The sequence below is a fragment of the Lissotriton helveticus genome, chromosome 2_1, assembly GCF_964261635.1.
Source record: "Lissotriton helveticus chromosome 2_1, aLisHel1.1, whole genome shotgun sequence".
In the NCBI taxonomy this organism is placed as follows: Eukaryota; Metazoa; Chordata; class Amphibia; order Caudata; family Salamandridae; genus Lissotriton; species Lissotriton helveticus.
This window is the reverse complement of record NC_136059.1, coordinates 286323191-286467369: the sequence shown is the minus strand read 5'-3', so window position 1 is coordinate 286467369 and position 144179 is coordinate 286323191. Positions and strand designations below refer to the sequence as shown.

Here is a 144179-nt window from a genome sequence, read left to right as displayed (position 1 = left end):
TTTAAAGTGCATTATAAGGCACAGGAAAAATCTTTAAATGCTGAATTACTTAATGGAATTGATTCTTTTAATATTTCAGAATCCTGTTAAAAAACATTTTTACGATAGATTTGATATTTTTAAACATGTATATGTACAACCTATCTTGCTGCTTTTATGGTTTTGTAATGTCTAAAACCGAATAAAGATATTATTATTATTATATTTAAAAAATAAAAACTAATACACATACATTTAAAATAAATAAAAACTCTACATATAAATTAATATATATACTTACTCCACATATTGCAACAGTAGGGAAAGCGTTGGATAGCGTAGGGGTAAAAATTACTATTCCCACTCCACAGGGTGCAACAGTAGGGAAAGCATTGGATAGCGTAGGGGTAAAAATTACTATTCCCACTCCAGAGAGTGCAACAGCAGGGAAAGCGTTGGATAGCGTAGGGGTAAAAATTACTATTCCCACTCCAGAGGGTGCAACAGTAGGAAAAGCGTTGGATAGCGTAGGGGTAAAAATTACTGCTCCCACTCCAGAGGGTGCAACAGTAGAAAGAAAGGGTTGGATAGTGTAGGGGTAAAAATTACTATTCCCACTCCAGAGAGTGCAACAGTAGGGAAAGCGTTGGATAGCGTAGGGGTAAAAATTACTATTCCCACTCCAGAGGGTGCAACAGTAGGGAAAGCGTTGGATAGCGTAGGGGTAGAAATTACTATTCCCACTCCAGAGGGTGCAACAGTAGGGAAAGCGTTGGATAGCGTAGGGGTAAAAATTACTATTCCCACTCCACAGGGTGCAACAGTAGGGAAAGCGTTGGATAGCGCAGGGGTAAAAATTACTATTCCCACTCCACAGGGTGCAACAGTAGGGAAAGCGTTGGATAGCGTAGGGGTAAAAATTACTATTCCCACTCCAAAGGGTGCAACAGTAGGGAAAGCGTTGGATAGCGTAGGGGTAAAAATTACTATTCCCACTCCAGAGGGTGCAACAGTAGGGAAAGCGTTGGATAGCGTAGGGGTAAAATGTATATTCCCACTCCAGAGGGTGCAACAGTAGGGAAAGCGTTGGATAGCGTGGTGGTAAAAATTACTATTCCCACTCCAAAGGGTGCAACAGTAGGGAAAGCGTTGGATAGCATGGGGGTAAAAATTACTATTTCCACTCCTAAGGGTGCAACAGTAGGGAAAGCGTTGGATAGCGTAGGGGTAAAAATTACTATTGCCAATCCAGAGGGTGCAACAGTAGGGAAAGCATTGGATAGCATGGGGTTAAAAATTACTTCCCACACTACTCCCCCTTTAACACACAACACACTACACATACAAAAAAACACAATTAATATAAATATCAATTAATAACAATTAATATTAATAAATTGATGTAATTATAAATTAGCTAATTAACACATATTAATTACCAATTTATTAACAATAAATACAAATAAATAAATACAATCTCTTTAATTAATTTAATTTAATTATGTCACACCCTATTCCCTTATAAACACACAACCAACTACACATAAATAAATAACATCATTTAATCACTTAATAATAATTAATTACCAATTAATTATTAATTAACAATAACAAAAAATGTAAAATATTAGCACATTAACTAATTATTTTAATTAATTAATTAATAATAATTAATTACCAATTAATTATTAATTAATAATTATATATTAATCAAAAATATTAAAATAAATTTTGAATTAATTAATTATAATTAAATTACTTCCCACCCTATTCCCCTATAAACCCACAACCCGCTCTGATACTAAAACGCGAAATGTAAACAAAATTACTAATTTCTAAACATACATTAAAAAACATATTTAAAAAACATATAAACAACATAATAAACTACATAACACTAAACAAAATTTTGATATTAGTAACATACATACCTTAATATCGATATTCTGTCTATCGATATTATTGCACATCGATATTCTATACCATCGAAATTAAAACATCGATATTATTGTATATCGATATTTTAATTTCGATATTTTGTCTCTCTACCCAGTACAACATATACATTTACATATACACTTTGCTAATCACTGGTTAAGTTAAGTGTAATGGCACTTTATTTATGTCTCAGTAAAATGGCCTCTGCCTTCTACTTTGGGCCTTGGTAGGAAGAAGCAAAATGCAAGCCAATAAAGATATTTGGTAAAGGGTTCATATCTCTTTCCCTCTGTGTGTGTGTGAATGTATATATTAGATCTGGGGGTCTCTAGTTGGCAGATGTAGGCACCAATGTCCAAATAGGGACCCTTGCTTCTAGTCAGGGTAAGGGGGTTACACTCTTTGGATAACCCCTGCTCACCCCCTTGGTAGCTTGACACGAGCAGACAGGCTTATCAAAGGCAAGTATTTGTACCAACACTCTCAGTAACACAGTGAAAACACCACAAATGGACTCCACACCAGTTTAGAAAAATAAAGTATCTTTATCTAACCTACACAAGACCAAAATGACAAAAATCCACCATACACTGTTCCAAAATAAGTCTTTAAAAAGAATTCAAAGGTTTGCACCAAAATAATCTACAGTTGCGTCACTTTTAGCCCAAAGTACCTGTAGATGCGACAAAAGTTCCAAGCGGCAGCTGCAGCATCAGAAAACAAGCGATGCATCACTCCTGCGACCCTGGGGAGGCGATGTGACAACCCTGCTGCACGCAGTGGGCCGGTTGCGTCGAAACCGGTCTGTATGGGGAGCGATGCGATGCCTAGTATGGATTCCGGATTGTAGGTTCTCCGGTAGGAAGCGCCTCACACAGGCATGATGGGACGATCTTCGGGGCGGCGACGATCTGCGGTGCAGCGGCGATGCGCGGTGCAGCATTGATCCGCTTCTGTCGCAGCCCCTCGATGCGTTGGCGCTGGACGCTGCAACGATGTTTGCAGCGATGGGATGCGGTCTGCAGGCAAGCTGTGTGACTGGTCATACAGCAATGACAGGCTCTGTGACGATATTCGCAGTGACAGGAATCTTCCCGCACCGGGGCGATGCGCTCCACAAGCGAGCGATGAATCAGGTCTTGCAGCGGCAACAGGCGCTGTGACGATCTTCGCGGCAACGGGATTCTTCCCGCACTGTCGACGATGAGCTCCGCAAGCAAGCAAGGCATCCAAAATTGTAGAACTTCTTCTTTTCTTCTTTTCCAGCTCCCCAAACAGCAGGAAACAACCTCCAGAGGCCTCACAACTGGCTCAAGAACTCTGGACAGGTCAGAACTAACACAGCAGAGTTCAAGGGGGAAAGCTGGGGGTAAAGACCTTTTATTCCTGGGACTTCTTTGTAGTATGTTTATCTAGGGACCTGTATCGATACTCCTATTTTCTGACCCTTGTCCGATTATTGTTCACTAATGTCCATACAACGGCACAGAAACCCGTTTTCAAATCAAGTCATAGCGCATGCTGTCACATTGAGCAAGCACTATTCCTCCAGCCCCCTAGAAAGCACACCGAGTTCTCTAAACAAACCAAGCCTCCAGCAAACCTGGGAAATCCCCGCTGCTATTGTTTTGATTTCGTTCGAGAACTCCTGTAAAGAATGTAAGAACGACCAGTTCTTAATGACATCTTTTATTGACGTCTTATGTCCATCCTTACGTCAAACCCGGCACCTTTCAGGTATAAATATACCGACGCTGCCCTAAGCAACGACACGGTGGTGATGAGCTTGGAGCAGTGACTACTTGCCGGAGAGCCCAGCTGATGCAGGAAGCCCACGGACGCTGCCCCTCCCTCTTGACGCGCTGAGAGAGACGCTGCCTTTTCTCCTGCCGAGAAATCCAGCTTCCAGCGTTTCCAACTTGCCCTTGCGGGTGATTGGGATACCGAGTCCTGAGACAGAGATACCAGCCCTCCTACCTTCTAAATCCCAGTTACTGAACTGACTAACCCCTTACAGAGAATTCTTGAGTCAGATTCTTGGCAAAACAAACTTAACTTAAACTGCTACTTACTTACTCCCTCCCACGTATTAGGCCCAGGTCAGGTACACCGGGGTAGGCGTAGTTAGAAGCACCAGTTGAGTACGATTAGTCAATGTATATATGTATGTATATCTTTTATCCATTTTAAAGTATCATATGGCTAAGAAACCATATCAATGCTTTTACAGTATTATTTTATAATCCTGCTTTTACTGTATGCACTTTACTTAACCTTAAGTATTGCTACTGTAGCGATTCATTTCTCTTGTATGAGAAAAAGAGACTCATCAATAAATAACACCTTTTATTGAACACGCCCATCTCTTCTTTCTCTACAATCTGGTGGAACTAAGTATGCACGTACTGACTGAGTAAAATAGTTGTCTTTTGTTTTCACACGACTCTGGAGATATACTCTTGATTAGGGAGAGCAAAGTTGTCATGTTCTATGGTTGTCAGAAACTAAATCCCTTCTTGTCTATCCAGGGAGGTTAAACTCCTCCTCGCCTATTCGAGAACGTTTCTAGTGAACTCTGAGCTAGCTGGCACACAAAACTTAAGTCTAATATCGTCAGTAGAAGACCTAGTTAACCTCTGTCCTACGTCTATACTATTGAAGATATTATTCCAATGCGCAGAGCCTATTGGGATAATAGGAACTACACTACATCTTAACATGAGACCAGCTCTCCTCAGGCCCTCGGAGATCTCTTCAAGCAGGGGACACAGCAACAGCAAAGCCCTTCCCCTCTCCTTGGCAGAATAGCACGTGCAGGTCAGCCTACAAACACACAGCAGGGCAGTCCTTCCTCTTCAGTCTTCCAGCTTTTCTCCTTGGCAGAGGTTCCTTCTTCATTCCAGGATGATCTAAAGTTCTGGGGTCTGGGTATCCCTTTTTATACCAATATTTTCTTTGTTCTCTGAAGGCAGAGAGGCCTTTGCCTAGTCCAAACCAATTCTGGTCAATCCTGGAGCACTCTGTTTACATGACTCCTTCTTTCCTTTGAGAGAGAGGGGCCGGGTCATCAGCCACCCAGCAGGAGGTGGAGCCACACTAAGGAAGGCAGACACAGCCCGATTTAGGCACAAGTGCTATCCCCTCCCACCACTCAAGATGCAGATGGAGCTATTCAGCCCAGTGCTGAGTTATCCAGCCTCCTGGAGCCACCCCATCCCCTGTCACTCACAAACCAGACAGTCAATTCACAAACAGGCAGAAGCACACAGAAAGGTTAGACAAGAAGACAGCCACCTTCTAAAAGTGCTGTTTTCAAATGCGGGATTTAAAAACCATCCTTCCTAAAAGATGGGTTATTAAATTCTGAGTTCAGGGATACCAGACTTCAAATTTCCATCTTGCTCCTATGTGAAGATATGCAGGTAAACATTATATACATCATACCCCATTCTAGCCTATGGGCAAGATAGCCTTTCAATAGTGAAAAACGAAATTGGCAGTATTTCACTATCAGAGTGTCACTCACACTAGTACATGTTCTACCTTTCACAAACACTGCACCCTGCCCAGGGGGTGCCTAGTCCTTCCATAGAGGTGTTCAAGGTGTACAGAAAAGAAAGTGTTAGGACTGGCCAGTGGGGACACTGTTCAGGTCAGCATGGCAGTTAGCAACTGCACACAGGCACTGCGGTGGCAGGCCTGAGACACCATTCTAGGGCTACTCATGTGGGTGGTATAATCAGTGCTGCAGGCCCACTAGTAGAATTGTATTCACCAGCACTGGCACACTCAGTGCATTTTACTAGGGACCTACTGATGAAACAAATCTGCCAATCATGGATAACCAATCATAATAGCAATTTACTCAAGGAGCACTTGTACTTTGACACTGATCAGCAGTGGCAAAGTGCGCAAAGCATCTAAACTAGCAAAAACGAAATCCAGCACAGCGTCAAAAGTACAGGAGGCAGAGGCAAAAAGTCAGGGGAAACCACGCCAAAGATGCCAGGTCTAACATTGCGATATTGCTGTGAACTAATGGTAAATTAAGGACCGAGGTAGGAGACACGATTTAGGCAAGACAGTGCCGATACACGACTGGATTTCAGAGTGAGAGTCTGATGGTTTTTCCCACTGTATGACAGCAGGGGGTCTTGCCTTTAAATTATTATGAACTAATATATGCTATGATGGATTGTATAGTAGGCTCAGCATAGCGATGGGGTCCAAAGATACAGACAGCGCTGATACATGGCATGATTTAACAGGAGTATTAGTGCGACAGAGTAGGCTCACTGTATACATTGGATCTATTGTATATTCTGTATATATTTTAGATAACTAATTTCACAGTCGAATAATGCTTTAGTAATGTTTTTAAGTGGTCTAGCTTCACGACGGCCAGTAATGAAATACGATAAAAGTACTGTGCTAAGATGGCTGCCACTAAAAGTGCAATGTGACGATCATGTATACCATCATCTATATTGTTGCATGGATGATGCCAATGAATTTAAATGCCTCCTTGCAGTGATCGCAGTAGACACTGACGAAGGATTTTCCGAAACGCATATGTTTTGTTTGTTTTGCTGATTAAATAACTGATACAATACCCCCTGAGTGCTTTACTTTGTTCCAAAGGACGACGGAGTTTGTGTAGCGCTGATCTTAACGTGGGGCACCACCACGACAAGCACCCACTTGCGAGGGCCCTGGCCTGAAGGTGCAAGTGGTAGCATGATTTATACCCGGGGCACAGCTCCAGGACATGGCAACAGAGTAACGTGTAAAACGGACAGCTATGTATGGATCGCCGTCTCGAGCAAGTACTACGACGACGGGTAAGCCGTGCTATTAAGACTTTTTGAAATCACTTTGCTGCAAGGCGCGTGGGGGTGCGCGTATCGTGTGAAGAGCAGTCAGCCTTCACACATCAGCCAAGGAAACATGTATGACGAAACGGATCGCCGTGAGGCAGCGCTAGATATATTTTAAAAGAAAAAGACAGCAGTGGGGGCAGTAGATACAGCTCCAGGTGCAAATACTCGCAACACTACATTTACAGTTCACAAAACTGGAAAGTCTATACGAGAGAGAGATGAGGAAGTGGTGGGAGGCCACTTCCCTCCAAAATTATATGGATGTTGATAGGGTGCCCAGGGGCCAGCCAATCTACACCATACCCGCGTATGAAAACACGGACCCATGCTTGCTGGACCAAAGGGCGGAGTACACAGCAGCGTCCTGTAAAGGGATGCTTGACATCCTTGTAAAGTTCACATGGAGCGACAGAGAGAAAGCCCTGGAAGAGATAGCGAGTCTGGAACAAGAGATTGCAAAAGATACTGACAAGAGCAAACAAGATCAACAGAGAGAGGGAATGAGGAAACGGCTACAGAAATACAAACTTAAAATATGGCAAAGAAAGCAGGACAAATTTGAAAGAGGTGAGCATGACTATATGCAAGGCAGGATTCTGACATTCGCCAAGAAATTTGATAGGCCCGAGACGAACTGAACAAAAACAAAACCACCTCTCCCCCCGAGAGAGGCGAAACCTCCGAATCAGAAATCACAGAGAGTGAACAGTCGGGAGATGATACGGCTACACTACCAAGTGATAAAGTGAAAACTGATTTTCACTTTGAGTTCAATCTCATCCGCCAGATGTGGCTCAGAGGTGGGAAAAGCAAGCCACCAGAAAACGAAGATGGACAAAGCAAGGCGGCTGGAAGGGGAAGAGGAAGATGGAGAACCACACCACGAGTAACACACAGCAAGAGGGGCAGCAGGTGGTAGGGGCTGGAGAGCACCTTACCATCATTAAATTAAAATCAGAGATATTGACAACAGCTGAAGAATCTGCCCTTCAATTAGGATTAACATTCTGTCCTAATGATTGATTGGAATTCACGCAGACCAGGATTGATCTGTTCAAATTTGTGTGAAAAATAAAATTGCACACATTTTTCAAACTGAAATCATCAGTAACTGAAGCACGGCGGTTGAAGCTTAAACCACAAATGAGGGATACTGATATTCTTGCAGTACAGGACTTAAGCATGCTTGAAATGCTAGAGGATTTGCGTTCAGAACAATACTGTGGGTATAATCAGAGCACAGAAGTGGCGGCTAGAACCAGGCAGGTGGGCATCGAACAAGAAACACCAGTACCTGCCTTTAAACCTCCATCGCAATTTAATCCACAAATGCCATACGATGCGATTGACTCCTTCTCTGGCGCAGTACTGTACGACCTCATCAAATTCAGAGGCAGCAACAAGTGCTGAAGTGTAAAACAAAAGAACTTAACAAGGGAACAAGAAATGACCCTCTTGAATCTCAGACGATGGAATAATATGTAAACCTTCAGATAAGGGAGGAAATATTGTGCTGTTAACTAGAGAACAATATTGCAGAGAGTCATTGCGTCAACTTAATGACATCAGATACTATGAAAAGACAAACAAAGAACAATATCAAGAGAGTATTTCCTTGTACCATAACCTCTTTAAAAAGCGGCCCAATAAATCAATGCTGGACACCAATGAATTCTTATTCTTAAGAAACAGTGATCCGGTTATTCCCACTTTTTATCAAGACCCAAAAATTCACAAAGCCCAATTGATCCACCAGGGAGGCCCATTGTCTCCTCAAAAGGTGGACTTACTGAGAACATGTCTACCTACATAGATTTGTTTCTTTTCCAGATGGTAATGCAACTCTCATCTTATGTCAAGGATACCATAGATTTTATCATGCAAATGAATAGCATTCAATGGGAATCCACAAATGTATTGATCACCTTAGACTTCACAAGTCTATATACATGTATTGACCGCACTCAAGGAATTGAAGCTATGTAGTACTTTCTGAACAAAAGGCCCCTAAAATTCATGGAACATAGCATGATGCTGATTGAGTTCATTGAATTTTGTCTATTACATAACATCTTTTTGTTCCAGGGAGAGTTGTACAGACAGATCTCTGGGACGGCTGTGGGCACCTGCTTCGCCCCCAGCTATGCAAATTCATTCCTTGGCTGGTGAGAGGAGCAGGTGGCCTTCGCCAGAAACAAGGGGAAGTGGGCCAAGTATGTGGTAGTCTGGCATCGATACATCGACGACCTCTTCCTGGTATGGAGGGGGTCGTTCGAACAAGCTGAGGAGTTCATTCAGGAACTTAATTACAACAATCTCAACCTGAAATTTACACATTAGATAAGTTCAGTGGCAGTGAACTATTAAGATTTCAGGGTATATGTGAAGGGAGGAGCACTGGAGACAGAACTGTACAGAAAACCCTCTGCCGGCAATTCCATCTTGCATGCCAGCAGTATTCATCCCCCTAAACTTATCAACAGTATACCATATGGGGAGCTCCTCCGTCTCAAACGGAACTGCTCCAGTAATACTGATTTCAAAGAGGCTGCAGAGAGTTGTATAGCCAGGTTCAGAGCCAGAGGATATGAACAAGACCTACTAGCCACCACATACGAGAAGGTTCAGAGAATTCCTAGAAAATAACTTTTGAAGGTGAAGGATGGCAAATTCTGTATGATAACTACATATTCGGACGATACCAATAAAAGAAATTGGCACATCCTCCAGACAGACTCAGTGATAGGCAAAGATATTCCCTCAGTACCATTGATCGCCTTTCGTAAATCAAGATCACTCAAGGATAAACTGGTCCAGAGTAATCTGTTGCCCATCACACAGAAAACAGGAACATTGAGAGACATGAAAGGTTTTTTCCCCTGTGGGAAATGCAGGGCCTGCGCCAAAAGCAGAAGAGTCCTAAATTACAACATCCCAGGTGTAAAGAAATGATTGACAAAGTCATCACATGTTTAACATCTCATGTCGTATACTGTCTTGTGTGTCCCTGTGGACTTAGGTACATAGGGAGCATGATGCATAATGTCAAAATTCGCATCCTTGAACATCAACGAGCCATTGCCAACAAGGATGTGAATTACCAAGTGGCCAGGCATTTTGCCTCCAAACACCAGAGCAACAGAGAGTTGCTGCAATACTTTGGTGTGGACCATGTACCCATAGGTCCAAGGGGAGGGGATAGGGTACAGAGGTTGAGGAGGTTAGAATGACTGGTTGTATGAATGTCTGCATAAGTGTGTCAGTTGGTGTCTAAATGGCTGTGTGCGTGTGTGAGTGGGTCTGTGAGTGGCTGCAGGGGTGAGTGATTGGTTGTCTGAATACCTGTATAGGTGTCTGAGTGTCTGTGTGGATGGGTAAAGGGTTGTGTGACTACCTAATGGCTGAGTGAGTGGGTGAGTCAATGGCTGTATTGGTTAGTGAGTGCATGTTTGAAGGGCTGTATGGGTGAGTGAGTGGATGTGTCAGTGGTATATGGGTGAGTAACTGCATATGTAAAAGTCATTTACTGAGACACGTAAGCCCTCACTTATACAGTCAGTCACGCACCTACTCAATCATCCATACAGGCACTCATACACCCACTGATTCGATTCACCATTACACCTTGGTATATATATCTAACACTCATAACATTTATAAAAACACTCACACTGACTGGATGATATCATCAGTGATGTCATTTGAGATGTCATCAGTGGTGTCATCATTGATGCCACTGACCATGCCATGAGTGATGTAATATGTGAGGCCAGAAGCAGTGAATTGCGGTGGCGCAAGTTCTATAACTGGTTTTATATGGGTGAAACCTAACCCTAACTATAACGTCTCTGTAATCTTTGTTTTTTTCAATATATATAAATATATATTCCCATTTCTCGTCACAAACTCCTTTCTCTTCTAGAAAATGTCGATACGGACCCAAATGTTCTGGTGCTTTTATTTTATTTGAGCTTAGTGCCCCGCACCAACCGAAATTACGCATTTCGGCCTTCCAAATGCCTTGATCACAAGACGCGCGTCATCATCCCATGTTGAAATTTAAAGTGACAGTGCATACAACTCATGACTGATCTAATCATAGACATAGAAGAGTACTTTGAAACATCAGCACATATAGCTGCATGTAAGGGTAGCAAACATGTAAATGTAAAATACAATTACAAACAAATTAATGTAGTGTCATTAGAGATGCATCCATAAAAACAAGTATTAAAATAGTTGCAAACTCAATGAAAAAACCATTAAATGCAGTATCCAGCTAAGATGATAAAATTCATGGTAAAATACACATAAAAAAGTTCCCTAAATAACAACATTTTCCTTTCAGAAATAAATATTATCCTTCAGTGTAAAACCATCATTAGCTGATTAAATGTGCTTTATGTTAAAACAATTATGCCCAAGTGGGCCTTTAAAACCTTCAATGTCTACTAATCATAAAAAGTGCAAGTGCTACTGATTTAAAGTGCCATCAAGAATACAAATGTGAAAAAAGTGCAATAAAATAAATAGATGATAAAAAACAATTGCAGAAGCAGTGGTTAGAAAATTATTTACACATGATTATATTTGATTACTATAAGTTAAATGCTATAGACAGGTATAAAAATCTTCACTAGATTTAAGACCATGAGGTGTTTTACGGTCTATCTCTAGTATATACCTGGTCTCTAGTTGCCGAAGGAGAGCTTCTCGGTCCCCACCTCTTCTCAACGGGGGGATAGTGTCCACCACAAAATATTTCAAGACACTGACATCTTTGTGGTGAAACTCTCCAAAGTGCCTGGCAACGGGATAAGCCTGATCGCCATTGATGATGGCCCTCATGTGCTGGAGTATCCTCTTGTGGACCTGCAACATCGTGCTTCCCACGTAGCGCAGGCCACAGGGACACTCCAGCACATAAACCGTAAACTCAATTTTACAAGTTAGTTTTTTATCTATGCATATAGGCTCATTTCTGAAAGGTGTTGTATATTCAGTTTTATTTATCCCATAATTGCAGGCTTTACAAGTTGAGCACTTGCGGAAACCCTTACTGACATCCAACCAGGTACTACTAGATCTCAACTCAGGGCTGCTCCTGACTAATGAGTCACTCATAGATCTGGCCTTCCTGAATGTAATATTAAGTGACTTTGTTAGGTTGCCACCCAATACAGGATACTTTTTTTTACTAGTAACCAGTTTTTATTCACTATCTTGCAAATAGTCCTGTGTTGGTTACTGTAAGTCAGGATAAGCCATAATGGTTGTTCAACTCCTACCAGCAACTCGATAAACTTCTGAGCTTTGCATACTAGAGCCTGTGATCTATCCATCTTAATGGTTTTCTCTATGGCTAAGTTGATTTCACCAATAGAGTGGCCCCTGGCCAGAAACTTCCTACAGCTATCCTGTTGAGCTTTATCACATTCAGAGTCAGTGCAGCAAATTCTACGAATTCGCAGCATCTCTCCGTATGGGATGCTGTGGACCAAATTTGAGGGATGATGGCTAGTAGCATGCAATAATGTGTTGCCAGATGTTGGTTTTCTAAACAATCTAGTTTCAAGATTGTTGTTGACAACCATTATTTCAACGTCCAAAAAGAAAATTGATCTCTGCTGAGTTGGCCAGTGAATTGCAAGTTTAAATTGTTGTCATCTGCTCTATAAAGTGGAGGGCACTGTTTTCGGTGCCCTTCCAAATTATAAGCAGATCATTGATGTAGCGATACCAGCGCAAAACACAATCAGACAAAATATCAGCAAATATTACCTTCAAGACCTGTTCTTCCCAGAACCCCATGTGTAAGTAGGCGTAGCTAGGGAAAAAACATGCCCCCATAGCTACGCCCCTCACCTGATTCTGGAAAAGAAAATAGTTATTTTCTAGGCAAGTTGTAATCATAGCCAATAGCATCTTATTATGCTCATGAAAATACACAGTTCGAGTATCTAAATAGTGCTTGATCGCCTTCAGGCCGTCTCTATGATTGATACCCGTGTACAAAGATGATACATCAAGCGAAATTAATAGATACTCATGGTGCCATTTGATACTTGTCAGTTTTCTCAGCAAATCGCTAGTGTCCTGCACATAAGACTGAAGATTTTTTACATGTTCCTGCAGACGGTAATCAACATATTTCAACACATTCTCCATTATGCTTTTTCAGGCAGATATTATAGGCCTTCCTGGTGGAATTTTTACATCTTTGTGGATTTTTGGTATGAAATATACCACCAGCATAACAGGATGGTCGATCTTTAAAAACATAAACTCAAGTTTAAGCACTTTTCCACGCAATCAGATTACTGTACAAGGAATTCAATGAAGACCTTATAACAAGCGTGGTGCTGGGACGAAAGTAATCCCGGTCGTTTAGTTGTTTCAACGCCTCAACCATATAGAGATTGCGTGGCCACAGCACCACTTTGCCTCCTTTATCTGCTTGTCGGATAATTATGTCCTCATTGGTCTGGAGTTTTTTCATCAATTGATAATACTCATTATCCTGCTTTGTATAGTGCTTGGTTACTTTAGTCTGTTTTGTGCAAAGTGATTTAAGCACTTGTGTTACCTTGTCGTTAAACACATCAATATTGTCTCTCAGCATTATGGGACCAAATTTGGACTTGGGTTTGAATGGAGTTTTGGTTATCATCATACCCATTTGTTGTTCCTGACTTGTTCCATTCATAGTGTCATCAGAATAATGCTGGAGGCAAATAAGATCATTTAGTAATCCTGCATCACCTGCTGTCAATAACGGTGGTCTTGATATGTCACTTGTTGGTAATGTTCTTTGTTTTTGTCGTAATGTTCCTTGCAATAGGTGATATTTGCGTAATTCGAGATTACGTATGAATCTAAAAAGATCAATTTGTGTTTTTGAGTAATTAAAGTCACTTTTCGGACTGTGCGACAAGCCAAGAGATAGGATCTTAATTTCTTCATCCGTGAGTTTCATTGTGGATCACTGTCAATGCAGATTGTCCACTTGCGATTCCATTTCTTTGTACGTTTTCTGATATTTTGCTTTGCGCCATTGGCTGCATCGCCATCTCTCCCCCCGCTTTCTGTTCCGATCTTGTTGCTTTGTGCATTTTGAGCACGTGGGCACAGGGTTTGTCTGCTGTCCTGGTGCAGGCAATCAACTTCCTTCCAGAACTCAGGACCCCCACGTGGAGGGGGGGGCGATACCCTGGTAGAAGAGCCCCATACAACTGGGAGTTTGATAATACAAGTAGCGAAGATGAGGAACAAACTGCGCAACCCCCACAGGGCAACACTCGAGTGAGGTTTAACCCCCAAGTCAGCACAGACCAGGATCTGGGTACCCTCTTCAGGGCTTCTTTAGGACAACATCCACCAGACCAGAGAGGGGCCAACATGAGAGGAAGAGGCAAGGGACGGGGACGCCACATTCCCAATGTAACACGGCAAATGTACTCCCCCAGAATCACCCGGAGCAGGAGACGAACGCCAATATAAACTCTATTGACAATATTGTGGTCAACCTGTCGAGCTACCCACTCACGGAAAGTGAAAATGCAGTTTTGAATAAAGGTTTGGGGTACGTTCCGACACCCAAAAACGACAGTTTTCAGTTGAGGGGTGACCTCAACGGAGTTATGCGTAAGATAAAACTCAGAAAATTCTTCGAAGGGAAGGAATTGACATCGACCTCCACCTCTTTTTGCACGGATTTACGGCGACCCTCCAACTTCACGCCCCTTAACCATCAAGTGGGCCCAGAAGTGACGGTTTTGAGCAGAAGGTCCTGAAAGATATTAGTGACCTCGAAAACAAACAACAAACAACGAGACACAGCAACAGGTCCAAAACAGATTGGATGGCTATCAAATCTCTACAGGACAACAGCGCCATCATCATCAAACCGGCCGATAAGGGCGGGGCGGTGGTGGTGATGAACACCACGGATTATGACAGTGAAATCAGTAGACTGCTAGGAGTCAGAGAACATTACAAACCGCTCACCAGAGACCCCACCGTGGTGTTACAGACCATCATACACTCCATGGTAGCCAAAGAAGCAGAATTCCTGATTAATCCATCGCCCAGGGTACCGGCATTCTACATCGTGCCGGTTATACACAAAGCACAGCGGCCCCCCCGGGGCTGCCGATAGTATCAGGTATTAATTCAGTACTTGAACCCCTGTCACAATTCTCAGATTTTTTTCTCCGAGAATGAGTTGTTTCATAACCATCCTACGTACAGGATACAACAGACATACTTAGACATCTACAGACAGTGACTTATGATCCTGGCGAACAGTTTAGAGTGACGATTGACATCGAGTTACTTTACACGAACATCCCCCAGGAGGCGACGCTGGTGGCAGCAGCTCGCGCCTTGGGGGCATGTGAGTGGTTTTACGACACTGCACCAACATTTGTATTGCAATGCATTGAGATTGCGCTGACACGTAACTTTTTTGCGTACAAAGACCAGCTGTACCTCCAAACAATGGGGACCTCGATGGGGGCAACAGTTGCCCCCAGTTTGGCCTGTATTTATGTCGGCCAGTTCGAAACCAACTACATCTACCATGCATCTAATCTCTTCCAGGGGAACATTGTCCTCTGGAAGAGATATATAGATGATATTTTATGTATTTGGAAGGGTTCCGAAAGTGAACTAGATAAGTTCCTTACGTGGCTAAATAACCTTGACAAATGTCTTAGATTCACATGGAACATGGATTGGCATAAAGCTACGTATCTAGATCTGGATATACAGGCCACTGACAACAAGCTTACAACGACGGTCCATCAGAAACCGACCGATAAGAATTCTTTGCTGCATTACAGGTCCTTTCATCCCAGAGCCCTACGGGATATTCTCCCGGTGGGACAATTTTTGAGGTACCGTAGAAATTGTACGACAACAGGAAGCTTTGTGGAACAAACAGAGGAACTAGCCAGTAAACTCACCTCAAGGGCTTACCTACAGAAGGTAGTGAAACAAGCACGTACGCGGGCACTCAATACCCCAAGGGAAGCTTTACTGGAAAGACAAACCAGAGAACAGAAGGAATGCATCCCGGTGGTCATCCCGGTGGTCACCACCTTTGGCCCCCACTCCACGAAAATCCGCCAGATAATCAGGAAGCACTGGCACCTGCTGAGTACCAATACCATGCACATGCCGCAACCTATATTTGCTTTCAAACGGGCTGCGAGCCTCAGGGACCGTTTGGTCCACACACGACCGGTGCCACTGGTGAAAGATTCTGGCATCCCCCGGTACACTACCCTTGTGGGGGCTGCACAGTGTGTATACTCACTACTAAATCAAAAGTGACTACACGATCCAATGGGCAGACCTGGCATCTGAACAGTTTCAGTAACTGTAATTCCACTAACGTGATTTACAGACTTACATGCCCGTGCGGGTTGAACTATGTAGGTCTCATGACAAGAAAGATCAAAATCAGGATCCAGGAACATCTGAGCACACTGAAAGCAGCCAAATTGACAACCAAACTGGTGCAACATTTCATCACACAACAACACCAACCCAGGGACCTGCGGTGGCTTGTGATTGAGAGGGTGTTGGGAGACCAGTTTAATATGGAGAATAGACTCCTTAGGAAAGAGGCAAGCTGGATTTTTGAAGAGGGCACGGACCGTCAGGGTCTCAATGATGTTATTGAATGGAATAGAGTAGCTGCCATCCAGTCCACGTAAATATACCATGCAGATATAGGGAATCACACAGTGTAAAATCCCCTACTGAAGCCATGGGGTTACATAGTGGGTTGTGAATTGAGATAGCGACTCAGTGGTCATGCACCGGGTTAATGAAGATGCCTCTGTAATTACGTAGTGAATTGTGCTGTGAAGTGAGATAGCCACATATTGGTCATGCACCATCTCAATGAAGGTATTCCTAAACTTTGCAAGCAATAGTAAAAATTCTTCTTCCTAAATAGCATTCCTTGTATGGAAAGTTATTAACGTTTTTTTTCAAAAAAGAAGGTGGAACGGGACACTTGTGAATGTATAAAACACACAGATACAGACTATCAAATACCCCTTGAAATCAAATCACGAATGGATCTGTAAATACACTGTTCCGTAACCACAATAGTGTAGATTAATGAGGTCAACAGATTGTTTTTCCAACTACAACCCCGTTCCAAGATGGCCGCTACGCGGCCGGAAAACGTCCAGTCCGTCTACCACGTTGTTGTGGGATATGGGCGGTACTATAGACGCTAGCATCATGTGACCGGGTCTCCGTCTACAAAATACAAACACCGGACAGACTTTCGCTATCGGCTGGTGAGCGGAGGCCATTCCTGCACGCAATACCGGTAAGGAGATCAATCTTTAAATCAGAAGGGCTTTGGAGGAGGTTTACAAGGCCCGGGGACATAACAGTATTCAGGCGGATGATAGAGGTGAACAAAAGGGCGGTGGCATCCCTCTGTTTACACGCGCCATGCTTCACGATGGGGCGTAGTCCTTTGAAAATGTTTGCATACATGACGGCGATATTCCCCTATCCACTACCAGTTCTAAATTGGATTACGGGATACACCAACTGAAAGTACCCAGTGGGCCACAGCAGTCGGGGAGGGGCAGATAAGGGCTCATAGAAAACAACAGTAGTTGCATATGTGCAGGAATAATACATGAGCATAGTGAATGAGGGGGGCACGTAAGCGCCACATTTACTGTGCTTTTCCATTTTTGTAGATACCGACCAGAGGGCGGTTTACGGAACCCATTCTAAGTTAGAGGGTCCAACCACCCCGGATTCCTCGACGGGGGCCTGGTAGGCGTGATCTCCAAAGGCCATCTGGTAATGTATGAATGTTACACAGGTTGCTGTGTGTGCAGTCGCCGCTTTGAATTCCCAGAGAAACACAGTGAGTAAATGTTTGTATGTGTGCTTTTATCCCACGGACAACCACAGGTACAATAAAGGGAGAATCTAGACGTGCAGAATTCACGCTGACCCAAAAGCCTGACGAAATTGCCGGTAAAGTAAACTTGGCGATGAAACATGTTGGTTATTTTAAATAGAGCGGGCACGCAGCATGGAAGAAAGTTGGACTAGCTAGTGTTGCTCAGCTCTTTTTAAGGTGGTGGGACCAGATCTCAAGCACATGAGTTTGGCATATCACAGTGGGTCACTTACACATAACACACACAGGTTTTTCTTTTTCTGCACTGCTTATATCCCCGTTTTTTTACCGGTTGGCAGATGCTGATGATGAGAACGTGAGAACACAGGCGAGTACTAGCCTGTAAAATCCTCCCCCGGGTGTTGTTCCTGTGAGGCTCTGCCAACTCCCCTTCCCCTTTTTTTGAAGGCTTCACCCTCTGAGAAAGGTCTAGTGAGGTGTGGGATTAGCACATGGGGTTTCAGCACACATAATATCTGTTTTATCGTTTTATCTTCTAGAAGGTGACTTTATTTAGCACATGTAGATAGAAGGTTGTACAATACCCTCTGTTGAATAGATTAAGGTATAGCAAGTAGGGGTCTTTTGATTCCATACTGCATCAGGGCAGGCCATTGTTTGTTTAAGATATATAGAGCGGGGGCGGCCTGTATGAACCCTTGTTCTTCTCTTCCCCCTGAGGCTCCTTGTAGTTGAGAGAATCAACTTCCTGCGCCAGGGAAAACTTGGTAAACCCCAACCTTTGTGCTCGTGTTTGCTCATTATCCGATTCACTATCAGGGGCAGAGATAAGCTCAGAGGCTGAGACTGTTGCAGGTAAAACATCACTAGTGTTGGCAGTTTCAGACATAGAGGAGGGAGGTGCCGCTTTCCTTAATGCTTTGACTTGATCAAATGTCTTTGCGAAAGTGAACACCTGGCTATGTTCATAGTCCAGCTTGTCCGCTGGAACTTAAACACTTTGCGCTTTTTTATCACATCTTCTTCGCTGTTGTAAGCGTGTTACCATTTCATCCCAGTACTTTTGTAATGTAGCAGAGTCTTCTCATTTATTTATTTCCTCATTAGCCTCGTCAATCTTAGCCTGGAGCGCCAGCCAGTCACTCTCAGCATATTTGACAAGGATCACAACCTGTCTCCGGGATGATTCCAAATTAGTGTCAGCCCATTAAGCCAGCATGCAAGGGTCAAGATTTTCGTAGCTGGGGGCTACCATTATCCTGAACCCTTGCGGACGTCTGCCCACCTCTAGATATTGGGAGAGAGATCCTTCCTCCCACCATTTGGCCTGTTCCGCCTTCATTAATTTCTCCAGTTTTTTATATAGTTCTTTCGCATTGGGGCTCCGGTAAGTTGGGCTTCTCCCTTGTAAAATATAAGTCATTTCCCACTTGGGGTGTCAAATAAATCGGTGGCCGATGCCTTGCAACCATGGCGCTGTTATCCTAAGGGCCAATACTTTCAATGTATAGAGCAAACTATTCAATGCCCGTGCCATATACAACCAATGACTCACCCATGCAGCCACTCACAGACCCACTCACGCACGCAAACAGCCATTTAGACAATAACTGACACACTTATACAGACATTCATACAACCAGTCACTCACCCATACATTCACTGAGACACATAATCACTCATACAGTCAGTCACGCACCTACTGAATCATCCATACAGGCACTCATACACCCACTGATTCACCAATACACCTTGGTATATATATCTAACACTCATAACATTTATAAAAATACTCACACTGACTGGATGATATCATTTATTTATTTATTTATTAATAATATTTATAGTGCGCGAACAATGGCCCATGGGCGTCTCGGCGCTAAAATATCTAAAAGATCAAAAAGCCAGGTCTTAAGTTGTTTGCGAAAAGACCACAGTGAAGGACTTATTTTTATCGAGTGCGGAAGAGTATTCCATAACCTAGGGGCAGCTACCAGGAATCTTCTGTCACCCCACGAAACAGATTTGGTACGTGGAACCACAAGATCATTTGAACTAGAAGAGCGTAATGTTCTGTGTGGACAGTAAGGAGTCAGATTTTGAATGAGAAAAGCCGGTCCCAAATTCTGCAGGGCTTTATACACTATGCAAAGGGTTTCAAATTTTATCCTATTTCTGATAGGTAACCAATGCAATTCTCGGATGGTTTCTGACACAGAGAGATGTTTGGGGATTCTGCCCAAAAGCCTGGCAGCTGAGTTTTGAATAATTTGCATTTTGTTTATGACTCTTCCTTGGGAGTTTGTGAACAAGGCATTACAATAGTCTAAGGTGGACAATACCAGAGACGTTACCAATGTTTTACCTGCTGTTTCAGGAAGGAAGGGGAGGATTTTCTTAATGAGTCTCAATTTATGAAAGGCGGAGGAGGTAATTTGGTTGGCGTGTGGTAAAAAATTAAGGTGATCGTCGAAGATAACTCCCAGGTTCCTCACCTTGCTGACAGGCTCAGGGGGAGGACGTAAAGAGGAAGGCCACCAACAAGATGACCATTCCGGGGTCAGGTGGCCGAAGATCACAACTTCCGTCTTGTCGGAATTTAACTTTAGGCAATTGGAGGCCATCCAATCCCCAATTGCCAACATGCCCAGTTTTAAATCCTCGGCTATTTTGTGTCCGTCATTTTTGATAACAAGGACCAGCTGTCGTCTGCATAGGAAGTAAGGCTCATCCCATGTGCTCGAATGACGTTGGCTAGGTCCGACACATAGATGTTGAAAAGTGTCGGACTTAATGATGAGCCTTGAGGTACTCCACATGGTAGCGACAAAGTGGAAGAATGGAAGGGACCCAGTGTGACCACCTGGGTCCTGTCAGCCAGAAAGGAGGCCAGAAGTTTCTTGGCAGTGTGTTGGACCCCCATGTTTTCGACACGGTCGATCAAAATGGCGTGATCGACCGTGTCGAAAGCCGCTGATAAATCAAGCAGTATTAATACTGCTGTGCCCCCAGCGTCACGGATGGATCTAATATCGTCTGCGGCTTTAATCAAAGCCGTTTCCGTCCCATGGAACCGGCGAAAGCCGAACTGGGAGTCGTCGAGGAGATGATGTTCCTCTATAAAGGCTGAAAGCTGTAAGTTCAAAGCTTTTTCGGCAATTTTTGCCAAAACTGGAAGGCTGGCGATTGGGCGGTAGCTTTTTAATTCTTCCATGTCAAGATGTGGTATCTTTAACAACGGTTTAAGAAGAGTTTTTTTTAAATTGACTGGGTAAATACCTGTTCTGAACATGGAATTGCAAATTGAGGAAATGACGGGAAGAAGCACATCTATGACAGGTAATAGTACTTTAAGAGGGCAGGGATCAAGTGCAGAACCAGATCTGATTGTGGATATGATGTCCGCAATCTGTGAACTGGAGATATCTGCGAACTGCGTGAGCGTGGGACCAGAGCCAGTGGCGGAGGAAGTGGTGGGGGGTATGATGGTGTTGTTGGAGAAAGCAGAATAAATGTCATTGACCTTACTAAAAAAGAAATTAGCAAGGGCGTCGCAGAGGGCTTGGGAAGGAGGTGGGGTCAATTTGGGAGAGTATCCAGCTGACTGCTTTGTGGTTTCATACAGTGCCTTATTGGAGTTTTTGGCTAGTTCAATTCTATCGCTGAAAAAAGTTTTCTTGGCCTCACTAATCATGATTTTATAATTGGCCATTGTTTCCTTATACGTAGTTTTAGCCTCCTCAGAGTAATCTTTTCGCCAGTGCCTCTCTTTATTGCGACACTGTTGTTTCTGTATTCTTAAGGCATCCAAAAACCAGGGGGCCGAGGGGGCAGATCTATTACGGGACCACTGTTTAACTGGGGCCAGTGAGGTGGCAGCAGAGCCCACCCACTTGTAAAATTGTGTAGTGGCAATGTTAGGGTCGGCCGAAAGAGATGGATTAGATTTTATCAAGAGCGTTTCCAGTCTGGAACTATCGATATCGTTCCAGGCCAGAAACGGCTGACGGGGATTGGAGGATGAGGTAAGGGCGCAGGAGTCATGGATGGTCAGTGAAGCCAAAATTGCATGGTGATCTGACCAAGGGGAAGAATTTGAGAGACATGTAAATCCTCTAAGTTAGTAAAAATGCCATCCAGTATATGGCCCCCGTCGTGTGTGGACGATTTGACCAACGGTGGGAGACCAAAAGTGGTCATATCCGCTATCAGAGCGGCGGTGTCTTTATCCTCTATTTTATCGAAGTGAAATCATCAGTGATTTCATCAGTGATGTCATTTGAGATGTCATCAGTGGTGTCATCAGTGATGCCACTGACCATGAGTGATGTAGTATGTGAGGCCAGAAGCAGTGAATTGAGAGGGCACAAGTTTGATTACTGGTTTTGTACGGGTGAAACCGGACCCTAACTATAACGTCTCTGTAATCTTTGTTTTTTTCAATATATATAGACCAGCATTGTCACCCCTGTGGGTATCTGGGTGCTGGCGAGCGAGGTCTCAGTTGAAAAGTCAGATCTATAGGAAATGGCGGGAAGAAGGAAAAAACGAGCCAAAAAAGGCATAACAGAGAGCAGAAAAACAAGTGAGCAGAAAAGGCATAACAGAGGGCAGAAAAATTAGCAGTAAAGGCAAAACAGAAAGCAGAAAAGTCAAAAGATAGCAGAAGATGGCAAAACAGAGGGCAGAAGAATGAGAAAAATAGGCTAAACAGAGGGCAGTGGGCAGAAAAATGAAACAAGCAGAAAAAGCCAAACCGAGGGCAGAAAAAGGCAAAACAGAGGGCAGAAAATGCAAAATAGAGCAGAAGAAGGCAAACAGAGGGCAGCTAAATGAGCAGGAAGACAAAACAGAGGGCAAAAAAATGAGCAGGAAAGCCAAAAGAGAGCAGTACAGGGCAAAACAGAAGGCAGACAAATTAGCAGAAAAGCATACCAAGGGGCAGAAAAGGCAAAACAGCAAGAAATGAGCAAAGGAGGCACAAACAGAGGACAGCATGTAGTAGACTGCGGTCAAGCTGGGCAAAATAACTATTGCAAGGGGAGCTGGCATGAGGACCTGCTCAATGGGGTTGTACAGCAGCCTCCATCATTTAAGTCCTGGGGAAGGGCGGGTGTTCGTTGTTACGAGGACTGAAACGCCGGGAGGAAGGAAACAGCAGAACGAAGGAGTAAACAGACGGCAGATAAACGAACTGAAAAGGCAAAACAGAGGGTAGAAAAAGTAGTAGAAAAGGCAAAACACAGAGCAGAAACAACAAGCATAAAAGGCAAACCATAGGGCAGAAAAATTAACAGAAAAGGCAAAACAGAGAAGAAGAGGACACAATAGAGGACAATTGAGTAGACAAGACAAAACGGAGGACAGACAAAATGAGCAACAAAAGGCAAAACAGGGCAGAAAATGAGCAGAAAGGCAAAAGCAGAGAAAGAAACGGGAAGAGAATGCACAAACAGAGGGCAGTCGGGAGACAGACAGAAGAGGATAACAGACTGTGGACAAGCTGGACAGGAGAACTGCTGCAGAGGGAGCTGACACAAGGTCCTGCTCAATGGGGTCGTGCTGCGGCCTCCATTAATTAGGTACTGGGGGAAGGTGATGCACTGGGAGGAGGGGGGAGGGAAATATCTGGAGGAAGGAAATGGCAGGGAATTGCAAGAAACTAGTAGACAAATATAAAACAGAGGGCAGAAAAATGAGCAGAAAAGGTAAAACAGAGGACAGAAAAATAAGCAGAAGAGGTAAAACAGAGGGCTGAAAACAACTAGAAAAGGGAAACCAAAGAGCAGAAAATGAAGGAAAAAGTCAAAACACAGCAGAAGAGGGCAAAACAGAGGGCAGAAAATTTGAAAAAAAGGTAAAACACAGGGCAAATAAGGCAAATTAGAGAAGAAGCGATCAGCAGGTAGGCAGTCAGCAGAGGGTAGCGGACAGGAGAACTGTTGCAGGGGGATTTGGCATGAGGACCTGCTTAATGGGGTAGCAAAGCGGCCTCTGATAAGTGGGCCCTGGGGGAGGAAGGGGCACTGCATGGCAGGAGAAGGAAACAGCAGGAGGAGGAAAACAGTGGGAGAGGGAAGAAAAAAGCTGAAAAATGCAAAACAGAGAGCAGAAAAGGCAAAACAGAAGGTAGGAAAATGAGGAGAAAATGCAAAGCATTGCAGAAGAGAGCAAAACAGAGGACCGAAAATTGAGCAGGCAAGGCATAATGGAGGGCAGAAATACAAACAGGATAGGCAAAACAGAGGGCAGAAAAACTAGCAGAAAGAAGGGCAAAAAAATTTGCAGAAAAACAAAAGCAAAGCAAGAAACGGGCAGAGAAGTCACAAAACGAAGGCAGTAAGTAGACAGGCAGCAGAGGATAGCAGACTGTGGGCATACTGGACAGGAGAACTGTCGTGGAGGGTGATTACACCAGGACGAGGCGATAGGAGGAGGGGGAGGGAAACAGCTGGAGGAAGGAAATGTCAGGAAATGGGATTAAACTAGCAGACAAAGGCAAAACAGAGGGCAGAAAAATGAGCATAAAGACAAAACAGGGGCAGAAAAATTAGCAGAAAAGGTAAAACAGAACAGGAGAGGGCAAAAACAAAGGGCTTAAAATGAGTAGATTGGGCAAAACAGAGCATAAGAGGGCAAAACAGAAATCATAAAATGAGCAGGGAAGGCAAACCAAAAGGCAGAGAGGGCAAAACAGAGCAGAAAACGGGAAGCAGGTAGACAGCCAGCAGAGGGTAGCGGACTGTGGGCAAGCTGTACAGGAGATCTGCTGCAGGAGGACTTGCTCAATGGGGTAGTACTGCAGCCTCGGTTAAGTAGGCCCTATGGGGAGGGGAAGGGAAACAGCATGAGGAGGGAAACAGCGGCAGAAGGAAGAAGCAATCAGTAAAAGGCAAACAGAGAAAAGGAAAAAGAAGCAGAAAAGGCAAAACAGAGGGCAGAAAAATTAGCAGAAAATGCTAAACTGAGCAGTAGAGGGGAAAAGAGGGTAGAAAAACAAAAAGAAAAGGCGAAAAGGAGGGCACAAAAAAGCAGCAAAGGCAAATCAAAGGGAAGAAAAACAAGCAGAAAAGGCAAAACAGAGCAGAAGAGGACAAACGGAGGGCAGAAAAATTAGCACAAAAGTCAAAAAGGAGGGTAGGAAAAAAAGCAGAAAGGCAACACAGATCAGAAAACCGAGCAGGAAAGGCAAAAAGAGGTCGGAAAAACAAGCAAAAAAAGGCAAAACAGAATGCAGAAAAATTAGCACAAAAGGCAAAACAGAGCAACAAACGAGCAGAGGGGGCATAAACATAGGGATGCATGTAGACAGGTAGTAGAGGGTAGCTCACTGCAGGCAAGTTGGATAGAAGGAACTGTGGCAGGGGAGCTGACATGAGAACCTACACAATGGGATTGCGCTGCGGCCTCTATTAAGTAGGTCTTGGGGGAGGGCAGAGTGCTGGGTGGCATGAGGAGGGAAACGGCAGAAGGAGGAATGATGTGGCAAATGGGAATAAACTCGCAGAAACAGGCAAAACAGAGAGCTAATAAAAGCAAAAAAGTCAAAACAGAGGGCAGAAAAAGAACAGAAAAAGGAAAAACAGAGCAGTAGAAGCATAAAATTAGCAGAAAAGCAAAATAGAGGGCAGAAAACGAGCAGAAAAGGCAAAACAGCAGGCAGAAAAGCGAGCAGAAAGACAAAACAGAGCAGAAGACGGCAAAACGGAGGACAGAAAAACTAGCAGAAAGGCAAAATGGAGAGCAGAAAACAAGGCGAAAAATGCAAAACAGATGGCAGGAAAATGAGCATAAAAGGCAAAACAAAGCAGGAAGCAAGCAGAGAAGGCACACACAGAGGGCATCAGGAGACAGGGAGCAGAGGGCAGTTGACTGTGGGCAAGCTGGACAGAAGAACTGTTGTAGTGGGAGCTGGCACGAGGATCCTTAAATTGTTACTAGAGCTCCCTTTTGAGTCAAATGCCAATTCTTCAAAATTCTTTCCCAGAGTCGCAGTTCTTCAAGGCATTACCAGAGATCACTCTTGAGTCAGATGTAAAAGCATTGAATCCCTTTCATGAAGCTGCAATTACCCTCATTGTTACTAAATATCCCTCTCAAATAAAATGCAAAAGCCTTGATATTCCTTCATGAAGGTGCAGTTGCAGGTGTCCCTCACAAGCTAAATGCAAAATGCAAAAGCATTTACATTATTTTGTGAAGGAACAGTTCCAAAAGTCATTATTAGGTGTCCCTCACAAGTCTAATTCAAACATGAAACTGTAATTCCACTTGTCATTACCTAAGTGTCCCTATGGAGTCAGATGTAAAAGCATTTAGGCCTAGATGTATCAAGCTATTTTTTTGTCGCAAACGCTGCAAATCGCTTAAATTCACCGTTTGCGACAAGAAAATAGAAATTTGCGATCTATGTAAGTAATCGCATCGCAAAATAAGTAATCGCAATTATTGCGATTACTTATTTGTGATTTGTAGAATTCTGCGAATGTTTTTTGCGATTTCTAAATTTGCACGCTTTCTTTTTGCGATAATCGCAATTAAGAAATCGCATCATTAGAAATGGCATAAAGATGTATGAAAATATCGCTATTTGCGAAAACAGGAAATTCGCAAATTAAAAAATCGCAATTAACACTAACATCAGTCAGGTGTTAACCAATTTGAATGTATAAAAAAGACCCCACAATGCATTTTTTCAAAGCACAATGGCTGGACTTTACCTGATAGCTAGGAGGCTGCACATTCAAGCTCTTGCACAGAGGAGACAGAGGCAGGAGAGAATCTTCAGTCTACGGATAACGCTTTTTCAGCAAACAGAAGAGGACATTTTTGAAAAATACAGAGTGCATCCACACACCATTTTGGACCTAATAGATGAACTGAAGACATTTTTGGAACATCAAACAAACAGAACACATCCAATTCCTACACATGTGCAGGTATTGTGCTTCTGGTTCATTTCAAAGGGTCATTGCAGAGGTTGGAGGTGTGTCTCAGAGTGCTCTATCACGTTTTTTTTAGAGTTTTCCTAGAAGCAAGGATGAGTAGGCTTCAGCATCATATCTCCCTCTCCAGCAATCAACAAGACATTCAAGATTCAAAATTGGAATTTTATCAAATTGCACGTTTTCCACTTGTGATTGGATGCATAGATGGCACCAATATTGCCATCACTACACCTGCTGCCACAGAATTTGTTTATAGAAATAGGAAATGTTACCATTCCCTCAACATTCAAATGGTGTGTAATGCAAAGTACATAATCACTGATCTTGTGGCTCAATACCCAGGGAGCACTCATGACTCTTACATCTTTAGGCACAGTGGATTGCATAGACGTCTGAGTGCTGGCCAATTTGGAGAAGGATTTCTACTTGGTAAATATTTTTTCTTTTTCAGACTTATTTGTTACTAACTTAATTATTATCTTTCTATGAACTGACGCTACTTAAATGTTTCAATGCAGGTGATAGTGCCTATGCTGTGCGTGATTTCATCTTGACCCCTCATCTAAATCCTTCAAATGTACATGAGAGGAGATATAATAAGGCACACCGTTCAACACGTGGAGTCATAGAAAGGACTTTTGGAATTTTAAAAAGCAGGTTTCGTAGGATTCACAAAAGTGGTGGGTCTTTACAATGTAATCCAACAATGTGCTGCAAAATTATACCTAGCTGTGCAATGTTACATAACATGGCCATGAGAAAAGGAACACATTTGGAATTGAGTGACTCAGAATCTTCTGATAATGATGAAATACCACCCCCAAGAAGAGTTGCTGCTGGAGTGGGAGCTGCAGCTGGACGTCAAAGACGTGCAGAAATAACACACAATTACTTTTAGGTAAGAATAAAAAGCAACAAACATTTTTGATTCACGAAGGTAACATTTTATATATTCCAAAACAAAAGACATAGTGGTTTTCTCAAACTTGAACCTGTTACTGCACAGGACATTCTAGTAATGCTAGTTAAATAATACAAGTGCTTATCTTTTCAAAGGAAAATATAGACTGGAAGAAAAGATTACTTCCTGCATGGCCTTTTGCAAGAGCGCTGCAGTGCTTCAATGCTCCTACTAGCTGTAGCTGGGGTCGCATTCCTACCACTCCTGCGCTGACTAATTTCAGAAGTAGGTGTAGGATTGCTACTGCTCCTACTTGTAATCTCCTCTGTATCACCATGATCAAAAAAGCACTTGCACCTGAGTTAGCTGTTTGCAGCAATTCAACTGCAGAAGTCACCTTATCTAACCCTTTTGCAACACTCCGGGTGCAATCTGTAACCATGCGCTGCATTGTCACACTGCGCCTAGTGGAGTTTGATGTAACACTGCACAGTCTGTTTATTGCTTTGGAGTACCCTAGCATCCTGGAATGTGCACTGCGTGCTGCCCTATTCCTGCTTTCTTCTGACTGCTCGATGGCCAAGCAAAGTCTGTCCATGGAAGCAGCTACTTGCCTCATCCCTTCTCCAAAGCCAGCGTTGCTCCTATTTAACTTTAAAAGCTGCCTGTTGATTGATCTTAGGGCCTTGTGCTTCTTCTGCTGTACATCCAACATGTCCTGCTCCAAACCTGCAAACACAGTAGGAGTGTCCTCCACACCAACCCTATTGGCCCTTGATATTTCTAATGGGTAGGCTCTTCTTCTGTTTGGATAACTTTGCTCTGTATGGTCAGATCTAATTACTGTCTCCTGTTCTCTGTCTCTTGACCCTTCAGGTTCCATTTCTTCATCCTCAAAAGGAGGCAGAGGGGCAACATGTCTTCTATTAGGCCTTACAATGGGATTGGAGTACACCTCCTCATTAACACTTTCATCAGCAGCTGACAAGTCCTGAACATGTGAAGAAATGTCTTCATATCCTCACTTGGATGTTCTGTATGTGCTGTGGATGCAGATAGAGACATATGAGATTGTTGTGTGGTTCTCTTTTTGATTCAAATAAACTGTTCCTAAATTTGGACTAAAACTACGTTTTTGGGGTTTTTGTCAAATAATTTAATAATGCTTCAAATTACTTTTCTCATGTAAATAAAGGTAAGAAATGCAAATCTTCTGTGTAAAGATAATTTCAAATGAATAAGAGTCAGGGAACCTAACTGTAATGGGTACAGACTGTGAGCAGCCTCTAACATGGACAACATGCATGACCCACAAAAGAACATACATACAAGCATTCTTCTTACCTTCTGCTCCTTGTCCAGGCTCTGAGCTGTCAATATGTGCAACTCCACTAACATTCTCAGGCAAGAGTGTTGCCTCTACAAGCTCCTCATGAGGAGTGGGCTGGTCTGCAGTGGATGTCACCCCGCCTGTCTTGCTTGCTTCCTTAATCCTTTCAGCAAGTTTTTCTTTGGACCTCAGGCGCATATCATACCACCTTTTTCTAAGTTCTTCGATGGTTCTGGGGGTAACTCCAACAGAATTTACTTTCTCCTGTATCTCAAGACAAATTTTACTTTTTCTAGCCTCAGGAACTTTCAAAGCTTGCTTCCCAAACAGCAACTCATGGTTGCAAGCCATCTTTTCAATAAGAGTTTCCTGCTCCTTCTCTGAACATTTCTGTTTCCTTTTTCTTTTCTCTCCAGAAGAAGCTCCTTGTGAATTTTCAGGATCCATGATGCAAGGAAACAGGTCTGCACAGCTGCCAAACAATCTTCCAACTGCCACTGGGTGTGGCTCAGGCAAGCAGGTGCAGGTAATCTACAAGACTTCCTGACTGTGATGTCATCAGCTTGTTCCTGCATTAGCAGATTCATGTTTTTTGCGATTTCTTAATTTGCGAAATTTGCAAAATAAGGAATCGCAAAAAATTTGCAGATTTTTCTGCGATGTTTAAGGAATCGCAAAAAAATCACTAAAATGTACATACATCGCATATTGCGATTTCTTATTTGCGACTCGCAAAAAATCGCAAATAAGAAATCGCTAATGCAAACATTGATACATCTAGGCCTTAAATTCTTACATGAAGCTGCAATTCTACTAACAGTATTGAAATTCCTTCATCGGGCCGCAGTACCACTAGTCATCACTAGGTGTCCCTCGAATGTTGTATGCAAAAGCATTGAAATTCTTTCATAAAGATGCAGTTCCACTAGTTGTTACTAGATGTCCCTCAAATTAAATACAAATGTATTGACATTCTTTTGTGACAGTGCAGATACTCAAGTTGTTACTAGGTGTCCCTGACAACTCAAATGCAATAGCATTCACATTCCTACATCAAGTTGCAATTCCACTAGTCATCACTGGGTGTCCCTTAAAAGTCAAATGCAAAAACATTGAAATACCTTCATGAAGCTGCAATTCTACAAATCATTACTAAATGTCTCTTTCTTGTCAAATGCAAAAGTCTTGACATTCTTCCAAGAAGTCTTAGTTACACTAGTCTTTGAGTCAGATGCAAAAGCGTTGAAGTTCTTATATGAAGCTGCAGTTCCACTAGTCTTTACTTGGTGCCCCTCAAAAGTCAACAGCACAAATATTGAAATAATTTCATGAAGCTGCAGTTCCACTTGTTGTTAATAGGGCTCCAGCTCAAGTCAGAAGCAGCTACTTCTAATGACCTGTACCAAGAAAATGGGGTGTGGCTTAAGTATAGTAATTTGCGTAAACACTTTTGCTAATTTAGTAATTTGTGCTTGTTTTCAATATGATTAATTAGTTTCTGAATCTGTTTCACAATAATGAGTCAAAATTACCGATTTCAATACATGTTTCTTTTGTGATCAGACCCATTTATTTATTAGAACTTTAATGTTATCGATAAATAAAAGTACATTTAGATAGCTTATCTTGACTATTTATGTTTTGGTGGGTGTGAGCTTTGTCTTTAAAATTGAGCGGAATGTTTTCTGCATACTGACAGTGCTTGTACAACACTTCAATAGGGGAGATGCAGTTGCACAAGTAGTTACTAATGGACTCTCTCAAGTGAGATACAAATGGTTGAAATGTCAAACACAATGCTACAGGGGAAGGTGGGGCTACAACCTAAAAATCTACATACACACTCCAGCTACTCTAATGACTTGTGCTCATTTTCAGTAGGATAAATAAAAATTCCAAACCTGGTTTAAAGTGAGGAATGAACATTGTAATATCCACAAAATGCCTGGAGAGTTATAAAAATAGTTTATATAATTCAACTGTTCATAGGGAAGTGCAAGTGTCTGATCATTTCTATTTTTTGGGGAACTATTTTTCAGGTGTACTTGCATATGTGTGAGGGAAGTGAAGGCATCCAATGACTGGCGTGGGCTGGTCTTTTGATATATATCTTCTGCTAGAGTGTGTGAGTGTATAATTTGAGTGACATGTCAACAGACCAATGGTGGAAGAGTGTTGATTGGGAGCCCCTCTACATGTGTATATATATATATATATTACAAGCACTCATACAAACGTCCTCACAGTCCAGGGACAATATGAAGCACGGACTCGAGAAAAGCGTGTTCCCAAATTATTTAATCAGCAAGATGGTAAACAATCAATAACTCTCGACGCGTTTCGGGGTGTGTATCACTTACAACGCAACTTTTACGTCGTAATGCTGTTACAACGCAGCTATTACAACGCAGGATCCATTACAACGCATGGCATTACAACGCATGGCATTACATCGCAGATGCTATTACAACGCATACCATTACATCGTAATTATTGGTAAGTATATAATTTATTTTAATTTTATTTAATAATATATAAATGATTTAATTAATATTAATTATAAATAAAAATAAATAAAAATATTTATTTATGTTTTTAAATATTATAAATTAAATTTATTATTTTAAGTAATTTTTAAAATAAATATGAGTATAGGAGTATATGTATAGGTGTTTGGGGGTACAGGGTGTTTTTAGGTTTAAGGGTAGGGTTTGGTTTTTGGGGTACAGGGGTGTTTTTAGGTTTCAGGGTAGGGTTTGGGTTTTGGGGTACAGGGGTGTTTTTAGGTTTCAGGGTAGGGTTAGGGTTTTGGGGTACAGGGGTGTTTTTAGGTTTCAGGGTAGGGTTTGGGTTTTGGGGTACAGGGGTGTTTTTAGGTTTCAGGGTAGGGTTTGGGTTTTGGGGTACAGGGGTGTTTTTAGGTTTCAGGGTAGGGTTTGGGTTTTGGGGTACAGGGGTGTTTTTAGGTTTCAGGGTAGGGTTTGGTTTTTGGGGTACAGGGGTGTTTTTAGGTTTCAGGGCAGCGTTTGGGTTTTGGGGTACAGGGGTGTTTTTAGGTTTCAGGGCAGGGTTTGGTTTTTGGGGTACAGGGGTGTTTTTAGGTTTCAGGGCAGGGTTTGGCTTTTGGGGTACAGGGGTGTTTTTAGGTTTCAGGGTAGGGTTTGGGTTTTGGGGTACAGGGGTGTTTTTAGGTTTCAGGGCAGGGTTTGGGTTTTGGGGTACAGGGTTTTTTTTAGGTTTCAGGGCAGGGTTTGGTTTTTGGGGTACAGGGGTGTTTTTAGGTTTCAGGGCAGGGTTTGGGTTTTGGGGTACAGGGGTGTTTTTAGGTTTTAGGGCAGGGTTTGGCTTTAGGGATAATTAAATTATATTTACCATTTTAAAATTAATAGAAATATATTTAATAAATTAAATTAATTATTTTACATTAATTACATTTTTTAATTAAATTAATTAAATTAAATAATTTAATATTATTAATTTAATTTAATTTCATTATAAAAAATATGTACATTAAACTAATTACTTTTTTTAATTAAATTAAATTAATTACAATTTTTATTATATTTATATTTATTAAATAGATATTATTTTATTAAATTAAATTAATGACAATTTTTAAATGTCTTTTAATTAAATTATTTAAAAAAATTTAATTACAATAAACTAAATAACATTTAAAAAAAAAAGTCAACTTACCTATACTTACGATGTAATGCCATGCGTTGTAATAGCATCTGCGATGTAATGCCATGCATTGTAATGACATGCGTTGTAATGGATCCCGCGTTGTAAAATCTGCGTTGTAACGGAATGCGTTGTAATACAACGCGTTGTAATGACACCAATCCGCGTTTCGGGGCTCCTCCCCCTTGGTCACGAGAAGTAGAAAGAGTAATAGGATCATCACACATATACTCAGAATCACATGGTCTCATGAAACAATGATAAACATAAACGAAATACTAGCGCGTTTGTCCACGCAACTTTTTGAAAAAGGTAAACATTGCACTTTAGGGACAGAAAAATTATGAATTCCAATAATATCAAGGAGCAAAAAATAAACATCACAATGTACAATAAGGCATAATCGTAATTTGTAATCCAAACCCTACTCATGACATAAACATAATCAAAAGACTCGGAATGATTTATGTGCCTAAAACATAGCGTACTTGGCCTGCATGACGTTCATAATTAAGACTAGGACTTAGATAATTTAAAAGCTGAGATCACCGCCCAAGTGGGCAAATTAAATCAAAATTCATGTGAATTGACAAATATATTCGATCTCATGAATTACAGGCAGTCATATAAATACGTTTCACGCCCATGTGGGCTTAATACTAAACTGTGATTACAATAATAAAGAGTCAATCAAAAGTCAAGCAAAATAGTGCCCATGTGGGCTTAACCATTCGTGCGTGTAGGTCAATCAGTTTTCGGTTCCAAGTCTGCTCATTGTTTGTCTATCATAAGGTTGATACTCCCACTCAAACCAAATTCTATATAAGTAATCCCTAAAAGAGAAAAAAATAAAAACTAATGAATGATAATGAAAAAATGACCAGTGATTCAAGATCAGAAAATTACCTTGTACCCTTCGCAACTCATGTAAAGGATATAGAAGTTAAAAACAAGTATGGACAAAACATTATGAATACATTAACTTTTTTTCCCCTTCATTGTCCAAACAGATCTCCTACTGGACAAAAAACTACAGAAAGCTCAATGAAACTATGGTACTGCAATAAATCACCCTAAGTGCACTTCCATTTCTTCATCACAGTTATGACCATTGGGGACCATGGTTTTATGTTGAATAATCATTCTTGATTCTAGTCTTCGCAAGTTCTGTACCCGATTGCCTCCCCTCTCATCAAATTTCACAGTACATAATACACAATAACTCAGTAAGTTTGCATTCTGGTTGTGATGACTGTGAAAGTGTCGTGCTATCGGGTAGGATTTGTCCATATTAGTAATAGCACGCATGTGCTCTAGCACTCTCAATTTTGCAGGCTTAATGGTACTCCCTATATAGGCTTTATTACAGGGACAGAATAGAGCATAGACCGCATGGTCACTGGTACATGAAGTATGTTCTTTGATAACTAGAATTTTGGATGTGGGTGACAGTCGTACTTTTTTCAGATTACGGCTGTTTTGGCATGCCTTGCAATTTCTGCAGGTAAAAAAGCCCTGAACGCCAGTGGTTTTGGGTTTCTTTGGGATCACCGCTGTACATAATTGATCTTTGAGGGACCTCGCTTTCCTGAAAGAAATTTGGGGGGACTTGTTAACATATTCAGCCAAATCAGAGTCATTTAATAACACTGGCCAACATTTGTTAAGGCTCTTTCTAAGTAAACCAGCTTGGCTACTATAGGTAGTTATGAACCGTGTCTTGTTATCATTCACAACTGTTGGTTCATTGAATCTTGGCTGTAATAGTGACTCTCTTGAGCGTTTTTCTACTGCTTTCTGTGCATCAGAAATTGTTTTAGTGGAATATCCACGTTCGGAGAACCTTGCAATCATGTTCTGTTGTTCAACCCGAAAAGTTTCCTCCGTACTACAATTTCGCTTGGCTCTTAAGAGTTCTCCCATTGGAATACTCCTAATTAGAGAGTTAGGGTGACAGCTACGTGCGTGGAGTATACTGTTCCCTGCTGTCTTTTTTCTAAACAGAATTGTTTCCAATTTCTTATTCTCCACTTTGACACTTAAATCCAGAAATTCCAAACTTTCTTTAGACCAATTGCTGGTGAAGTTTAGGTTGAAAGCATTATGGTTGAGTTCGTTCACAAACACATTGGCCTCTTCTTCAGTTCCTCTCCACACCACCAGCACGTCATCTATGTACCGCATCCACTTGATAACGTGGCTGCGATACATAGGCGACCTGTATGCCACCGTTTCCTCCCAGTACCCCATATGGAGACCCGCAAAGCTAGGAGCAAAGCAAGTCCCCATAGAGGTACCGAGAGTCTGTCTGTAGATCTTGTTGTCAAACAAAAAATAATTTTGCTTGAGACATAACTCCATCATGGTGATTAACATATTGGTGTGGTAAAGATACGATACCGATCTTTTGGAAAGAAAATACATGCAAGCATCGAGTCCCAATTGGTGAGGGATAGAAGTGTATAAACTTGTCACGTCGAGTGAGAGAAGAGAAAATTCTTCGTCCCACTCAACTGTCTTGATCTTTTTTAAGAAATCTCCTGAGTCTTTAACATAGGATGGTAACTGGTGAACAAAGGGCTGCAAAAAATAGTCTACATATTGGGAAGTACATTCAAAACAACTACCATTGGATGAAACAATAGGTCTGCCAGGGGGATGTGATATGGTTTTATGAACTTTGGGGAGGAGGTATAAAGCTGGTAATTTGGGAGATTTACACAATAAAAATCTGTATTCCTCCTCTTCTAATAGCCCTTTGGTTTTCCATTCCATGAGTTGTATATGGAACAATTTAATCGAATTTTCATATTCCATTCGATTACTCCTGCAATAGCTGTTCGTGTCAGATAATTGTCTTAATCCTTCTGCTATGTAATTCTCCCTAGACTGAATCACTATGTTACCACCCTTATCGCTGGTTTTGATCACAATAGTGTGATCTTTTCTCAAATTTTCAATCAGTTTACACTGTTCTTTGGTAACATTGCTCCATTTTTGGTGATATTTCTTGGTTCCAATTTTGTTAAGTTCGTTTATCATACATTTTTCAAACACATCAATGGTGTCATTGCGAATTTGTGGTAGGAAGGTAGATTTGGGTTTAAAGTTAGTTCCGGAACTCATTGCTTATGATACATCAGCATCAACAAGGTCCTGATATGGGTCATGACTCTCCTCACATTCACCACTTAGTACATTCAGGGAGTGTTCTAAATTGACCTCAGAGATACTTAAATGATGTGGTTTATCTCTGGTAGTAGCAATACCTGAACCTACCTTAGTCGCATACCATTTTCTTATTTTTAATTTTCTTGTAAAGAAAAATAAGTCAATCTTGCTCTGAGTATGATTAAAATTTATGGATGGGCAAAATGTTAGTCCCAAAGATAATAACTCTACCTCAGTGTTGGTCAAAATGCATTCTGACAAGTTGATCACAGTTTTCCTCTCCATTACTTCAGTTTCATTTGGCCCCTTGTACCTTTTCCCACTGGGCTTGCAGGATTTCCTCCTGTAGATGTGTTTTTGCCTTTTCCTCCTCTGTTGCCTCTTCCTCGCCCTCGATATCCTTGTTGATTGTCCTGCATCAACATTGAGAATTCCATTAAAACGTTGGTTTTTACTCCTGTAAAGTTACTTCCAGTTGAAATGTCACTGCCACTGGTTATTGACTGTAAGCCATCCTCAGATATGTTTTCCGATGTGCTAGCTTGTTCTTCAGCTTCTTCGTTAGACTTGGACTGTGACTGCATCGCCGCTCTCATCTTATCATATTTCTTAGCAAATGTCAGTATTTGCCCTCGTTGGTAATCAACCAGATCTCTCTGAAATTTGCTTTGTTTCCTGTTTCTAATATCAATTTCAATTTTATCCAAATTAGCTTCTATTTTATCCAGTTCAGATTTAAATTCTATGTCAGGACCGGAGGCTTCAGATTATGCTTTTCTTCCTTCGCTTTAATACAAATACACAAAACACAGCAGCCTTAGAATAGCTCCAATCCATGTTTAAAACTGTAGGAAAACTTGAAACAAAAATTTTTTTTTCTTTAAGAGTCTGTAATCCAACGAAACTACAGCTCCCATGAGCCTTTCAATCTTAGTCCTTTCACTCTGTTCAGTCCCAGTATGATAGCCAGTCCCTTCTCGACCTTCCTCCTCTTTCTTCGCTGCTCCCGCAGCAGTCAGTTAAGTGGCATATTTCTCTCTTGATACTTTGCTGTATTTGCCCGTCTGGGGATTAGACGGGGGTTTGTTAGGGCTCTGTTTTGCTTCTGTGCCTTTTTTCCCTGCAGAGCCCCTGCCGCGGGAGCGTTTCTCGCTCCTTTCGCGGCGTTTGTCCGGCAAACAGTGCGGTGTTATTATTGACCGCCAGAGGGCGCCCGTTCGTCTCGCCTGCTCCTCGGCGCGCTCCCCCTCACTCTGAGGAGACGCGCGGAGGAGCCGGCCGGTCACGGAGCTTTGCCCTCTCCACCCCTTGACGCCCGGTGCTCCGGGTCTGTATCTGGCCCGGAATTTTCTTTGTTGACGCCCTGTGGGGTCTGTATAAGCGGCGGAGACCGCGTAAATCGCCGACTGGCATCTGCACGTTTTTGACGACTTTCTGTGTGGTAACGCGCTGTTGGGGGTGGATCGGCCCGGTCCCATTGTGGAGGGTCGGCGCGTTGGGGGCTCTAACGTGCAGCCTACATTGCCAGTGTGCTCCTGGCCCAGAAAAGTCATTGCAGTCCGAGTTTGTCTGCCCATATTACTTCCCTGACGCCCTCTGTGTGAGAGGGTCTGGTGCTGAGTGCTAGGATTGTGATCTGGCTTAGCAGTCATGGAGCAAGGGGATTATTTTGAGGAACCCCACTCCTATCTACAGGATGAGGAGTTTTACCACGCGGTCGACAGCTCTATCTACCGCTGTGTGACTGAGGTAGTGGGTCCCATGGAGGACCGGCTGTCTGCGCGCATTGTGGAAGAATGCGCCAAACTGGCGCAGGCCCATTTGGGGGCGCCTACTGGCCCCCCTGGCCCCTCGAGTGAGGGCCCCTCCGCGCCGAAGAAACCCTGCAGGGAAGGGGCTCGGGAAGTGGGGCAAGGGGTGGACAGAGGCACCTTTGAGCGTCTCAGAGACGCTTTCTTGGCCAAGGCGACTGCTGGCCCCCCCGCACCACTTTCGGACCCTGAACCTTCTGTGGTTTCGGACACTGCGCCCCCGTCTCCGGGGCTGGACTCCCCCGATACTGATGACGACGGGGAATCGGTCCGCTCTTGGCGCCCCTCGGGCTCGGCCGCTGAGTTGCCCCGGGACAGTTCCGGCATGCTGGACCCGGATGAGATCATGCATCCGCGGTCCGCGGCCTGGACGCCGGGGGACTCGGTGGCAAAGTTCGTGGCAGGTCGCCTGCGTAAGCCTTTAGAAAAAGAAGCCAGGGGTTGCCTACGTGGGGAATGCCCAAGGCCCTCTTTGGAGGGTAAGGTGGCCATGACGCCCGAATTGGACGCGAAAATGGCCACCTTCCTCGCCAAATTTATGAAGGACCCACGTAAGGGCATCGACCGTTCCTGGCGGTCATGCCAGGATAAGTTGTTGGATGCTGTAGGGCCCGCCACGAAGATCCTTGACATGGCGGAGGAGGCGAAAGCTAATGGCACGGTGATTTCCCCTGAGGTCTTGTCTAATTGGGCGCAGAGGGTAATCATTTTTTTGGGTAACGCCAACTGCGCCCTGTCTACCGAACGTCGGAGGTCCCTGCTTATCAAGCTGGACCCGAAGCTAGGCGATTTGGCTTCTTCGGAGGCTGGGGCGGTCGCCCAGGGCGGCCTCTTTGGCGAACCTTTTATCAAGGAGCTTGGCAAATTTGTGTCCACGTTTACTTCACTGGACAGAGCGCAGACCAGCATTAAGCGGGTATTCCACCAGCGTTTTTCCCAAGGGGCCGGTCGGGGCAGGGGCCGCCCGACCGGCCGTGCAGGGCAGCAAGCCAACGGTAGAGGGCAAGGCTCCGGCAGAGGCCAGTACCAGACCTCCGCGAACTTCAACAACTTTTACCCCACGAGGGGGCAACGCTTTGGCGGTCGTGGCTACCGCAAGAACCCTGGACCCAATACTGCCAACGGTAAGTGTACGGTCTTCGGACCAAGTTCTTATGGGGGGCAGGTTGGCAGCCTTTTACGAGGAGTGGGCGCTGCTCACTGCAGACGCCTGGGTTTTGCAAACCGTACGGGGTTTCCACATAGACTTCTACGACCGACCAGTTCAGGTGTGGCCCCCGCGGCCGATCATTTTCTCAGAGTCCGATGCGCGTTTGATAGACGAAGAGGTCTCAGAGTTGCTCCAGAAAGGGGCCATTCGCCTATCAACGCGACATCCCACTGGTTTCCTCAGCAACCTCTTCCTGGTAGACAAGACGGATGGGGGCAAGCGTCCGGTGATCAACCACAAGGAGTTCAACGGTTGGTTGGTCTACCGTCACTTCAAAATGGAGGGGATTCACCTCCTCCGGGATGTGCTCCTAGCACGGGACTGGATGGTGCGGTTAGATCTGAAGGACGCTTATTTGGTGGTACCCATTCATCCTCCCCATCGGCGTTTCCTTCAATTCTGCTGGAGGGACAGGGTGTTCGAATTCACCGCCCTTCCCTTCGGTCTTTCCTCGGCCCCTTGGTGCTTCACGAAGGTGCTGCACCCGGTGGTAGAATTCCTGCGAGCTCAGGGTATTCGGATGATCGTCTACCTGGACGATATTCTTTTCATGGGCCAGTGCCCGGTGACCTTAACTGGTCAGCTCCAGCAGGCGGTCCAGCTTCTCCAGCGGCAGGGTTTCGTCATCAACGAATCCAAGTCGGTTCTGGTTCCGTGTCAGAAGATTACCTTTCTAGGTTTCGTCATAGACTCCGTCGGAGCCTCCCTCAGTCTTCCCTCGAAGAAGATGGCCAAGATCAGGCATGCGCTACGCCAGACGATTTCCAAAGATCGGACTTCTCTGCGCCAGGTGGCCAGAGTAGTGGGACTTCTGTCATCCTCTATTCAGGCGATTTTCCCAGGGCCGTTACATTACAGAGCGCTACAGCGCCTCAAGGCCCAACACCTCCGACGGGGCATGTCCTACGACCAGATGGTACCCCTCTCGGAGGACGTGAAGGAGGAGATGTCCTGGTGGCTCTCACACATGGAGGCCTGGAATGGTCGGGCGATCTTCGGGTCGGTCCCGGATCTAGTGATAGAGTCCGATGCGAGCAGATCCGGATGGGGTGCCCGTTGCGGGGAGTTCTCCACCGGAGGCACTTGGTCATCCGAAGAACAACGGTTGCATATAAACTGTTTGGAGCTTCTGGCAGGGTCCTTCGCGGTCCGCTGTTGGACCAAGGATTCAGTGAAATCCTGCGTTCTTTTGAAAATGGACAATGTCTCAGCGGTTCGATACGTCAACCACCTGGGAGGCCCCCGCTCCAAGGCTCTAGCAGACTTGGCGAAGGAGTTCTGGGATTATTGCCTCTCTCATCACATATCGGTGACGGCGGAATACCTGCCGGGTCAGGCCAATCAGGTAGCGGACTGGCACTCAAGGCACCTGAGGGATGCCAGTCAGTGGATGTTGAACGTCCCGGTCTTCCATTGGCTGAATACGCACTGGGGTCCGTTTTCGGTGGATCTGTTTGCGTCTCGGCTGGACCATCAGCTTCCGAGGTTCTTCAGCTGGCGGCCGGATCCGCTCGCGGAAGCCACGGACGCGTTCCTCCAAGATTGGAGCCAGGAGAGGCCTTACGCGTTTCCTCCGTTCTCGATGATTGTGAGGACGGCGGCCCAGGTGCGCCGTCAGGAGGTGGAGATGGTGTTGGTTACGCCACTCTGGAGGTCTCAAGTCTGGTTTCCAGTTCTTCTGGAACTTTCTTGGGATTTTCCAATCCTACTCCCCCAGTTTCCTCACCTCTTGCTGAATCCACATCGGGAACATCACCCTCTCATCATGAGGGGCTCTCTCCGCCTCATGGCATGGAGGCTTTCCGGAAACGTTGGTCACTCCCGGGCCTTTCGGGATCGGCTGAGGGCTTGCTCTCCAAAGCCTGGGCTGATAGCACGGCGAAGCGCTACAAATCCGCTTGGCTTAAGTGGATGCGTTGGTGTTTTCGAAGGGACCTGGATCCCGTGGTCGCAGGAATCGTTCCGATCTTGAACTTTCTAGCCGAATTGGCATCTAAAGGCCTCGCCTATAGGACGATTAACGCAATGCGTTCAGCAATCTCTGCGGGTCATCAGCCTGTGGAGGGTTCTTCAGTAGGAGAACATCCTTTTGTCTGCAGACTCTTGCGGGGAGTTCGTCTCTCCTTACCTCCGGAGCCCCGATATTCAGTCCTTTGGGACGTGAATGTGGTCTTGAATCTATTCCTGTCCTGGCAGGCTAACGCTTATTTGTCTTTGAAAGAACTTTCAGCTAAATTGGCTATGTTGCTATGTTTAGTTTCTTGCCGACGTGTGTCGGATGTCCGTGCCCTGGATGTGTCAGCGCGCGTGTTTTCCCCGGACGGGGTCACTTTTTCAGTGGGACGTCGCACAAAGTCTGCGTCACGCACGATCTCGTACCCAGCCTTTGTGGACACTCCCAAATTGTGCGTCGTGCAATGTTTGAAGGCTTATGAAGACATGACGCTAGATATTCGCCCTCCGGGCGAACGACAGTTACTAATTGCCTTGCGAAAACCACACAGAGCAGTCTCTTCCCCCACCATTGCAAGGTGGGTGCGTTGGGTCATGCAGGAGGCAGGCATTGACACCAAGCGTTTTGGAGCTCACTCTGCCAGGGGAGCTATGGCTTCTAAGGCGTTTTCGGTGGGAGCTCGTTTGGAGGACTTAATGCGAGCGGCGGATTGGTCCTCGGATTCCACATTTAAGAGGTTTTATTTTAAACCGGTGGTGGATTTGGCCCAATTGGTGGTGAGTAAGCTTTGAACTAGCATAATCTGAAGCCTCCGGTCCTGACATAGAATCGAAATTTGCCTAGCTTATGTAACGGTAAGTTTCAATTCTATTAAGGACACGGAGGCGAGGATTATCCCACCCTAGTGTTCGGTAGTGCGAACCCGCCCGTATCTCAGTAAGTAAACTGTTTTCCAGCTATACGTTGTACATGCTCTAATGCCAGTTCCTGATGATGTTTTCTGTTTGCATGCGATCAGTGGAGTGGTCGATGCTTCTCTTACGCTGTCGTTTTTTTCTGATAGGAAATGACGGTTCCAAACATGACTAATGCGGAATGTGCGTAACCAGCGCGAAGAAAGAGGAGGAAGGTCGAGAAGGGACTGGCTATCATACTGGGACTGAACAGAGTGAAAGGACTAAGATTGAAAGGCTCATGGGAGCTGTAGTTTCGTTGGATTACAGACTCTTAAAGAAAAAAATTTTTTTGTTTCAAGTTTTCCTACAGTTTTAAACATGGATTGGAGCTTTTCTAAGGCTGCTGTGTTTTGTGTATTTGTATTAAAGCGAAGGAAGAAAAGCATAATCCTCGCCTCCGTGTCCTTAATAGAATTGAAACTTACCGTTACATAAGCTAGGCAAATTTCGATTCTTCTTCAGTGCACATGTCTTTAAGTTCTTTGGTTAAAGCTTCAATCTCCACTTTCAATCTATCGGTATCCTTAGTGGCAAATTCAATTAACATACGTAGCATATTAAGTGAGCATTCATGATTGTTTGCTGCCCAACGTGTAACCAATTCGGGGTCAGGGTTTTGGAAGGTTGGAGTAACAAAAATCCGTAACCCGCGAGGAACCCTGGACACATCCACGTATTTTTGCAAGGTAGTGGCTTCCCACCACTTATTCTGTTCAAGTTTCAGAGCTCTCCATAGCCTGTCCCATGGGATCCTCTTTGGGGATTTTGAAGTGTTAGCATTCACTGTGCTGGATACATTCGTTATTTTCCCACAGTCCTGGAATATGTCACTGGCTGCTTTTGCCCATTTTTCCCTCCTTTCTGCTGCTATCTTTTTATAGCTGATTCGGCACTATTGTAAACATTCATATGTGCCGCATGTCCACGCTGTGCATTCAATTACACGTAATCTGAATTTAAATGCGCATTTAAACTGTTTACGGATTTGGGTTGTAAATACACAGAAGGGTAACTGCTAGTGTGCGGCGCTCACCTTTGACACCTAAATGAAACGGTGCAGGACTTTCGCCGCGTGTAGCGATGGTAACCTTCTACTCACAGGAATCCGTGGGTTGAGTCTTCAATCATCAAATCCATAGATCGTGCAGCCGTCGCTGCACTTCGCTTTGACCCCTCCACAACAACAGTGGTCCGTACTGGGCAGCGAACCCATCAATTACAAGCACTCATACAAACGTCCTCACAGTTCAGGGACAGTATGAAGCACGGACTCGAGAAAAGCTTGTTCCCAAATTATTTAATCAGCAAGATGGTAAACAATCAATAACTCTCGATGCGTTTCGGGGCTCCTCCCCCTTGGTCACGAGAAGTAGAAAGAGTAATAGGATCATCACACATATACTCAGAATCACATGGTCTCATGAAACAATGATAAACATAAACAAAATACTAGCGCGTTTGTCCACGCAACTTTTTGAAAAAGGTAAACATTGCACTTTAGGGACAGAAAAATTATGAATTCCAATAATATCAAGGAGCAAAAAATAAACATCACAATGTACAATAAGGCATAATCGTAATTTGTAATCCAAACCCTACTCATGACATAAACATAATCAAAAGACTCGGAATGATTTATGTGCCTAAAACATAGCGCACTTGGCCTGCATGACGTTCATAATTAAGACTAGGACTTAGATAATTTAAAAGCTGAGATCACCGCCCAAGTGGGCAAATTAAATCAAAATTCATGTGAATTGACAAATATATTCGATCTCATGAATTACAGGCAGTCATATAAATACGTTTCACGCTTGACTTTTGATTGACTCTTTATTATTGTAATCACAGTTTAGTATTAAGCCCACATGGGCGTGAAACGTATTTATATGACTGCCTGTAATTCATGAGATCGAATATATTTGTCAATTCACATGAATTTTTATTTAATTTTCCCACTTGGGCGGTGATCTCAGCTTTTAAATTATCTAAGTCCTAGTCTTAATTATGAACGTCATGCAGGCCAAGTGCGCTATGTTTTAGGCACATAAATCATTCCGAGTCTTTTGATTATGTTTATGTCATGAGTAGGGTTTGGATTACAAATTACGATTATGCCTTATTGTACATTGTGATGTTTATTTTTTGCTCCTTGATATTATTGGAATTCATAATTTTTCTGTCCCTAAAGTGCAATGTTTACCTTTTTCAAAAAGTTGCGTGGACAAACGCGCTAGTATTTTGTTTATGTTTATCATTGTTTCATGAGACCATGTGATTCTGAGTATATGTGTGATGATCCTATTACTCTTTCTACTTCTCGTGACCAAGGGGGAGGAGCCCCGAAACGCGCCGAGAGTTATTGATTGTTTACCATCTTGCTGATTAAATAATTTGGGAACACGCTTTTCTCGAGTCCGTGCTTCATACTGTCCCTGGACTGTGAGGACGTTTGTATGAGTGCTTGTAATTGATGGGCTCGCTGCCCAGTACGGACCACTGTTGTTGTGGAGGGGTCAAAGCGAAGTGCAGCGACAGCTTCACGATCTATGGATTTGATGATTGAAGACTCAACCCACGGATTCCTGTGAGTAGAAGGTTACCATCGCTACACGCGGCGAAAGTCCTGCACCGTTTCATTTAGGTGTCAAAGGTGAGCGCCGCACACTAGCAGTTACCCTTCTGTGTATTTACAACCCAAATCCGTAAACAGTTTAAATGCGCATTTAAATTCAGATTACGTGTAATTGAATGCGCAGCGTGGACATGCGGCACATATGAATGTTTACAATAGTGCCGAATCAGCTATAAAAAGATGGCAGCAGAAAGGAGGGAAAAATGGGCAAAAGCAGCCAGTGACATGTTCCAGGACTGTGGGAAAATAACGAATGTATCCAGCACAGTGAATGCTAACACTTCAAAATCCCCAAAGAGGATCCTATGGGACAGGCTATGGAGAGCTCTGAAACCTGAACAGAATAAGTGGTGGGAAGCCACTACCTTGCAAAAATACGTGGATGTGTCCAGGGTTCCTCGCGGGTTACGGATTTTTGTTACTCCAACCTTCCAAAACCCTGACCCCGAATTGGTTACACGTTGGGCAGCAAACAATCATGAATGCTCACTTAATATGCTACGTATGTTAATTGAATTTGCCACTAAGGATACCGATAGATTGAAAGTGGAGATTGAAGCTTTAACCAAAGAACTTAAAGACATGTGCACTGAAGAAGAATTTAAATCTGAAATGGATAAAATAGAAGCTAATTTGGATAAAATTGAAATTGATATTAGAAACAGGAAACAAAGCAAATTTCAGAGAGATCTGGTTGATTACCAACGAGGGCAAATACTGACATTTGCTAAGAAATATGATAAGATGAGAGCGGCGATGCAGTCACAGTCCAAGTCTAACGAACAAGCTGAAGAACAAGCTAGCACATCGGAAAACATATCTGAGGATGGCTTACAGTCAATAACCAGTGGCAGTGACATTTCAACTGGAAGTAACTTTACAGGAGTAAAAAACAACGTTTTAATGGAATTCTCAATGTTGATGCAGGACAATCAACAAGGATATCGAGGGCGAGGAAGAGGCAACAGAGGAGGAAAAGGCAAAAACACATCTACAGGAGGAAATCCTGCAAGCCCAGTGGGAAAACGTACAAGGGGCCAAATGAAACTGAAGTAATGGAGACGAAAACTGTGATCAACTTGTCAGAACGCATTTTGACCAACACTGAGGTAGAGTTATTATCTTTGGGACTAACATTTTGCCCATCCATAAATTTTAATCATACTCAGAGCAAGATTGACTTATTTTTCTTTACAAGAAAATTAAAAATAAGAAAATGGTATGCGACTAAGGTAGGTTCAGGTATTGCTACTACCAGAGATGAACCACATCATTTAAGTATCTCTGAGGTCAATTTAGAACACTCCCTGAATGTACTAAGTGGTGAATGTGAGGAGAGTCATGACCCATATCAGGACCTTGTTGATGCTGATGTATCATTAGCAATGAGTTCCGGAACTAACTTTAAACCCAAATCTATCTTCCTGCCACAAATTCGCAATGACACCATTGATGTGTTTGAAAAATGTATGATAAAGGAACTTAACAAAATTGAAACCAAGAAATATCACCAAAAATGGAGCAATGTTACCAAAGAACAGTGTAAACTGATTGAAAATTTGAGAAAAGATCACACTATTGTGATCAAAACCAGCGATAAGGGTGGTAACATAGTGATTCAGTCTAGGGAGAATTACATAGCAGAAGGATTAAGACAATTATCTGACACGAACAGCTATTGCAGGAGTAATCGAATGGAATATGAAAATTCGATTAAATTGTTCCATATACAACTCATGGAATGGAAAACCAAAGGGCTATTAGAAGAGGAGGAATACAGATTTTTATTGTGTAAATCTCCCAAATTACCAGCTTTATACCTCCTCCCCAAAGTTCATAAAAGCATATCACATCCCCCTGGCAGACCTATTGTTTCATCCAATGGTAGTTGTTTTGAATGTACTTCCCAATATGTAGACTATTTTTTGCAGCCCTTTGTTCACCAGTTACCATCCTATGTTAAAGACTCAGGAGATTTCTTAAAAAAGATCAAGACAGTTGAGTGGGACGAAGTATTTTCTCTTCTCTCACTCGACGTGACAAGTTTATACACTTCTATCCCTCACCAATTGGGACTCGATGCTTGCATGTATTTTCTTTCCAAAAGATCGGTATCGTATCTTTACCACACCAATATGTTAATCACCATGATGGAGTTATGTCTCAAGCAAAATTATTTTTTGTTTGACAACAAGATCTACAGACAGACTCTCGGTACCTCTATGGGGACTTGCTTTGCTCCTAGCTTTGCGGGTCTCCATATGGGGTACTGGGAGGAAACGGTGGCATACAGGTCACCTATGTATCGCAGCCACGTTATCAAGTGGATGCGGTACATAGATGACGTGCTGGTGGTGTGGAGAGGAACTGAAGAAGAGGCCAATGTGTTTGTGAACGAACTCAACCATAATGCTTTCAACCTAAACTTCACCAGCAATTGGTCTAAAGAAAGTTTGGAATTTCTGGATTTAAGTGTCAAAGTGGAGAATAAGAAATTGGAAACAATTCTGTTTAGAAAAAAGACAGCAGGGAACAGTATACTCCACGCACGTAGCTGTCACCCTAACTCTCTAATTAGGAGTATTCTAATGGGAGAACTCTTAAGAGCCAAGCGAAATTGTAGTACGGAGGAAACTTTTCGGGTTGAACAACAGAACATGATTGCAAGGTTCTCCGAACGTGGATATTCCACTAAAACAATTTCTGATGCACAGAAAGCAGTAGAAAAACGCTCAAGAGAGTCACTATTACAGCCAAGATTCAATGAACCAACAGTTGTGAATGATAACAAGACACGGTTCATAACTACCTATAGTAGCCAAGCTGGTTTACTTAGAAAGAGCCTTAACAAATTTTGGCCAGTGTTATTAAATGACTCTGATTTGGCTGAATATGTTAACAAGTCCCCCCAAATTTCTTTCAGGAAAGCGAGGTCCCTCAAAGATCAATTATGTACAGCGGTGATCCCAAAGAAACCCAAAACCACTGGCGTTCAGGGCTTTTTTACCTGCAGAAATTGCAAGGCATGCCAAAACAGCCGTAATCTGAAAAAAGTACGACTGTCACCCACATCCAAAATTCTAGTTATCAAAGAACATACTTCATGTACCAGTGACCATGCGGTCTATGCTCTATTCTGTCCCTGTAATAAAGCCTATATAGGGAGTACCATTAAGCCTGCGAAATTGAGAGTGCTAGAGCACATGCGTGCTATTACTAATATGGACAAATCCTACCCGATAGCACAACACTTTCACAGTCATCACAACCAGAATGCAAACTTACTGAGTTATTGTGTATTATGTACTGTGAAATTTGATGAGAGGGGAGGCAATCGGGTACAGAACTTGCGAAGACTAGAATCAAGAATGATTATTCAACATAAAACCATGGTCCCCAATGGTCATAACTGTGATGAAGAAATGGAAGTGAGTTTGAGTTTGAGTTTGAGTTTGAAGGGTTTTGTATAGCGCTCGTACACCTGGCGGTTTCTTGGCGCTGACTGGCAACTGCTACTCGGAAAGCAGGAATGTGCAGGAATGTAACCGATCAAGATGGAAAGGCTTGGGTGAAGAGGAAGGTCTTGAGGTCTCTGCGGAACATAGGGTACTGGGTGCAGGTTCTTAGAGAGGATGGAAGGGAATTCCAAAAAGCTGGGCCCGCGGTCGCAAACTTGGAACCCCCCCACTTCTTCCGTTTGAAGCGGGGGACCACGAGGAGATGGTGGGAGGAAGATCGAAGATCGCTTGATGGGATGTAGTTTTGAATGGCTGAATTAATGAAGGAAGGGGCAGAGCCTGTCCAGGCTTTAAAGATGGTGCAGCCGAGCTTGAATAAGGCACGCTGCCGGACAGGGAGCCAATGCAGGGAAAGAAGGAGGGGGGTTACATGGTGAGGTTTTGATAGGTTAAAAACCAGCCGTGCGGCTTGGTTTTGAACCAGTTGAAGACGCCTCATGAGATAGTCGGGCATGCCATGATAGATGGCATTGCCATAATCTAGGCGAGATGTTACCATGGCCAGAAGTATTAGCTTGAGCGCGTCGGGGGAAAAGAATCGTGAGACTCTACGTATTGTCCTGAGGGAAAGGAAGGCTGAGGATACCACGGCGGAGACTTGAGAGTGTAGGGAGAGTTGATTGTTAATCTTGAACCCAAGAGTTTTGACGGAGGATACAGGGATGGGTGGGGAGCCTAAAGAAGGGGGCCAAAAAGAAGGGGACCAGGGACTGGAGCAACCACCTGTTAACACCAACTCCGTTTTATCGGGATTGAGTTTCAGGTGGTTGAAGTTCATCCAGTCCTGGATGAAAGTCATGATGGACTGAACATTGGACATTGAATCGAGGGAAGGCGAGAGGGAAAAAATGAGCTGGAGATCGTCTGCGTAGTTGTACACAGAGACCTCCAGTTGCTGTAAAGCAAAAATGAGGGGGGCGATGTAGAGGTTGAATAAAAGGGGGGACAAAGAGGAACCTTGGGGGATCCCGCACTGGATGGGTAGAGATTCAGCTGAGAACTCTCCCAAGCGAACCGCCTGCACTTAGGGTGATTTATTGCAGTACCATAGTTTCATTGAGCTTTCTGTAGTTTTTTGTCCAGTAGGAGATCTGTTTGGACAATGAAGGGGAAAAATAGTTAATGTATTCATAATGTTTTGTCCATACTTGTTTTTAACTTCTATATCCTTTACATGAGTTGCGAAGGGTACAAGGTAATTTTCTGATCTTGAATCACTGGTCATTTTTTCATTATCATTCCTTAGTTTTTATTTTATTTTTTTCTCTTTTAGGGATTACTTATATAGAATTTGGTTTGAGTGGGAGTATCAACCTTATGATAGACAAACAATGAGCAGACTTGGAACCGAAAACTGATTGACCTACACGCACGAATGGTTAAGCCCACATGGGCACTATTTTGCTTGACTTTTGATTGACTCTTTATTATTGTAATCACAGTTTAGTATTAAGCCCACATGGGCGTGAAACGTATTTATATGACTGCCTGTAATTCATGAGATCGAATATATTTGTCAATTCACATGAATTTTGATTTAATTTGCCCACTTGGGCGGTGATCTCAGCTTTTAAATTATCTAAGTCCTAGTCTTAATTATGAACGTCTTGCAGGCCAAGTGCGCTATGTTTTAGGCACATAAATCATTCCGAGTCTTTTGATTATGTTTATGTCATGAGTAGGGTTTGGATTACAAATTACGATTATGCCTTATTGTACATTGTGATGTTTATTTTTTGCTCCTTGATATTATTGGAATTCATAATTTTTCTGTCCCTGAAGTGCAATGTTTACCTTTTTCAAAAAGTTGCGTGGACAAACGCGCTAGTATTTTGTTTATGTTTATCATTGGTTCATGAGACCATGTGATTCTGAGTATATGTGTGATGATCCTATTACTCTTTCTACTTCTCGTGACCAAGGGGGAGGAGCCCCGAAACGCGTCGAGAGTTATTGATTGTTTACCATCTTGCTGATTAAATAATTTGGGAACACGCTTTTCTCGAGTCCGTGCTTCATACTGTCCCTGGACTGTGAGGACGTTTGTATGAGTGCTTGTAATTGATGGGCTCGCTGCCCAGTACGGACCACTGTTGTTGTGGAGGGGTCAAAGCGAAGTGCAGCGACGGCTGCACGATCTATGGATATATATATATATATATATATATATATATACATATATATATATATATATATATCCAAGACAAACAGGTAGCACATGAAGAGGGAAGCCACTGGAAGCTCAATGCGTTCGTTTTTCTTTATTGCCAAACACCTTGCCAGCATTCACATTCACATTCGCCAAGAATACACATCCCAAAATAGCTGCCAGACGCGTTTCAGGATCAAAGTCCTTTCCTCAGTGGCTGGATGTATGAGTGAAATGCACGCTGCAGACCGACTGTTATAATCATGAACAGGCTCTTACCTGGGGTACAGGTATGTTTGTGCATGTTTGTACACATGTGTGTGTATATATATTTGCACCCCAGCAATGAGAATGGCATGCTTTTGATTTTTGGTTCAGGTATAGAAAAAAAATACAAACAGCATCATAGCACCTCACTGGGGTGTAAATGTGCTTATGTCTTTGTGTGTTTGCATGTATGTTTGTGTATGTCTGTTTGTGTGTGCGTGTGTGTCTGTGTGTGTGTGTGTGTATCTGCACCTCAGCGATGAATCACATGTGGTTTGGACATTTTATGAGTTTAGAAAAAGACAAAATAGCACCAGGATACCCACCCCAACAAGGAGTGATATGCTGTTTAGAATTTTCTGAGGCTAAGAAAAACCCTAAAACACATGAGGCTTCTCACAGGGGCACAGATCTGTGTGTGTGATAGCAACTGTACAAGAAGGTAGGTGCTGTTTGGATTTTTTCTTAGGTTAAGAAAAAATCCACCCTGTGTCTGTATTCTGTTACAGAGCTTTTGTGTTGCATTTGTGTGTCTGCACTCCAGTCTGGCACAATTTCAATTTTTCTGAGAAAAAATATAAACATTGTCCCAGGTGCGGACTTTGTGCCCAGGCAAGAAGCCAGACACAGTTTGCATTTTTTTTCAGAGGCTAAGCATTAATCCAAACAGCTTCCAGACTTCTCACTCAGTGTTATGTTATAAAACATTTATATGACGCACGGATACTCAAGAGTGTCCCGGCGCGGTTGGTGAACATAACAGCAAAGCATCAAAAATGAGGTGGCTTGATTAAAAAGAAAAGTCTTCAACTGTTTCTTAAATAGCATAGTATCCTGAATGTTACGGAGCTCCAGAGGGAGGGAATTCCATGCCTCCGCTGCTTTAACAGAGAGAGAACTGCAACCCAGACAGAGAGAGAACTGCCCCCCTGACAGACCCTGCGGGAGCGGGGGACAACTGCCAGGTGCTGACTAGCAGAACGAAGTGTTCTGCGTGGGACGTAGAAGGCAAAATGCCTCTGGTGGTAGGCCGGGCCTAATCCATGCAAGGCTCTATGAGCCAGAGTAAGGATTTTAAACTGGACTCGATGGACCACAGGGAGCCTGTGCAGGTCCCGTAGATGCTGTTTCATACTTAATCTCCCAGGAATTTGCAGCAGAACCCTAACTGCCGCATTCTGTATTTTTTGTAATTTTTTTACCTGGTACCCTGGAAGGCCAATGTACAAGTCGTTAGCATATTCAATGCGGGACAAGATGAGAGCCTGAGTCACCATTTCCCTAGCCGGCTGAGGCAGCAAAGGGAAAAACTTTCTGAGTGATTTTAAAATACCAAAACACGCCCCCGCAAGTCTCTCTGCGTGGTAAAAGGTCCTCCCCAAACCAGATTCTCAGATTTTTTACAGGGTTGCCAGATGAATAAGGCTGGGGGTACTCTGAGGGACACAGAGTTTCCCTAAAGAAAGGGGGAAGAAACCATAGAGTAGGACCTCAGATTTGTCCTCGTTACACTTCAACTGCGCCCTAGCCAGCCATTTAAAAATGGCCGAGGACAGATCGCTTTCCCTCCAAGTGAAGAGGAGCTGGGTGTCATCCGCATAGGCTATGACTTTTGCTCCCAGATCTTCTGCAAGAAAGATCAAGGGTGTGATATAGATATTAAAAAGCAAAGGGCTCAGAGTCGAGCCCTGCGGAACTTCGTTAGACACCCTTCTAGGGATAATGATATCAACATCATGGGGCAATATTGTCCTGACCAACTGGTTTCAATGTGTTCATGTATGCTCTCGCTTGAATCTCAGAGGTAAAGACTCTGGTGGTGTTTTTGTATATGATTTTCAACCTTGCTGGATTCATTAAATATGCCTGCAAGCCCATTCGATGACATTGGAGAACAACTCTACAGATGCTGAGCTGAATTTGAAGAAGTGTTTAAGAGATGTCTTCTGCTGAATGGATCATAACCATCTTAAATGCAACACCAGTAAGCGCTGTAACGCAGGGTCCGGCCACCGAATGCCTCCCACACGGCGTTGAAACGCTGTGCCCGGTGAACCCTTATGGTGGGGCTCCCCCCCATGTGCGCCTCACACACGGGCAAACTGCCTCCCCCGGTCTCCTACCTGCCCACCCACTGGACCGCAATCGACACATTAGCACCACACTCCCCTCCCCGACCACGTGGCTATTTCCGCCCCCATCCACCCCTACCTATCTTTTGTATTACCTGTGTTATTGTTTTATGGTTTCTTGATGTTCTGGACTTATCTCCTTTTGGACCAAGCCCTCGCAGATAGACTATTGCACTTCATAAACCATGAGACCTTCGGGACTGCCAGCTATGGCCTAGGCGTTTCACCTGAGTGCCGACACAAATATCTGTCACTCTCGTCAAGATGGGCGAGCTAAGTAGATACACACGCACCAACCCACCTGGACACTGAGCAGCCTCATCCCTAGTTTCTGTAGCACCATGCCCGCTTGAAGGTCGGACTCAACTGATACCCTTCCCAGCGATGCGCATGTGTCATGGTGGGCTTTGCCTACTCTGAAAACGCTGATGAGTGCCACCTTTCCGCTGTAACTCTGAGTTCGCAGATACAATGAGAAAAAAACCCATAGACCCATATTTTTATGACACCGAATGATTGTATGTTTGTGCAGTATGGTGACACGTTGATATACGCTGCCGAACCCCAGGGTTGTCGGCCTTACAGCTGTGTTTCTTTACTATACTTGTTGCAATACTCATTACTCGCAGCTGGCCCGGCTGGGTTGTAAGCTGAGTGCTGTGTACTGTACATGTTGGACAATAAAGGTCTTTAAAAAATAAAAAATAAAATTAAAAAAATGCAACACCAGTAAGACGGAAATTCTTCCCATGGGGAAAAACCCCCAATCCTGCCCCAGCAAATGGTGGCCTGAGGACATCCCTGCTCCACCGCAAGTAGTTGCATCAGCGAGGAATCTTGGTGTTTTATTTGACGCCGAATTATCCTTCGACCAACATGTCAGGAATGTTGCAGGAAGCTGCTTTAATATCATTAAGTCACTGAAAAAGTTCTTTGACTTTCTACCCATAGAGTCAAGAAAGGCAGTGGCAGTGGCTTTAATCCTTGCTCGGCTGGATTACTGTAACGGTCTGATGGCAGGCGTTAAGAAAAACACCCTCAGAAAACTCCAAGGCGTGCAGCACGCAGCGGCTAGACTTGTGCTCAAGTTACCCAGGAGATCGTCTGCCTGGCCTCCCTCAAAACCCTTCATTGGCTACCACTCCCCAAAAGAAAACTGTTTAAAATCTTAATTATAGCTTTCCGTGCATTCAATTGCACTGGTCCGATCTACCTTATTAAACGGTTTCCACACTACAATCCCGTAAGGACCTTAAGATCCTCAGGCCAGAACCTGATCAAGCCGTTAAAATTCAAACTTAAGACTAAAGGAGGCAAGTCTTTATCTTTTCTATCTGCCAAAGCGTGGAATTCCATTCCCAACCATCTCAGATCCCTAACCCAGGAAAACCAATTTAGAAAGCAACTCAAAACGTGGATTTATTCTCTCTCTGACGATCATGTAATGGCCTTCATATAGTCTCCTATCTCTTCTGATTCTTGCACACTGTTGATTCAGCGCCAGGATGCTCCTTCCGGAGCGATTGTTTGCGCTTTAGAAATATACAAAAATACAAAAAAAATACATGGATCCAACAGTTCTCTTAGTCTCCACCGCCTTTCCACTGTCATATGGCAGTAATCTGGGGCCGTAAAAAAGGCCTGGTTCTCAAATGTGCATTTGGCGTTGTGGCGAGCTTTAGCATACACTTCCTCTCTCAGCAAAAACTTGGTCTCTGTGTTTCTCCTTGGGACCTTATTGTGCTCTTCTTCAGAGTCATTGGAAACCGATATACCCTTTGGACTTCTGTCTCCCACTTCCAGTGGCTTAACTCAGGAAATGTTCCTTTTAGAAGCTTTAAGACGTAAGCTCTTATGTCGTCCCCTTCCTTCCCTTCTTCGATGCCCAAGATCCTAAGATTATTACGCCTTTGGCGGTTTTCTAGATCTTCTAACTTCCATTGGACATCTACAAATTGCTTCTCATAGCCATTTAGCATAGCAGAGTCCTTAGCTTGTCGATCTTCCAGGGCACTTGTGCGATCCTCCAAGTGGGACACCATAGTGTTTGTGTCTGTGCAGATCTTTGTAACTTTCCTAATCGCCCCTTGCAGATTCTTAGTTGCAAGCCGTTTTTTCCCCCTCGATTTTTGTCTCGTCTTGCAGTTGCTTTATAGATTTTAATATCAGCTGTAGTGTCGGAGTCTCCTCCTCTACTTCTTCCTGAGAAGTTGGCTCCGGATAGGTCCCTCGGGTGGCTGAGTAATCCCATTTCAAAGCTGCTTCTGTGTTCACTCCACTGACCCGCCTTTGCCCACTGGCTATCTTTTCTTGAGACTGAGTATCTCTCTGCTGCCTTGATAGCTGTTTTCTCCTGGTGGCTGTGTCCTTTTCCTTAGAAGAGGCTCTGTTATCGCCTTCCGTACTAGAGATAAGGCTAGTATCTGTGGGATTCTCCACTTCGCTTTCTTCAATGTCCGATGGGGAACCTTCGGATCCGTCCGTTACTGAAAAAAAATTGTCAGCTTTCTCCAGATTATCCTCCGGGCCACTTGGGCTACTACTTGCTGTAGCCTCATAGACTAGTATTTCAGTCGACAGCTCCTCAGTGTCAACGACACCCAACAGGTTAGCTGCCCCCAACCCCATCGCCGCCATCACACCATGAGGGCCTACGGTACCATCCTGTTGTTCAGATATCGGTATATCAGGGCTGTTTTTATCCTGTGCCAGTTCGCGCCTGTCCCCTAAGCCATCGATGATCTCTCCCCATTGTGTTTCAAGTGGAATAGTCTGAGGGTCGGGAGTTTTTTGATCTTGCTGCACATTATTCTTGCCCTTAGGGGTGACCACTATTTTTCCTGGGGCCAGTGTGCTCTTGCTAGCTAAATTAGCTTGATTGGCTGGCGAAAAATAGCCCGTAATGTTCTTAGAGCCCCCACTGTTTGTATCATTATTTGTCCCAATGTTCACAGCCCCCGTCTTCTTACCCCTAGTGTTACTCCCTCCCCCTATGTCATTCTTTTTATTTACACCCCCATTCTCACTTGGGGTGTCATTAGCATCCTTGCTCTTCCCCAGCTTCTTCTGGGAAGTTAAATGCTTAATAGGTTGGGCCAGTTGCTGCTCGGGGTCTGGGGCTCTTCCTTTTCCCCCTCGTACCGTTTTTGGGGCCATTTTGCCATTTGCTGGGCTTCCCTCTGCTTGGTGTGTTTGTAGCAAGGCTCTCATAGCGTCGCTCTGAATCAGCGCGTTCAGACTACCTCCGCACCCGAGACTCGGCGCTCTACCACTCTCTCTGACTCCGCGGGCTTTGCTAGTCACGTTAGCTCCACTAGCTCCACCGCTCACGATGGCTCTGTCCGGTGAGGCGCTGCAGGCTCGTAACTCCGTCAGCACCGCTGTTGCAGCCGCCAAGAGTCCAAGAATCAACCTCTCCGCCACTTCAAAGTAGTCGCCGTCACGCCACACCGCTTCCATGTAGGTAAATGTATTTTAAAGCACCATTCTCATCAATTAAGTTTTATCGGCATCGAGAGTGCTCTCTCAGTGCCGTCAGCCAGATGCCATCTTGCTCCCAGCTCTTCATATATATTCAAGGACAATATTGCCCCATGATGTCGATATCATTATCCTGTTACAGTGAGGCATATAGCTTAGTTATAAGATATTTGGGACTATGGGGTGGGTAGGGCAGAGTGCTGAGGGGTGTAGGTTTGAGAGCACATAGGAGGAGAGAAGGATAGGCGAGGAATCAGCAAAATTCCTAGGGCATATGTAGTTGGGGATAAAGGTAAATGGGGAAGGATTACATTTTTATCAAAAACGCACCAGACATATAACATACGGCAGAGGGAGGCTGACGGCCAGACTCCATCACAGAGACCTAAGGTCTGCTTGCTTCATTAGGTGGGGGGACGGAGGGGGGCAAGGGGGGGATGGGTCAAGAAGAGGGTCTGGGACAGGGGGGAGTAAGGGGGGCAAATGGGTGGAAAAAGGAACAAAAACATCATCATCAGGGAACAATAAAGATCAGAGCAGTTTACACATGATAAGGAAGGGCGAGTATAGGAAAAATGCATGCGGATAGTTACAATTAACATTTGCGGGTTAAACGATGCAAAAAAGCGGAGAGATCTGAAGGAATATCTAAGGGTAATATATGCTGATATCATATGTATGCAGGAAACTCATATTGAAGCTTCTCGCAAATATTTACTAGAACAACTAGGCTTTCAGCTATTAACATGTACAACGCAGGGGACTAGAACACGGGGGTGGCTAAATTGGCACGAGATAGGATGCTGGCAGTGAAAAAACAGAAGTCAGATCCCTTTGGTGGATGGGCTATGGTGGAATGCCAGGTGCAAGGATTTAATTTTACTTTGTGCTCTGTATATGCTCCCACCGTGGATGATCCGGATGTTTTTAATCATGTTAACACACAAATGGATAGCTGGCCCATGCCAAATATTATGTGTGGGGATTTGAATATCAATGGCCTACATGGCTTGTGGAAGAACGATCCAGCTAGGTTCTCTGGTTGGAAGAAGAAGAGCCATAGGGCATTGGTACAACTGATGCAAAAAAATGGGCTAATCGACCTATTGTAACAGCAAAATTCAAATGGATGGGGCAGCACATATTATTCTGCTCCACATAAAGTGCTAGCAAGGCTGGATTATTTTCTGATTTCACCATCATTAATATCTGTTTCTAAGGTTAAAAAACTGCCGCGGGTGATGTCAGATCACAATCCTGTGATCTTAGATATATCTATTCCAAGCCATCAAAAAGAGGTATCTAACTGGTCATTCGAGAGAGCGTTGTTACAGGATGCTAAATATATTAGCCAGATGGAAAACTGGCTTAAAGAATTTCTTGAGGTAAATAGAGGGTCTGCTACACCAGCGGTTGTGTGGGACGCCATGAACGCTGGCATCAGGGGAGAAACGCTGAGTTATTCTTTAAAACGAAATAGGATAGAGAAAGAGGAGATAGAGGGGAAACTAAGAACAGTCGCTATAATAGAAGAAGAGCTTACTCAAGCAATCAGGGATAAGCTGGAGGTGGAAAGGATAGTACAAAAGCTGGCCATAGCTAAAGCAGCAGTAGGGGAATTATTTGCATCCAAAGCAGCAGGAAAATACTTGGCTTGGAGGCAAGATCAGTATGAGTTTAGCGAGCAGATAGGCCGGCTATTATCTATTAGAACACGACAAGTGGCCATCAATGGGGAAATATTAAAGATCCAGTCAGAAGGGGGGTCATCGCTACAACACCAAGGGAGATCTGCACAGTGTTTCAAGATTTCTATCAGAAACTATACAATCTTGATATAAAGGCGGAGAGCGGTGAAATAGAGAGTTTTCTGGAGAGCGCATTCATAGAGAAGTTTACTATGGAGGATAAAACGGCATTAGAGAAGAGCTTTTCATTAGAGGAAGTACAGAGAGCTATTAAGGATTTACCTGAGGGGAAAGCTGTAGGGCCTGACCTATTACCGCTGGAATTCTATAAAAAATTCTCCCGATCTTAGAAGAGGATATTTTTAAACTCATGGTTTCTACGCAAAGTGGAACGACACCTCCTGAGTCTTGGGGGGAAGCTACTATGGTTGTATTTCTTAAAAAGAACAAACCTCCAACAGATCCTGGGTCTTACAGACCAATAAGTTTAATGATCAGCGACACAAAGATATATCCCAAAATCTTGGCCAATCGGATAAGTTCTGTGATTGGTAAGATCATCTCTCCCCATCAGCACAGGTTTATCCCCGGGAGAGACACCGCAGACCACATAAGAAGAGTGTGTATGCTATTTGATGGAACGGCAGCCTCACGAGACCCTATGGCTTTAATACTCTTAGATGCTGAGAAAGCATTTGATAGGGTCTCGTAGGGTTTCCTCTGGGCTGCACTAGAGAAAGCAAACATAGGGGAAGGCTGTATTTGCGCCCTGAAGGCATTATATAGGGATCCAAGGATCAGGCTCGGAGTTATGGGAGAGCAGAGCGGGACAATAAACATCGGACGGGGAACCAGGCAAGGGTGCCCCTGCTCCCCATTGCTCTTCACCTTTTATATAGATTCTTTTATAAGAAAAATAGAGCTAAATCAAAACATTCCACCAGTAGTCTTGAACGGGTACGAAACTAAAATTTTAGCGTACGCTGATGACTTAGCCATCACGACAGGAGATCCGGTTTTAGCACTAGTCAAAATAGAAAGGGAAGCAGCGATATATGGAATGCTAGCGGGGTATAAACTGAACCAGGGTAAAACACTAATATTAATTAATCAAAAGATAACGATGGAGGATCATAGAATAACAGAGACAGCAGTTTATCTTGGGATTACTGTAACTTCAGATTTATCTAAGATAGTGGAAAAGAACTTGGGTCCAGTGATTAGAAAAGCAAAAAAAGCCTTGGACAGAATAAACAATTTGCATCTGACAACAATAGGTCGCAGCAATGTAATAAAAATGTCATTCTTGATTGATTGATAGGCTTTATTTCGATATAAAAATACCATAAAAGCTTGTACAAAAAATACAGAATACAATAAAAACAGCAATCACATTCTAGTTGCGTACAAAAGGTTAAAACAACAAGAAAATGTTAAAAACAGTTAAGACCAGATTAAATTGACAGAGAAAGCCTTCTTGCACGAATCAACCATGACCATTTTAGGAATTTTGACACAGCACAAACAATCACTGTGGATGTGTCAGACATTAAAATGCGCATCGCCACTAAATGCTGACGGGTGCCTAGGAGTCTGCATAAGGGTTTTAGCCACCGGCTCCTGGGTGCATGGTAGTCCGGACATTCAAAAAGAATGTGGGCTATCGATTCTACTCGGGTGGAACAAGACGCACAAAACGGGGAGGATTGATAGGGCAGTTTCCAGCGGGCAACTACTTCAGCTACTGGGAGAGTCCCCACTCTAAACTTAAAGTATAAGGTACGGTCAAAAGGGGGGGAAAGGATATCTAAATAGGGTTCATAGGCCACCACATCTTTAATCCTTACAAAAGCTACAGTGGAGTTACAATGTTGTGAATCCAAATGTAGTTTTGAGGAGACCCAGTTCCAGTACAGCTTTTTGATCATAGCTTTGGGTGGGGCAGATCTCGATGCCCATGCGTCTGCTAACCCTATCTCCGCTAATAGCCATTTAGCGTCCCTCAGCCATTTGATCCTGGACCAACCTACCATGGCCATAACCTCTGATAGCGCTTCCGCATAGGAGGCTAATTCGGGCACCCGTCACAGCCGGGCCCAAAGGAGCAAAGGGCGGAGTTGCGCTTGGTCCTTAATAGATCTGCAACCTAGATCCAATAGCACTGGTACAGTTGGTGTGCTCCAAGGGAGAGCCATCAGATCTTTCAAGAATTTGCTCTCCGATCTAGCTAATACGTCCAGGTTGCAGGTGCCCCACAGCTCCGCCCCATATAGGGCGGCACTAACCCCTCTGGCTCTATTTATTTCCACTACAGAGGCTATAGGTTTACTTGTGGAGGAGCGTTGTTCCTTGAGTAAAGTACCTCCCACCCTTTTGTGGCCCAGGAGCATTTTTTGAATGTGCGTGTTCCAAGTAAGAGAATCATTAAGGCGAATACCCAGGTAATCAAATCGGAAACCCTCTCCAATGGATCGGAATTCAAAGCCGGGGGACGTCAGAGTTTCTTTGGAGGATTCATAACCAGGAACTTAGTTTTATCAGTATTGATTACCAACCCCCTCAACAGACAAAACTTCTGGAAGCTGTTCAACAGGCTCTGAAGCCCCATAGGGGACTTTGAGCTAAGAAGAGTATCATCTGCAAAAAGCAGTGTTGGGATCCGTTTGCCCGCCAGGGATGGAGCGTTTGAGGGATTTCTTAGCAAATGCTCTACCACGCCGTTTACATAAAGGGAAAACAGGGTGGGGGCCAACACGCATCCCTGGCAGACGCCCCTTCCCACAGGGATCCTGTTGGTTTTTCTCCCCTTCGTACCCCAGCGAACCTGCGCAAAATTGCCAGCATGTCATTTTACCTAGAGAGAGAGAATATACACGGGCAACCCCAGATCTAGCAGAACCCTCCATAACTCCTCCCTAGGAACCAGGTCGAAGGCAGTCTTAAGGTCTATAAAGGCCAAATATAGACTGCCCCGCCCAGCACCACCTCCTTCCAATGTAGAAGAGCCAATCTGAAGGCTTGTTCAATGGTTCCAGTGCCAGAACGGAATCCGGCTTGGAGGTCCAACAGGATATGATTGTCGTCCACCCACTGGAGTATCCTTCCCAAAATCACCTTCCCTGCCACTTTTTGGGAAGAATCAATCAGACTTATAGGCCTGTAGTTGGCAGGGTTGTCCCGACACCCCTTTTTGCATATTGGGACAACCTCTGCCCCCTTCCAGGATTCGGGTACGGGCGCACCATTACTGATGGCATTTAACAGTAATGAAACAATCTTCCCCCACGCCTTGGGATTTGCCCGTAGTAGATCCCCGGTATCCCATCAGGCCTAGCTGCTTTCAAGGGCACCAAAGTCTTAATTACATCCTCCACCTCTCTAGCAGTAAAGGGAACATACTCAAAACCCCCTGGGCAGGCAGCCAGAGAGAGTGTGGTGAGGGTAATTGACTCAATAGAAGTGTAGAGAGACGAGAAGTGGTTAAACCAGCTCTGGGCAGGGATGTTGCACGTCAACAATGTGCTAACTGGCCTATCCCTAGATCTTATAAGGTTCCATAAGCTTCTAGCATCCCTATCCGAGCTTGCTTTCCTGAGATCCGACCAGAACCTGTCCTCCCATTCTCTCTTGGCTGCAGAGGTGATCTGCGAATACTCTTTCCTTGCCAATCTTATGGCAGCCAAGGAGTTACTTTTGACAGCACCAATCAGAGCATATTTCTTCTCCCTACATTTTTTGGTGTACCAGCCGTGTGTGTTCAACATATTCTCACTCTTAACGGCTTGAGAGGCCTTACTTGGGAGATGGAAAAGCTCACTCAGAGCCTTAGTGGTGTCACAAAATAGTACTGAGACTCCCTCGGGCTGGGAAATCATTAAGTCCAGTTGAGACTGTGCAGTATCTAAAAGAGCCGTAATAGCTGACACTTTCATCTCATCCATAATGAGCTTACTCCATTTTAGGCGCCTACCACAGTTGCCAAAGGTGCTATATCTATTTCGAACTATCCCTTTAAAATTCAACAATAATTGGTTTAGCGAAATAGAGAAAGTTGTGAATTGCTTTATATGGGCAAAAGGCAAAACGCGAAGGGCGCTAAAATTTTTGTCATTACCAAGAGAGCGAGGTGGTCTGGCAGCACCTGATTTTAAGGCCTATTATTGGGCGACAGTCCTGCAATATATTAGAGGGCTCTTGGGTGAGAATGTTAAAGATCGATGGAGGGCCAGCGAGAGTGTCCCAGACACGTACGAGCTATTAATCAAAGAATCCAACAAATGGCTGCTTACGTTTAATGAAACCAGCTACTACAAAAAAGTCAAATTTAAGACCCTAGGAGCTGCAATTTCAGTCTGGTCTCTGATTCGGAGCAAATTTAAATTAGGGAGGATGAATTATTACACTCCATTGTTTAAGAATCCGTCGCTACCAGGCGTATTTCATGACCAAGTAATGAAGGGCTGGGATATATTAGGGGTTAGAACTATTGGGGATCTCAGTGATCTAACAGGCTTCATAACATTCGATAAAGCGCAACGGCTATATAATCTTGAGCGCCGAGACTTCTTTAAATATTTACAGATACGATCAGCTTTGCTAAGAAAACAGGGAGGTGATATTATTTACAAGAAATAGGAAATTATGGAGTATGTGAGAGACGAGGAGGGCTGCACTATATCTCAAATATATGGGGAAATTATTCAAACTAAGGAGGACGACTGTGGGAAGATGTTTGAGAAATGGAGAAATAAGCTAAGCTTATCTGGAAATGAGGTTGAAAAATCGTTTAAATTAGCAAACTCAGTGTTAAAAGTAGCTAACCTTCAAGTACAGCAGTGTAAAACTATGTTTGAGCTTTATTATACGCCATATAGAATTGCTCGATGGGGTGGGAAGAGTGGAATAACGTGCCCGAGGTGTCAAAGCGGGCAGACAGATACGGTACACATATTTGCCTCATGTCCTGCTCTAGATCTATTCAAACGATCCTTAGAGCAATTTTTGGGTCAAACACTAGGTATTCCTATCTGATTGGCTAGCGAAGTAATGGTTCTAGGGGTTACCAAAGATGGGGTAGAAAATCGTCATGATGAATTTATATACTTAGCAATGACAATAAGCCGGTTGTGTATTGCAACTGTGTGGAAAGACCCAAATCCGCCAACGTTTCAGCAATGGATGGCACGATTGCTCGCCATATATACACTAGAGAAAGCATTATATGATAAAAGGGGATGGAAGGCAAAGCAATTGGGCAAACGAATATGGGCTCCAGTAGCCGAATGGAAACAGAGATTAGAAGACGATTAGGAAACGCCTTTTTTTGGTGCCCATTATATGTTCTGTCTGAATATTTTCATTTGTTTTTCTTCGAGGTAAATCCTCTTTTTCTTCTCGTTGGCTTAATCAATCAATGTATATATTCTGTGTAATAATGAAATAACGAATTGGAAACTCTTGATGATGAATAATAACAACATGGGAAAAAAAGACACCCTTCTAAGGGTCGAGGAAAAAGGTGGCATCCAGACCTGCTGGGTGCGGTCTTCTAGGAAGTATTTAAGCCAATCCCAGACCCGGCTAGACACGCCAATGCAAGAAATCCGGGTCAGTAGTTGTTGATGGGGGACCGTATCGAAGGCCGCAGAGAGGTCTAGTAAAATCAAGGCTGCTCTGCCGCCCGCGTCCAGACATTCCCTTATTGCCTCTGACATTTCCACAAGAGTGGTCTCTGTGCTGTATGAAGCCCTAAATCCAGATTGGGCCGGGTGAAGAACGCCGGATGACTCCACAAAGATGGCTAGCTGTCTAAAGACTGCTTTCTCGCACACCTTGGCCACCGCCAGAAGAAGGGAGATAGGACGATAGCTAGTGAGTATAACCGGGTCTGAGTAAGGCTTCTTCAGAAGCAGTAGAAGTTTAGCCTGCTTCCATACCAGAGGGACAATGCCAGTCTGAAGGGATAGGTTTATAATGGCATTCACCTCTGGATTAACCAACTCTGCGACCCCTGCAAGCAACTTAGCAGGACACAGGTCTGTAGGAGAACTAGATTTGAGGGATATAATGATGGATAGTGAATCCGCCAAGGTAATCGGCAGGAAATCCGTCAATGGGGGAGCTAACAAGGTGGGAGCTAGCATGCTCGAGAAGTGGGACTCAGCTAGTCCTAAACAATCAATTCCTAGGCTGTGCTGTATTGCCTGGATTTTATCAATAAAAAAGCCTGACAATTTCTCGTACCACTCTGCCAAAACAGGTAGATCCGTGCGCTCAGCACTAGGATTAAGGAAACTCTGAACGATGGTAAAGATTTCCTTTGAATTGTTTCTGGAGTGAGCAATGCACTCCGCACAGAAATTACTTTTTTTAAATGTATTTATTTAGTTATTTTTGGAGTTTTATATAGTGCTGGCAAGACCCATGGGTATCGGAGCGCTTTACAACATAGTTTCAGGATATACAAACATCATTAGAACAGTCCTCAGCAAAGAAGTTAGGTGGTCCAAAGAGAGTTGAGGTTTCTGGAGGTTGGGTTGTGTCCAGAGGTAGCCTTCATTAGTGCTAAAGTTCAGCCGTCCAAGCTTGTTGAGTCTACTGGCGGTAGTGGTAGAGTCCTGAGGTAGTCTAGTTGAATGTTGAAATTGAGGTAGACCGAAGGCGCCATTACTAGTGCGTAGTTAGTCCTGAGGCGGTTTGGGGGGAAGTGAGCAGTGTATAGTCGGGGAGCACCGGCGACATGGATAGCATGGCTATCCATTCGGGAGGGCGCGGTTCAGCAGGAGGGTGAGCCTTGATGGCTGCATAGTAGCCCCTCTGAACCTTTCTTAATGCTATTTTCGCCGAAGGGCAGTAATTCAGCCTCCAGCAACATTCAAGTGTTTTACATGACTGTTTTAATTCTTTAAGGTTGTTGGAGTACCAAGGTTTGGATGGCGCATTTCTTGTATGCCTATTAGAGAGAGGAGGAGTTAAGAACTCTATCGCCTGGGAAATCCAGTTGGTAAAATTCTCTAATGCTCCGTCCAGTGTACCGACGGCAATGGGCTGTGAATTAGACAGGGCCCTGCCAAAGACGGATGCATCTATCCTCTGAGAAGGTCTACTTTGAGGAGGCTTTTTAGAGAAGAAGGGTTTCACAATGGACCAAGAAAACTGGATCACAAAATTATCAGATCAAGGTTCTTGGGGAGGTTCCTTGATAGATAAAGGAAAATTAGAGCAAACCAAGTCAAGGATATGCCCCCAATATGTGATGGGGAATTAATCCATTAGGTCAGTTGTGCCAGTTTGAGTGAATCCTTCAATTCTGTCCTATCAGTCGCTAACGGGCAGTCAAATGTATATTAAAATCTCCCAAAAGTAGGAAGCTAGTGGAGCGTAAGGCCCTAGGAGCAATTACCTCATCAAGAGCTTTCAAAAAGGCTCCAGTGGAGCCTGGTGGTCTATACACAAGCGTGCCACCTAGAGTAAAGTACAGGGTCATAGAAATAGAAAAATCAAGTATTGCACCATCCTCAATTCCTGGAGAAACTTCATGGGTCAAAGTCCAAGAATCGCTAAACACCACTGCTAAACCTCCACCCCTTCCCACTTTCCTATCCACCCTCATTATTTTATATCCTCTAGGGATGGCCAGCTCTACCACAGGGGAGGAAGACTCATTGAGCCAGGTCTCCGTCACAAATAAGAGGTCAAACAGACCGATTTTAAAGGCTTTTGAAGTTATGATCCCCCCACAAGTGCTTTATGGAGCAGAAGTGCTTTACCTGAGTGGTAAAAGAGGGTGGGACCGGGAAGAAGGTAAAATCCTGAAAATGCTGCTGTCTTTACCAAATAGCTCCATGATCCAAGCTATTAGAATGGAGGTGGGACTGACAGCATGGGATGTAAAGACTCAAATGTCCTTAATAAGATTTTGGAACCGACCGGAGTCTGGTGGTGATGAGAAGGTCTCAATTTGGTGCAGAGAGGAAATTCAAGTAAGCAGCTTACATTGGGCGCGAGATGTGAGGAAAACCCTCCAGTCGGTAGCCGCGCACCTATAATTGAGCCTCTCCCCACCATCGTTGAATATAGTTTGTACAAAAAAAATTCTTAGAGACCAAGGGCTTGAACACTCCAGATCACAAGACATGGACTATCTGAGGCTAAAAAAAATCGGTGAACTGGGTAAAGAATGAATGGGAAAAGGAGGTCCGGTTCCCATACCTGGATTTACTGCCCAATAGATGGCTAAGGCATGAAATCTTGAAGGTTCGGGTGGGCCTAAATCCATGGAAGATTGAAAGAAACATAAGAGTGGCCCTGATCCAACCTGACGGTACTTGTAAGTGTGGTTTAGGAGTAAGAAATGATATTTTACATATACTGCTTGACTGTACATGGATTTTAGCAATTCGGAAAGCATTTTGTACGTCCAATTTTTTTTAAAATATGAGGTGAACTCACGTGCTGACGCCATCGACCTCCTTACAGAAATGTAATTTTTGGATATTACAATTGCGTTGGGGAAGTTTCTGAAAGCGACAAGAGAATGTGTAATGGAGGCAACAAAGGAGGGTGGGAGAGTTTAAAATTACAGAGCATCCCAATTTTATGTTTTATTGTTTTAATAGTGCTGTAGTTGTGTAAAATGAATTGTGGTTTTAAATATTTCATCACTATGTGGATCCATTGTTCTATCTATGGTTTATAGACTATTGTCTAAATAAACTTTGTTATCAATCAAACTGATCCTCGGAAAGAAGTTCAAAAAGGTCAGTGGCATGCTTGACAAGTGAACGGGAGTTGATAAGCGCCGCCCGAATGCGAACCCCTTCTGAAGCTGTTGAGATGGGAATGGTCCAGGGAGCCGAATCAACCAGAGCAGTGCTGAAGCTAAAATTACACTTGGCACATCTCCTAACCAAATTATTAAGTACCTCCAGTGACAATCACACTTACCCTTAAGATGGTCTAAGCCCAGTAAATCATCGTGGCTAAAGTACCTGCGGCCCTCCAGCGGCTCAATAGGAAAACAGGCATTAGGGCTGGCACTGGTCGCATCCCGGGAGCGGACGGACGCAGACGGGCTTGCCTTTGGCACGCAACTCCAGCCCAGGACCGGGAACCGGAAGTGTGACAAAATAAGCACTACCCTCCGCACAAACGGCACCAAAAAGCCACGGAAGAACAGGGCAGGCAAGATAAGGTACAGAGAGTTAAAGTTACATTCACAATATTCACCCAGCTTAAAATGAAATGTGCTACCCTCAATGCTAAAAAAGTTTTAAAATTGCTGCAAAGCAGACAGAAGCACCAAACGGGTCAAGCAGAGGCTGCCACTTTCCTGCTATCACCGCTGCGCGTCGTATTAGGCATGCGCCTTAAGTAAACAATTCCCTCTCCCAGCTAGAGCGCCAACTCCAGCCCAGGACCAGGAATCGGAAGTGTGACAAAATAAGCACCACCCTCCGCACAAACGGCACCAAAAAGCCGCGGCAGAACAGGGCAGGCAAGATAAGGTACAGAGAGTCAAAGTTACATTCACAATATTCACCCAGCTTCAAATTAAATGTGCTACCCTCAATGCTTAAAAAAGTTTTAAAATTGCTGCAAAGCTGACCGGAGCACCAAACGGGTGAAGCAGAAGCTGCCACTTTCCTGCTATCACCGCTCTGCTCCAGCAAATAGCCATGTGTGGTTTTGATTTTTTCTGAAGCTAAAAAAATATCCAAACTTTGTCGTGGCTCCTTTCTGGGGTGAAGATGCGTGTGTCTTCACCCCAGTAAGGAATCAGGGGCAGTTTGGATTTTTTTCTGAGGTGGAAAATAAATCCAGTGTCTAGGCTCCACAGTGGGGCTGATGCATTCATGTGTGCATAAGCGCCTCTAGGAGGAGCCAGGAGCACTTTGGAATTTTTCTTAGGCAACGATTAAATCCAGACAGCATCAAAGCTCGTTGTTCAAGAATGGAACTGTGTGTGTATCTGCACCCCATGAAGGAATGAGGCATAGTTTGGATTTTATCTCAGGCAAGGAATTAATCCAAACAGGAGAATGGACATATGAGTGTGGGTGTTTTCATGTTAGCAAAAACCAAGATGAAGTTTTGGGCTCTGTGCATGTGTTTGTGTCTGTTAGCTGCCCCTGAAAGGAGCAAGGCACTGTCTGGATTTTTATTGAGGCTAATAAAAATCCAAACAGCATCCAGACTCCTGGTTGGGGTGCAGAGAGGTAGGTTTGTGCCCCAGCAAAACACAGAGCAGAAACAACAAGCAGAAAAGGCAAACCACAGGACAGAAAAATGAACAGAAAAGGTAAAACAGAGAAAAAGAGGGCACAATAGAGGACAATTGAGCAGACAAAGCAAAACGGAGGACAGACAAAATGAGCAACAAAAGGCAAAACAGGGCAGAAAAATTTGAAGAAAAGGCAAAAGCAGAGCAAGAAACAGGCAGAGAAGGCACAAACAAAGATCAGTAGGTAGGCAGGCAGCAGAGGATAGCAGACTGTGGGCAAGCTGGAGAGGAGAACTGCTGCAGAGGGAGCTGACACAAGGTCCTGCTCAATGGGGTCATGCTGCAGCCTCAATTAAGAGGGTACTGGGGGAGGGCAAGGCGCTGGGAGGAGAGGGAAGGAAACATCTGAAGGAAGGAAATGGTAGGAAATGGGAAGAAACTAGCAGAAAAGGCAAAACAGAGGGCAGAAAAATTAGCAGAAAAGGTGAAACAGGGCAGAAGAGGGCAAAACAGAGGGCTAAAACGGGTAGAAAAGGCAAAACAGAGGGTAGAAAATGAAGAGAAAAGGCAAAACAGAGCAGAAGAGGGCAAAACAGAGCAGGAGACTGCAGCAGGTAAGCAGTCAGCGGAGGGTAAGGGATGCAAGCTGGACAGAAGAATTGTTGCAGGGGGACTTGGAATGAGAACCTGCTGAACGGGGTAGTGCTGCGTCATCTGTTAGGTAGGCCCTGGGAGAGGGCGGAGCACTGCATGGCGGGAGAAGGGAAACCGCAGGAGTAGGGAAATAGTGGGAGAGGGAAGAAACAAGCAGAAAAAGGGACAACAGAGAGCAGAAAAATGAGAACAAAGGCAAGACAGAGCAGAAGAGGGAAAACAGAGGACAGAAAATTGAGCAGACAAGGCATAATGGAGGGCAGAAAAACAAACAGGAAAGGCAAAACAGAGGGCAGAAAAATGAGCAGAAGAGGCAAAACAGGGCAGAAATTGAGCAGAAAGGCAATAGCAGAGCAAGAAACGGGCAGAGAAGGCCCAAACAGAGGGCTGTAGGTAGACAGGCAGCAGAGGATAGCGGACTGTGGGCAAGCTGGGCAGGAGAACTCTCTTAGAGGGAGCTGACACAAGGTCATGCTCAATGGGATCGTGCTGTGGCCTCCGTTAAGTAGGTACTCGGGGAGGGCGCGGCGCAGGGAGGATCTTGTTCGCGCTATATAAAACTTTATAAATAAAAATAAATAAATAACAGAGAGCAGAAAAGTCCAAACAGAGGGCAGACAAATGAGCAGTAAAGACAAAACAGGGCAGAAGAGGGCACAACAGAGGACGGAAAAATCAACCCTTCAAGTTAACAAACTCACACATGGAATAGCGAGAGCATGAATGCATGTGAGACCCAAACTCTATCTTTGTGATCATGAAACACAGTGACCACGAAACACAATGAAAGAAAAATGGTCACAAACGAGTGCTAAGCCTGAAAGAAATTGTATTTCAAAGTTGGAGATTTTTTATAGGGAATTTTGTGTGCATGCAAACCTGAGTTGTGTGGCCTAAACACTGAGCATCATACAACCAAATCAGACACAATTTAGATGATGAATAAAGATCCTTTTATTAGGCCATCATCCTGGCAATCACCCTTGTGTTATATATTTCTATTCCAATACAGGAATCAAGACGCCAAACCAACGTATTTAAGGCAAGTGGTAACTCCATTATGCCTGCATGTATGTGTTGCATGGAATGAGTGTCTTAATGTATTCACAGGGGCAACATAACTTGAGCGTCCTGAGGAAAGCCCTGGACTCAAGTGCCATTAAGTATAGGGGCTGATTGTTGGATATTAGGACCATTATATCTGTATCGCCTGGTAATATAACTTTTTAACTGTACCCAAACAACTGCAAATAAAGTAAAATTGGTTGGTTGAGGTATCTTTATTCTTTAGGACTATGTCAGGAAGAATATCCAAAGTACTCACTGAAATATGGTCGAACCCAAGCTGGTTTTTAGGGACCAGCATGAGACCTAATGATGAAGCATGTCACTACTAGAGTGGTGAGAATCTAACAAAAAAAATATATTTTATCATGCCAGCAGGGCGCCTAATTAGAGGTTGACTCTTTACCTCTGAACAAATAGTTTAGGTATGGGATACGTAAAAGAAAATCCTAACAGCATTCAGGCTCCTCGCTGGGTGCAGTCGTGTGTGTGTCTGTGTGTACCTGTCTGTCTTCCCCCCAGCAAGGAGCAAAGGACAGTTTGCATCAGCTAAATGCATCCTTAATTGCCAGCATCTCTTGATCATAGATTGTATTCTGCTGTTCGGTGGGTGAAAGGAGAGAGAATAGTAAGCCACTGGGTGGACCTTTCTAGTCTGTGGATCTCACTGTAACAAACAGCCCCAGTAGCTATAGTTGAAGCATCTGTTATTTACAATAAATGGAGCAAGGAAATCAAGATGAGATGAAATAGGTGCTCTATAGCATGCTGTAATTTTTTTTAATGCATTAGCCTGTTCTTTACTCAATGGAAATGTATTCTCTTTTGTGATAATTTCTTTTGTGTTCGTTTTGTGATCAGAGCAATGATAGAGGAAATGCTGTGATGTATTGCCTATTAAAGTTAAGAAATCCCAAAAAACAATTTGATAGTCTTGTCAGTAGGGGCTCCTGGAGGGAGTGCTGTGGGGCGGTTGGAGGGGGAGGGCCAGGGCAGGGGGTAGTAAACTCCGGCATTCGGCCAATCGGAGTTAGTTAAAGAAATAAAGCAATTTAAATTGCACGTGCTGCAACGCCAAATGCGATGCAGCACGCGCAAGTTAATTTATTTTATTTCTTTTTTCTTTGCCTAACTCCGATCGGCCGTATGCCGGAGTTTACTATCCCCACCCCGCCCCACTGCCCCGCAGCACTCACTCCAGGAGCCGCTAGTGTAGGTGAGCCGTTTCAAGACTGCTTTAACATTTTCATTTTACATGCAATGTTATCAAATATCATAGAAAACTGACATTAGTGGCTCCATGCAAGCTTTAAAAAAGGTAAGCATCTAAATGTGAAGTTGGGCTCTGAAGAATTGTATGCCCAGGTCAGGAGGTTGAAGCAGGATCGTTTATTAGGGACACCCCAGCTCTAGGTCAGGCAATAGCCTTTTTTATTTGAATAACTACAAACACTGCCTCTAATCATGTGTATTTTGGAACCATTATGGACCATGGGTTCTATGACAGAAAACTAAACAAATGCACAGAAACTTATTAGAACAACATTTGTGGCAAAAACTACAAATAACAAGGCATGCCATACACAACACAATGGAAGAATAAAATACTGTATTTGGGAATTTGGAGCCTGATTGTGATGTTGTCAGGTGGACCGCTGACCCTTCAGCTTGACTGCTGTATTACAATTACATTCAGTAAGACACATGTAATCACTCACTTAAACAGTCAGTCACACACCTACTAAATCCTCCATTCAGACAATTATATACCCACTCATTCTTCAATATACCTTGGCATATATATAATACACATTTAAACTTTATAGAAATACACATTCACTGGATGATGTCATCAGTGATGTCATTTGAGATGTCATTAGTGATGTCATCAGCAGTGCATTGCGGGGGCGCGAGTTACAGTTAGCTGGACCAACTAGGCCACCGTTTACCTCTAGTAAGCGCCACAGAGCTGTGTTGCAGAGAGGTGGTCCGAGACCATGCCCCTTTTTACACCTCTCTGCAACGCAACTCTGTGGTGCTTACTGGACATACCTGGTGGGCTAGTTGGCCCCAAGGGACCCTCAGGTTTCAAAGGGACTTAATTCCCCAACTTAAAATGCACCATGGGGAGCGTTTGCACAGTGGGGAAGAGAGGCCCTGTGGCACGTTTTAAGTTGGGGAATTAATTCCCCTACAATCCTGAGGGTCCCTGGGGGCCAACTAGCCCAACAGGTATCGCCAGGAGGCACCACAGGGTTGCGTTGCAGAGAGGTGGTCCGAGGCCATGCGCCTTTTTACACCTGTCTGCAACGCAGCTGTGTGGCGCTTACTAGAGGTACCTGGTGGGCCAGTTGGACCCCAGGGACCCTCAGGACTCAAGGGGACTTTAATCCCCGAACTTAAAACGCGACACGGGGAGTGTTTGCACAGTGGTGAAGGGAGGGGGCGAGGCCTGATGTGACATGTGTGCAAACAGGCCCTGTGGCGCATTATAAGTTGGAGGATTAATTCCCCATCAGTCCTAGGGTCCCTGGGGGACAACTAGGCCACCAGGTACCTACAGTATGTGCCACAGGGCTGCGTTGCAGAGATGTGGTCCTTGGCCAGGCCCCTTTTTACACCTTTCTGCAACGCAGCTCTGTGGCGCTTACTGGAGGTACCTGGTGGGCTAGTTGGCCCCCAGCGGCCCTCAGGATTCAAGGTTACTTAATCCCCCAACTTCAAACGCGCCAGAGGCTGTGTTTACACACTAGTCACATCAGGCCACGCCCCCTCCCTGCACCACTGTGCAAACGCAGCCACTGTTGCATTGTTAATTGGGGGATTAAGTACCCTTGAGTCCTGAGGGTCCCCGGGGACCAACTAGCCCACCAGCTACCTCCAGTAAACGCCACAGAGCTGCGTTGCAGAGTGGTGTAAAAAGGGGACGTGGCCTTGGACCACCTCTCTGCAAGGCAGCTCCCTGGCGCTTACTAGAGGTATTTGGTGAGCTAGTTGGCCCCCAGGGACCCTCAGGATTCAAGGGGACTTAATCTCTCAACTTAAAATAGGCCACGGGCAGGAGTCCGCGTTTTTTTATTTTTTATTTTCTCTGCCGGATTCGCGCACCCAACAAATGCTTTTTTTGGGCCCTGGGGCTCCTTGTGAGACCCCCTGAGCAGGCCTAGGGCATCAGGGTGTTTCTACCCTGCCCCCTTTTCTTATTTTTCGCGTTTGTTTTTCTGTTTTCTTGTGACTTGGTTCTACTGAGTCACAAGATGGCTGCCAACACTTCCTGGTTTGGAGTGTTGACAGCCAATTAGAATAAAGCTTGTGGTCGGGAGGGCCTGCGGATCCACCGTGCCTCTAGATATCAAAACTTTTATTTTTTGATTTTCTCAGCAACTACTAAACGGATTTACACCATTTAAAAAAAGGGTGTTTTCTGAACCAAGCACTACCTTTTTGCCAAAAATGGTGTAATTCCGTTCAGCAGTTCGAGCTGTAGCCATGTCTAAAGTTTTCTATGGGAAATTCATTTTCCGACCTCTTTCATTTTTATTTTTCAGGACCTACTGAACGGATTTTCACCATTTAACATAAAGAGTTCTTTCTGAAACAAGGCCTACCTTTTTGCCAAATTTGGTGTAATTCCGTTCAGCAGTTCGGGCTGTAGTGTGTCTAAAGTTTCCTATGGAAAATAACATGGAGAAAACATGTTTTGGGACCCCCCTTTTTTCTCAGCCCCCGCTTACCGAATCACCCCGAAACTTTCAGGATAGGAGCTGACTGGAGCAGGCCACAAGTTCTGAAACTTTTGGGAAGATTTGTCAATTGGCGCTAAAGGTAATGGGAAAAGAAAAAACGCTTTTCCTCTGGTACCTAGGTCCTACCTATAACTTTCTACTGGCGACCACTGTTAAACGTGGATAGAACTGGAGGTTTCCAGGAAAAGGGTACTTATGGTATCAAGTGCCCAAAGCTATAACATGCTGACAAATAGAGAGGCAAGACGGGAAGCAGCAGAATTATTATTCATACCCTTGGCAAGCAGCCATTATCAAGACAACACTGACAGCCATTCCAATTCGAGAGAATTCCAAACAAAAATACAACTGTGGGACTCTCTATGGAAAGTGGCCAAAACAGAACAGGCTAATGGGTGGGAGGCAACAGCCCTCCAGAAATATGTAGACCATGGAAGAGTGCCTAGAGGTCTGCGCATTTTTATCGCCCCTACCTTTATGTGCCCGACCCTGAACTCATTGAAGAATGGGCGCAGAATAACCAGGAGTGTTCGATGATAATGTTGAAATTGCAAATGAAATACGCAATAAAAGATACGGAATGACTGACTTTGGAAATAGAAAAAATATTGAATGCTCTTAAAGAGAAATGCACAGATAAGTATGAAACGGAAATTAACAAACTCAAAATACGCTTTGAAAAAGTGGAAGGAGAAATTAAATTGAAGAAACAATGCAAGTTTCAGAGAGACGAAATTGACTATAACCAGGGACAGATCTTAACATTTTTTTTTTCGTCCTCATACATGCCACCAGAAAATATAAACTCTAAGTGGGATCACTCTGAGCCACTTGCACACTAAGGGCCTCATTATGATTGCGGATAATCCGCATACTCCGGGCCGGCGGAAGCCACCGCCGGCCCGGAGTATGCGGATTATCCGCCGCAGTGACATGGAAGACCCACCGCCAGATCAGGATGGCGGTGGGAGTGCGGTTGGACCAGCGGCGGACGGCAGGTCCGTCCGCCGCTGATCCGCGGTGTGAGGAGGGCAATTTGGTGACGGTGTCTGCAAGACACCGTCAGCCAAATTAGGAATTGCACAAACACATGCTTTTCCGCGGCGGCTTTTCCGCCGTGGAAAAGCATGTGGACTTTGGCTTTTGGGGGCCCGTTGCGGGCCCCCAGGGTGTTGGGGGGTGTGGGGTGCACATGGGGGGTACCTATGGTACCCCCCCACATTTACATGCTCAAAGCGGCAGGCACCGCGCGGTGCCTGCCGCTTTGTGCATGTAAATGTAACACATGCAGTTTTAACATTGCGGCGGGTGCTGCTTCAAGCAGCACCCGCCGCAATGTTAAAACATACAGGATGTGACCGCCAGGGTGGCGGTCACTTCCTAATTTGCACGGAGGGACCGCCGCTGCCCCTGTGGACGGTCCCTCCACCTCTGGGGTGGCGGACGGACGCCATCCTAATCGGCCCCTAAATCTTCTTGGATTCCGCCCCTAAGGAGTGTGCGGAGCATACAGAGTTCACCCAGAGGTAGGCTGTTTCCTTGTCCAACTCCCAATCGCCACGTTACCCGGGAGGACCAGACCATAAACCTCTGGCATATTCATTGGACTTCAGTTATTTTTCGGCCCAAACTTTTAACGCTGACCACACCTTAATGGCACTCTCTCCACCACATGCCAAGTCTGACTGACTGATCATCATAATATTCCTCAGGCACTCTGTGAATTTGGGGGGCCTCCGACTTCCACTCTCTGCATATTTCCCTCCAAGCGATAACAATCACATAGAAAAGAAATTGTGCAGCTGGATTATTCATCGAGTACCCTTGAGGGAGACCAAAGAAGATCATTCTGGGGCAGCAGGTAATAGATGTTAGTAAAATCTCTTCAAGAAAGCCACACACCTGTCTCCAGTAACTAGTAATTTGAGGGCACTCCACAAACATGTGCAAGTCATCAGCTGCCAACAGCTTACACTTCGGACAATCATATCTCTCAGCTGATATCCTGGAGAGTTTAGCCGGAGTCCAATACACTCTGTATGCTGTAAATAAGTGATTCCTTCTGAGATTGGCTGGATTGATTGTCTTTTGTGATATTGCAAATGCATCAGACCAGATTTTCCTTATCTCCTCCGGATTCTCGGATATATTGTTACTCCAAAGGCAGGATATTTCAGAAGTTAGAATATCTTTTGCTATACCAAAAGGCAACCTCCCGCTTCCAACCACTACCTCTGCCCATAAGATCTAAAATTTGGGTCTCCTCCTGCATCCCCCAACATTGTCTCCCCCACCATGATGACAGTTGGTAGTACTTGAATCGTGTTAGGGCCCCCCCCAGTAAGATTTACTAAAGATTCCCAGTCTAACAACCGAGAGTTCATACTAAGGTCCGCCCACTTTGCTAATCCCGCCTCTCTCAATGGAATTGCCAACCGATCTAACAAACAGTCGGGGGTACCAGGGGAGTCCCATATGGGGGCTTGCATATTGTAGTAGGGGATCTCCAGAACTTTCCGGAGGTACAGCCAAATTCTCAGTGCTGCCTGTAGAATTTTCAGGCGGACCTTTTTATTACATTTTTGATGGCCAAAGTTATAAAGAAAAAATTCAGAGCTTAGTGACTGGTCTGATAACATTGCCTGGAAGAGGCGGCCATGCGAGGGTGAATCACGCCTGTTCGCCAAGATTCTAAAATGTTTAAGCTGGAGGGCATAGCAATACAACAAAAGGTCAGGTAACGCAAGGCCTCCCATCTTCAACCCCCTTGTCAATTTCCTCCAAGCTATCCTGGGAGATTTTGTGGCCCAAATAAATGAGCCGATCTTCCCTTGGAGGTTGGCAATGTCTTTATGGTTAAATGATAGAGGTATGTTATTAAACAAAAAAGTTGTTTTGGGGAGGATAGTCATTTTGATTAGATTCACTCTTCCATAGATGTTCAAAGGAAGACCTGCCCACTTAGATAATAACTTGCTGACTTCCTTTACCACTGTCTGCCAACTAACTTTGGCGGTATCTGTTAGTTTCTGTGTAAGGTGTATACCCAGATATCTCATTTTTTGTTTGGCCCCCTGTACCTTGAAAGTACTATTCCTGCTCATAATTTCGGTTTTCTCTTTGTTTATTTTGTATCCCGATACCCTTCCAAAGTCTTCAGATAGTTTAATCAATATGGGGATAGCTTCTACGGGATTAGTAGTATAGAGGAGAAGATCGTCTGCATATAATGTCGTTTTGAGTTCTAACTCCCCATTTTAAAAGGTAGAATAGTAGAATCCAATCTCAAGGAAAATACAAAGGGCTCGATATATACATCAAACAGGAGGGGGACAGGGGACAGCCCTGCCTTGTACCTCTGGAGATGTTGAACCAGTCTGTCATACCCCCATTAATCAGGACTCTGGCGCGGGGATTCATATATAGTGCTTTAATACCCTCAACAAAATTGGGGGGAACCCAAACCTAGTCATTGTCTCCCAGAGGAACACCCAGTTAACCTGATCGAACGCCTTAGCGGCATCTATCGCTACTATAGTTAGTGGGAGTCCTTTTTCTTCTGCTACATCTATTGCCCCGATCACCTGAAACGTGAGTTCGTTAAGCTGCCGACCCGGTATAAAACCCCTCTGATCTGGATGAATGATTGTCTTAATAACTTTTGCTAACCTAGAGGCTAGTAATCCAGAAAATATTTTCAGATCAGAGTTTAGGAGGGAAATCGGCCTATACGATTCTATCCTCTGAGGGTCCTTGTTTGGTTTTGCTCTTAAGACAATAGTAGCCTCCAACCAAGAGGTAGGAATACTTTCCCCATGTAGAAGAATTCTGTTAAAAAGTGAGACAAGCACAGGCAGAGTTTCTTCAAGGTTGTCCTCATATACGAGCCATCAGGGCCCGCCACTTTCCCACAGCTCATCTTCTTCACTTGCACCCTTATCTCACCTTCTGTAATTTCACAGGCCAACAAGCTCTTTTCCTCCTCGAGTAGTTGGGGCAGGTCTCTCAAGCCGAGCCAGGTTACCACCTCCTCAACTCCGATACAACTATCCTCTTGGTATAGCCCCTTAAAGAACCCCCTAGCTTCCTCCCTGATCTCATCTTCCCCTGTTTTCAGAGTCCCTGAGACTCGCTGAATTAGCGAATCTATATTATTCCTGCTCCTGTCTACCCTCGCCTTCCAGGCAAGGAGGGCCCCACATTTCTCCCCGTACTCAAAGTTCTTCATTCTGCTAACCTCCCACCTATCATTGATTACTTTACATTGCCTGGAATACAGATTGTAGCTCCAGAAGATCTTTTTCTAGCCTCGGGATACTATCCCTATCTGCCAGGGCCGCTAATTGCAATTCCAATTCTTTCTTCTTAATCCCTTCAAGGTCTTCGATGTCTCTTATCTTTGATGATCTTCGTTTAAAGGACATCAGAGAGCTCAGTATATCTCTTAAATAGGCCTTAAAGGATTACCACACCAGTTGCTCTGTGGCTGAACCTATGTTAAAAAAAGTACTCAGTTATACTTTCTTTAACCTTAGATTTAGTCTGATTCTCCAACCAGAGTGTTCTGTCTAGGGTCCATCTGACCACAATGGGCTTAATCCTGAAGTTTATTACAAGTTCTATCGCTGAATGATCAGAAAGGCCTACTGGAATATGGGTTACCGACACTATGTCGGGCGATAAGGTGCAGTCTACCAAAAAGTAATCAATTCCTGAATACTGCCTATATTTCTTGCTGTAAAAGGAATATTCTCTGACAGCACCATACTTGGCCCTCCATGCGTCCTGTATATTGAAGTCTTTCATGATGTTCCTTAGAGCTAGGAAAGAATTGTTTGGGGTAGAATACTTGGCTCTAGAAGTGCGATCCAGCTGACTATCAAAAACCAGGTTGAAGTCACCTCCTAATATTACTGGCGCATTATACTGTAATAAACTACCCCCTAACTTCAGAAGAAAGCTGGAGTTATCCTCGTTGGGGCCATAGTACACCGCACACGTGTAAAGAGAGCTATCTATTAACAGGGCCGCCACCAGCCATCTGCCAGACGGATCGGTGTCCCATTTCTGGACTTTAATCCCTTTGTTTGCTCTGATAATGATAGCTACCCCCCTTGATATCCCCTTCTGCCTAGAACAGAGTACCTCTTGTACCCAGCCTAGTTTACTAAAGACTAGTTTACACAACTTAGCCTCTAAATGAGTTTCCTGTAGCAGACAAAGAGATGCCTCTGAATTTTTTAAGAATTCACAGACCCTTGACTGTTTCCTCACACCCCCAATACCATTAGGATTCCAAGAAATTATTTTATTACCATTGACCCTACTGACAGCCATAATAAACCTTACCGAATAACATTCTCACCTTCCAATGCACTGACTAACTTACTGGTTTTGCAGTATATGAGGACTTTTTTTCCTTTTTTTCCCTCCCCCCCTTGACCCCTCCCTCACCCTCCCACAGGGAACCCTCCCATCATACTAGGCGCTGGTCTCACCTTTAGGGAACCCCCTGCTCCAGCGGCACTGCACTACATTTATTCAACTTTTGCAGCCCCTCGGTACATTTTATATATAAGTTTTTTTTTTTGAGTAGCTCGTTTTTTTTAACTCACTTATTATTGTTTTTTTATTTTAACGCACTTTTACATTTTATTTATATATATATTTTTTTATTTATTTATTTATTTAATATATATATATATATATATATATTATATCACTGCTTGAGCCCAGGGCCTCCCGCGCTCCAGCCAAAAGAAGCCGCAACTCCAGTCCAAGTTTTTTAAAGAAACTGATAGATTTATTGGTTAAATCAATACAGCATATTTCACAGCGTAAAACCAACGCGTTTCGTGAGCTCCCTACTCACTTGATCACGGTTGTTACAAACACTGTTTGCTGAGAACAATTTAAAATGGGAGACCCTCCTACCATCGGTCACATGATTCCAGCCTTAGGTTTTCTTTCACACTATGGCCTTCTGGGACTTGTAGTATTTACATTGAAAAAGAATTGGAGGCATTAAAATTAAACCAAGAAATGACCAAATTTAAAGAAGATTTAGAACAACAAATAGAGAAACATGAGGAAACTGTAAGACTGAGAAAACACAATAAATTTGTACGTGATGCCAATGATTACGCAGAAGGGAGAATCTTCACATTTGCCCGAAAATTTGATCTTTACAAGAAACCATTACAAACTAAAATCGTCTCATCCTCTAGCCTATCTTCAATTACATCAACGGAATTGATAGATGAAGATTCTAATTTGGATGAAGAACAGAAACGTTTTTTAGGGGATATGCGCCTCGTACTCCAACAGCGGCAGTGGGAACAGGAGCAGGGGGCGCCCAGACAAATGCAAGGAAGAGGAAGAGGCCGCGGCAGATTTTGGCAATCAAGACAAAAAAGCCAACCACAACAACAATATCAAAAAAAACCAGAAGAGGCAAGAGGAGAAAATGTACAAAACCCACAAAGTGGCCCGGAAACGAGGGGCATGAAACAGAAGAGGGGCAAATAATGGAAGAATTGCAAGTGGTCAACTTATCCAAAAGGGTAATGACACCAGCGGAAACGACTCTACTTAAAAGGGGCATCAATTTTTGTCCCACAAGAAAAATGGATTTAGCACAAACTAGGATAGATTTGTATCTATATATTCGAAAGATTAAACTAGCTAAACATTTTCTAGAGAGACAAAACAAACCACAAATCAACAGAATCCTCATGAAACCATTCTCAGACCTAACTGTAAAAGACGCTGATGGATATCTAAACCTTCTGAATTTGAATGCTGAAGAGGAAAATGAAATAAATTTGGCAACAGCAATACCACAAATGGGAGCGGGGACAAGCAAAATGAAGGCTAAGTCAAAATTTTACCCGCAACTCTCCCCGGGTAATAAAATTGACATCTTCCAAGAGACGGTCATACAGGAACTATATAATATGCCGAAAATGCAATTCAAAGACAACCTGACTCCAGAAGAACGATTGGCACTGACAACCCTCATCAATGACAAACATGTGGAAATAAAAATGGCAGATAAGGGTGGAAATGTCGTAATCTGGGATAAAGATTTATACACGGAGGAAGCATTAAATCAACTGTCAAACCCGGAGTATTATGAACAACTAAGGAAGAATCCAACAGATCAACTAAAGAGAGAGTTAGATCAAAAACTATTGACATGGGAAAACAGTAACCTAATTGATTATGAAGAAAGAAAATATCTAACAGTTGACTTTCCACGGATGGCAACTATGTACTTTCTGCCTAAAGTCCACAAAAACCCCACGAAACCACCAGGGAGACCGATTGTGTCTGCAAATGGTTCATTGATGGAACCAATGGGGAATTTTGTTGATTTCTTTTTAAGACCTTATGTGGAAAACTTAAAATCTTACCTGAAAGACACGACAGACTTCTTGTGTACCATATCTGAGTTGGTTTGGCGGGATAATTATTGGCTAATATCCATGGATGTCATCGGATTATATACAAATATTGACAACAACTTAGGATTGATGGCTTGCAAATATTTCCTGGAAAAACGAAACATACATTATAAGGAACATAACGACATGTTGTATGATATGATCAAATTGTTACTCTCAAACAACATCTTCTTCTTTGGAGAACAACTCTATCGTCAGCGAAATGGCGCGGCGATGGGTTTCTCATTCAGCCCAAGCTATGCCTGCATAGCAATGGGTTGGTGGGAGGAGGAGATAGCCTGGAATCAGCAAAATGTGAAACACACCCAACACATCGTACAATGGAAGAGATTTATTGACGATCTGTTTATAGTGTGGGGGGGAAGTGAGAGTGAATTTGAAGAATACTTTGAGCTTCTGAACAACAGCACAAGAGGTTTAAAATTCACATACACAAAAAGCAGGCAATCGATATCCTTCCTGGATACAGAAGTATATATCCAAAATAACAAACTAGAGACTACCCTACACAGGAAGAAAACAGCCACAAACTCAACATTGGAAGCCACCAGCTTCCATCAGCCTGCTTTAATATCAAGCATACCATATGGTGAATTTCTCCGTGTGAAACGCATCTGTAGCGAAAAAACAGAATGGGAGAAGCACAGTGCAATTACAATGGAGAGATTCCGAAAGAGGAAATATGGAAAGAATCTGACAAAAAAATGTTGGGAAAGAGCCAACGAAAAACCAAGAACAGAATGTTTGAAACCACAAATCAAAGCAAAAGAAACAGAAGAACCCATAAGACTGATACTGGATTATAGCAAAGAAGCAAAAGAAGTTGTCCAGATTCTCAGAAAAAACTGGAAGTTGTTGAAATTAGATCCAACAATTGGTCAGAAAATGGGAGACCACCCAGTGGTTACATACCGCAGAACAAAAAATCTGAAGGACCAACTGATTCATAGTCACTTTATGAAACCGGAAAAAACAATTTGGCTCAAAACTGTTGGATTCAACAAATGTTATAACTGCAAAGTTTGTGAGATAGCAAAACCAACTAAACAAATTGAGATGACTAATGGAAAAATTTGGAAAATTAAAGAACTAATCACTTGTAAAACCCAGTATACAGTCTATCTGATTGAATGTCCGTGTAAGCTGCGCTATATAGGAAGTACAATTTGTGAGCTAAAGAAGCGCATCTTGGAACATACTAGAGCCACAACCAACAAGGACAGAGGCAATGCTGTGGCCAAACATATGGAGACAAATCACAATGGCAATTGGCGACTTCTAAAATTTCTGGGATTGGAAACATTGGCCCCAACGGAAAGGGGTGGACATCGAGAAAAATTGCTACGCCAAAAAGAATCACGCCACATCTTGAACTTTCGAACGATGACCCCGTATGGTCTGAACCAGTCCGAAGAACTTTATGTACATATTTAATAATAATGAAAGCCTCTCTTGACATGCTCCATAATGGATTTTTCCCCTCCTTGTAACCACGGCATAATATACATGTAAACCGAATTCTGGGCCAAATTCTTAATGTACCTAATTTTGTGTTACTACCCAAAACTCTCACATAAATCAGCCCACCCGAGGGCCTCAAACAGGTCAAATGTATTTAGACCAAAAAAATAAGTAATTGTTTGAATACCATGAGAAATTATATGTTGAAATAATAATTCTTTATTACAAAGTACTGGAGATACCAACTATCTTTCCAATTGCAAGGCCTAATTAACCAGATGTGAGTCTTAAAGATATTACATATTTAAGTCAGCCCACCAGAGGGCCTTTAGAAGTTTTTGAAAAATTGTTTCTAATTTCAATTGCCTTAAATTACATTTAAGTTTTTCCAGTACATGAAAAATCTTGTTGGTAAATGTCAGGAAATTAATGTTTTAGAATTGACAACCAATAGTGAAAAAAGTGATGCACAATTTGTTCCTTTGTGAAAATAACACGAAACAACTTTTTCAATGTAAATACTACAAGTCCCAGAAGGCCATAGTGTGAAAGAAAACCTAAGGCTGGAATCATGTGACCGATGGTAGGAGGGTCTCCCATTTTAAATTGTTCTCAGCAAACAGTGTTTGTAACAACCGTGATCAAGTGAGTAGGGAGCTCACGAAACGCGTTGGTTTTACGCTGTGAAATATGCTGTATTGATTTAACCAATAAATCTATCAGTTTCTTTAAAAAACTTGGACTGGAGTTGCGGCTTCTTTTGGCTGGAGCGCGGGAGGCCCTGGGCTCAAGCAGTGATATAATATGTTGCGGTTTGGTTCTACCGCGCGAAGCAACGCACTTGCCAGTAGCGCCTGAAGTGAGAGGAGAACGGAACCATCTGGGATATATATATATATATATATATATATATATATTTCCCGTATTGCCTATTTTCTTTACCTCGGACACCCGCCAACTAATTCTCCTTCTTTTAATCACCAGTTACTATCTAGTTGAGGTACTCAAAGGCCAAACTACTTTCTCATCTGGGACAGGGGTTCATCTACCTCCTCTGGATGGTTACATTTTATTGTTCCACATCACCTTTAACAGTGCAGGGAACTTCATCTGAACCTGTGCCCCTAATGACCTAAGTTCTGGCATTCTGGAGCCTAATTCCCACTGCCTCTGCGCTGTCCGGCCACCGATATCAGATCGAATTAAATATGGGTTGGCTCGATGATGTAAGGAAGACCGCGAGAGGCACCTACTTAAAATTCCTTAACGCTGTAAGTTTGGACGTTAACAAGATTTTTACTGGGTGCCTTTCGATCTGGATGTAATCTAAAGGGGTCTCTGTGCACTCTCTGAATCTCTGATTCCAAATCAATGTCTGGCCGATCTGTCAAAACCCCCTCTCGTAACAGTTTGCACACGAACCCTTTAATATCCTCAACTTCCTCTCCCTTTGGAATTTTCAGGATTCTGAGGTTGTTCCTACGTGTGTGCATCTCCAACTGTTCTATATCCATCATTAGTGACCGATTTTGTACTTTTAAGGAAACTATGTCCTTAGTATTTCCCAGCGTGGACTCCGATAACAGAGAAACCTTAGACTCCAGAGCGCTTGTGCGAGCACAAATGTCCTCTAATTTTGTCTCCAGATGGTCAAATCTATCATGTAGACTTTTTTGATTATTCTCCGACCCTTCAAATTTACTCAAGAGGTCCTCCCTAAGAGACTGAAATAGAGAGCCAATCCTATCTCCTTCAGGCTGAAAATTAGTCGAACCCGTTGGTAGTTGAGAATCTGTGACAGCTTGAGATGCTACAGAAGTTATTGATGGGTGGACCTGTACCTGGGCCTGCCCGGGACCTGCAGTAACCGAAGGCAGTGAGGAGCTAGTCGACCCTGTCACTGGCATAGGCACTAGCACTGGCACTGGGGAGCCCTGTATCTCTGTCAAGGGAGGAAGGATATCTCTAGGATTGACTGGTACCAATGTAGTATTACCTGCCAAATCAGCTATCTCGGTTACTTCAGAGGCCCCCAGATCCTCTCCTTCTTGAATACTTTCAAGGGGTGCGTACCGGTTTTCCAGCGTTAGGACTGAAGGTTCAGATGACTCGTACACTTTTTCTGTCAACCCCTTACGCTCCATAATTTTGAAGTAAGCTTTGAGCGATGGGGTGTTTTTCTGAGCCTGCAACTGATAAGTTGCCTTATTACTCCCCGCTTTCTTGGCCCCCAAATTTCTTTTCTTTTTATATGGGGTTACTGGGGTCGGGCCCCCTTTCTCGAAAGTGTCCGCAGAGTCCAAAACCCCCTTGACTTCAGGTCTTGTGTAGACCTTAGTTGATATCTGTTCCTGCTGTATGGCTTCTCAGTTTCCTTACCAGCAATCTCACTTAAATTATTCCCAGATAATACTGGAGAAACTGCTACCGGGCCGGACCCCCCACTCTCCTTGTAGAAATTATTGTCCCTCCCTCTTCACCTAGGGGTGTAAGTAAATGAGCTAGCTGAACTACTGCAACAGATGATGCTGACTCTAAATCCATGCAGCCCCCCTTGATGGGACCACCTTACCAGTGTTTTGGGTGCAGACACGACTTGCTGTTGGAATTTGGCCCCAGCAGACCTGCCCACGAAACTGTATGCAGAGGAGTGTGACCCGTGCACGGTTCCACAGCCTCTTCCGTTGCTCTCCGACTGACCGTGCTGCCGCTACTCCTAATGCTGATATGAGGGAGGATAGTCTGCTGTTAGACTCGGCGCTCACCTTGACACCGCTTGCCATTCACCCTCAGGGTCCTAGCGCCTCCGAGCGCTTCAGCCTGATCACTTTGCTGCGGAGAATACAGAACATATGTGGCTGTAAAGTACCCCAAAAAAGAAGGAAAAGAAAAGCCCGTGTATCTCACCGCATCGGGAAATCAAAGTCCGCCGTCCTGCCATTCTTCTTTTCCGCTTTCTCCATCTGCAGTACCGCTGAGCAGTGGAGCTCCGCGACTAGCGTTAGCCTGCCGCCGCCATGTTCCCCCCTCTAGATGCTAGCACCGCCAGACAGATCTTAACATTTGGCAAGAAATTTGAGAGAGAATCCAGAACCAAAGAGGTTATAGTACAAGATACAGTTAACAGAAATCCTGCTGGTATGAATGAAGCGGCCACCACATCGTCGATGGTACAGGTAGAAGCAGCACCGGCTGGGACTGTGGGTGATAGAACCCCAGAAAAGGATGAATCGACGGTGGTAAAATCCAGCATTTTAAAAGAATTTGACATCATTGCAAGAGGGAGACAGGAATCAGCAAGTCTCCAAGCAGCAAGAGGCAGAAGTCGCTGCGCCAGAGGCACAAAGCAAGGAGTAAAATAACAGAGCAATATACAAACCTTCATGGGAATGAAAACAACGGCATCAAAATGAAGGATACATTTACGCTATTGAATTTATCTAATATTCTGTTAACTGATGATCCTACCGATGTTTTATCCCTGGGATTAACTTTTTGTCCTACCTAAATGTGTGATTACCCAGGCAGTAGAATTGATTTGTTTTACTTTACTCGCAAACTGAAACTAAAGAAATGGCATGAATATAGACAGAAAAAATGTGGTATCAAAAGATTAGGATACAGGATCTAATTTAGCCATTGGGACTATTGAGACCTTGCACATATTGAGAGAATTGGGTGGAGACGAGAACTGGGTGGATGATCCATTAGTAAGTCTAGCCCAAGAAGATGTTATCATTGATTTGGCAAGCTCTAACTTTCCCCCACAGATACATGAAGCCATTAATGTATTTGAAAATCGAGTGCAAAAGGAATTAAAAAAATTAGCTAACTTATCGGAAAAAACATTTCTTTAGTAACTTAACTTCAGGACAGCAAATCGCCCTTAAAGGACTGCGGAACAATAGAGATCTGGTCATAAACAAATCGGACATGGGAGGCAATGTAGTTATTTGGCAACTCAAAATGTATTTGGAGGAAGGCAAAAGACAATTGAGTGATATCACAAGCTATATCAAGAGTGATAGAAAAATGTATGAGGCCAGTAATGATAAATATACGTATTGAACGTATTGTCAGATGGAAGGATGAACAACTGTTATCCAATGATGAGTTAAAATTTTTACACTGCGAGTTCCCTAAATTGTCTGCAATGCATTTACTGCCTAAAATCCATAAAGACAAGTGTAATCCTCCTGGCAGGCCAATTGTGTCTTCTATATGAAGCATGTATGAAAATACTTCAAAGTATATTGACTTTTTCTTAAGACCGTATGTCGAAGCATTACCCTCCTATGTGCAGGACACAGGAAACTTTTTAAGACAAATTGTGAAAGTGAATTGGGAACAATGAATGTTACTGCTGACACTTGATGTGAACAGGTTGTATACATGCATACCCCATGAGTTATGCTAAGAGGCCTGCCGCTACTATCTAAAAAGTCGTCCAGTGTGTTGTTTAATGCATACAGAAATGTTACTGAATATGATGATGATTTTTGTACTAACAATTTCTTCACTTTTGACCACACAATCTAGTGCCAAACTCAGGGAACGGCAATGGGAACCTGCTTCACCCCCAGCTATGTGGGTCTCTACCTAGGCTGGTGGGAGGAGCAGGTGGCCAAAAACATCGAGGCCTTTGATGACCATGTAGTCCTCCGGGCAAGGTATATAGACGACATCTTCTGTGTTGAGAAGGGTGATGAAAATGAGGCACTTCAGTTTGTAGAATCCCTTAATTGTAACAATTTGAATTTAAGATTCACATGTTTTATGGATAGGAAATCCATCGAGTTCCTTGATGTAGAAGTACATGGAAATAGATTAGAAAGTAAGTTGCACAGGAAGAAAACAGCTGGCAACAGCTCATTACATGCTGAAAGCTGCCATCCAGTGAACCTCATAAATAGTATACCCTATGGGGAACTATTGAGGGCACGTCGGAATTGTAGTTCTGATACAACATTTCTAGCAGAAATGGACAACATGAGAAAAAGGTTTCTAGAACGAGAGTACTCTAATAAAGTCATCAATAAAGCATGTGAAAAATTAAAAAACATGTAGAGGGAAGAATTTGTAAGAGTTAAAACTGTTGATAAAGATGACGGGAACACTCTTAGATTCATCACGTCAGTCAGCAACCAGGCGGGTGAAGTACGCAAATGTCTGAGAAAATATTGGAGTGTGTTAAGCACAGATGAGACCCTGGCACAATCAATCAATCATTTGTAGAGCGCACTACATACCCGCAAGGGTCTCAAAGCGCTGGGGAGGGGGGAGGCTACTAATCAAACAGCTAGGTCTTGAGTATCTTCCTGAAGGTCAGCAGGTCTTGGGTCTGTCGTAGGCTCAGTGGGAGGGTGTTGCACGTCTTGGCAGCGAGGTGGGAGAAGCATCTCCCGCCAGTGGTTGTTCTTCGGATGCGCAGGACGGTGGTGAGTGAGAGGTCGGCGGAACGGAGCTGGCGGTTGGGGATGTAGAAGGAGAGCCGTCTGTTGAGGTAGGCTGTGCCGGTCTTGTGGAGTGCTTTGTGCTCGTGGATGAGGAGCTTGAAGGATATCCTCTTGTTGATGGGGAGCCAGTGCAGGTTTCTCAAGTGGGGGTGATGTGGCCGTGTCGTGGTACGTCGAGGATCAGTCGTGCCAAGGGGTTTTCGATGCGTTGTAGTCGATTGATGAGCTTGGTCGGGGCTCCCGCGTAGAGGGCGTTTCCGTAGTCAAGTCTGCTGCTGACGAGGGCCTGGGTGACTGTCTTTCTTGTATCTGTCGGGATCCATCTGTAGATCTTGCGGAGCATGCGGAGGGTGTTGAAGCAGGAGGAGGAGACGGCGTTGACTTGCTTGGTCATTGAGAGCATTGAGTCGAGGATGATTCACAGGTTGCGTGCGTGGTCAGTGGGTGTTGGGGCTGCCCCCAGTGTCGTTGGCCACCAGTCATCCCAGGCTGAAGGGTTGGAGCCGAGGACGAGGACCTACGTCTTGTCAGAGTTTAGTTTCAGACAGCTGATCTTCATCCAGTCGGCGGCGGCCTTCATTCCTTCATGGAGGTTGGCTTTGGCGGTGATGGGGACCTTGGTGAGGGAGAGGATGGGTTGAGTGTCGTTGCCTTAGGAGATTATGTTGAGGTCGTGATGTCGGGCGACGTGTGCGAGCGGGGCCATGTACATGTTGAACAGTGTTGGGCTGAGAGAGGATCCCTGGGGTACACCGCAGATATTCTCGGAGGCTTTGGAACAGAATGGGGGAAGGCGGATGCTCTGGGTTCTGCCGGAGAGGAAGGAGGTGGTCCATTCCAGAACCCTGTCTGGGATCCCTGCGGCGTGGAGGCGTGCGCGTAGAGTGCGGTGGCATACGTGTCAAAGACGGCGGAGAGGTCGACGAGGATAAGTGCTGCGGGATCACCGTTGTCGAGCAGGGTCCTGATGTCATCAGTGGTGGTGATGAGGGCAGTCTCAGTGCTGTGGTTGCTGCGGAACCCTGACTGGGAAGGGTCCAGGATTCTGTTTTCTTCGAGGTATCGGGTTAGCTGTCTGCTGACGATTTTCTCGATGGCCTTGGCCAGGAAGGGGAGCAGAGAGATGGGCCGGAAGTTCTTGAGGTCTCTTGGGTGTGCCTTAGGTTTTTTGAGTAAGGCGTGATCTCGGCGTGTTTCCAGCTCTAAGGGAAGGTTGTGGTCTCGAGGGAAAGATTGATTACGTTGTGCAGGTGGGGTGCGATGGAGCTGCTTGCTTTGTTGAAGACGTGGTGCGGGAATGGGTCTGACGGAGAGCCGGAGTGGAGTGTGCTCATGGTCTTGATGGTGTCATCGACGCTCACGCTGGTCCAGGCTATCAGGGGTTCGTGGTTGATGGTGTGCGGAGGGTCTCTTGTGTACTTGTCTGTTGGGACTGTCTGGGAGTTGAAGCTGTCGTGGATGTCTGCTATCTTGTGGTGTAAGAAGGTGGCGAGGGAGTCGCACAGGGCTTGCGACGGTGGGATGTCGGTGTTGGAGCTTGGGTTGGAGAGTTCCTTCAAGATGTTGAAGAACTCCTTGCTATTGTGTGTGCTGTTGTCGAGGTGGTATTTGAAGGAGGTTCCCTTGGCCGCCCTGATGAGGTGGTGGTGATTGCGGATGGCGTCCTTGTGTGCTGCGTGGCTGTCCAGAGTTTGTTCACTGTGCCATTCCTTCTCTAGTTTACGGCAGGCTTGCTTGGAGGCAAGGAGTTCTGGGGTGAACCAGCTGGCCCTCTTGCTGGTGTTTCTGTGGGGGCGTTTTTTCAGCAGGGCAAGGATGTTGGTGCAGTCCTGGATCCAGCGTCTGAGGTTGTGGGCAGCGTCGACGGTGTTGGAGGGTTCCGTGGGTGGGCTGAGAACGAGGGTTGCATGTAGTTGGTCTTCGGTGATTTTTCTCCAGCAGCGGCGGGGGATCTGTTGTGTGCGGTGGTGTGTGGTGGGTTTCTGGAAGGCGAAGTGGATGCAGCGGTGGTTGGTCCAGAGGAGTTCGGTGGTGTGGCTGATGGAGACGTGCGGGCTTGAGGAGAAGACGGGGTCGAGCTTGTGGCCAGCGGAGTGGGTGGGCGTTGTGATGAGTTGCTTCAGTCCAAGGGTGGCGAGGTTATCGATCAGGGTTGTGGAGTTGTTGTCATTGTTGTTCTCAATGTGAAAGTTCAGGTCTCTGAGGAGGATGAAGTTGGTGGAGGTCAAGGCGTGCGTGCTGATATAGTCGGCGATGGAGTTGCTGAACTGGGGACGGGGTCCGGGGAGTCGGTAGACGAGGATGCCTCTGACGGTGGAGTTTGGGTCTGTGTGGATCTGGAAGTGCATGTGTTCGGCGGTGCTGAGCGCGTCGTCAGTGCTAGTCAAACCCTGATGCTCTTCTTGTGGATGATTGCAATTCCTCCTCCGACTCCGATGGTGCGGTCTCTGTGGGTGATCTTGTAGCCATCTGGCTATGGCGATGTTGGGTGCGGAGGAGTCGTTCAATCAGGTCTCTGTCAGAAAGGCGACGTCCAGGGATGTTGTGTTGAGCAGGTCCCAGAGCTCGACGGCGAATTTGCGTGCAGAGCGGTTGTTCAGTAGTATGCATCGGAGGTGGTTGAGGTCTTTCTTGGCGGGTGGTTCGTCGGCTCTGAGGCTGGTGTTGCTGCAGTTCTGGCAGGTGAAGGCACCGTGTGTGTGTTTCGGGGCGGCCTTGAAGCAGGTGTGGGTCTGTCCGGAGTTGAGAACGTGTAGAGTGCTGGTGTCATAGTGGCGGCGGTCGTCGTGGCAGGTGCGGGGCCAGGGGTTCTGGCGGTGGGCGTGGTCCTGGCGCAGATGGGCGCGGAAGGGCGCAGACGGGATTGCCTATATGGGGGGTGGGAGGGAGAAGCAGCTGGGAGGCGGGAGGCGGGGGTAGCGAGTCGGCAGTCAGGGTGGCGGGGCGCAGGGGACGTAGCAGCGGGGGCAGTGAGGGACGATGAAGGCAACAGAAGGCAAAAAGGCAAAAAAATTAGGGAAAACGAGTCACAGAAGGCAAGAGGGCACAGAAATACAGGGGAAAAATGAGTTGCATAGAAGGCAAAAAGGGCACAGAAATACAGGAAAAACGAGTGTCACAGAAGGAAAGAGGGCACAGAGATACAGGGAAAAAATGAGTGGCACAGAAGGCAAAAACGGCATAAGAATACAGGGGCAGCTGAGAAACAGAAGGCAAAAACGGGCAGAGAGACACGGGGGCAGCAAGGGGTAGAGAAGGAAAAACCGGGCAGAGACAAGAGGGCAGCGAAGGGTACAGAAGGAAAAACTGGGCTGAGAGACACAGGGACAGTGAGGGGAACAGAGGGAGGAAAACGGGCACGAACCATGACCAGACAGTGAGGGGAGACAGAACAACAGCAGTCACAGACACAACAATGAAATACAGGCAATACAATAAAACAATAAAGCGGAAGATGAACAAACCTACGGCCTACCACTGGCCCCCAGGGATGAGGCACAGGTGGTAGCCTGCGGGTGGTGGAGGGCCTCGAACGTCCTCAGCAGCGGCAGCTGGGGCAGGATCAGGATGCACAGGCGGTGCTGTGCGGAGGGGGAGCGACCTACCTGGTGGGGTAAGGTGTGGGAGAAAATCCTAGTATCTTATTTCAGAGATGTCAAGCCTTGAAAGACATACTGTGCAAGAGTATGCTTCCTGTAGATACGAATTCTCAATTTAAAGTACAAGGTTTCTATACCTGTAATGTCTGTAAGGCATTTAAGAATAGTATTAACTGCAAACAAGTGAAACTTTCAATTACTCAAAAACCTTTTGTTATTGCCAAACATTTGAATTGTAAATCAGACTTTTGTATTTATGCTCTTATCTGTCCATGCCAGTTAGTTTACATTGGCAGCACCATTCATCAGGTCAAGAGGCATATACTAGAGCACATGCGGGTAATCACAAATTAAGATAAGCAATGTCCGATTGCCTGGCATTTTAAAGATTGCCATAGCAAGAACACTGGCTTACTGAGATGTTGTGCTCTGGATAGAATACCAATATCAGAAAGAGGAGGGAAGAGGATAATTTTTAAGTATGGTACAAAGCAACCAGAAAGTATGAATAAAGACGAGGAATTAGCAGTCCACCTTCGCTCATTTCAGAAGAATAAATGTATATAGCTGCCCAGTATTTGTCTTGTTTAACCTCTCATGTCATGATATTTGTTTTTAAAGAAAGAGTAGGATCATTATTGATCAGTGCACTATTTTATCTTGTAGAAGACAACGATAATTTCATGTATGGAAGAAAAGTTTAACAGGCTTTCTATGGAGGATGATATACGTGGCGCACGTTTTGTAGTTATATGTAAAGAGAAGCCGGATTTGGATTCTAATAAGAGCATTTGATTTATTTATTAATAAGTTTTGATTTCAAGCCCACGGGGCAGACTTATTTAAAGTGTATATACATGCAAATACCATAGTTCTCATCATACAGAAAATATATGCCCACTGGGGCTGAATTGCTAGTCTGTATGCGTTGTATATTATATACTGTGACTGATTGAGCTTTGTGTTATAGCCCACATGGGCGGAATTGTCTTGAAACATTGGCTTCGTGTTTTTAGTTTAAGGAATACAATCCTGCAAAAATACCCAGTGTTTATGAACTTACATTTATGTATATCTTGGGTATTTGTCTAAATGTTTAACACTGTATCAATCGATTGCATTTACATGTTCTTGCCACTTAAAACACCATCATAAAATGGATGCCGTGTTTACCATTAACCTTGAGTTGTCTAGTAGTGTTACACTTACGTTTAGAATTTGGATGCACTATATGTAGAGTGAAATCACATATTGTACTGACCCGTGATAAAGGAACGGCTGTTCCGAAACGCGTCGGTGTAAAGAATAAACCATGTTTATATTTGAAGACTGGGCTCGGCGCAATCTGTTACATGAAAGTATAAGATTGGTGTTTGGAGTTTAAAGGATCGCGTCCTTGCCAAAGCCCACCGCCATTTGCTGGCAGAGGGAACGCAAGCAACTTCTTTTTGGATATATATATATAATACCTACTGGCGGTCACCAGTAGGTAGTTATAGTTAAGACCTGTTTTCCATAGGAAATCCGCAACATTCTATTTGCAATAACTTTGGCGCCGGTTGACAAATCTTCGCGAAATTTTCAAAACTCGTGGCGCGCTCCGGTCCGCTCCTACCTTGAAAGTTTTGGGGTGATTCATCAAGCGGAGGCCGAGGAAAAAGCAGGGTCCCAAAATGCGTTTTCCCCATGTTATTTCCAGTAGGAAATTTTAGACACGGCCACAGCCCAAACTGCTGAACGGAATGACACCAAATGTTGTAAAGAAGGTAGCCCTTGGTTCAGAAAGCGCCCCTTTTTTAAATTATGTAAATCCGTTCAGTAGTTCCTGATAAAATTCAAAAAATAGTGGTGAAAAAAACATTTTCCCATAGGAAATTTTAGACACTGTTATAGCAAAAACTGCTGAACGGCATTACACCACATTTGGCAAAAAGGTACTGCTTGGCTCAGAAAGCGACCTTGTTAAAAATGGTGTAAATCCGTTGATAAATTAAGGAATAAGATAGTGATATCTATGGCCGTGGAGGATCCTCGCACCCTCCCGAGCACGAGCTTCATGCTAATTGGCTGTCAACACTCCAAACCAGGAAGTGTTGGCAGCCATCTTGTGCCTTGGTAGAACCGAGGCACAAGAAATCAGTGAAACAAGTGCACAAAACGCAAAAAGGGGGCAGGGTAGAAACACTCTGACCCCCTAGGCCTGCTTAGTGGCCAAAATAATGTTTTCTTTTTTTTTTAATCGCCAAAATCTGCGCAGGTCCTGTCGAGAAAAAATAAAATCTGAAGCGCGGGCTCCCACGCTTCGTTAATATTCAGCCCCTGGCTGGCCCAAATCCCAGGGGCAATATTAGTATTGGGACCGCCACCATGGGGCTTATCTAATATATTTGCGAGTGGCTAACAGCCCCTCCAGCCCCGGGGACCGCCACCCCCCGGGGGCTTAAAAAAAATGGGAGGGGGGCTCTAAGAATATATTTAAGAATATATGCCCCGGGGACCGCCACCGCTGGGGCTTCTGCTGCTTTAAAAAAAATAAAAAATGTGTGGGGGTTTGAAGCCCCGGGGACTGCCACCTCCCCAGGGCTCTAAATATTATAATTGGGGGGTCTATGATGGACCCCCAGCCCTGGGGACCACCATCTCCCAGGGGCTTTTGAAATGTTGGGAGGGGGGCCGCGCGGCCCCTCTCCTGGAGCCCTTGATGACCCTGGGGACCACTACCCCCCAGGGCCGGCTCAACCCCGGGACACTGTAGTTTGCTATGGTAGGGCGGGAGCCTCGCGGCTCCCGCCCTGCCTTAGCAAAGTTGGTTTGGATTTTGAAAGAGAGAGTAGGAAACCTGCTTTTCCACATGAGGAGCTACATCTTAGCAGCTCCCCATGTGGAAAAGCAATGCTGGCTCCCGATGGACGCGGGGAGCTGAGGGGACCGTGGGGGGATTGGGGACTCCCCATGGTCCCCAACGGAGAGTGCTAGCCCCGGAGAATGGGGTCCCCGGGGTCATAAGTTGTAGTGTAGTTCCTATTATGCCAATAGGCTCTGCGCATTGGAATAATACCTCCAATAGTATAGGCCTAGACCAGACGTTAACTAGGTCTTCTACTGTCGATATTAGACTTAAAGTTTTGGGTTTGCCAGCTAGCTCAGAATTCACTAGAAACTTTCTCGAATAGGCAAGGAGGAGTTGAACCTCCCTGGATAGACAAGAAGGGATTTAGTTTCTGACAACCATAGAACATGACAACTTTGCTCTCCCCTAATCAAGAGTGTATCTCTAGAGTCGTGTGAAAACAAAAGACAACTTATTTTACTCAGTCAGTACGTGCATTCTTAGTTTCACCAGTTTGTAGAGAAAAGGAAGAGACGGGCGTGTTCAATAAAAGATGTTATTTATTGATCAGTCTCTTTTCTCGTACAAGAGAAATGAATCGATATTATTGCAATACTTATGGTTAAGTAAAGTGCATACAATAAAAGCAGAATTATGAAATAATACTGTAAAAGCATTGATATGGTTTCTAAGCCATATGCTATTTAAAATGGATAGAATATATATATACACATATACATTTGACTAATCGTACTCAACTGGTGCTTCTAACCATGCCTACCCCGGTGTACCTGACCTAAGCCTAATACGTGGGCTGGAGTAGAAAGTAGCAGTTTTGAGTTAAGTTTGTTTTGCCAAGTGACTGACTCAAGAATTCTCTGCAAGGGGTCATTCAGTTCTGTACCTGAGATCTAGGATGGTTGAGGGATGGTACCTCTCGTCTGTGGTCTCGATATTCCAAGCTGCCTGCAAGGGCTGCTCGGAAGCGCCGGAGCTGGATTTCTCGGCAGGAGAAAGGCAGCGTCTCGTTCTCAGCGTGTCAGGAAGGCGGGGCAGCGCCAGTGGGCTTCGCTCTCTGCTGGGCTTCGGCAAGTCTCGCTGCTCCGATCTCGTCACCACCGCGTGTGTTTGCTTAAGGCAATGTCGGTAATATTTATACCTGTAAGGTGCCGAGATTGACGTAAGGATGGACATAGATACGTCAATAAGGATGTCATACGAGCTGGTCGTTAGCACATTCTTTTACTGAAGTTCTTTGAGAAATCAAAACAATGGCCGCAGGGATTTTCCCAGGTTGTCATAGGTTTGATTTGTTTTGAGAACTCCGTATGCCTTATCAGGGGCTGGAGAAATATTGCTTGCCTAATTAGATGGCAAGCGTTATGACCTAATCAGATAACGCGCTCCTGTGCCGTGGTCTGGCTTAATCAGATAACGGTTTCTGCATCATGGGATGGCTGCTAGTTAGTTTGTTAACCAGAATAGGGTCAGGAATAGGGGAATCTATACAGAACCTATAGGAATACATCACACCCACTCCACGCTAACTATGGCCATATTTACGAATCTAGGCATAGTAAAACATACTGTAGAGTATCGTGTATACCTTACCACCCCAAAATACACATAATGCATTTTGAAATTATGTAATATACGGGAAAAAAATAGTCACATGTACTATATGCACTCAAGCAGTAGAATAATGCTAAATTAATCACGCATATGTATACATTATTAGTAATCGAATATGAGAATTACACATGAAATGGCTCTTAATACAGAAGAAAAGTTCGAGACCACTTCATCACAGTTCAAAAAATATTTATGAATATACCAGCGGGCAGCTAATGTCTATGAAGTTTCTAAAAACAGAAATTAGTTCTCTAAGAATAGTTCTTACTTTAAGCAGAAGATAAGTGTCCCGAAAAAATTATAAAAATATTTTGGGGCTGCTAAAAAAATTGCTGTCCGTGAACTGGAGGAGAAATTGTTCTTGCTACTTTATTATTAAAGTTGAAGGCCAAATTCAAGGTGTCGGGAACGCCGTGTGCTAGCTTGCTCAAGAGTCGTTATTTCTGCTCTGGTGAGAACATCATATCATTGAGACTGCTGAAAAAGCTGTCAACAGCTTCCTGTGAGAGTTCCACTAACTCGGAATAAGATGTAACCATGCATTCATGTGCATGATTGTCTCCATTGACGTTTTGAGTAGTATTGCTGACAGAAGGTCGTACCTGATCGATGCTGCTTTCATCTTGATCTTCACTACCCCTTAATCGTAGTGGTGAAGTTTCCACTAATGCCGTCATCAGGATTGGCAGCCGTTGAGGGCAGCACAATGCATGAGCCGTTACCGGACCCAACAATGTTTCTGCATCCATTGGCGCATCCGATTGTAGCGTCAGACAGGTGTCCAACACGCATTCTTCTCCGCACAGCATGCACCTTAATACAGGTAAAACACATCTTTGCCATATCGGCCGAAATGAGAGAAACCAAGTCATGTTCAGGTCTCTAAGCCGTTAGTCCCAGGATTTTTGATATCTGGTCCCGGTATCCAATGGCTCGGATTGTTTCTTCCCTTGTCGCAGGTGTTTTGTCTGTGACATGGTTTGCCATAACGAAATATAAGGACCAAGAATAGGATTCCTGCAATTAGTCCCAAAATGAGGGGAACTCCTCCAAAAATCGAATGGACGAGGTCTGGAAAAATACCCAGTATGGCTTTGAATGGTGTTAATGCCCCTGAAAACAATGTCTTAAATACATTTGAGACTCCACTGGTATCAGAAATATTTAAGATTTCATTCAGGATTTCTGCGAAATGTATGGGGGAATTAGTTGATAACAATGAGTGAATCTCTGCAGTCGTCCTTGCGACTAGGAGATCATACGTTTCTTTTGATGACGTGAGCCTGGTCGGCGTCTGAAGAAGCACTGTTTGCATTCTGCTTAAAGTATCAATTCGAATAGAAGTAATTTTCAAGTTAGGCCATGTCGTTGCCTCCCTGTCTGGAAAGGAGCTGGGGAACAATAAGCGTCCACAGCACATGACCTTCGCAGTCGTACTTATGAGATAAGGAACCCCGGGCAGTAGACTACAACATCTGCGATCCACAATTAGGATGTAACTCCCGTTATAGAGTCTTTTAAAGAACGGTTCTATCTGTGTTGCAGGTGTGCCTAGCTGGTGACATGAAAGGTTATTTGAGTTCCCTTTACAGGCTCCATGCAAACTAATTCCGTTACACAGAAGTGTACCGCTTAGTGACATTGCACAATTATTGCCACTAAGGAACAATTTCTGTCCTTTATTACTGACACATGCATGTGAATTGAGCAAGTTCCATGTTGTTTTAATGTACCCTTTTCCCAATTTTTCGTACATGCCAGCCTGTATATATTTTTGGCAGTATTGAAACCTGAAAGTAGATATCGGAATATTAATTATCCCATGTATTATCCATTCAATGACAGGTCGTTCTGACATTGTCAATGGTAATCTCTCGAGTTTCTCAATGCTCAGGATTGTATAATCAGCACCCTTTTGTGCCATACTGATTTGTTTATCAGTAAGGTTAAAGATATTGAATAGTGACGTTGTGTTGATTAAACGCCAAGGCACATAGCCTGAACGCAGATTTTGTAACGTCCATCCAAGCTGTATAATAGAACGCAATTGCGACTGACCGTGTTGTAACAACAGTAAGTCTTGCGATATTATGTCGATTGCTGAAGACACAATGCTGTCCAATGAAAAAATTCTGGAGGACAGAGTCATTAACCCATTGTCCACTACAGAAAGCGATTTTTCCAAATTAATACGGTCAATTTCCCGTATACTTTCTGCTGTCTCAATTTGAGTTATCTTCCAGGCCTCGTTGTAAGCTGCATATATAGAGGCTGCTATGAAGCGTTTTTGACGCTGTTTGCGCGGTCCCATAATGAAATCACGCAAGTCAGCACCATCAGTAAGTGAAGTTAGGTGTTGCTTAATTTCTGTCAGTGTGGAAGTTTGTAGCCATTGAAGGCAGAGTTTGCCCACACTGTAGGTGGTGATTATCCCTGGATGTTGTCTTTGGGAATATCTAGGGTCTGGCCTGGTCAATGTGAACCCCTGTGTTTTGTTCAGGAATCTGTCTTGACAGTTATTAGTATCTGTGGGCCAGATTAACCATTGTTTCCATTCAGGATTTGTTCTGTTTTGGTTTAATACATAGTTTACGTCTATCTCTTCATCTGCAGAGTTATTGCTGTTCATTGTTGGTTTTGGAATAGACGGTTTAGTTAAGTCTTTGATTTTGGCTAATCCAAGACAGGTAGTTTGTTGAATAGTGTCATTCAAGAATATAATTTGTTCTGGGATCATGCAGGCTCTAAATAATGATTCTATACCCTGAACTTGCCATTCTCTTGTGCCCCAAACACTTTTAACTTCCACATTTTTGTCCCAATAATCAAAACCAAATGTATTCATTTGTTCAAAAAATGAGTCCGAATATATCAATTTTGTGTTTGTAAGCATGGTTTTTGTTCGTGTCTTATTTGACAATTTAACATAAAATGTTTCAGCTTTACTTGTATTGAACCCTGAAAAATATGAATATTTGTCATAAACGGTTCTTGAGCTTCCTTTTGGAGGGGTTGCACAATGTTCCCATTGATTAAAATTTAAAACATTTCTAGGTTGTGCAGATTTATGTAGAAAATGGTTACCATAGTGGTTGTAGCAGTACATACTATCATAATTAGACGAACCCTGCAAATAATCATGTTTGGTAAACTTAGCAGACATCACTAGGTCAGACATCATGTCATTAATACTTTCAAAGTCCCAATCATCAGCAAATGAGTTTGGTTTTACAAAGTCACTCAACAAGATCTTGATTTGGTGTGGATATTTGAGGATTTCAACCGGACCATAAATTTCATAGTCAGTATTGTCCCATGCTACCCCACCCGGTATTGGATTGGCTGTGAAGTTGACTGAAGAAAGTTCTCTTTTCTCGACGTGTGAAGACGTGTGTGGCTTGAGGATCAAGTTGATTTTCTGGCTTGCTGTGTCCATTTTTGCATATTTTCCCTCAATGAAGCGTCCCAAGCATAGTACCATGATGAGCCAAAGTATGAGGATAAATACACCAAAGGACACCCAAAATTCAATCCATGGAGAAATCAGATAGGTTTCTTTCAGTTGTTTCAAAAGTTCCTTAGCTTTGTCTTTAAGGGTTTTTGTTGATGGCTGTGTCTTTGATTCACTGAGGTCTTCAGAGGAATCATTGAAGTTTATGAAGTAGCCGGATGCTGTTCTATCAATTGTTCCAATTGCTTCAGGATTACTGTTTCTTGCATATTCATTTGTTACTTCATTGTAGGTTGGTGTGTCTCTACTAAACGTTTTTATTTGGGTTTTCAGAGGTATGAGTTCTATTGCATTGTTGCATAGTCCTTGTTGTTGTTCTGTAGGCGTTTCGAATGTGATTAGCCTTTTAGTTAGCACCTCTGTACTTGTAGCAAACCTCGGTGTTCTGCTACTTATCGGGAGTCCACTTGGCCTACTGTTTGTTATCGGCCACATGATTGTGGTTTTACCAGGTCGATGGATACAACTCGCTTCTCCTTTTTACCAGCAAGCGGCGGTAGTACAACTGATCTTGTCCCGTTGATGGACAAGACAGGAACTGCTTTTCTGTAAGAAGGCCCAAATTCCTTCTTTACCGCAATCTTTTCTCTGACTAGATCCCCGATTTTTGGAATCCAGACAGGTCTTGCTGGGACAGGCGGTGTTTCTTCAGTGGTTGTTGGCTGTTGTTTCAACTTTATGTTGCTCAGGTCTTTTCTTGTTTCGTTTAAGTCCTGCAAAATAGCCAAACGATCTTTGATATCAAAGCTTTTTTCTTTCACCACTGAAGTCTGACTGTCAAGATCTAAGACTAACATCCTAGTCCCAAACAATAATTCGTACGGACTGAATCCCTTCAGAGAATTTCTTGGCAGGTTGTTTAGACTACGTTGGACACTTATTAGATGTTTGACCCACCCAGCTCCCGAACCTAATACCTTTGCTGTTATAGATTGCTTTATGTCACGGTTTTTTCTTTCAACAATTCCGTTTCCCTCGGGATGAAATAGACAAGAATACCGCAATGCAATGCCCATGCTGGTCATGGCCTCCTTATAAGCTCTAGAGCTAAAAGCAGGACCCTGGTCAGAATGCAGCATGCCAATTGCGTATGTGCCGATAAAGACTCGCAAATCTTTTATAACAGTTCTGGCGTCAGCCGATCGCTGGGGCCACATCCATATGAATCTCGTGCATGAATCCACTGCGACCAAGATATATTTATAGTTACCATCCCTTTGTAAGGGACCACAGTGGTCCAGGTAAACACAGGCTAATGGTTTATCCGAGATTAGAAGGGGCGTCTGTGCTGGTCGTCTCACTGTTGATACTTTCATTTTTTGACATATTTCACATTCTAGAACATAGTTCCTGGTTTGTCTTCTCATTTGTGGCCACCAGTATCTCTGTTTTAATAACAATACTGTGGCTGAGACGCCAGCATGTACAGAAGCAAGTCCTTCGTGTGCCGCTATGATGAGTCCTAACCTATGTTCCATGTTTGGAATTACTCTATCCCCCACTCCAGGGATTCGAGCAAATGGAACATTATTCGCATCAGTTATGTATGAGTACTTTACTGGAAAGCCTTTCGGGAGTGTTTCTATCGCATCTTTTACTGTAGCGCTGACAGCTTGTAATATATCGCTGTCTATTTTTGTTTTTGACCGGGTGATGGCAGCTACGGAAGCCATTTGCACAGCTGCCTTTGCGGTCTCATCAGCCAATGAATTCCCTGCAACGTGAACGCCATCACGTTGATGACTCAGTGTATGTATCACGTGAGTCTTTGGTAGTTCCTTTTGTAAAAGAACTACTTGTTCCCAAAGCATTTTATGCTTGATTGTGCCTCCTTTTGCATCCTTAAAACCATTCTGAAGCCAGATCTGTAAGTATTCATTGTAAGACTGAACGCAATAATACGAATCACACACTATGAGTGTGGGGAATTCCCGATCGGTATTTTCAAGCGCCATCTTGAATGCCAGTAGTTCTGCTCGCTGAGCTGTACAATCTCCTAGAGATTGTGTTTTAGTGACCGCTGGTTTGAATTTCCCATCGTGCCAGCGACCTTTTACAATCGCACACGCATCACTGTAAGCTTGTTTACCCCCTACTGCGGGTTGTGCTGATCCGTCTGTATATATTATACAGCCGTAATGTTCTAGAGGCAGAATTTCGGTCGGCGGCGGACATTCGAATTCGTATTGGAGAAACTCTTGTGTTTTTAAGTTAGGATCAAATTCGTATGCCACGTCTGTTGCAGCAAGAGAATTAGCCCATTGTATCCATCTCGGATGGAGTGCTTTAGCATTCGGTATGCTTGCTTTTGTTACAGCCTCTAGGGCTGGTATCGGTGTAACGATTATTATTCGTTTACCTTGTGACAGGGCTCGTTCTTTTGCTATAGCTGTCTGTGTTGCAGTAAGAATTTTTTCCGTTCGGCTAAATTTCATTTCAGCTTTAGTGTACAAGTGTGATTTGAATGCAATTGGTACCTTTTCTCCCTCGTCAGAGGTCAGGTATGTGAATCCGCATCTTCCTGGGATGACTCGAATCACAAGGTTGCGTGTGTTATCACGTGTTTCTAATTTTGTTTTAATTAACATATCTGTTTGTAAGGATCTCAAAATTTCTGTGTGTATTTGAGTCCAATTGTTTTTTTTAAAATCTGGTTTTATTAGATCATAAAGGGGTTTGACCCTTTCTGCGTAATTTGCAATGTATGTTCTTCCGAAATTTAGGAAGCCTAGAATTGACTGTAGGTTTTTTAGTGTTCTAGGTGCTTGGAGTACGGCACATTTCTCTAGGAAATTGTCAGCCAGGCTTTTGCCTTCACTTGATAATTCATATCCTAAGAACAGGACTGTTAGATGGGCAATTCTAGATTTTTTAAAGTTGAATTTGTAACCCTCTGCTGCGAACCCAAGTATTATGGTGTTCACTCTCTTCAAGTGAGTATCCAAGTCATCATCTGTTAGGTATATGTCATCGACATAAGATAATGCTTCGTCATCATATGTTTGTAGTAACTCTGTTACTCTCGCTGAGAATAATCCTGGGCTGTTCTTGTACCCCTGGGGTAACCGACAGAATTCTTTTTGAGCGCCATTTATTGAGAACGCTGACAAGTATCTGCTCTCTGGTGCTATATTTTGACAAAAGAATCCATTAGATATGTCTAATGTTGTTTTTATATTTTTTGCGCACTATGTTATTCATTAGTGCAGCACTATGCGAGTTTTGTACTGCAAAAGTTTTGCAACATGAGTTAAGGTGTCTGTAATCCAAAACTAGACGATATGAATTGTCTGGTTAGGAGACAGGAAACAAAGGGTTGTTCATTTGTGAGGTGCAAGTTTCAATCACCCCCTGGTATTCTAGTTGATCTAGAATTTCTTTTACCTGTTTTTTAGCTTCTTGCTTGATTGGATACTGCCTTTGTGCAGTAGGTTGTGATTTTAACTGGATTTTGTGTGGAGGAGATTCCTCATCCCATCCCACATGATTTTTATATAAAGCAGGAGCTTGGGCTACTGCCCACTTTCTTGCAAGTGTATATTTTTTATGAATAGGAATATGATTTCAGAAGGCAGGCATAATTATTTCTTCGCCATGTGGGCACTCCCTGACAAACTCTGGTGGCCAATCTTTTTCAGCTGGAAGGATGTCATAGCCCTTGGAGAGATTATCCCAAAAAAGGCCCCTTATTTTTCTAGTCTTATCCCCTTCTATACGTAAAGTTATTTCATATATTTTGTGAGGTTTGCTAACTCTGGTGTCTGCAGTTTCCACTTGAATGTATTCATTCGTGTCCACTGTCTCCAGATGATTCATAAGGACTTTGCGTGCTATGCTCACTTCTGCTGCGCTGTCTAGCATTGTCTGAGCCCACTCTCCGTTTTTCAGCTGTGTCCTCAGTATTCTCGGCATTGTTGAATACTTTAATACTGGCTACCTTCTTCTTTGGAAACTGTAATTTTTTATTTGGATGAGCAGGTTCCTTGTCTTTGGACTTGACGTGCCCTTCCCTGGGTTCCGATCGTCCTCTTCTTTCCGATTTCTGCGAGGAAGTCTGAAAAGATTGAGAGGGACGTGTATCAAAATCTTGATATCTATCAGGTTTCTTTATGTTATTCCTATTTCTAAGGTTGTATCTTTTCACAGAGGGCTCCCTTTGGGGAGACTTGGGTCCTTGGTCCGGAGATCTTTCTCTCCGCCGAGGAGACCTTCCTCTGGACTGGAATCTTTTTTCTTTTGGATTGGATTGTTTGTTTCCATCCCAGTTCTTCTTTTGACTGTTTAGATTATTTTTAATAAATATTTTTTCAGGACTTTCAATTAGTTGGGGCTTCACTGGTATTCCACCCAAACTATCTCTACCTAGTTCTTCATAGGATTTTTCTATAATTCTGGCAATTTCAGCTGGTTGGTCTGCTATATCTGTCTCTTTTAACCTCTGGCGGATCGCCACATTCACTGATTCTCCTTTTATGTTGGCTAGTAATATTGCCGAGACCTGCTTGAAGTCTTTTAGTAATTTCATACCGAGAGTTAAAGCGGGTTCTGGACCGTATTCGTCTTGAATTTGTTTTAGCACATCTGGTATTACTGACATGGATGGAACTCCATGTGTTTTTGTGTAAATGGAAGCAAAGACTGTACCCCAAGTGTCACAGTCCTCCACGTGTGGTGCGATTCCCATTGGAAGACAGATAGTCAGAATCCTGTGTTTTTCTACCGGGGTGGTATCTGGAAATACCGCCTCTATTTGGGTGATTTTTTGTGCTAACCAGAATGGTATTTGTTCCCGTTTAGCTGGTACTTTACCTAGGCAGGACTGTACGTTCTGTGGTGTAATTTTATTTGTGTTCCCCTGATGAGGGGTCAGCTGTGGAATTTTAATTACTGGTTGGACAGTTGAAGTCCGCATTACATATTGGACTAATTGTCTATATATTTTAATTAATTGTTTTAGTTGTACTAAAAGATCTGCTGCAGACATTCTTTCGATGTCTGGATGTGGTGTGTATCCGGCTAGGACCGGCCACGTTGCTCCTGGTCTACCTAGTGGACCGAGCCTGGTGATGTGATTATTATGTTTTAGGGCGCCATTAAACAAGAGCAGGTGCTCTTGGAATTTGAGTGGTACTTCCACTTCCTCGAAAGGAGTGTACTCATTAGGAGGTTCCTCTATTTTATAATAGTGGAAGTCCTTTGTTACAGCATTTGCTGCTGGAAAGTTTATCCATGAATAGAATACCTCTGTCTGCCGATATTCGTGTGCCTCAATTACGAATATGACTGTACCACCTCTTGGTGTCAGTCCATTTTCTATAAGTTTTAACGTTATAGATCTTCTTATGTTGACCGGGATGAGTTTTATATCCGGGTCTGCTTCTTGCATAGTATTATCAGCTTCTATTAGTTCAGCTGCTAATCTAACTCTCTCTCTTTCATCATCACTTTCTGACATTTTACTGTCAGGAAGGTTATCCTGTTTGTTTGCAGATCAGGTTCCTTATGGAAACAAAGATTAGATGCACAATATTTTGGAACAGTGTATCCTTCAACGTTGATTGAACCAAGAACCATACATAGGAGTTCCCTCCTGCGAGGTTTGGCGGATTTTACCTCTCACCCACTCCAGACGTCTTTGGAGTATTATGGGAAAAAAGGGTCTGAGTGAAAGAGCACGACTGAGTTACTCTAAAGTCTTGCGTTAGTTTTATCGCCTTTCCAAACGTTGGGCGCCATGTAGTGTAGTTCCTATTATCCCAATAGGCTCTGCGCATTGGAATAATACCTCCAATAGTAAAGGCCTAGACCAGACGTTAACTAGGTCTTCTACTGTCGATATTAGACTTAAAGTTTTGGGTTTGCCAGCTAGCTCAGAGTTCACTAGAAACTTTCTCGAATAGGCAAGGAGGAGTTGAACCTCCCTGGATAGACAAGAAGGGATTTAGTTTCTGACAACCATAGAACATGACAACTTTGCTCTCCCCTAATCAAGAGTGTATCTCTAGAGTCGTGTGAAAACAAAAGACAACTTATTTTACTCAGTCAGTACGTGCATTCTTAGTTTCACCAGTTTGTAGAGAAAAGGAAGAGACGGGCGTGTTCAATAAAAGATGTTATTTATTGATCAGTCTCTTTTCTCGTACAAGAGAAATGAATCGATATTATTGCAATACTTATGGGTAAGTAAAGTGCATACAATAAAAGCAGAATTATGAAATAATACTGTAAAAGCATTGACATGGTTTCTAAGCCATATGCTATTTAAAATGGATAGAATATATATATACACATATACATTTGACTAATCGTACTCAACTGGTGCTTCTAACCACGCCTACCCCGGTGTACCTGACCTAAGCCTAATACGTGGGCTGGAGTAGAAAGTAGCAGTTTTGAGTTAAGTTTGTTTTGCCAAGTGACTGACTCAAGAATTCTCTGCAAGGGGTCATTCAGTTCTGTACCTGAGATCTAGATGGTTGAGGGATGGTATCTCTCGTCTGTGGTCTCGATATTCCAAGCTGCCTGCAAGGGCTGCTCGGAAGCGCCGGAGCTGGATTTCTCAGCAGGAGAAAGGCAGCGTCTCGTTCTCAGCGCGTCAGGAAGGCGGGGCAGCGCCAGTGGGCTTCGCTCTCTGCTGGGCTTCGGCTAGTCTCGCTGCTCCGATCTCGTCACCACCGCGTGTGTTTGCTTAAGGCAATGTCGGTAATATTTATACCTGTAAGGTGCCGAGATTGACGTAAGGATGGACATAGATACGTCAATAAGGATGTCATACGAGCTGGTCGTTAGCACATTCTTTTACTGAAGTTCTTTGAGAAATCAAAACAATGGCCGCAGGGATTTTCCCAGGTTGTCATAGGTTTGATTTGTTTTGAGAACTCCGTATGCCTTATCAGGGGCTGGAGGAATATTGCTTGCCTAATTAGATGGCAAGCATTATGACCTAATCAGATAACGCGCTCCTGTGCCGTGGTCTGGCTTAATCAGATAACGGTTTCTGCATCATGGGATGGCTGCTAGTTAGTTTGTTAACCAGAATAGGGTCAGGAATAGGGGAATCTATACAGAACCTATAGGAATACATCACAAAGTGGCCTGAGGAGGGGGGCAATGCAGCCCTCCTCTCAAACAATTATAATTTTAAAAAAAGGCCATGCCCCGGGGAATGGGGTCCCCGGGGCTGATTAAGGCCTCAGGAAGTGGCACCCTTCCAAATTTTTTAATAAAAAAAAAAAATTAGGGGGCAGGCCCTGGGGGATGGGGTCCCCAGGGCAAATAAATTAGAAAAAGAAGGGGGGCCATGCATCAAGCCGGAGGTCGCGCCCCCTCCTTGAACCACTCTGCAAACGCACCCCCTGACGCGTTTGCAGATGGGGAACGAATTCCCCTTGAATACTGGGTGTCCCTGGGGGCCAACTAGCCCCCCAGGTATCTCCAGTAAGCGCCACGGAGCTGTGTTGCAGAGTGTTGTAAAAAGTGGCGTGGCCTCTGAACACCTCTCTGCAATGCAGCTCTCTGGCGCATACTGGAGGTACCTGGTGGGCTAGATGGCCCCCAGGGACCCTCAGGATTGAGGAGGAATTCATTCTCCAACTTAAAACGCACCACAGGGCGTGCTTGCAGACATGTCACCACAGGCCACACCCCCTTCCTTCACCATTGTGCAAACCCACTCTGTGGCGAGATGTAAGTTGGAGAATTAATTCTCTTTCAATACTGAGGGTCCTTGAGGGCCAACTAACCCAACAGGTATCTCCAGTATGCGCCAGGGAGCTGCGTTGCAGACAGGTGTTCTGAGGCCACGCCCCTTTTTACACCTCTCTTCAACGCAGCTCTGTGTCTCCCTAAGGTCCAACTAGCCCTCTAGGTACCTCCAGTAAGCGCCACTGCACTGCGTTGCCCGGAGGTGGTCTCGGCAGTGCCTCTTTTGACATCTCTCTGCAATGCAGCTCTGTGGTGCTTACTGAAGGTACCTAGTTGGCTAGTTTGTGCCTAGGGACCCTTAGGATTCAAGGGGACTTAATCTCTCAACTTAGACTGGCCACAGGGCGCGTTTACACAGTGGTGAAGGGATGGGTCGGGCCTGAGGTGACATGTGCAAACACGCCCTGTGGCGCATTTTAACTTGGGGAAATACTTCCCCTTCCATCCTGAGGGACCCTGGGGGCCAACTAGTCCACCAGGTGCCTCAGTAAGCACCACTGCGCTGCGTTGCAGAGAGGTGATCTAGGCCGTGCCCCTTTTGATACCTCTCTGCAACCCAGCTATGTGGTGCTTACTGGAGGTACCTAGTGGGCTAGTTGGACCCTATGGACCCTCAAGATTCAAGGGCACTTAATCTCCCAACTTAAAACGGCCACAGGGCGCGTTTTCACAGTGTTGAAGGGAGGGGACGGGGCCTGAGGTGACGTGTGCAAACACACCCTGTGGCACATTTTAAGTTGGGGAAATAATTCCCCTTCAATCCTGATGGACCCTGGGGGCCAACTAGCCCACCAGGTGCTTCCAGTAAGTGCTACTGCGCTGCGTTGCAGAGAGGTGGTCTAGGCCGTGCCTCTTTTTACATCTCTGCAATGCAGCTCTGTGGCACTTACTGGAGGTACCCAGTGGGCTAGTTTGAGCCTAGGGACCCTTAGGATTCAAAGGGACTTAATCTCTCAACTTAGAACTGGCATAGGGCGCGTGCACACAGTGGTGAAGGGAGTGGACGGGCCTGATGTGACATGTGCAAACACGCCCTGTGGCGCGTTTTATGTTGGGGAAATCCTTCCCTTTCAATTCTTAGGGACCCCGGGGGCCAACTAGTCCACCAGGTGCTTCCAGTATGCACCAGTGCGCTGCAGAGAGGTGATCTCCTTTTTTACACCTCTCTGCAACGCAGCTCTGTGGCGCTTACTGGAGGTACCTAGTGGGCTACTTGGACCCCAGGGACCCTTCAGGATTCAAGGGGACTTTATCCCACAACTTAAAACGCCCACAGAACGTGTTTGCACACATGTCACCTCAGGGTCTCCCCCACCCTTCATCAGTGTGCAAACGTACCCCGAATTGTGTTTTAAGAGGTAGTTTTAACCTCCCTGCCCTATTATGTACTAGGGGCTTACAGAGGAGATCATGCTAATCACAAGGGTACCACCAACACATAGTGTTCCCTAGTGTATGTAGGTGTTTTCAATGTATTCTAAGTGTCTTTTTGCATTGCACTGGCCCTAGGACTGGTTAGTCAGAGTCAGTTAACACCAGTACCCGTCTGAAAAAGTTGAGGGTACAGGATGATTTTGCAACAACGCCTCTTTCTGCTCCTCTGTTTGTTCTTTCTGCATTTCTTTTGCTTCTTTGTGTGTGTTTTTTCTTCTTTCTTCACATGACGTACCTCTGTAGGCATTGGTAGAAACTAGCATTTAAAAAAACTTAGAAATTCACTGAAAAAACCATAGGTTTCAGGCACGTTATAGTTACAAATTAGCATTTGAAAAACCTTTGAAATTCACTGAAAAAAATGTAAGTTTCAGGCAGTTACTCACATATATACCACTGAGACATTCATTCACTCACCAACACACCAATACACACACTAAATCACCCATACAGCCCTTCCCAGATGCACTTTTGAACCCACACAACCAGTGAATCACCAACTCTGACATCTATGCACAGAGACACACACCCTCCCACCCATCCACTCATTTGAGATGTCATCAATGATGTCATGAGTGATGTCACTGACCATGTCATGAGTGATGTAATATGTGACGTCATCACCAGTGCATTGCGGGCGCGCGAGTTATAGTTAGCTCAACTAACAATAACAGGCTAATTTCTCTGGTTTTATATGAGTCAAATGTTCAACTCACTATAACGTCCCTGACCCTTATGTTTTTTTTAGTGAATTTCTAAGGTTTTGTAAATGCTAATTCCTAACTGTAACGTCTGTAAAACCTACGTTATTTTCAGTGAATTTCAAAGGTTTATTAAATGTTAATTTCATATTTTAATGTTTATAAAACCTATATTTATTCTATTATATTTTTAAGTATTTTGGAACTCTATTATACTTCTTTTTTTAACTTTAAAATTATGTAATGTTTTATATCTTCCCCCAAAAATGTGTATCTCTTGTTTTTTTGTTGAGAAAACTGCACTTCCATACCGGTAGCGTACCAAGCTCCATCACCACGCGAATCCCATCCACTATATTGCTAAACTCGTAAACGATGCGCATTTCGTATCCGACGGGTTCGTGGCACCGCGTCCCGCATAACATCATATACGCATGAAGACGCCCCAGCTGCTACTTTAAACAGTATATGAGAGCAAGCGGTACTTTAAAATATTTTAAACATGTATATATTTCTAGCTGTAATAAACTTATATTATGATAAATGTATTTTCTCAAAATCGCGTCGGGTGCGGCCTCCTTGCCAGCTCGGTGCGCGATTGCCCTGTGACCTTAAAAAAAAGCATTTTATTAGTTCATAACATTTCCCATTGTAACAGTTGGACGACCCCACCCATTTTAGTAATTCTCTCTACAGCGTTTGATGACAGACACCTCTTCTGCTTAAAGAGCTTTTTTGAAAAGTTTTTTGCTGTATACACATATCTTATACTGATAGCAAGTATGATGGGACCCCCTCAAAAAGTTAAATGTGGCCAAGGAACAGAGGAGAAGAGAGAAACATCACTATGAATAAATTGTTCCAACATCGGCCATAATCTTCAAATACTGGTATACATCCCATTCTTAGTCTAAGAAAGGTGACAGATACATGACAATCTTTTTTATTTTCTTCAAAAATATAAAGTTTTGTATTTTCAATTTGTCAATACTTTTATATTCTTCATTATATTTTAGTTTATAAGAAACATTTCATCACAAATACAATTTATAAATATGTACATAATTCATACAAAAAAAGGAGAATATAATACACCAATAAATAAGTACCGAAAATAACACAATGTACTTCAAGTAAATAGGCCCCTGGTATCTGCACTCAATCGCAAAATACTACCACAATCACACCCATACTTCATTCAAAACCACAACATCTGAAAAAGAGAAAACTGAATCTTAATTGGCAGAGTCGTCACGCCAATTAGTCGGTCTCAAAACACAGTATGAGACCCCGCACTAGGTCGACGCGCGTTTCGGCGGCTCAAGGCCACCATCCTCAGGACCTCTTTCAGGCAGTCTAATCCACAAATCCAGGGGACGATTAAAAACAGATTCTTGTTCCTAAACCTTGATCCATGATATTATGAGAGTAAAACCATGTAACTGATTGATTAAGAAAATTGTGTTTAAGAAACCACAATATAAGATGACGAGGGAGAGAGTTTTTGGCGCCGAATCGATAAATCGTAAGGAGCGAGCCTAATCTTCAGCGAGGAAGTATACCAAAAGGTATTCAACTTTTCAATAAATAAGTGGATCCTACTCCATGCGTTTGGTCAAACAAATATGCCAAGTAGTATTCAATTGGTGAGGGCAAAAATAATTGCCTCTATCCGTAGGTGACTCAGGTATTGCACGTAGTGCAGACCGATAATCTCCTCTGCCTGGTACTCTCGATGCAAAAAAAAAACCTTAAAAAAAAATCTTATACTACACACAACATGCAAAGATCATTTTTATCAATATTCATGGTCTGTACATTAGCCTTCCACGTGTGATGGCCATGCATCTCAAACATTACATCAAAAAACAAATGTGTATTACACAATGACCCTGGTGTGTGCGTGTGCACATTATTGTGCTGCCTTTGGGCCTCGGTATTGGTGGCTCTAAGAAGTATCATCAGGTACGGGCAGAGTGCACATCCTAGATCACATGTGACAAACAGTAAACAGTAATGTGTAGATTTGTATTGCTGTCTGCTCTGTTGTCGGGCTTTACCAATATAGTAGTGTGTTATATGTGAGACTTTCAGATTCACGTTTGACATACATTGCTTGACTGTAATGAGCGTTATCACTGTGCATGACGTAGCCTCGTACATTCACATGTGTACGCTACGCAATAGCAACATTTTCAATAATACTGCACACCATTGACATGCGTGTCTGCTTATATCCACAACCTTGAAAACGACATGTGATGTTCGCCATTCAATCTTTTCGAACAGCATCTCATTAGCGATAGTTGCTGCCCTCCCAAAACATGCTACATTAATTTATATTGCGCATTCTGCAAAGCTAAAACTGCAAAGGAAACACACGTAAGTACACCTCCTGGCCAGCCAGGAACTGAACAACGCCCAGATCCCCAGAACAATTATTCACACCCCTACGCTGGCCTGGCATACACAAGCCCAGCCCACTTTGCGTATGTATAAAACGGTCACCGGTAGGAGTGACTACTTTGCTTAATAATAATAATAAAGGGGCTTGTAAAGCGCAATGGTGACGCCATCCCGGCGTGTCCCCGCGCTGAAGTCCCCCACAGAGGTTACAGTGCTCCTACCCTCCTTTCCTACTTTGTATAGGATAACAAGAATGACGCATGTCCCAGTTCTTCCGCACTGCCTCAGGTGATATGGCAGCATCCACCTCACATATCACAATGCGCAGTAAAAGAAAGGGGTCCCTGGGGTGTTCACCATCCTGCCAATTAACACTGGCTCTAAATTGTGAACCCTACTGCCCGTCATCTTCGAAACGGATCCATGAGGTGTACACCATCCTGCAATCAACACTGCATCTGAATTGTGAACACTGCTGCACGTAGTGTTTGCACACACAACAATGACAGCAGGTGAGCAGTGGGGCCTGGGTGCCCAGCAGCTCCAATTGAGTGTGGTGCTGCGGAAGGGGTGGGCTGCATCAGCCTGAGTGCGCAGGGGCAAACAAGCGAAGTTGCCCTGCATAATGATGTGATCTCTGACCTAATTGAGTCACATCTCTGTCTCATTTTAAAGACCTGCGGGACCGTATTGTAGGCCTGAGCCAGCGGCAGCGCTGCCCTACAGACACGTGTTGAGCACAGTGCTGCGGGTGCGAACAAGCGATGTGGCCGTCCGTAATGATGTGATCTCTGACCTCATTCAGTCACATCTCTGTCTCATTTTAATGACCTGCTGGAAGGTACTGTAGGCCTGAACCAGTGGGCAGCGCTACCCTACAGACACGTGTAGAGTGCAGTGCTGCGGGGGTGGTCGGGGTGCATCAGCCTGGATGCGCAGGTGCAAACAAGCATTGTTGCCGTGCGTAATGATGAGATCTCTGACCTCTTTCAGTGTCATCTCTGTCTCATTTTAAGGACCTGCTGGACCATACTGTAGGCCAAAGCCAGCAGGCAGCGCTGCCCTACAGACACGGTGCATTGGCTTTTAGGGACCTGTAGTGAACTCATTACTAAGTGTACATGCACATCGGATTCCGCCACTGCATTACACACGCACATTATGCTTCTAGCATGCGCTCTGTTCCTTTGTATGTAAACGTTGGCATAACATATTATTATTTAACCTTGTGTATTCTTGTGCACTCCAACTCCTCGTTGAACCACGATTACTACTAACAGTTAGCAGATCATACTTCAAAAACGAAGGATGAACTCAACTGGTGTTTTCTATTAAGCTTGAAATAAACCTTCATTTACCTCCAGGTGTTTTCACCATTACATTTTTTCTCCCTTTTCAGACTCTGAATTGATTTAGCCAAAATGGGTGGAGCGGGTGCTCACCCCGTCATGATGCCCTCGGCATTCTGATGCCTTCCATCGTGGTATCAAGACACCATACCCGACCGGAGACCTGCTCTTCCACCCTACAAAGGTACCCCGACTCGGAGCTTGCACCAACACATTGTTGGACACACCGATGGTGGCCGGTGAGCAGTGAAGCCTCGGTGCGCAGGACCTACAATTGAGCACAGTGCGGGGGAAGGTGCTGGGGTGCAGCACCCTGGGTGCACAAGTGCAAGCAAGCGATGTTCCCATAGCTAGTAATGTAATCTCTGGCCTCATTCATACGTTTCATTTTAAGGACTTGCTAGACCACACTCTTTCTGGCAGATCCCAGCGTCCTAGACAAAAAGTTGACAGGATGTAAACACTGAGGGCTGGGTGCAGTAGGCCGATGCTCTGTCTCCTCTTCTCTCTGTTCTTTTGACTCTCCCTCCCCTTCTCCAATCCACCCACTCCCTCTCCCTCCCATTCTCACACTCTTCCTTTCATTTGGACTACCTTTCCTTTTCCTCTTCCACATACTTATGTTTCATTTTTGTCTTGCAGGTTTTGTACGCTGCTTCGGGAGGAGTCCACCCATGTAATTCATGTTATACTGTTGTTTGTTCTAATAAACTTGTGGTTTTATGTATTTGTGTTTTTTTAATAAAGGTTATTTTTTTCCAATTAATAAGTGAGTGTATAGGTCTTCTTTTTCTGACAACACTTATCTGGAGTTTATTTTGAAAATCGTCTGTTTTTAGGAGGTTATGAGGGAACACATTTGTAATTTTGCGGTGCACCTACTAAAAATAAACCAACAGACTATTACATAATTGAAGCCTTCGTAATTCTACAACTGCAAGGGTTCAATGCGTGTATCACTTTATAACAGCATGAGTACTGCCCGTGTGATTACAGAACCAATAAGGCACTGCCTAGGACCACAGACCACAGACCATTTCACTTCCCACTCCCTGTATTATATAAACACTAACTAACACTACTTCTACAGGTATACTACAGCGCCTAGAACACATCACTTTACAGCAATGAGCTCACGATTTAGGCTCATGGTTTAATCCCTGAGTCTTTAGACCAGTAGGAGAAAGTAGTTCGCTACCCACTCCCTACATACTATAAATGCATACTAACACTACTTACACAGTTATACTACAGTGGCCAGTATGCTACAGCACCCAGCGCCCATCACTTTACAGCAATCAGCTCGGTTTGATCCCCAACTCTTCACATCGGTAGGCATGAGTACTTCAGTTACCACTTCCAGTATAGTATAAACCAGTGGTTCCCAAACTTTTTTGACCCGTGGCTCCCTTGACCTAATTGGAAGTTGGCCGTGGCTCCCCACCATTTTTTTACCGGTGGGCGGGTTGGAGGGGATGTAAGCCCGACCTCGGGAGTGCTTCCTGTTTTCTTCCTTAAATTAATTGGGATGCAAAGAAGGTATAATAATCATATTGTAACAAAATAAGTTTTATATAGCTGTGACTAGACCCAGAGGTATCAGAGCGCTTTACATGAGAAAGGACATTGTTTCAGAACTTTAGTCTGGTAGCTTTGTGTTTACCTGCCTACCTATAGGTCAACGAGGCTAAGGAGAAGCCACCCTAAAAGTAGAAAACAATGCTAAAGAAAATTTATTTTCAAAATGTTAAGAAAGCTAGATGTAGAAAGCACAGTGCAGACTCCTCTATTTTATATCTGAGATCAAAAGCAAAAATATTTCATAACGTGCAGAACAATTTGACAACTAAATCAATTAGACAGCAGAGGGAGGCCTGAGATTGTTAGTAAGTAAGTAAAATGTATTTCAGTTAACTAAAACCGTAAACATTTCCATGCAGTCAAAACCAATTATTTGTGTTAACCTCGACAGAAAACCGTATCATTAGACTTAAGTAAAAACAGACATTATGACCGATTAGCCGTATAAGTAAACTGACAGTGAGGAAAGTGGACTGGCATTAGGTTACGGTCATTTAGATTACTTCACTGTGCACTGTGTGAGCAACATCTTAAAAAAAGATTTTTCAACGACCTGTTCCGATTAAACGTTTTCTAGCAACTGTACCAAGCATGAGTGGATTAAAACATTGAAGCCAGCGTGGAGCACGGAGGCAAGTTAAAAGAAGGCCGTCTGACTGACGGAACTGCTGTCTTCCTACGCCGTATTAAAGAGCCATTTTTCCAGGCTGCAAGCTGCAGAGGACAGCGGGCACAGAAAACGGCACAAGAAGTAACTTCCCCTCCAATGGCCAGAGCTGGTATGGCAATCGTATGCCAGTAATAGAGACTACCTCCGAAGCCTGTAAAACACACGAACGTAAAGTCCTCGGTTTTTGCAGGTGGGACGTATTTTGACGGAGGCTGCTTCACTTTTCCCCACTGTGGTCGCGGCGCCCCTGGCTCCTCATACGGCGCACCGGGGCGCCGCGGCGCACAGTTTGGGAACCACGGGTATAAACGCACGAAAGCGTGGAGTACTTCGCTCCCCACTCCCTATATGGTATAAACGCATAACACTACTTGCACATGTATGCTACAAAGACCAGAGCACATCACTCTACAGCAATGTAGCAGAGTGTAGCAGCATATCATGTCAGCACCATGTCACTCTGAGCAACACCGCACTTTCAGACCGGTAGGAGTGACTACTTCGCTTCGCACTCCCCCACTGAGGTTACAGTGCTCCTACCCTCCTTTCCTACTTTTTTCACCCTTTTTTCCCCTTTCTCGCTTCAACAGAATCACAAAATGGCAACCAACACTTCGTAGCCGCAACCAATAAGCAGCAAGCTCGTGCTCGTAACGCCTCAGCCAATCAGATGGCAGAATTCCCAAATATGGATATCTGTAAATTTCGATATTTCTCCAAAACTACTGAACGAATTTACACCAAATAAACAAAAGTGTGCTTTCTAGACCAAGACCCTTTCTCCCTGTAAATTTTGGGGTAATTCCGCTCACCCGTGCGACCTGTAGCCTTGTCTAAAGTTTCCCTTGGAAATTAACATGGAGAAAACACGTTTTGAGACCCCCCTTTTATCTCGGCCACGCCTTGACCAATCACACCAAAAACATTAACATAGGAGTTGATATGAACTAAGAATTCGTTTTGAAAATTTCATGAAGATTCATCAAACGACCCCAAAGTTATAAGCAAAACAAAAAATGCTCTTCGTATGGAAACTTGGTCCTAACTATAACTATATAAATCTAAATATATATATATATATATATATATATATTTTTTTTTTTCAAACAAGAGTTTCCAATAACGTGCGCTCTCAAAAACGATAAACCACACCAGGATGGGATGCAAAAAGGGTGTTTATTCCTCTCACAACATGTTTCGGCTGTAAATCCTTGCTCACGTAAAGAAAAGTGCAAAATGGAGTGTCTTGATAAAGTATTGTTTGAAGTGACAAATAATGAACATAAACATAGGACTGTACATTTCTGTTTGGCAGACATCTTGTAATGATCAAAAATGCCCGAAGTTGCCACCACAGAGACTGTATTATAAAAACATAAAAAAAATTTGGTATAATACACAAATACATCTTTGTCAAAGTGAATTCGGGGCAAAGAATGGAATTTTCGTCAGGGTAAACAAAAAAACATGCATCATAAATGCGAGCTGCTAATGGAAGACATCTTCAAGTGATAGCCTATTATCAAGACACACTGTGTTCAAGTCTGCACAAGAGAAATTGTGAGGTCAGTTACAAGGTGAAATACCTTTCAACTAGCATGTTAAAATTCAGAAACAAATTAAAGAAACTATCATAATGCTTCTACTGGAAGTGAATTAATTGTCATGTGAAATACATGATAGTTCATGCTGCCTGTCAACTCGTGACACATGCAATCGCTGTCGCATTGCTCTCACTGTCGCATGTGATACAAAGATACATAAAGATGCCTGTGCAATTTATGCTGGCATGTTGAAGTACCAACTCAATTGATGCTTCTACTAGAAATGGGTCAGTTATCATGATTATTCATACTGTCTGTCAGCTCATGACATATGTAATCATAGCTCTCACTGTCGCATATAATACAGATGTAAATAACAGATACCTTTGCAGTTTCATTAATGCATACAGTCCTGATGTTGAAGAACAATGGATGAAGTGAAGAAGTGCTCAGTGCCTCCGCAGAGAGAAGAGGCGGACGTGCCCGTGTAAGTGAATACAGTGATAGGCCTTTACCTCCTCAACTGTAAAATAGCAAAGATAAGCAGAAGTGAATGTGGTTAAAAATGTTTAAGAACAAGAAAAAATATACATATGCTCATATCTCATCAAATTGATACAAATCGTATGAAATCAAAACGAATTCTTCAAAGGAAGAACAGTTATGTTTGGCAACCTTGAAAGCACAAACCACTTAGACTCTCATCTGATGCTGTGATACCGGGAGAGACGTAGCAGAGGGACAATAGAAGCCATGTGCAAAAATACAGTACTCAAGGAAAACAGGATTTGACGGACAACCCATGATCATGACTAAGTTTTAAGGTGTATGGCTAGCTCCTCATCCTGGTTGAGACCCCCTGTCGAACAGAAAGATGTTATTAACCAAGCAGTGTTCCATCATTTTAATCAGCATTTTGCTGTGTTCCCTGTGTCTGAGATCACGTTGTTTGAGGAATTCATGACATGCATCTAGTCCTTGTTTATGATCAACTCTTGTTTGGAAACTTTACTACCGCCGTGCTCCGCCGGCGTGTGCGCCAACTCTCAGATAAAAATTCCCACTTAAATTAGTAACGATGACACGCCCCCAGATGGGCAGTTCACATGAAACAGTGCATTCTAGGAATAGTGGGGCATATTATCAAGGGAGTTATCTCCGCTTTTTTGGCTTTAAAAGCCAAGAAAGCGGAGATAAAATTATCTCCCTATTACCTAGCTGTCGCTAACACCAGTTAGCGACAGCTAGTAGGAGATAGCGACCATCTTGGGCCCCACTTTACATGTCAGAGAAATTTATCACTAATGACATGCAAAGTGGGCGTGCCAAGATGTAGCGACTGGAAACAGTCGCTAACATCGCTATCTCCTATTACCAACTTTTGGAGATATTCGCGCTAAAAGCTAACACCTGCCCTGAGCAGTTCTTAGCCATGTTATCCAATGGGAGGTGGATAGCATGGCTAAGAGCATTCGCTCGGTAATGCATGAATATCGCTGACTTTTCAGCGATATTCATGCATTGCGGCCGATTTTTATCGCATTTGCGATAAACCTTGGTAATACCACGGTTTATCTGCGATAAAAATCGCCGCAGGACGGCGATAAATTTTTGTCTCTAACCAAGCAATAGCGATAATTATCGCTATTGCTTGGTAATATGCTCCAGTATTCTCTGCAAAAGCAGTCCGCCAATCTGAGCACATTGAATTTCCCTGGTAAAAGCCCTCAATGGTCCTTGACAGGCGCACTCCTCCTTAATCCACAGCTGCTGCTCCACATGTAAGGCTCTGTGGATACAAAGCCTCGTGACCCCCAATTATAGCGGGGTAGTGCACACTTGGCAGCATGACGGCCGCCCATATATCCAGCTTCTGCCCCACCCTGCTATTATTGGGGGCCACGAGGCTTTGTATCCACGGAGCAGCACAGTCAAAACTTCTAGCTACGAATCAACTCATTGCTGGGGAATTATTTTTAATTAATATTTTTGGATAACACACTTGGGTTTGAAATATTTGCAGAACTTCAACTACCAGCAGGCCCTGTGGCACACACCCACTGGGGCGGGACGTTGACCAATCTAAATAACTGATCTGCAATGCTGTGGCTGCTCCATTGTGATTTGCCTATGAATAAGAACGAGGATGTTCGAAATGCGTCAGGCCCTCCAGAGAGGGTTCATGTTGGGAGCCTGTTTAACCTGCTAGGCCTCAATAAAGTGGTTGAACTTACCGCATGTGCGCGCTCATGGAGGACAACCTTTTCTTCTCATAAATATATGCGCTCATTTGCGGTGATGATGTTATTGTTATTGTAACACATACTACAAGAATTATCGAAAAATAACTTTGATTAACATTAAACATTAATTCCATCCTGCAAGTTTACCTGTTCTTTACCAACATCTTTTTTGCTGGCAATAATCAATAACAGAATTACTGTGAAGTTCTGATATTGTCACACACTAAAACTTTTGGAACTGTAAATATGTACAACACCCAAGGAATGGTAATGGACGGTGCAAGGGATTGATGGGTAAGTAGTGCACTAGAGGTGGCCAAGTAAGACATGGTGGATACAGACATGAAGACTGACGCAGGTGACAGACACACCAAGATCTACAGGCACTCAGCACTTGCAAATGAAAAGCGACAGCAGCTATGCTGTGTCCGGCCAGTCATACTTTCAGCTGGCAGACTTTATTATCTCTTCACAGACTGTGCAAAGCATGCATTAGTTCAAGAACGCTCTAAAAATGTCCTTTAATTTAATTGGATCTTCATCACGGACTGGTGTGTTTTCTTTGTCTCAGTTCAAACCCCGTGACCTGGTCAAGGGCACAAAAAAAGAAATACAAGAGCACAGAGTTATATTTAATTTAATTTGTCTCCGTCTTTGACTGTAAACAATCATTCAATTATTGTCTTCATTACCCTTGATTGAAACATTGAACTCTAAAGTAACTTTAGTGGATTATTTTTGTTGGTGCTAGGACTACAGGGATTTACAATCATTCATATTTAATTCCTTCCTACCCTGAAGTTCATTTTCCACGCGGTAGAGCTGACAGGATTGACTTGTACTTTCAAGTTAAGGATCGAACATGAGTAATATTTACTGCTCTTACAGGAAACTGGAATTCTGTTCTCCCTAAATACCTAGATTCAGTTAAGTGGCAAAAGCAGAGTTTTAATTCCAGGGGATGCCAAATGGCTTTCTTTATCAGTCACACATCTTGTTTTACTGGAGTCATAGTCGATTTCTCTGTGCATCTTTCACACTCATAATTAGTGCAATGTTTACGAACGACAAAGACACGGTTGGACAAGGAAACATTGCAGCTTATTTACAATCCCCTTGCCCCAGGCCAGGCAAAGCCACTCTGTGTGACTTTTTATGGCCCTGTAAATATAGGCCCTTTTCACGCATTACACTCCATGAAAAAGTATTCTGCCGCATTTCTAGATGTACAACATTTCGTAAACCTGGGAATGTGCCAGAATCCTACGCCTCTTTCTATGCATGCTGAATTCAGCACACATGAAAAGAGGAAAACACCAACAATGCTTGTTTTTGTGCAGCAAGATGTCCCTTCTTGCACAAAACAATCATCCCGCAATGCAGGCACCCTTGCAGACTGGTGCAAGGGTTCCTACGTTGGGAAAGCACAGGAATGTGTCATAATTTTCTAAATATGTCACATTTCTTGTGCTTTTAAAACAACACTGCTTGGTGCAGGAAAATGGCTTAAAATGGCTTACAGCTCTGCACCGAGTCATTTTGTTGTAAATGAGGTCCACAGTTTATTGCACAAATGAGCCAATATTGCAGAAATATATAACTGCTTACTTGCACAGCATGTGGGCAGTATAGCTTTACACTACTGTTGAAAGCACGATGACTGTTGCAATGGCCATGCATTGTTAGAAGCCATTCTCTGATTTGCTTTGGGGCGGTCGCCATGGAAACATGCAAGTCTCCTTGTCCTTTGCACATGCTCTCGCTACCTGGATGTTTGTCATCCTAATGGTAACGATGTATATTTAGCAACACTGATGAGGATTTGGCAGGGAACAAGGGGAGGGCTAGGGATCCTCTCCTAACTTTGAACAGGTTTATGTAGTCAGGGCTCACACACATCCTCTGAGGTGGCTGTAGGGGCCCGGGGAACCTTTATCATGGCTGGTAGAAGTTCTGCAAATCTTCTCAGAGCGGCTAGAGTTGCTCAAACATGATATGTGTATGTACACCAAACAGGTGGCATCCTGATAAGTGCCCATCCACGACAATCTTAGAGTCCCACAGTCTGCCTTCAGTAGTTGAAGATTGCGCTGCAACTCTCAGATGATGCACTCTGGTCTTTACTCCTTAGGCTCACACAGTTTCAGTGTAGCCCTGAACAGCAGACTGCTTCATGCTAGTTGTCTTCTCTCTTTTGCATACTTGTATAATCTGAGTGATGCTATTCTACCACGGTTAAGCATTTTTGCACCATGGTTAAGCATTTTTGCACCATGATTGCATTTGTCCTGACTGACTGATTCCAACTTTAGACAGGAGTGTTTTCTCTCACTCCTTTTTTAATTCTGAGTAGGTGATTGTAATTGAGTTACCAACTACAGGAATATCTTCCTAACTAACATGGATACAGTTCACTGCCAGCCAGCCAATTGCTTGCTTTCCCGGGCTGCGCAGTATTACCTCACCTTTCACTACCCACCATGTTGAGTGAGGGCTCTGTGTCTTCCTGTGAGTTGGCCCCCACTGCCTAATGTGCCCAGCCGCTGTTCGTGCAGGTAACAGCGGTGGGGCCCTGTAAGGGGGGATTCTGAGGGACGATGCAGATGGAAAATTAAATAAATAATTCATTTTCCCTCTGCTTCGTCCCTCGGAAACCCCCCTTACTTGACCCCACCGCTGTTAACTGCATGGACCGCGACTGGATGTGACGCTGTTTCAGCACTGATTGAGAGCTGTAAGATATTCACCACTGCCGGTACAGTGTCTGAAGCAAGCCCATCTGTGCCTGTCTGCACCTGAACACCGCTGTCCATGCTGCCTCTCGTGCCGCAGACAGCCACACTTCCTCCTCTCACAATGCAGGTCATGTAGTTCATGTGCATTAGTAGCCTTCTTTTATTCATCTTAATAACTATTAGATACAGCAATCACTAGAAAAAACAGAAAACCTGTACCACAGAATGCCTCTGCTCTGGATTTCATTTCTCCCACTGGTCTCCTCCAACAATCATCTGTCAAAATGGTATCAAAATGAAAGCCTTGTTGAGCAATGTGTAACCCTCTGCTAAACACTGCCTTGAACTGCATAGCTATGTGTAGCACACAACCTTTTGATGCTGCTTAGTTGCTACATAACGCTACTAATTTTCTTCTTGATGAACTTCATCTTCTAATTACTCCATTATGAGGCATGATCACAGCTCCAAAATTGGTAGAGTGGCGGTCAAAATTTATAAAAATAACAGCCCTCTAACCTAAGCATTTTCAAAGCTCATTTAAAAGTGAATTCTTTACTTGTAAATGTAAACTCAACTCTTTCTTGTCCACTCACTTATTTGTTTCATCGTTGTTTATCGTCCCCTTAAAGCCCCAACAGAAGCCTCCACGGTCACCCTAAAGGACTCAGGAAACTTTGTTCAGAACAATAATCATGTATTAATTCTAACTGGCTTTAGCTATTGGTTGGAACAATCACAGGCAATGACTTACAACTTCCTAAAAGACCCCGAAGTATACAACATCTCTTTGATGAATACTGAGCCTACACATCAAGTAGGTCATCTACTTGGTGCAATCTATAGTACTGCCTGCATTATTTGTGACCCGCCCACATTTATTCCTCTAACCTGGTCAGAACACAAGGGTGTTCCTTGTACACTCTTAGGGGCATATTTACGAGCCCACTGTGCTGCAGAGCGGCACTTTTTGGGACGCTCTGGCAACGCCGATTATTAATTCATATCTATGAGGCTACAAAAAGCCACAATGCGTGGCTTTGAATGGACTTATATATATGGAGTAAGGCAAGGCAGTGCAAATTTCTGCGTTGCCTTACTCTGTGCTCGGAAGGCGTTCTATTGGCATTGCAGTGGTTTTCCCATGCAACAGCCATGGATTTTGACCCTGCCATAGATTTACAAGATCATGTAAAAATAGGGAAGTGCTAAATCCTTATAATAGAGCAAGGACTTGTAGAAAAGAGACTTGCTTGAAGACAATCCTCTTATTTATCTTCTAATATTGTATTAACCGTATATTGTGTAAATTAATATGCACAACATGATATATTCAAGAAAGAGAAGCTTGCCTACATTTATTACTAACAAGTAACTTGGGTGAATTTCTAAAATGGCCGCTAATGGGAAAACTATAATGCACATGCGTCAACTGCATCTACGCAGTATGACGAGTTGTCGCTTGGAGGGAATTTCTTGCGCTTGCGCAAATACTATTAATATGGCTGCTTGAAAGCTCACTGTTAGATCTGGGGGTCTCTAATTGGCAGAGGTAAGTACCTTAGACCAAGTAGGGACCCTTGCTTCTAGTCAGGGTGAAGAATTACACACAGTAGATAACCCCTGCTCCCTCTCTAGGTAGCTTGGCACGAGCAGACAGGCTTCTCCCTAAGGCAATGTGTATAATAAATGCACTTAACACAACAATAATCCCCAATCCACCACAAACTGAGACCACACAGGTAAGTACATATCAAAAATATAACTTTATCTAGTTGCGGCAGTAAAAATCAGCAGTATACGATAATTACTCTCTTAGGGAAATGTTGCACTAAATCTTAATGGTTGCACGTAATGTAGGAAGTTTCGTGTGTATAAACAAAAGAGTCTCTAGTCTCTTAAGTCAGTATTTCAAATAATTCTACTGACTTAGTTCAATGTAGTTCCCCAAAACGGGTGGTCAAAATAATACCAGCGTGTTGTTCTTTCACTAATGAGCCCTCCGAAGGAATAGACTCAAGCGCTGCGAGCGCGCCTCCTCGAGCAGCCTAGGGGCACCACCGTGCCGATCAGATCTTTATCACGCCCCGCCCCGGCCGGTCCCAGCTGCTCTCGGCCCGCTCTCAGCACTTTCAAGGAGTGGCGGGGAGCAAGCACGGCACTTCGATCAGGGACTCAGGCCAGGGGCAGGTGGATACTCACGGCGCTCCCTCGGCGAGGTCGGGTTGATCTTCCCCGGCTTCGTCGTTACCACAGCTTCTCAATGGAGATGACGCCGTGGACCAATCCGGTCGCGGTGTTCGTGGCAAGCCTCCACACACGCCCGGGAGTCAGCCAATGGCAGTGTGGCTCCCGGGGCAGGCCTGCGATGACGTTCCCTTCGATCTCCAATCACCACGCGGCAACAGCGATGACGCTACGGCGCACGGGCCAATCCCGTTGCGGCGTTAGTGAGGGGGCTCGGCTCCTTCAACCAATGGGAGCGCGGGGGCTTCGATCTTCGGCCCCGCAGCTCCGATCAGGACGGCAATCTTCCAAAGAGGTTTCTGGCCTCGGGCAGCGGCGGTGATTTTTGAGGGCGAAGGTCACGGCAAGACCGCCCTCTTGGCCACACAACCGCTCTAGAGCAAAACACACGAGGGGAGGCACCACGGACCTCCGACCCTCGCTGAGAATGTGCCGATGAGCACACCGATCCCTGCTCACGCTCAACAGTTGATCACCAAGCACGCTCCCGGCAAAAACAGCGCGGTCTGCACAGCGTCTTGGGGATTATTTAGGAACCTTTTAACCCTGGGTTCCAGGAACAGGAGGCCAGCTCTTCTCAGGCCCTTGGAGATTCAAGTTGAAGACACAGCACACAGCAAAGTCTTGTTGGTTCAAGCAGGCGGGGTCACAGCACACAGCAAAGTCCCTTTCTTCTTCCCAGCTTTTAGTTGAACAGCAGAACAGGTCAGCCCTTAGAGCACACAGCAAGGCAATCTTCCTTCAGTTCTCCAGCAGTCCTTCTTCCAGCAGAGGTTCCTCTTGATTGTAGAATCTAATTTTCTGTTGTCAGGGGTCCTTCTCTTATATCCCAAAAAGTCTTTGAAGTCCTTTGAAGTCTTTGTGCAAGTGGGCCCTGCGCCCGGTCTAAACCAGTTCTGGGTGTTGCTGGAGCACTGGGGCTTTCCTGGCTTCCTTCTTCCTCTCAGTATCAGGGACAGAGGTGACAGTCGCCCAGCAGGGGGGTGGAGCCAGCATTGTGGTCAGGCAGGCACAGCCCTATTCACTATCAGGTGCGATCTCCTCCCACTTCCCTGGCAGCAGATGCTGCCTTTCATCCACGGGCTGACTCAGACAACCTCCTGTCACCCTCAAACCAGACAGTCAATCCACAAACAGGCCCAGGCACACAGAAAGGTTAGACAAGAGAACAGCCACTTTCTAAAAGTACTATTCTCAAACACAGAATTTAAAAACAACCTTTACTAAAAGATGTGTTATTAAATTCTGAGTTCAGGGATATCAATCACTTATGTCCCATCTTGTTCCTATGAGAAGATAGGCTGGTATACATTGGGACCAGCCTCCCCCATGTTATTCTATGGAGCAAGATAACCTTACAGCAGTGAGCACACAAAATGGCTGCTGCTCACTACCAGAGCATGTGACCTGCACTAGTACATGCTCTACCTTACCCATACACTGCACCCTGCCCAGGGGGGTACCTTGAGCCTTCAATAGGGGTGACTGATGTGCACAGACAAGGAAGGGTTGGGCCCAGCCAGTGGGGACACTGGCCAGGCAGACATGGCAGTCCACTGACTGCACACAGGCGCTGCGCTGGCAGGCCTGAGACACCATTTTAGGGCTACTCATGTGGGTGGCGCAATCTGCGCTGCAGGCCCACTAGTAGCATCTGTCATCACCAGCCCTGGCACACACAGTGCACTTTACTAGGGACTTCATGGTGATACAAATATGCCAATCAGGTATACCCAATCAATATGACAATTTACATAGAGAGCACTTATACTCTGGCACTGATCAGCAGTGGCAGAGTGTCCAAAGCATCTAAACCAGCAAAAACGAAATCCAGCACAGCACAGCAGCGGTGCATCCATTGGGGCGTAGGGGCGTAGCCCCACTAAGCCTGGTGGACGCACCTGCTGCGGGCGGCACAACAAGCTCCATTTATTTGACTCCCAAATAAATATCAATAATATAAACGCTTTCAGCGGGGGTTCCGGCCGGGACACACACGCTGAAATAGGGAGTGTGCAGGGGGTGGGGCCGGGTTGGCTGGCTGGCTGGCATTTAAACTTAAAGAAACGGGAGTTGCGCATTATGGGCAGAAACTTACCTGAGCATGCGCGTCAGCGTCATGTAGACGCTGAGACAGACGGGAGGGGCCCTGGGGGCGCGTTTAGCCGGCCCCGTCGTTTGGAAGGCGAGAGGGCGAGTGATGTGTGTGCCCCCCTAGCCAATCCTGGCGCTTATGCAGCGCCAGGATTGGCTGGTCAACCGCGCCAAGGACAGGCAATCCATCATTGGATGCCGCGTGGGTGGCTCAGGCAGGCCGCTCAGCACTGTATCCTGCTGGCCAATCACTGTGACTTCAGCATATGAAGCCATTCAGTGATTGGCCATGCGCGCCGTTAGAAGTGTAAGTTGTTCTGGAATGATCCCTCTGCTCTGTGACTGTGACACGAGACGAGAGTCGCACTCGCCGTCTGAAGAAGAAGGAAGAGATCGTCGATTCCCTCTGTTCGTGCCGGTGTTCGACGATTAATATTAAAGTAGGTACTGCCAGGCAGCAACGCCGGTGATTTTGTGCATTTAAATTAAAGACGCTACAGTCTGTTCAAGTAAATGTCACTTGAGTTTTGAACTGAAGACTCAGAGCTGTGCTGAAGGCTGTCATGTGGTGCCGGGACTCGGGAGGGCTGTCATGCGGTGTTGTGAGAGTGCTCTCACGAGGTGCAGTGTGGGGGCTTAGAGGTTAGAATGCATAACTGTTTAACATCATTATATGTTTCATGCTGCCGTTCCTCTCCACTGTATCACTGGAATTATTTATTTCTGGGTTTTTGAGGATTAGTGCATGCCGGTATCCTGCGACATCAACGCGCTTTAAAAGAGGGATGTACAAGGAGCAATGTGCAGTTTTGTTTCGCAGTTGTGGATGAATTTACTTAGGTTCCGGTGTGGTCAGTGTGTGGGCTCTGAGGGTGGCCAAGCCCTCAAGGTCGGTGTGGTGATGCAACGTGCACTCCTGTGGGTGGGGAGCTCGGACTAATAAAACGCTTACTTTGATTTTGAATTGAGTTGACTATCCCACTTCTAGTCCTTTGAGATGCCCTCGAGCCACATCCCTTCAAAATACTCATTCAGGTAAAAAAAGAGTCCATATATATTTATTGACAACAATTTCGTTTTTTTTTAATAGCTTTAAAAATGTATAACTCTTCTGTTATTTTCAGTAAGTTTTTTAAAACTTTTACCCATACTGTACTAAGGCACTCTTTGCTAGTATCCTGTCATTCCTGACCTGGCCAGTAACGAGATATTGGCCCCATTGGCAAATAAATGTTATGCAGTATTAGCGGGGACAAATCACCTAGGTCAGACCGGGGTACTTGTCCCCGGTAAGTGCAATGGGATCACAGATATCCGCGACAGATCGGTATCAGTAATACACAGCGCACTATATTACGAGCCCCTTTTCAAAGGCGACTCATCGAGGTGGTCTAAGTATGTGATTGCGCAAAAAACTGGTGACCGATTCATACAGAACAAATTCCTGGACTGGTAAAACATGCCTGTAAAAGGGCCTGTTTTCACATGACCAGAATCTATTGGCTGGCAAAGGGAAAACAAACTCCTCACATCGGCCTGTGTCACCATATTAGGCCTAAAGTCAAACCACATGAAAATCTCGCAGATAAAACTAGCATGTCCTAGAAACAACGCTCTTTGGTATCCAATAGCATTGCATTAGCTGTACTTTTAAAGACAGGAGAAAACATTAAAGACACCTTTGGCAGGGCCATTCTAGCTATCAGTGCAGCAACCAGTAAAAAATATAGTAGAAACTCAGTAAAAATCTTGATTCAAGCCACAGCGATTATTTTTCCAAATCTTAAATTGGGAGTTCGGTTCGTTTCAGAGTTACAAATTCAAGACCCTATTAATGATCCTTTTCTTTATCGGGTGACCTTTATAGTGATTCAGCTTTTGCAGTGGACCATGAAAACCAATCACCATCAATCTTACTTTTGCTTCCACTACTACGAGAGGATCATATGGTCAAAATGAAGAGTCCAAACCAATTGTGCATCAATCCCCTGTCCACATGATGCCCGCCGTATGCCATGGTTAAACCATGCTCGCAAAAATCAATGTAGTAATCCGCATTAATCCCGTCTACAGTGTTCTTGCTGTATGCTATAGTAAAACCACAATTTAAAAAAACAAAAAAAGAGTCTAACCTATTTCTGCATTGATCCTGTCCACAGAGTACGTGTCATCATATGCAATAGTATAACCACATTTGCTAAACAAGCGTTTGCCAAGCCAATCTGCCAGGTGTTGGCTGCCAGCCATGAGCAAACTTTATTTTTTGGTCCCGTTGTTGGCAAAAACGTTATTGTTTGGAAATATGCCAGACACTCATCAATCTAAAAAAAAAAAAAAAAAATCGCTACAGTCAAAAGAGTTTTTGGGGTCTAAAAAAATACTAATTACCATAATGTTCCTCGGGAGGGCTGTCATGCGGTGTTGAGAGTGCTCTCACGAGGTGCAGTGTGGGGGCTCTGAGGGTGGCCAAGCCCTCAAGGTCGGTGTGGTGATGCAACGTGCACTCCTGTGGGTGGGGAGCTCGAACTAATAAAACGCTTACTTTGATTTTGAATTGACTATCCCACTTAAAATAGAAATATTTACATGAAAAGAAGGGGTCGCCTTTCGGATCAGTAGTTACACAGGCCAGTGGAAAAAAACGACATGACTGTACTACTCTTTAAGTTTCGTTTCTTCAAAAGTCCCTATACAAAATCTACCTACACACAACAGCAGCAGAGAATCATCATGAGAGAAAAGAGGAATTAGTTTAGATGGGTATTGGAACTTCTGGTCTGTTGTGTAGGAGTACACACATTTTCGTGAAAGTGGCGGAGTACTTTTCTAGGACTGCAAACAGGATTTGAAAAGACCACAACTCACTGATAAAAGAAACCAACACTGGTAAATGGTTATTAAGCTAGACGCTTTTTTTTTGCCTGACAGTTTTGAGTAAAAAAGCCACATCCTGAAAAACATCGGAATAATAAGAGCTTGCTGGCTCGATTTCTCGAAAATGCCCTTTTCTCTCTGTGCATTTGAAGATAAAAAACGCACTATCTATGGCAATTCAAAATGCATGTGTAAAAACATTCATTTGCTGAAATAAAACGCGATGTACCAACATTATAACATAACTCATAAAAACCAAATATAATAAGTCTTCATATTGCTAATTCTGAATCAGAGAATACCTCACACATAGAACAATGGCGTGTGGGTTTTATGAAAATAATGTTATGCAGTGGCTACATTCTGGTTTTGGTCCCCTTAAAACATACAGATCATGATGTATGGTGCAAAAATGAAAGATATAAGAAAGAGCATCAAATCATCTGTTACTCGCTCAAATGATGTCCAACGTGTGCTTAAGCCGTAAATGTAAAATATTTTAAGAGAAAACCGATTGTAATTATCTTTCAAGTGCCTGGAGAAAAGTGCCAAAATGGCCGCAGGTGAAAGAAATGCAAAATGCACTTTTCATATTCGATATCTCTACTTGCTTTCTGGGAATGCATACTAGTTTAATTGTGACTGGTTGGTTTTAATGGTGAGACTAACACTTTAGATAATATGAACAGCAAAATGCATTTCGATCTCTTTGTTAAGGAATGTTAGATGTTCGTTCCCTATTCTGATACAACCCATGCTCATGCTTTGTCATCTAAATCCAGGATTAGAAAAAACACGTAGGGAACTTTCATCTATTGTGTTAGGATGGCATTAACTGAATTTCAGGTGCAATCATATGTGAAATGATTTTGCGAAGAGTGCATAAGTGATGTAGAAGAGAGCTGCATCTTCAGTTTTTTTTTAAACTGCGCTCTCTCTGGTCCACATGTACTTTATGGCACAAATTTAATAAGACTTTGTGTCAGCACAAAGTGTTGAAATTCAGAGCATGGTATTTACTATCCAGGGCGGAAGGTGTTTTTTATTGGTAAGGTGCCCTTTCTTCAGTGTGAAAACCGATGTGCTGTGCCTTGTGCTGCTTTGCACTAAGTGAGAGTAAACGGGGCAGACGAGCACAGAGTTGGTCACTGGGAAGTATCATAAACAAACAGAGGTTCCCACACCTTCAGCTCGCTGCGGCTTTAGCAGTTACTGCTGTTTCACTGGCACTTTAATCAAACCACGCCATCAATAATGTATGCTTCTCTTGCAGAGCATGAAATATTTATGTGCCCTGCCAAGCCACTTATTTGAAAGGCTGATTTATGGGGGTTCCCACACCTATGGGGTTCCCACACCTCACTTTGGAGCCCAAAATAACATTTGCTAGGGCCACTGTGCGCTGAGTGATGCATATTTCAAGCTGGAAGGGTCCAGGGCTGCTGCTGTCTCGCTGTTGACGGGGTGCAAAGTCCCCGGCTCGAGGCCTTCGAGCGCTGCCTAACTGGAGCCACGCTCCATGCCAGTCTCAGCATGCGAACTTTGACCCCCCAGAAATGACACCACAAGAAGTAACAATATATGGTCCTTGCTCCGTTGACTTTATATGAAAGTATGTCAGCTGACTCGGGCTCCCATTGCCACTTACGCAAGTGTCAGAACTGAAGTTAAATGTATCTACAATAAGCACAAGGTTAGTTAGAAAATTAAAATATACTATACCATATATAATGGTGTTTGAATGATCCACCATATCCTAGCTAAGGTGCTGCATGACTTGTCAAGGTGCAGCCGTGATACGTGAAGGGTGATTCCATGATATATATTAGGTCATGTCTGTCAAATGTCCAGGTGAATTAGGTTTACACAGTCATCATATGCACTCTAACGTCCCCAGATTTACAGCCCAGGCATAGCCCAATAGTCCACTCATAACCACCATGTATAATCCAGTTGCATCCACATGAGCTCTGATGCCACCGTAAAAGTCCAACGCAGTTCCATAATGCACCTGGCTGCAAAATAATCTATCTTGCAACCCTAAAGTGGCATTAATGGGTTACCTGGCCGCTCCCCACCGGGTGTCCCAAGTACACCACTGATCCCTGCCCTATCTGGCACTTACTGGCCTTGATAGTGAGGCCTGCCTTCTGCAGAGCCTTCAACACTGCGCAGAGGTGTTGCAGGTGTTCCTCCCAAGTGTAGCTGAACACAGCAATGTCATCCAGGTATGCTGCGCTGAAGTCCTCCAGCCTGCTAATACCTGGTTGACCAGTCTCTGGAATGTGGCAGGGGCATTTTTCAACCCAAAGGGCATGACACGAAACTGGAAGTGCCCCTCTGGCGTTGAAAATGCTGACCTCTCCTTGGCCCCCTCATTTAAGGCAATCTGCCAGTATCCTGAAGTCAAATCAAAGGTGCTCAAGTACTGGGCAGCTCCTAACCGATCCACAAGCTCATCAGCTCTGGGGATGGGGTGCACGTCAGTCTTGGTGACCGCATTGAGCCCACGGTAGTCCACGCAGAAACGGAGTTCTGGGGGGCCACCAGGTGTAGCAGCTTTTTTAGGCACTAAGACCACTGGGCTAGCCCAGGGGCTGCTGGAGGGCTCAATTACCCCTAGCGCTAACATCTTAGAAACCTCTTCCTTGATGCTAGCTCTGACCTTGTCAGCCACCCTGTAAAACTTCTGTTTCACAGGCAGACTATCTCCAGTGTCCACATCGTGGACGCACCATTTGGTGACACCTGGGGTCAGGGAGAACAGGGGGCAAACTGAGCCAAGACTTGGAGACAGTCCTTCTGCTGCTCTGGGGTCAGGGTGGGTGAGAGGACCACACCATCCACTGACCCATCTTTCTCCTTGGCTGCCAGGAGGTCAGGGGAGAGGATCACTATCCTCCTCCCCTCCAGCATCTGTAGCCATGAGCATAGTCACTTCAGACCTCTCAAAGTGGGGTTTGATGCGGTTCACGTGCAACACTCTCAGGGGCTGCCTGGGAGTCTTCATGTTAACCAAGTAGGTAACCTCGCTCTTGCGCTTTACCACCTCATATGGCCCGGTCCACTTGTCACGGAGCGCACAAGGCTCCACCGGCGCCATCACCCACACTTTCTGACCAGGGTGTAACTCAACCAGAGAAGTGTTCTGGTCATACCATCTCTTCATCTCCTCCTGGCTAGCCTCCAGGTTCTCTTGAGCGAGCTTCCTGAAGCGCTTGGTCTGGCTGCGAATGGCCAGCACATAGCTGAACACATCCTGAGGGGTTTTCCCACGAGATTTCTCCCACCCCTCCTTCACCAGAGTGAGAGGTCCTCTGACAGGGTGGCCATACAGTAACTCAAAGAGACTGAACCCTAAGGATTTCTGGGGCACCTCCCTGTAGGCAAACAACAGGCATGGTAACAAGACGTCCCATTTCCGCCTCATGGGCTCTTCCAGGCCCATAATCATGCCCTTGAGGGTGCGGTTGAATCTTTCAACCAACCCATTTCCTTGAGGGTGGTAAGGAGTGGTGAACTTGTATGTCACCCCACACTCCTCCCACAGAGACTTCATGTACCTAGAGATGAAGTTTGTCCCTCTGTCGGAGACCACCTCTCTGGGGAACCCCACATGGGAAAAGATTCCCATTAAGGCACGGCCCACCACGGGGGCTGTGACTGTCCTGAGCGGGACTGCTTCCGGGTACCGGGTGGCATGGTCCACCAAGACCAGGATAAACCTGTTGCCTAAGGCTGTCTTGGGGTTCAGGGGCCCCACAATGTCAATGCCCACCCGCTCAAAAGGGGTGCTCACCACAGGAAAGGGTTGGAGGGGTGCCACGCACTTCCCTCCGCTCTTGCCACTGGCCTGACAAGTTTGGCAAGACTTACAAAAGGCAGAGACGTGCTTCTTCATCTGGGGCCAGTAGAAATGGGTGACAAGCCTGTGATAGGTCTTGTCTTGCCCCAGATGTCCTGCGAGAGGCACGTCATGAGCCAGACCCAGTAGGAAGTTCCTGAAGCGCTTGGGTACCACCAGCACACGGGCTGTACCGGGCTCAGCGAACTTAGGCTCACTATAAAGTAAGTCATCCTCCCTGTAAATCAAATGTTCCTTGGACCCCAGGCCTGCTGCCTGGTCTGCAGCCTGCTGCCGCACACCAATGAGAGAAGGGCACTCCTTCTGAGCCTGGCAGAATTCCTCCCTAGAGGGACCACCATCTTGCTGCCACTGGAACAGCTCAGGCAATTCCCCCAGTTCGGCCACCTGCTCCCCTGTAGGTTCCAGGGCATCCCCCTCAGATTCTGCTTCCTCCTGGACCGTGGGAACGGTGGGGGCTGGTTTCCCGCGCCCTCTACCCCGTCCTCTCTTGGCAGGTCCCTGGGCCATTGTTCCAGGCTCCAGTTCTGCTAATCCACCTTCACTGGCTGCCATTGCACGGGTGGTCACACAGATCCACGCAGACAAACCCAACATTTCCAAAGGAGTTCTGTGCTCCACCTCTTTCCATGGAGAGCTCTCCAGGTCATTACCTAATAGACAATCTACAGGCAAGGCATCACTTACAACAACTTCCAAAATACCAGAGACTTCTCCCCATTCAAATGGAACACGTGCCAACCTGCAGAGGCGCACTGAACTGTCCGATGCCACCATAGGTCGGACTACCTTGGGAATGATTTGCTCTTCAGACACCCACTGACACCTGCCAGATGTCACGCTGGCCCCTGTGTCTCGCAGAGCCTCTATTTCCTTTCCATTGATGGTCACCTTCTGCCCATATTTTTTAGTGTTTTGGGGGCAGCAAGGTTTCCTGAGCCATCTCTTGGTCTCCTAAAGAGATGAGGAAAATGAAATTTTGCCTGACCAAGATGTCCCCTACGTGTACCCTATGTTACATGTGTGTTACATATATGTGCATGTCACCCATGCATATTTCTTTCAGTGGCCTGAACAAAGAGGCCTCTGCAATCACGTCCTGCTTTAGGATGCCAGAAATCAAGTCTCCCATGTAAGAAATATTAAGCTAACATGAAGGCCCATGTATTTACATTGTGCACTTTTAAATAAATCACGATGAAACCTTTTTTGTGGTTCAGCTGAGCCACTTTCTGAAATAAGGGTTTTTCATGACTCCTGACACACTGAAAGCTACAATTACGTATCTCTGACCTCGCATGCTTCTAGCTCAGCCGAAAGAAATCCAGCAAGGGCTGCCAAGACAGTATATTTTGCTTAACAGTTATCTGCATGCCCGGTGAAAAAGGTAAACAGAACCCGTCTGCTGAGATAGGGCCTAGCTTTCCTGTCTCCGTTTAAATGAAATCACAGTGCTTGCTCACAGCCCCCACGCAATGAACGAAGAAATATATGCTTTTTCTGATTCTTAGCGATGAATAACCTTTGCTTCAGATAATACATCCCCGATATCAAGATATCAGATAGTACAAGACGTGCTGGTCGCCCTGACACTGAAGGTTTCTCTACTAGACTTAAAGTCAGCTCTCCTCCCAGTTACACGTCAATTGCACGTCATGCTCAAGTTGCGTGCACAAGTAGGGCAAAGTTCCAGCCTGCCATGTAACTCCTCCTCTGTGTACCACCCACCTATGACACCTACCTATCACCTACCTATGACTCATAAAGTGTACACCCACATGTACGCCCACATGCTCTTATCTGTTTTTTTCTCTGCTCTGCGTTCCTTCCTACGCCCTATGTGCAAGACAAAATGTATATATGTTGTTCATTGTTATTAAATGTTAGAAGACCCTTCCTGAACCTCAGTGGTGATGGAACAGATTCTCCCTTAACTCGAGTTATTGGAATAAAGCCCTTTTAACTTGGACACCACGGACTCTCTGCCTCTCATTTGATACATGCTAATTGTTAATGCCTAGAAATTATGCCAGGGTAATATTTTATTTACCACATTACTTTGGCGCCCGAACAGGAACTATCCCTTTCCCCACGCGCCGGTGACGTAGGTACAGCTCTTGCCCCCTTCTACAGCCGTGACGGACTTCAAAGTGCGCACCAGCGGGACTTCCTGCTTACTCCCTCAGGCCCACGGAGGAGACGGACTGCGACCAGGCGTCCACACGAGGCGGTGAGGATCGCGGATCATCCCAACCAGAGCCCAACCCGTGAGAGAGCAAGGTCCGAGGTCTCCAGAGGTCCACCTGTTCCAAGGCGCATGCGTAGAAGTAAAAGTATCCAGTATCAAGTTTCCGAGGCCTTCAAGTTCTGCTTACCGGTGAGTACCACTATGGGGAATGCATAAAGTTTCAAGACGTGTTCATTTTATATGTTCACGGTCAAGACGGGTCCATGGTAAACGTGGGCACGGTCAAGACGTGTCTCATTTTTGAGACCGGTATGGTTGTACTGTATTCCAGTGCATATAGTTTTTCAAGTACATGTTTAGTTCTCTGTATTGGTTTAGATCATGTTTGTTTTAATGTTATGATGTTTTAGTGTGAATGATTGTTGATTGTTTCAGTCTATTTTTTGTGTATTGTATTTCCATTGTGTTGGTTTCAACATGCCACTGTTTTCAAAATTACGTCAGATAGGGACCAGGAAAGGTATACTAGAAGAGTCAGTTAACATCCCGCCTAGAGACACACCTGGTCATTATATGTATAATGAGCATGGATTAGACGCCATTTTGTTTTTAGATTTATGGGTAGACTATACAAAAGACCTGGAGGAAAAGTATAGATGGCCTATCTCAGGAACATGGGATCCTGAATGCATTATGAGAGTAGAGGAATCGCTATGGAAAAAGAAATCAAGACCCTCTCAGAAAGATGCCATTGAATCGTGGCGCAAAGAGTCACATAGGAGAATAGAGAAAGAATTTAATAAAGTAGAGAGGTAAACCCGTGTTATGTGATAACGTGGAGAAATGAGTTCATGACTTTCCTATGTACTGCAGTCATTGGGGAAAGATTGTGCTTCAGCTGCCAAAGAGTTAATATCTTGTATTGAGAAGGCAGTATTTGTTTTAACATGCTGTTTAACAAGGTGTTGAGGGATTTTGGAGTTTTTTTTGGTGTTTGCGGGGGGCGTGTTTTTGAGCGGAAATTCGTACCCGTTCCAGTGGAAGGATTTGGTTGCTTTTTGGTGAGGATTTAGGGAATTGCCTGGACTACTGTGATGCCAAATCTGAAAAGGATCTGAGCTGTGGAAGTGGTGGAAAAAGCATGTTTTGTGCGGAGGTGCGATTTGCCATGTTATCCAATGGGCGTATTTCTGAAAATTGAGAAATTATTTGGGGGTGTTCCAGGTGAGCTAGGGGCCCGGGGATTGGATCAGCGGTAGAGGAGGTGGATGGCCAGATGTGCTGAATTTTGGGGATTTTTGGCTTGGGCGGAAGGGTGTGTTTGGCTAATGTGTATTTTTTGCAAAATGGAGCTGTTTTGATTTGTGCGTGCTTTTAGGCCGAGATTTCCTGGTGTGCTAAGTAGTTCTTAACTGAGTCTGCGGGATCGGCTGAAACTTGGGAGTGTCTAGTTTTGTGGCAAAGTAGTTTGAAGGAAATTGGTGGAGGGAAAGGTGTCTTTTTGGCGTAGTTTGGAAGTGCGTTTTGGCACGATTTCATGGCTGTTTAACATGCATGGTTATGTGAGCTGACACTAAATGTCAGTAAGTGTTTTAGTTGATTGATGGTTTGATTTTTTACTTTTTCATTGGTTGATGGGTCTGCCTATGTGCTTTGTCAGTTTGCTGACTGAATGGTAACATCTTGCATGGAGAGTAAAGAAGTGTTCATTTAACATTCTATTTCAAATGCGTCCGTGTATGTGTGTGGGTTTGCTTTGGAACACTTGATTTAATGTGTTTTGACTCAGAGGTCGGTAAGCTGTAAAATAAACCAGTCAGATTGAGATAAGGGTTTGCACAGAGGGTGCTTTAATGTTTTCACGGCTGAGGGTTCCTTTCAACGGCACGGTTGAGAAGATAATATAAAACAGACCCATCATAGAATGTGCTTTTAATTAGTGTCATGCAACCGTGTGCTTTTTTTTAAATAGAAATGTGTTCTACAAAATATACATTATTTTTTCCCAATGCAAGCTGCCCTTTAGTATAGCGTGTGACAGTTAATCCACTCAATTAGAAAACATGGTTCTTTGTAAAATGATGAATCTGGCCTTTTTAATAGGTAGAATAGAAGAGCTTGCACACTTAATTATGAAAATCTTGGTTCTGCAATGCAAAATTATGGAGTTTTCACACGTTATTTTCAAAATGTAAAATGTGATGTGTTTCCATGTCATGTTCTGTTTCTTTTTTTCCCTTTGCAACTAGTAACAATATTTTATGATATAATTATTTTCAAATGCTAGCATGTGTCTAGGTTACAAAAAAAAAAAAAAAAAAAATGTCCTTTTTAATTACTGATTTTAGGATGCCTGGGTACAGATATGTTTTGAATTACACAGAATGTGTTTTTCGACCTTGAAGTGGCCTGGTTCCTAGAGAAAGATATTTTGTAAAGGGAGGGCTTTTCCCTCTTGGAGCACCGAGCAGTGCCTGTCTTGTTTTCATTGGCCATACTCCACTTCTTTTTCGCGGACACTTGGCAGCTGTTCTTAGCTCTCCGAGTTTTGAAAGGGTGGAGGGACCACCCTGTGGGTGACATCACGATGAAAGGGAAGGCAGTGTAGAGAGAGAAAAACTTGATGAGCCACGAGGATATGTTTATAAAAGGGGGGGGTCAAGTTGCTCTTCCTTACAGCCAGCACTGAAAGCTTCGTTGGCTTCAGATAAGGCATGCTTGCAATGAATAGTTTTTCCCTCGTAGTGTAAACAGAATAATTGGCAGGAGTTTCGCTCTTGCAATGAGTCCTAGCATTTACAGTCAGGCATTAAAAAGACAGCCAGGGCCCTGCAGCCCAGTCTCACACACCCTTCAGCCCTGTAGCTCAGTCTCAGTTAGAGCCCTGTGTGAGGTGCATCAGTCTCGCCCCCCCCGCTCTGCAGCTCACTCAGTTAGAGCCGTGCGTCCTGTAGTGCGGTCTCACACACGCTCAGTCTCATTACGCAGACAGTATTTATATGCCTGCCGACACTGCCCTACTACAGTACGTAGATGACATCCTAATTACAGCACGTTCAGAACCAGAATGCGCAAATGCATCACTGACAGTCTTACATTTTCTGGCTGACAAGGGGCACAAGTTGCAATTCTGTGAAAAGCAAGTGGTGTACCTTGGATACCTTCACCCTTACGGGGCTCCTAATCTATCGCCCCCCCGGCTTAGCCACTGCCTTTCAAGAATCGCTGGTGGCAACCATCACTGCACTGGCCTTACAGCCAGCTAATTTCAGTGTACTGGGGGACCTTAACCTTCATCTGGAATGTCGTGACTCGCCCACTATACTGAAATTCCTGGGTGATATGGAAGCCTGCCAGCTTATCCAGCTGGTCGAAGGGCCTTCGCATCAGGCAGGCCATTTATTAGATCCGGTGTTCACGAACATCCAGGAAGCGTCTGTCTCCATTCCCGGCCCTCTTACCTGGACAGATCACTCTCCGGTCTTTACTACTATCCAGATTCCAGCTAGATGCAGGGAAAAGCCACCACCTCCGCTGCAGAGACGCCCCTGGAACAAGCTTGACAATGCAGCGTTCGAAGCTAGACTCCATTCCTCCTGCCCCACTTGGCCGAGCAACCTGGACGAGGCTGATACAGCCTATAGGGAGTGGATAAAAGATTCTCTCGACCATTTCATTCCTATGAAGTGCTCTAGGCCCAAGAGGGGTCAAACTCATCCGTGGTACTCTGAGGCCCTTACATTACAGAAAAAACAATGTAAGCAGTTGGAGCGCCTCTGGAGGAGGTCGTACGATCATTTGGCTAAAATCAACTTTAGAGTAGCTACTAAAGCCTACCACAAACTTATAAAACTATCTAAAGCCAAATACTATACAGAGCTGATCAACTCCAGCACCAATCGCTCCAAAACCATTTTCACCTTAGTAAAAGATCTGACCAAGATACCAGAAGGTCCAGGTAATTTAATTGCGTCCGATGCCCAATGTGAAGAGCTGGCCTGTTTCTTTATAGACAAAGTCAAAGGGATCTATAACTCGTTAACTTCAGATGGACCCAATGCTAATTCCAACCTCATGGGGTCCATCGACTCGCCATTCTTACTACAATGTTTACCATCTATTGAGCAAACTGAGATGGACTCTCTGATCAAAAGAGTCAAATCTGGTTCCCCGGAAGACCCTGTTAAGCCAGAACTATTCAGACTATTCCAGGACTCCATCTTACGAGAAGGGCGGATGTTAATTAACAACTCACTTCAGTCTGCGACCATTCCCCCATCCTGGAAACATGCTAAAGTTGTCCCTCTTCTAAAAAAGCCATCATTAGATCCCACTAGACCTGACAGCTTTAGACCCATCTCCTTGCTCCCCTATCTTGCCAAGGTGATGGAGGCCCATGTTAATTCCATTCTAACCACTCACTTGGAGTCGAATGGAATATTGGACGAATCGCAGCACGGCTTCCGTGCTAAACATAGCACGGAATCTGCTCTGCTAGCCGTTACGGAACATCTGAGGGAGGGGCTGGACCAGGGTGAGACATCTGCCCTGGTTCTGCTGGATTTGAGCGCGGCCTTCGACACGGTCTCCCACAGGATCCTGCTTGCGAGACTGTGGGAGATCGGAGTCAGGGAGAGTGCCTTGGGATGGTTCACGTCGTTTTTATCTGACCGTTCATTCCAAGTGCACGCCCCACCGTACTCATCCAGCATACATCCCCTGGACTGTGGAGTCCCGCAGGGCTCTGCGCTCAGCCCCACACTGTTCAATGTGTACGTCCGCCCCCTGGCCATGCTGGCCAGGGATCGTAACATCAAATTAACATCATACGCGGACGATACACAACTCATCTTCTCCTTCTCTAAGAACAGTGGGGCTGACCAAATTAAGTTCCAGGAAGATATCCTGGCTATATCGAACTGGCTGTCACATAACTATCTCCAGCTAAATTCTTCTAAGACGGAGATACTCATTGTAGGTAAGGATACCGAGAAATGGGACGCACATTGGTGGCCTCCCACTCTGGGACCCTCTCCTGTCCCCAAAGAGACTGTTAAAAACCTGGGTGTGATGTTGGATAACTCACTCTCCATGGAAACTCATGCCAAGAGAGTGGCAGGCACCTGTTATGGTCGCCTGCGCTCTCTTAAACCTATCCTCGGATTCTTTGAGCCTTGCATCCGCCAGACTATAATCCAGGCCCTAGTCTTATCCCATCTAGACTACTGTAATGTCCTGATGCTAGGCTCTAACTTGACGGTGATAAACAGGCTCCAGAGAGCTCAGAATGCCGCGGCGCGCACTCTATTCGCTCTGCCAAAAAAATGCCACACCTCCCCTATCCTCCATCGGTTACATTGGCTTCCCGTTAAACAACGTATCCAGTTCAAAAGCCTCTGTTTAATTCATAAAATCCTGTATAATACCGCCCCCCAAACCTTGCTGGGACTCTGTACCTTCTATGCCCCCTCGCGCGCCCTTCGTTCAGCCGACCTGTCTCTGGCACGCACGACTAAGATCCGTAGGAGCCGAGCTGGTGGTCGCTCTTTTAGGCATCTGGCGCCGAAGCTGTGGAACTCGATCCCACTTGGGGCTCGGGCCACTTCTAATCACCTGCTGTTCCGCAAACAGATTAAAACTTGGCTGTTCTCTTCCATCTAGCTCCACTCTCTCTGCTGTGTTGCACTGCTTCTAGGTTTGTCCGCAGCGCTGGGACGCCCCATTGCTGGGGTAGCCATGCGCTATATAAGCAGTATTAACATAACATAACATAACATAACTTTCCAAGGAGGGGTCCAGACTCAACAAGGTTGGATGACTAAGGGAAAAGGCACATGGTTTCTTCCAGAATTTTATGGTACAAGTAATCATAAACACAGCACATAGTCCAGCACACTTGGGAGAAAAGGCAATGATAGACAAGTATGATCTGTTGCCAGTTCAATCTAGGTAAAGGCATTCAGGTGGAACAAGGCGGATTTCATCCCCCTGACCACCCTTTTGAGGTCCTCCAGATGGATTATATCCAAATGAACAGATGTAGAGGTTACAAGTATGTCTTGGTAGTTGTGTGTGCACTATCTAGATGGACAGAAGCATATCCAGTTCCAGATTATACTGCTGTGACAACAGCCAGGCAATTAGTGCGCGAGTACTTCCCCAGGTATGGATTACCTCGGGTCGTCTATTCTGATAACGGTCAGCCATTTTCCTCTGAATTAATGAAACAAGTGTCTCTTCTGTTAGGATATACCTGGAAATTCCATTGTGTAAGACACCCTGAAGCAGCAGGCCTTGTAGAAAGACATAATCAGACAATCAAAACGAAACTTGCAAAGATATGTGCAGATAAAGGCGTGGATTGGATGGTGGCCATGCCGGTTGCCCTCTTTTACATGCGAATGGTAGCTCATTCCAGAACAGGCCTATCTCCGTATGAAGTAGTCTTCGGTAGACCGCCAAATATGTGGGGTACGCCTATGCCAAAAAAAATTAAATAACTGATGTTGACAGTAACATGCTGACAGATTACCTGGCTTCCTTGATGTCTGCACTACTCTCTTGTCATTCACAGGTTGCTGCCGCCTTCCCTGACAACACCCAGGTCAAGGAACACGCCATAGTCCCTGGGGATTACATTTGTGTCCGGAACTTTGATCGATCAAGCCCCCTTGAGCCACGTTGGAAGGACGCCGAAGTTGGTGCTACTGACCACGAGGACCGAGCTGAAAGTCGAAGGACGCAAGGGAAACTTCACGCTCAACACTATAAAAGACACTTTGGACAATCTGATACAGATACTAAAAACATTTTTTTTAAAATACAGACTTTGCGCCGCTTACGCCGCCTTTACTAAAAAAGACTCCACAGCAGGAGTATAAATCTAAGTTAAGATCTAGTAAGTCAGACGTAGTTTAATTGTCTAAGTCCACTCGGTGGTGAATCGGTTAGACTAGATTTCTGACATGTATAAGATCACATACGAGAATAGTAAGAAGAGAAAAATGAGAGAAAAGTACTGGAAGTTATTACGCAGTAGATGTATAGTTACTTTGATCATTCTTTTTATTCTGTGCATTGTTATGATATGTGTTAGTTTAATACTACATGTTTTCTTTCCTCCTATTTCCTCACATATACACTCTTCCAGTAACAGCACCATAGAGCATACATTCAGTGACCTGCCACCTCATGAATTGTCATATCGACTTGCATTGCGTAACAATACTTTTATTCAAATGTTACACCATTCTCATCAGACCAGCAATGCGACTAATTGCTGGGTATGTGGCCAACTGCCACCTTATCAAAAGGCGAAGGGAGTTCTGCCCTTCTATCCTCTACCGTTCTCACACAATGGTTCATGTGGAGCATGGTTTGCCTTAATGACCTCAATAGATAGAAAGTACATAGCTTATCCAGGTGGCTGGAAATATGGAAACCTGAATAAAGTAATGAATGAAGCATGTTTTCCAGACAAAGACGGATTTCCTCAAAGGAAGGGAACCGATCTAGAGAATGAAGAGTACGAGCAGGGAAATGCATCCGTTAATTTTATAATGTTAAATGTTCAGCCCAAGCAAAATACAGGTCCACCTTTTATTTCAGTTCTACCAGCAAAAGGTGATTTATGTGTTAAAAAGAAAGGCTCAGTACATATGGGACACAGCGAGTGTAAAGTTGTAGTAGAGTTTAATGATGAAGGACTTTCTTCTTTCAAAACATCACGCCATACCTATTTCATTTGCGGTCAGACAGCCTATGTACATCTGCCCTTAGACTGGGGTGGGACTTGTTATATAGCATTCTTATTGCAACCTGTATTCTTGGCCCCATCCCATTATCATAGAGATTCTCGACTAGAACATGTTAGAGTAAAGAGAGAGACAGATGCCTCAGGGATTGATCAGACTGAAACAGCTTGGGAGCAATATACAGATTTCAACAAAGGATTCTTCTTTTTCATAGGTCCCGTCCAAAACAGTAAACTGATACGCAAGTTAACAAGGACTCTTGAGGCAGTAGTGAATGTGACTGCGTCTGCCCTGGCGAACTTGACCCAGGAGCAGTCTGCCATTAGACTTGTCGTTCTTCAAAATCGCCTCGTTCTAGACGTCATCTTGGCAGATAGGGGCGGAGCTTGTAGCGTGATCCGATCTAGTTGTTGCGTTTTCATCCCAAATAACGCGCCATCTGTGTATGCAGCGATAACAAGGCTCCACAAGATCGCTCATGATATACATCAAGACCCAGGCACATGGACTTGGTCCAGTTGGCTCTGGGGTGTGATATCTGCTTGGGGATGGAAAGTGTTGTCCTTCCTGGGAATGATCCTACTTATGATATTTGGTTGCTGTCTCTGTCTGCAGTGTGGCCCGGCCATTTGCGGCCTGTGTGCAACTGCATGTGTTCCACATCCAAGTATACAAAGGGTTAAGGACGAACAAATGATGCTGTATGATCAACTATACGGTCTCATGAATATAGATGTATCCTGAAGGGTTACGTAGGGGACAAGGAGGGAATGAGGAAAATGAAATTTTGCCTGACCAAGATGTCCCCTACGTGTACCCTATGTTACATGTGTGTTACATATATATGCATGTCACCCATGCATATTTCTTTCAGTGGCCTGAACAAAGAAGCCTCTGCAATCACGTCCTGCTTTAGGATGCCAGAAATCAAGTCTCCCATGTAAGAAATATTAAGCTAACATGAAGGCCCATGTATTTACATTGTGCACTTTTAAATAAATCACGATGAAACCTTTTTTGTGGTTCAGCTGAGCCACTTTCTGAAATAAGGGTTTTTCATGACTCCTGACACACTGAAAGCTACAATTACGTATCTCTGACCTCGCATGCTTCTAGCTCAGCCGAAAGAAATCCAGCAAGGGCTGCCAAGACAGTATATTTTGCTTAACAGTTATCTGCATGCCCGGTGAAAAAGGTAAACAGAACCCGTCTGCTGAGATAGGGCCTAGCTTTCCTGTCTCCGTTTAAATGAAATCACAGTGCTTGCTCACAGCCCCCACGCAATGAACGAAGAAATATATGCTTTTTCTGATTCTTAGCGATGAATAACCTTTGCTTCAGATAATACATCCCCAATATCAAGATATCAGATAGTACAAGACGTGCTGGTCGCCCTGACACTGAAGGTTTCTCTACTAGACTTAAAGTCAGCTCTCCTCCCAGTTACACGTCAATTGCACGTCATGCTCAAGTTGCGTGCACAAGTAGGGCAAAGTTCCAGCCTGCCATGTAACTCCTCCTCTGTGTACCACCCACCTATGACACCTACCTATCACCTACCTATGACTCATAAAGTGTACACCCACATGTACGCCCACATGCTCTTAT

General features: G+C 44.3%; 1 long non-coding RNA gene across 1 annotated transcript; it reads right to left on the bottom strand.

Moving 5' to 3' along the window:
- Window positions 1–33079: 33079 nt before the first annotated feature.
- On the bottom strand, window positions 33080–128406 carry LOC144819320 (uncharacterized). Its single transcript, XR_013607291.1, has 3 exons — window positions 128279–128406; window positions 116956–117094; window positions 33080–33402 (listed from the first exon to the last, which is right to left on the bottom strand). It is a non-coding gene; the product is annotated as an uncharacterized LOC144819320 (long non-coding RNA).
- Window positions 128407–144179: the final 15773 nt, after the last annotated feature.